At 37.2% G+C, this 144,179-nt stretch overlaps 7 protein-coding genes and 1 long non-coding RNA gene across 10 annotated transcripts in view; 7 read left to right on the top strand and 1 right to left on the bottom strand.

Annotated features, from left to right (window-relative positions):
- The window catches only part of amotl2a (angiomotin like 2a), a 9,240-nt gene extending 7,559 nt beyond the window's left edge, over positions 1-1,681 (top strand). Inside the window, exon 11 of the mRNA XM_081381123.1 lies at positions 1-1,681. This exon is cut by the window's left edge and continues 213 nt beyond it. The gene's annotated coding sequence lies outside the window, so the exon portion shown is untranslated.
- Positions 1,682-25,705: 24,024 nt separating this feature from the next.
- sap130a (Sin3A-associated protein a) lies at positions 25,706-53,156 on the top strand. Of its 2 annotated transcripts, XM_081380615.1 has the most exons (21): positions 25,706-25,813; positions 26,635-26,745; positions 29,033-29,304; positions 31,111-31,275; positions 31,375-31,495; positions 35,803-35,927; positions 38,166-38,290; positions 38,397-38,532; positions 38,717-38,807; positions 38,889-38,990; positions 40,487-40,628; positions 40,885-41,003; positions 41,097-41,381; positions 41,866-42,043; positions 42,269-42,367; positions 46,534-46,889; positions 47,763-48,005; positions 50,161-50,286; positions 50,438-50,541; positions 50,695-50,808; positions 52,043-53,156. In XM_081380615.1, the coding sequence occupies exons 2-21, from the start codon at positions 26,649-26,651 to the stop codon at positions 52,199-52,201; spliced, it is 3,159 nt and encodes a 1,052-aa protein (XP_081236741.1). In that variant the 5' UTR covers positions 25,706-25,813; positions 26,635-26,648; the 3' UTR covers positions 52,202-53,156. The 2 variants fall into 2 exon arrangements, with proteins under 2 accessions (XP_081236741.1, XP_081236742.1); XM_081380616.1 differs by lacking the exon at positions 42,269-42,367 and having other exon boundaries at positions 25,756-25,813.
- Positions 53,157-59,075: 5,919 nt separating this feature from the next.
- myo7ba (myosin VIIBa) lies at positions 59,076-85,701 on the top strand (the record flags this gene model as incomplete). The annotated part of the gene is made up of 47 exons (XM_081380349.1): positions 59,076-59,093; positions 59,726-59,827; positions 59,921-60,067; positions 60,502-60,686; positions 62,150-62,271; positions 62,363-62,505; positions 62,625-62,738; positions 63,846-63,999; positions 64,072-64,148; positions 64,233-64,352; positions 65,094-65,236; positions 65,875-66,085; positions 66,212-66,347; positions 66,446-66,606; positions 66,850-66,990; positions 67,079-67,237; positions 68,989-69,078; positions 69,153-69,247; positions 69,331-69,415; positions 69,504-69,722; positions 69,806-70,015; positions 70,973-71,182; positions 71,326-71,493; positions 71,742-72,038; positions 72,777-72,934; positions 73,022-73,148; positions 73,289-73,408; positions 74,265-74,438; positions 74,542-74,769; positions 75,689-75,856; positions 75,948-76,065; positions 76,558-76,684; positions 76,830-76,984; positions 77,100-77,281; positions 78,109-78,227; positions 78,318-78,474; positions 79,590-79,741; positions 81,374-81,529; positions 82,231-82,336; positions 83,516-83,629; positions 83,838-83,925; positions 84,045-84,151; positions 84,648-84,833; positions 84,932-85,048; positions 85,135-85,218; positions 85,397-85,516; positions 85,612-85,701. 47 exons carry the CDS (start codon positions 59,076-59,078, stop codon positions 85,699-85,701), a joined length of 6,660 nt encoding a protein of 2,219 aa, XP_081236475.1.
- A 1,402-nt stretch (positions 85,702-87,103) lies between these two features.
- On the top strand, positions 87,104-93,342 carry gpr17 (G protein-coupled receptor 17). Its single transcript, XM_081380235.1, has 2 exons — positions 87,104-87,195; positions 91,468-93,342. Exon 2 carries the CDS (start codon positions 91,476-91,478, stop codon positions 92,493-92,495), a length of 1,020 nt encoding a protein of 339 aa, XP_081236361.1. The 5' UTR covers positions 87,104-87,195; positions 91,468-91,475; the 3' UTR covers positions 92,496-93,342.
- A 1,711-nt stretch (positions 93,343-95,053) lies between these two features.
- inpp5d (inositol polyphosphate-5-phosphatase D) lies at positions 95,054-113,054 on the top strand. Its single transcript, XM_081380109.1, has 27 exons — positions 95,054-95,444; positions 95,998-96,061; positions 98,127-98,268; positions 100,046-100,211; positions 100,407-100,547; positions 101,171-101,261; positions 101,627-101,704; positions 102,524-102,601; positions 103,213-103,336; positions 103,754-103,860; positions 104,018-104,120; positions 104,934-105,130; positions 105,291-105,408; positions 105,520-105,616; positions 105,740-105,878; positions 106,577-106,685; positions 107,906-107,994; positions 108,111-108,192; positions 108,282-108,371; positions 108,488-108,598; positions 108,732-108,811; positions 108,907-108,994; positions 109,443-109,589; positions 109,718-109,781; positions 109,959-110,183; positions 111,043-111,479; positions 112,689-113,054. The coding sequence occupies exons 1-27, from the start codon at positions 95,305-95,307 to the stop codon at positions 112,736-112,738; spliced, it is 3,357 nt and encodes a 1,118-aa protein (XP_081236235.1). The 5' UTR covers positions 95,054-95,304; the 3' UTR covers positions 112,739-113,054.
- A 1,159-nt stretch (positions 113,055-114,213) lies between these two features.
- smx5 lies at positions 114,214-116,323 on the top strand. Its single transcript, XM_081380453.1, has 5 exons — positions 114,214-114,808; positions 115,301-115,368; positions 115,474-115,504; positions 115,591-115,650; positions 115,891-116,323. Exons 1-5 carry the CDS (start codon positions 114,806-114,808, stop codon positions 116,014-116,016), a joined length of 288 nt encoding a protein of 95 aa, XP_081236579.1. The 5' UTR covers positions 114,214-114,805; the 3' UTR covers positions 116,017-116,323.
- Positions 116,324-117,511: 1,188 nt separating this feature from the next.
- Positions 117,512-119,044, top strand: LOC308699677. Its single transcript, XR_014031205.1, has 4 exons — positions 117,512-117,848; positions 118,222-118,266; positions 118,364-118,429; positions 118,504-119,044. It is a non-coding gene; the product is annotated as an uncharacterized lncRNA (long non-coding RNA).
- Positions 119,045-122,908: 3,864 nt separating this feature from the next.
- On the bottom strand, positions 122,909-132,476 carry bcl6aa (BCL6A transcription repressor a). 2 transcript variants are annotated; one of them, XM_081380561.1, is made up of 9 exons: positions 129,006-129,057; positions 125,902-126,073; positions 125,587-125,808; positions 124,503-125,474; positions 124,001-124,182; positions 123,748-123,915; positions 123,531-123,661; positions 123,315-123,452; positions 122,909-123,221 (listed from the first exon to the last, which is right to left on the bottom strand). In XM_081380561.1, the coding sequence occupies exons 1-9, from the start codon at positions 129,034-129,036 to the stop codon at positions 123,078-123,080; spliced, it is 2,160 nt and encodes a 719-aa protein (XP_081236687.1). In that variant the 5' UTR covers positions 129,037-129,057; the 3' UTR covers positions 122,909-123,077. The 2 variants fall into 2 exon arrangements, with proteins under 2 accessions (XP_081236687.1, XP_081236686.1); XM_081380560.1 differs by lacking the exon at positions 129,006-129,057 and adding an exon at positions 132,262-132,476 and having other exon boundaries at positions 122,931-123,221.
- Between the last annotated feature and the right edge of the window lie 11,703 nt (positions 132,477-144,179).

Genomic DNA, 144,179 nt, shown 5'->3' with positions numbered 1-144,179 from the left:
ATTGAAGCCGGTCAGTTTTTGTATCAGGAAGTGAGAGGAAAGGATGGTGGGAGTAACCTAAAACTGATCCTTGATGGAGAGCTGAGCTCTCTTGACAATTCCTCCACACGTTAAACGAAAGTTTTCATCTCACCTGGTTACCCAACCTGGACTGTGAGATGTATGGTCTGAATGTGAGGTACTTGGACAGTACATTACAGAGCTCCAAAAAGCTACCACAAGACTTATAAACACATTGTATATGTTGATGTTCTTTTGTATTTATGATTATTGCTGCTGACTGTGTTTGAAGAGTGTTGTCAGAATGGAGTAATAGGAAGAAATATCCCACTGTTGTGAAACTTTTGTTTGTTTTTTTACTTTCCTCAAAGGAACAACCAAGGGCAGTGTTCTTTCTCTTTTTTTTTTTTTTTTTGAAACCAGCTAAGTATACCAACCCATGTAAGACTATATCCCACATTCCTAGATAAAATGCACAGACGAATATATCTCTAACTTTATATACTCCATGTATAGTAGATGTACCATCGCAACTGCTTTGTCCTGAAATATCAAGAAAAGAATAGTTTGGATTGTAGGAGGCCAAATGCAGTTTGAACTGGGAGGCCTAGGATTAGACAATTTACAGGAATAGTTGGGTAATACCTTCACTAGCACTCCCTTTGACTAAATTATCCTTACAGTTGGCGTTCTTACTATAACTGACTGACAGCGGGCGCTTCTCACTTCCTGATTTAAGTGGCGGAATGGGAAGCCTCCTTTTGGGAACAGTGGAAGGGTACATACTCTTTTAGTGACACTTAGGGTAAGTGTTACTTAGGAGGGACAGGAGCTGATGTTTCAGATGCCATATTATTATTATTATTTTGCACCCAGAACTGCAACCACCACACTTGCCACTCCCTCGCAGACACGCTGGAGCTGATCTTCCCACATTCCTCCGTGGTGGAATGCCCCTGCTCAGAGGGAAAAGGCTATCTCCAGTCTGACCCTTGGCCTTGCTCAGAACGGTTGCCATTTAGACTACCATCCTCTTTTTGGATCTGTTTATTTTCGTAGTGCTGCAGTAGCTGGTTCTACTGTAAGCATTTAAATACTAGTTTTGATGTGACTCAAAGGTTCTCTAATGTAGTGACTGTGACTAGCCTTGATTTGAGATGGAGACATTTCTGTCTGTCTGAAACATTTGTTCTCAACCAAGACTACACTTGCATTGGTTTATGGTGGGATAATGGTATAAACAGTTAAAACTAACGAAAACGAACAGTCTTATCTATGTGGGTAATGTGTTAATTTAACCTTTCCTCACTTTTATTAAATGCTTATTTTCCTATTGTCTCAGATGCAAAGCACCTGCTGGCCAATGCTTTGTATTGGGAGTCATGCTTGTTTTGTTCACTACTTGGACTGTTTACAGAAAGGGCGGTTTTGAAATGAGAGAATTTAATATATTTTGTATATTATTTTACTATTTGGTATTTAGTAATGTGATCATGCCAAAGATTTGCATTACAATTAAGTTATATAATAAAACTGAGCATTAGCAACGTGAAATGTAGATACGCAGTTCAAACTGGTTGACCCATATTTGGATGTTGCTGTGAACTTCAAGAATGGGGAATTGTTTTGTGTGTCATTAACATTTCAGCTATTTGAATAAAACTTTAATATATATCTTTACAAAGACTGTGTCTGCTGGTTTTTGTCTTGGCTAAGGCCAATGCATTCAGGGGGGAGGTGTGTGTGGTGTCTCGTCCTGAGATGTTTCACAAGTGCAAGTCTGTGCAAACTGCTCTTATCTGTGTCCCTGCTTTGGCATGAATGGCATCTTTCTCTCAGAGCAGAAGGGAGCCTTCTTCACAACAGCAAAACAATTCTGCCACCTGCTTCACTGTTGGCAAGCAGTCTTCATGAAGAGAGGCCGCATTCCAGCTCTGCACTCAAAGCCACAAAAAGATTATTACTCTCATCAACTGCACAAATAATTTGCAATTGCAGACCAAATCACTATAACTGCACAACGGCAGATCAATGATTAACCAAAAGCAGAGAATATTTGTATTGTTTTCGTGGTTTTGTGAATTAAGACATCCTCAGAACAAACTTCATGACCATTAAAAAGTATGCTCTATAGCAGTTTCCCAACTTACAGTGCATTATTTTGGATGTCTCCCTTATCTGACCCATATATTTCTTCCTTCTAATGAGCTGGGGCCTCATGTATCAATCTTGCGTACGCACAAAAACTTTGCGTACGGCAGCTTTCACGCTCACGGTCGTATGTACTAACAGTGAAATTAACGCGAGAATGTGCGTTCCTCCACGCCAATTTCATGTCTGGCGTACGTATATTTCTCACTGTTTTTGTCCGTTGGCGACTCTTACAGGCAATGAAGTGAAGTTGCAAACATTACACAACGAATTGTTCTACAAGTCTATCGCACCACCACCTGTGGGAAACATTGCTATTAATTTGCAATTTATAAAATAAATGACATATATTGTCACACGAGCCTTATGAAAATATTCTATCAATTATGCAATTAAGTAAGAACATATAAAAGCATATTATGCAAAATGATACAGCCCTTATTCTATGGCAGCTTTGGTTTTAATGTCCACCTTTATATCAGACCATTTCTTTTTAAGGTAATTTAGAGTAGACTGTGTACAGTTGAGACACCTTAAATAACTTGCTTAAATAACAAGTTGTATTTTTGCTGTGCACGTGCGTATTAGTGTCCTCTTTGATCGTGGGAAATTTGAACAACGGACACATCTCCGATCCGAAGAAATCGGAAAACTTTTTTTTTCTAAGATATGATGTTCACTTCACCATGCACTCTCCACAATGACTAGCTTATTATCCTTATGTGACTGTTAAACGTAACTGGTATCACCACAAACGTTATTCTGTCGCCTAAAAACGGGCATATTTCATGGTATTGTGTCATGCAAGGTAATTGCAAAATCTAGAGAAATGTGCGAGGTGGCCAGCGGGGTATAGTTGAGACACACATGTACCAACTGTACCCCCGATAGAGTTCTATTAGGAAACACACTGTTTAGTTGTTCAGCCAGCAATCATGTAGCCAGTATAGGACGCAAATGAAAATACAATTTGATATGTGTGATTCTACATATCTTGTTCCTGCTTTATACATTTTAACCAGTGCTAATTTAAATAAAATGAATGCATATAAATGGATGAATAAACAAAAATGTTGCCCAGTTGTTATTTTCTTTTCTATTTGTCTTTATTTTTTATATTTACATTTACCATGAATGGTTAGTTACCTTCACGACATTAGAAATGGGTCTCTCAACTGTACCATGCACTGTCTCAAGTGTACTACATGGGTACAGTTGAGACAAAGTTGAGACAAAAAGCACCTTATATTTAAAATAAAAACTACTTGTGGGTATTATTGATTGATAACATCTTAGTCTACAAGCTAATGTAATCATGTGGCATGTCATGTGGAAATTCACTTCTTTTCAATGTCTATTTTTGTGTGAAAAATCAAAACGCAAAAAGTGTCTCAACTGTACTCAGTCTACTCTACAGTACGACGATCCCACCGCATTGACGGCATCAGCCAAACTCTCCCACTCATATTTTTTTCCTTTTGTTATTAATTCCGGAGGACAAAGTTCCAAACTTTTCCAATTTTTTTTTTTCGTTTCTACCTCCGATAGTAGCACTTCCAATTCACTTTCTGTAAAGTTTCATTTCTTGCCGTCATTTTCTTACTGTTTTCTTTTGCCAAAGTGGACTCATTACCATATTTAAATTGGTTTAATTAAGGGAGGAGACTGGGTGGGGCGTTGTGCTCGTGCATGTGCGCTCAAATTTACGTTAATTGGGATGTACAAAGAGAATATGCGTGGGATCCTTCGTACGCAGAGATTCATACATCTGGATTTTTTTGTGCGTACGCACATTTACAGCTTTGTCCTTACGCAATGTTTTAGTATGAATTCAACGCAAGTCTTTGTACATGAGGCCCCTGATGACCTGAATCAGGTATGTTTGATAAGGAATAGTTTGAAAATCTGTAGGTCAGTAGTCAGGGCACTGTAGTCTGCCATTTTAAGGGCTGTCAATCGCGAAATCCTACCAGTGCACTGAAATGTTCGCTCCCTAAAAAGTTCCATAATGCACCGTGAAAACCAGGGAGCAGATGCTCACTATGTTCCCTTAACGGAAGTTCTGAAGCGTGCAACATAAATCACTACACATAATGACACACGATAGATGTTTTTTTTAAATGCAAACCATTATTTAATTATATTTCAGTATAAACATACAACGCTAGAGTGGTAATGAACATAATATAGCTAACATTATTAATTTATTCACGCTGCACATATAAGTAACAAGCAAAGTATTTATTATAATGTAATTTAAATAACTTTAAAAAATAAAGTCAGAAAGATATCAGTTCAGCTGTTGTTCATAAATACCAGTAGTGATGTTGTACAATGAGGACGTTGTCATGTCGTCGAGTCATTAGTGTCTCTGTGTGTAGTGAACCAGTATCCTTACTGTCCTTACCAGTTCCCAAATTCATGCACGCGATATAGCTGAGTGAGACACAGCCGGTGTGCCTCCAGGAACAGGGTTGAGAAACACTGCTCTATAGGAGTGCTTCTCAATAGTGTGAACCCCACCACCACTGCAAATTGTGTATGTCTCCCTCATCCAACACACCTGATTCAACTCACCAGCTCATTAGTAGAGAATGGGCTGAATCCGAAATCGCCCCCTATACCCTCAAATAGAGTAGTGTTTGAGGGGACAGCCATTGGTGTGCAGTGGTGTCCGAAACCATAGAGTGCACTAATTCTATCCCACATTGCACCGCAAAAAAGAGTGTACAACCGATTTACGCTCTCAACCGCTGTCCGAATTGCTCACTCATTTTCATTCACTCCTTCAAATGAATTGTATCAATGGACTAACGTAGGGAATAGTGATTGAGGGTTTAGGTTTGATTTCAAATTCAGCCCAAGACTTGAATTGGATTTGTATGAGAAGGGAGACATACAAAATGTGCAGTGGTGGGGGGGACCTCACGACAGGTTTGAGGAGCACTGCTCTATAGAATAAACGCTTGTGGTATGATTTAAATCTGGATGTGTACAGCTGCCATATTGTCATGTGGCTTACAGCTGCGTTGCTTCACTGCCATTCACAACTCCTCTCCTGTGGTCTGTTATAAGCACTTCAGAATCTGGAAGTAGAAGGTCATATTGGTTATTTTTGCATACTGTTTTATGAATACTATGAATTCAGACATTCTACTCTTTTCATGTACTGTTTTTCGCCTAATGAAATAGGGAAATAGGCATGTTTGGAGGCAGGGTAGAACGTTCAAATGCCTTAGGCAAATTAGACCTAACCAGACAAGGGTCTCAACAGTTTGGAATGCTTTGCAAGCCAAATTGATTTAAAACTTTATAGCTCAACATTGAGAGGAATTTGCCCTCTGAGTAAAACATGTTAAAGCATTCCATTCCAAATGGGGAAGAAGAGAAATGTCTGACATGTTAGGTAAGAAGGGGAATTAAAATGCTTCAGATTTCAGTTTAGGTCCAATCTTGATCAAACTCACCTGCCTGTACCTTTCTAGAGCTGTGTTTAAAATTGACCAATTTCAAGTGAGCGAATTCGGACACTTAGTGCGCCGGAAGGGCTGTCGCTTTTGCATAGTTTGCGCTTGCTGTTTAATAATCATTTGAAACCTTACAAACTGGCAGCTCCAGTAGTGATGAAAAGATTTATCTTGAATTATGTCATGGAAACTAGCATGTATAAACCTTAATTAAACTATTTAATAATTCATTAAAAAGAAGTTTATACTTGTATGATATTACTCTGTACCCACAATGGCCAAGCGGTTCAGAAAATGGATGGATGGATAATTCACCTGCGGGCACCATCTGACTAGACGTGGGAATTCATTCGGCGCGCGACTCTCAGAGTGCATTATGGGTTTTCTCTAGCAGTTGAGTGAACATCAGTTGTACACTCAATAATGTGGTGCATTATGGGATTGAATAAGTGTACTCGATAATGTCCACTATGGTTTCGGACACCACTACAAATGACTGTCCCCTCAAATAGTGCCCTGTTTAAGGGTATAAGGAGCGATTTCGGACACAGCCTAGTAATCCCGAAGACCTTGATTAGCTTGGTTGGAGCTAAACTCTGCAAGACCTCCTTGAGAGCCAGAGTTGTGAAGCTCTGCATTATTTGAGATCTGAGATTTGAGGAACACTGCTCTAGAAGAGACAAGATATTACTTGGGTCTTTAAAAAAAAAAAGAAAAAAAAAATCTTATAGACAGGAATCTTACGAGGAAGTCTCACTTTTCACATTTAATCTGATTGCTGTATAGGAGAAACAACCAGAGGGAATTTGTATAAGGTGAAAACCAATATAAAAAATGCCTGGTAGAATTTCACCTTTCCTCCCTGCTCTGTCAGCAACATTAATCTCTTAAGAACTTTGACTCCCAAGTTCTGTTCATCAGATGCATTTTTTAAATAGTTTTCTGAAGAATGCAGACAAATGATTCACTGTGTAAAAGCAGCCCTTTTGGTGTTCCAGCCTGCCAACTCAATACATTCATGTTTCAAGATTAACTGTATTATTCATTAATATCATGATCTTCGCTCACACCCTGACCAAAATGATTATTTTTACCTATTAAAAGCTGTGAGCCACCTAACTGTGTTAAATAAGTCCCCTGAGAAGAGGACTGTGTGCTCTTCAGTGGGTTTCTGTTTTCAGGATAAATATTTTGCCTCACATGCCTCCCTCAGTAGGTGTGAGCTGGCATTCCATAAATGCTTTGCGAGATACCTGGCTGATGGGTTTACTTGTGACGGATCAGTGTGACTTTTCTCAGCTGAAGAAGTACAGACGCAAGGAATGCTCCCACTGGAATGTCCCTCTCATCAGGGGGCTCCAGTACACTTCAAGGTCAACCAATGGCCTGTTAGCAGTCACCTCCTTCCACCACCAGAGACATCACTGTCCAAGTGCAACAGTGGGTTGCTGGGCTTATAAATCAACTGGATACCACTGTGCCTTCATGTAATGTGAAGCATTTCTTGTCTCACTCGTACATTCTTCTTCATTTCTGGTGTTCTGTCTAGGTGAGAGGTCAGATTGGTGGACTAAGAGCTTCAACATCTGTTAGTGTGCATACTAGGATCACACATTGCTCCATAGGGAATGTCATTCTTGGCACTCTGCTAGTATTAGCAGGCTTCCCAAGCTCCCCAAAATTCAGCAGAATCACCCGGGACTGAGTTCATTCCAGAAACATCTGCAATTTAACATCGTAAAGCTTTCTTTTTTAGAACAGGCCTGGTTGAAGGCATCAGTGGTTTCTTTAGATGAACATGTAGTGTTTCTGGTGTTCAGGGTTTGTTATGGTGTATTATATCAGTCAAAACTTAAAAGGACAGTTCACTCAAAAAATTTAAATTCTGTCATTCATTCACCTAGCCTGGAAATCCAGACCTAAATCTAAAAGATTAATGGTCTGGCATCGTCTAATGAAAATCGGCCAGCTCGAGGGGCGGCACCAAGCATGCATTTGAAAATCTCACTGCATGCAATTGGATAACACTACGACCAATCACAACAATAAACCCCATACGCTTAGCTACCAGCGGAGCTAACTGGTAGATTATACTCTTACCGTATCCGGTCGGCAAAACAGCAAAAACGTCCTTCTGGCAAAGGAACGATTCGAGTGGCGTCTTCTGTTGCTGTTTTAGATAAAAAGCCAGGTCTAACTCGTTCATTGTAGCGGCCAAAGCCGTTTCAAACAACTGGTATTCATCCATAGCCAATTAGCCATCTTGCAATGTTTATTAATGACTTCAATGCTGTCGTCATCTGTTTAGCTCGCGTCCGGCCCGCCTATATCAGATAAACCGATGTGATTGGTGCAGCTCAGATCGAGGGGCATATTTAATGAGCATGTATTACTCGACATCAGAGTAACTCGCTGAGCAAATTCAACTTGTGCTCTCGCGAGAACTCTGGATTACCAGGGTATCATTCACCCTCATGTCTTTCTAAAACTGTATGTCTTTTTTTCTTCTGTGGAACATAAAAGCAGATATTTTGAGAAATGTGCATACTTCTCGAATATGCCTAATACTTCTATACAATACATACATTATGCACCAGAGAAACACGTGAGCAGACATCTTTAGAATTTTGTCTTTAACCTTCCATTTTTGCGGTAGCTTGTATATTTCTATGGCATCGCTGTCGAATTAGCTGGTGAAGTGGATTTTTGTTACACTGTAAAAAAATTCTAACCCTCCCAAATCAAAAATTTCAAGTGACCAATAACATTTAAATTTTTCAATTGGCCCAAGTGAAATTCTGTAAATTATAAAATTAAATTTACAGATTTTCACTTGGGCCAATTGAAATTTACAGAATTTCACTTGGGCCAATTGAAAAATTTAGATGTTATCGGTCACTTGAAATTTTTGATTTGGGAGGGTTAGAAATTTTTTACAGTGTACTATTGTAGAATAAACGAAAGTTGTCATGAGCATTGTAATATTTGAAGCGGAGGTCATAACAAATGTCAGTAGACCGGGAAGATTTTAAAACGAGCAGTTCATTCATAAATCCGTAAGATCTTACCTTCATGCTGTGGAATACAAACCGTAAGACAGAACACAACAAGCGCAGCGCTGAAAAGGGGCGGGACTAAGGTCTATAGTAGGCGAAAAACAGTATGTGAATTGAGTAGTGTGTCTGAATTATTAGTATTCATAAAACAGTATGGGTGAAAAGTACCAGAATAACCTACAAGATTCTGAAGTGCGCATCCGATGGAGACTTTACTATCCCATTATGCCATGGGGAGGATTTGTGAATGGCAGTGAAGCGACACAACTGATGCCGTAGGTTACATGACAGTGACAACATGGCTGATGTAATTTGACAGAATTTCATTCATACTACATTCATACTATATAGAACATACTTTCGTGAAGTAAGTTGTAACCAAATGTAGTACCTACTATACAGTATGCAATTTTGGGGAGCAGCAACAGTGTTTTTTGGCCCACACAATGGCAGTCAAATGGCTCCAAAGTTGTGTTGTTTTCTAAATATCTACTTTTCTGTCCCGCAGAAGAAAGAAATGCATACAGGTCTCCACTTCTCATGGTTAAGTAAGATAGCCATCATGCAAATGGTTTACAATAGTGTTCAGAAATGTTTTTCCAGTGATGCCCACACTGATTCAGCAAATGGAAAGCACATTTTCTATTATTGGCCTTTACACATGTTCCAAAGATCTTAGTAACATGTTCTTGGTCAAGGACCTTAGTAACACAAATAATTCAATAAATCAAAATGTTGTGTTTTACACCAGTTTCCAAGGAGATGCACAAAGATTCCAAAACCTCCAAGAGTGTGGATGGAGTGAATTTCCCTCACCGAATCTTTCCCCTTTTCCTTTCCAAAAAAGGTTATGGCTGTCTAATTTTAAGTTTGCTTTATGGTGGAAAATACATTCTTTTTTTGCCTTATACCTTTGGCAACTGTTTGAAGCCCATCTGTATTGACTCTTAAATAAACCCACAGGCACTAAAACGTAAAACAATTACAATTATATAATCGAAACTAAGAGAGTGTAAAAAACAAAAAGCCTTGAAACCAATTAGCCTCTTCAGACTAACCTGACAGCACAAATGGGCTCCACAAATGGAGGGTGTGGAACTTGTGAGTCAGGATAATCTTTTCAGGCAGATGGACCTCTACTATCTGAAAAGTGAGTGCTGAAGGTGGAGTAACAGGAAGTGCCGAAAGTATCATCTTCCTGTTCTAGAGATCTGAATCTGACACCCAACTGTTTTGAGCTGGATTATTATTATGTTTTATGCAATAATCAGTTCAGATCTTATGAGTCACGGTGAGGTGTATTAAGGTGAGGTGAGTCTCTGTGCAGTCAGTTGTGCTTAAAAAATGTTCATCAGGTTTAACAGACGTAAATGAAATTACTCATTAGTCAAATTAGGAAACTTTTAACAATGTCATATCGATAGTCAAATAGCTGAGTTTAATTTGGAGATGCATATTCCGATCACAGTGTCATGTACGCCACGCCTCAATTCTTGTGTTTAAAAGCATTCTGTGACTGTGGTGGAAATTTTTAACATTTTTGAAATAAAATGGAAGACTCAAGTCCTTTGTCTTGTGAAGGCTAATTTCACAGTCTTTCATGTATCATAAATACTCATCAATAAGAATATTTTTACACTTTTCATAAACTGATAAAATTACAGCTTAATTGCATGGCGCACAATATTTTGCTCATTACTCAAATTACATTTACTTTGATTTTGTCTGTTTTTTTCACTCAAGTATTTATTTAGTTAGTTAGATTAGTTAGATCTATCTATCTATCTGGGTCATTCCAGAATTGGAGGACATTTCATGTCCCACCTATGAAATTTCAAATAATCTATGTATAATATACAAAAAAATGAGTCACTGTGTAAAAAACACTTGTCCTGAAACTAAATATATATAGACTTGAAGATTTTTTTTTCTTAAATATTAATGAAAATAAAAAAAAGTCTATAGTACCCACTTAAATGCCATTTTTCTCTTGTCCCACCTTCTAGATGACCAAATTGAATGTTAAATATAACTGTTAAAATACATTTTAAATATCCCTTTTTTTGCATGATTTTGTTTATATATGCCTCTTTTAATTGTTAAAGCATTTTTTTAATTGATATAAATATTTTAAATAATAGAAATGTTGCAATAAAGTTATGTCCCCAACATCGTGCAACCCTGTTACCGAAATATTTAGACTGGCAGAAGAAGAAGAAAAAAAACAGTGAGTGACATGATACACAGGAAATAACATCACTAAGCAGTTTGCCACCAGAATGGGTAGAACAAAGGTATATTCTCTCTTTGATTTTTCATGTTATTATACAATTTTTAGCCTTGATTGAATGTGTCACTCTAACAAATGCAACCCTGTTACACTTATTATCAGAATAAGACAAATTAATTTGAAGGTTTTCTTCTTCTTTTTTACATAAGTAAGTTTGTCCTAAAGACAACAGTTAGAGCTAGCTAAAGAGCAAGTTTCTATTCATGAGAAAAAGCTAACATTAGCATTAATTTGCAACCCTGTTACTCACAACCCTGTTACCATAATTAGAGTAACAGGGTTGAATCTCCTTCAGTCCACTCATAAGGGACAATCTATTCATGTGACCGGTCTTCATTTAATTTACAAACTAAATATTTAGCATCTTAATTAATAAAAATCAATATTAGAAGAATAAATTAATGAAATTTTAAAAGAATAATTCCAGAATACAAAATAATGAAAGAAATATAACAAATGATAATAACAAAAGGAGAGAATTTGAGTGAAATATTAACAAATATAACACCCATTACATTAAGCTAAATAATTAATATAATTTTGATTATAATTTAGCATACATTTCATGTTATTAATGTATTACCCTGTAACTTTTCGCAACCCTGTTACTTAAATTTCAACCCTGTTACCGTATAATTTTTATTAAAATAATAATAAATTACCTTTTTTAGCTCACAGGGGCTTGAGCTATTGTCATTACCGTAGTTTGAAGGATTATATGCATTATGCATTTTAGCAAATACTTGAAAATATATGCTGAAATCAGTCAAATAAAACATGTCAAAAGTAAAAAATTTGGCAAAGATGGAACTCAAAAGTTACTGAAATGAATTTAAATCAATTTAAATCAAGTGATATCTAAAATTAAATATTTATATAGAGTGATTGTGACTTTCTATACCTAATGGCAGGAAATTATATTTAAAAAAATCAATAAATATACTTTTTTCGGGTTCCTGAGTATTGGTAACAGGGTTGCATCCAGCACCAAAAAAAAAAAAAAAAAAAAGTACTATAAAAAGTGTGCCTTTGATACCTGAGCTGGACGAATCAAATTATTTAATGGTATATTGCCTGTTTTTATGAAATACATAATAAAAAATAGTAAAATAAAGGGCCAATTTTTCAAAATTATGGATGCCTAAATGTCCTCCAATTCTGGAATGACCCATCTATCTATCTATCTATCTATCTATCTATCTATCTATCTATCTATCTATCTATCTATCTATCTATCTATCTATCTATCTATCTATCTATCTATCTATCTATCTATCTATCTATCTATCTATTTTATTAGTTTATTATGACCGCCGCTAGCGTAGCTAGCGAAAGCGGTCATATAGGGATTGTCAAAGTTTTTTTTTTTTTTTTTTCGTCACCTTACTGAATTTTTCGTCAACGATACCAGGGACACCGAAGCACCGGGGAACATGAAATTTGGTGGGCATGTAGCCCCACTAGACTTCTAAGGAAAAATTTCGTTTGGTCCCCGGGGGCCACTCCCCCCCCGCGCTGGGCCCCCCCAAACCCAAAAAAATGCAGTTTTTCCTAAATAACTACCTGAACCGTGGCACCGAGGATGAAAAAATTTTTATGGCATGTTGGTCTACTAGACTTTTACGGAAAAATTTCGTTTGGTCCCCGGGGGCCACTTCCCCCCCCGCGCTGGGGCTCCCGTAAATTTTTCGTCAACGATACCAGGGACACCGAAGCACCGGGGAACATGAAATTTGGTGGGCATGTAGCCCCACTAGACTTCTACGGAAAAATTTCGTTTGGTCCCCCCCCGCGCTGGGCCCCCCCAAACCCAAAAAAATTCAGTTTTTCCTAAATAACTACCTGAACCGTGGCACCGAGGATGAAGAAATTTTTATGGTATGTTGGTCTACTAGACTTTTACGGAAAAATTTCGTTTGGTCCCCGGGGGCCACTCCCCCCCCCCCACGCTGGGGCCCCCGTAAATTTTTCGTCAACGATGCCAGGGACACCGAAGCACCAGGGAACATGAAATTTGGTGGGCATGTAGTCCCAGTAGACTTCTAAGGAAAAATTTCGTTTGGTCCCCGGGGGCCACTCCCCCCCCGCGCTGGGCCCCCCCCAAACCCCAAAAAATGAATTTTTTCCTAAATAACTACCTGAACCGTGGCACCGAGGATGAAGACATTTTTATGGTATGTTGGTCTACTAGACTTTTACGGAAAAATTTCGTTTGGTCACCGGGGGCCACTCCCCCCCCCCCCCGCGCTGGGGCCCCCGTCAATTTTTCGTCAACGATACCAGGGACACCGAAACACCGGGGAACATGAAATTTGGTGGGCATGTAGCCCCACAAGACTTCTACGGAAAAATTTCGTTTGGTCCCCGGGGGCCACTCCCCCCCCGCGCTGGGCCCCCCCAAACCCCAAAAAATGCAGTTTTTCCTAAATAACTACCTGAACCGTGGCACCGAGGATGAAGAAATTTTTATGGTATGTTGGTCTACTAGACTTTTACGGAAAACTTTCGTTTGGTCCCCGGGGGCCACTTCCCCCCCCTGCGCCGGGGGCCCCATAAATTTTTCGTCAACGATACCAGGGACACCGAAACACCGGGGAACATGAAATTTGGTGGGCATGTAGCCCCACTAGACTTCTACGGAAAAATTTCGTTTGGTCCCCGGGGGCCGCTCCCCCCCCCCCCCGCTGGGCCCCCCCAAACCCAAAAAAATGCAGTTTTTCCTAAATAACTACCTGAACCGTGGCACCGAGGATGAAGAAATTTTTATGGTATGTTGCTCTTAAGGGCCCACATCAACCTAGCCCATAATCACTCATTTGTGGTTTGCGCCCCTCCCATAAAAAATGAAAATGCAATATTATTCTGCTTTAATCGCCCCTATCTTCAGTGGAGATGTTCAGAACTGCACCATATTTCATGTGTATGATTAACTTGACATCCTCTGGGGGTATCCTCTGCTAAGTTTTGTAGAATTTCATCCATGGGGGGGTATAAAATAAATTCATTTATGTGCACATTTAGTGACTGTACACTCATCGGCCTGTAGATGGTGCTGTTGAGCGAAGGGTTGCTGGTTTAGGATGATACTGTCACACACACACATGCAGGAATACAAACAAACGCAAGCATGCACACACACTGACATCCACACGCACAGACACACACCCATACACACACATACAAATCCACATGCACAGACACACACACACAAACACACACGCGCACACATGTACGCACACATACATACACGCACAGACACACACACACACACACACACACACACACAGACACACACATACACACACACATACACACACACACACACACACACACACACACACACACACACACACACACACACACACACACACACACACACACACACACACACACACACACAGACAGACATGCACATACTATTACTTTTTTTAGTTATATACATAAACACGCAATACAGCCAAATTACTCCACGTCATTTATTTTTGTGGAAAGCCAGTGCAGGCCTGAGCGGTGGTCATATTTTGTATCGCAATGCGGTACATCTAGTTTATCATTTATTAAAGCAATGTTGTTTGGTGTGTATGATTCCATATCTGAAGGTCAGTTATATTTTTGAAAAATCAATATTACAGTTTTTTACAATCACTTTGCTACTATTTTCAGAACCTTGATCTCATTTTTCAAAACTCTAGACACAAAACTCAAAACGGTTATCACTTGTAACACAGGCTGTCTAATGTTCAAAACACTGCATTGTGCATTCACATCTTTAAGGAAATCTTGCACTTGCACAATCATTGGTTCAAAAAACAAATTTACTGTGAAATACCATTGAAACATAACTATAGATCACACACACACAAGCAACCGATAGTTTCACTGTGTCATTGTTCGTACAATCATTAAATATTGTAGAACAAAATAGGTGAAACAGGTTTCATTATGGTACTACATGTACAGTAAATACATCTCTGTAAAAGCACTGCAGTAATAGAGAGAATACGACAGACAGTGGAATCATTGAACAAAGTTTGTAATATATTGATGCAAAACACTACAGTACAATCACAACATAGGGTTATTTGAATCAAAGCAAAAATAATTAGCTATGAAATAGAAAAGAAAAGACAGTACTGTAAAACATCAAATGCAGTGTTCCTCAACTTGCTTGCTTGTACTGTAAGAAACAAAAGAGTGATTATCTATACAGTGCAGTGCTGTCAATACTGTAAATAGTCTGAAAAGGTGGTACAGTATTTGGGACCATAGACTGATGAAGCATTATGATACAAATATTACAGTAGGCTACATCCATGGATATTGTAGTCTAATTGGTTCATGCTCAATTAGCGTGGAGCAAGGACCAATTAGACTACAATATCCATGGATCGTTATCTTGAAACTTTCATGATTTACTGTAAACATGGAAGATTGTTGGTCTGTTTCCATACAACTATGCATTAAGAGTAATGCAACAGTAACTTATCATTTTGAGCAGTTGTATCAATTGATAGTTAGATCATTGTAAGGAAATGAATAGACACTCTTTTGAAATGTAATGTGTGAATTGCCTTTTGAAATAGTAGTACTTTGATGTTAAGTTGTGTCATATTGAACAGGTGATTTTTTTTGAATGAACAAATGATCTAAGTTTTATGTGTATTGTATCCAAGCAATTGAGAAAAGGGTTAGAGTTTTGAAAAATGTGCATTTTGATCATTGGTTGTGAGTTTTGTGTCTAGAGTTGTGAAAAATGACATCAAGGTTCTGAAAATAGTAGCAAAGTGATTGTAAAAAACTGTAATCATTATCATGACACAATAAATACTGGAATGGTTCATTTCTTTCACCTTTTATTCAGGTTATTGATGTTTTAAACTATTTTATGTATTATCTTTATAGTTAAAAACAAACATCTGGCTTTGGGCAAGGGTAAAATAATCAAATGTATACATAGACATAGCTAAATGATGATAAAAGAATGGCATATCCAGTCTGTATTTTTATATGTATTATTAAACAGTTTGGTTGATAAAGACAAAACACTCATAATGCAATTTTCAGTGTACAGAAAGCTTCCTTTCCAGATCACTGACCTTATGTAAGCTGGAAGTCTAGATGAGCCTAAATCTCACCGTGACTCTTTTCTAAAGATAGCCTAATTATGATCTGTTATTGTGCCTCTAGTCTAGAGAACATCCATCGACTTACATCAAGAGTTCCACAGGAAGGTCAGACATGCCTGACGGATGCCAGACTGATGAAGTGTTCAAATTACCTGGCAAAAGGCTCAGAGATTCCAAGTTGCAGCATTGCAAATATGAATTAGTCATTGCAAAGCGTCTGTCACCTGTATTATTTTTCATGCTGTGTGTTATGAAATGGCTGGTAAAATAGCAATCGGTTTTCAGATGTTTTCATGTTTGTGAGGAAACTCTTCTGAATTCCATGCTTTCATTGAAACATGTGCAGATACAGTTTGTTTTACCCCCATGTTTTCCCAGTAACAGCATACCATGTTAACCCAGATAAGGTCCTTGCACTGCAATGTAATGCATGCTGGAATGTTCACTATGCTGTTTCACAAGAGCTCAATCCCGGTCACACACCGACAGGTGAGGATGGACAGTGTCCACATGCTCTCGCCTCATGTTTGAGTGTGGAATAGAGAGAATGTGGATAAAAATGGCTTTTTATAAGTGCCCTCTCATCTCAACCTTTGTGGGAGCCTACATTAAAGTGCATGTTGGCAAGCGTTTTTATGAGTCTTGTTACCAGTTCATGAACAGAAGAATCCAAGCACTCTGTTTTGGGGCCTGTCAAATGTGAATTGCTAGATATTATTCTCCACACAATTTAGGCAATGTCTATGTTCATTTTCATATTATCATCTACATTTTTTACACTAAGTGTAAGCTGCTGCTTGTGCTGCTGTCTTGATCCTGGTGGTCAAAACTGACTGAAGTCAATAAGCATAATTTTTTTTTTTTTTTTTTTTTGTGAAATGAATGTGCTATTTTTGTATTTAATATTTTGTATTTTGAGGGAATTTCATGATTTCAAACAATATTCACTATTTGCTTCTATATAGAAAAATTAAATAATACATAAGAATTATGCTATTTAATTAATTCAGTATTTAAAAATAAAGCAATGCATATGCTTTCTTTTGACATATCATTCAATGCACTTTTCTTCCAAAGTGTGCATACTTCTCACTGAAATAAATGAGAGCAATGTGCAATCTTATATTCTGCAACTTTTATAATTATCTATATCTCAGAACCAAAGAACAAGCAGAATATCACATAGAGAAAAAAGACTAAGGGCGATATCATTCCTTTTCTGTCATTGATTTTGAACCCATTCCCTGTCAACATGAGAAAGACAGTGTTCATCAAAAAAGCTATATACTTTCCAAAATCAGATTGTGTTTTCGTCTCAGGGTTATGGATGTTTTAAACCTGTCACAAAATAAATTATTTTACTCTTGCATAAGGGAATTTGCATTAATGTGTAATGCATAACCTAACCAACTCTCCTGACCCCATGCGTGCACATTTAAGGTTGTGGTTTTTGCACTCTCCAGGCCTTTACCACAATTTATAAGTATTTATTGAATTAATTGCAATACCTTCAGGGTAAAGAAGTCATGAATGTTTCAGTAGTGACACAAGAGTTTTTATCTTTTTAACTGTCCTGGATCTTGGTATATTTCTAATACTGTATGCAACCATTGCGCAAAAGACAATCATTAAGCAACACTACCAGCCGGAGCTTAGATAGTAATTCATTCACAGATGCTTAAATACAGCCAGGAAAAGTAGAGCAAAAGAAATCTGCCATCCATCACCTCCCTTTTCATGCTATTTTGCTGCAGCTTTATTGTGAAAGTGAAGCCATTCATGGAAAAATTACACAATGAGAAACACAAGGTGAAGCCTGTTGTGTGGCTTGGTTTAAATCACAAATCGCATCATTGTGCCCTTGACTTTAAAGGTTTAGTTCACCCAAAAATGAAAATTCTGTCAGTAATTACTCACCCTCATGTTGTTCCAAACGCGCAAGACCTTCGTTCATCTTCGGAACATAAATTAAGATATTTTTGATGAAATCTGAGAGCTGGATCACTCCTCCATAGGCTGCTAGGTGACCGAAACTTGCTGGCCCAGAAAAGTTATTAAAGAGATCGTTAATATAGTCCAAGTGACTCCAGTGGCTTAATCTTAAGTATATCAAGCGACGAGAATACTTTTTGTGCGCAAAAACAAACAAAAATAACGACTTTATTCCACTATTCATTTCCTTCTCTCTGGGCCTCTAGTTGGTTCACGTAGTGTTTTTGCGTAGCGCGTCTGTGTTACACGTCACCACGTAGGCTCACTATTGGTCGACACTGGTCATGTGTGTTATGCGTGTTGACGTGCAACACAGATGCGCAGCGCAAAAACACTAAGAGGCCCAGAGAGAAGGAAATGAATAGTGGAATAAAGTTTTTGCACACAAAAAGTATTCTCGTCGCTTGATATACTTAAGATTAAGCCACTGTAGTCACTTGGACTATATTAACAATGTCTTTAATAACTTTTCTAGGCCATCAAGTTTCGGTCACCTAGCAGCCTATGGAGAAGTGATCCAGCTCTCAGATTTAATCAAAAATATCTTAATTTGTGTTCCGAAGATGAACGAAGGTCTTACGCGGTTGGAACAACATGAGGGTGAGTAATTACTGACAGAATTTTCATTTTTGGGTGAACTAACCCTTTAACTTCATGTTTCTTCATGGGGGACTTACCCTGTAATAAATGCACAGTAAGTTGTGTGAATAAAAGCGTCAACCAAATCACTGAATGGAATGTCAACTCGGTGACTTTGAAGATATAATTGTTCAGATTAAGAGAAGGAGATTCCATTAATCCAAATATAGACCCCATGCAAGAAGCACCTTACTTGACAGACGGAAATAACCCCGCTCTCATCAGGAAAAACAGTTTTGACTGGAGCACAGCAGTGTTGCCAAACATCTTGGGTATCCTAGTGATGTAATGCTCCATTTATGTGCTAGTAACATGAATCTAAAGCCATAGGATTGTTGTTCATGCACTGAGACTTTTCAGGTCTAAAACGGTCTGTTGTACCTCCTAACCTCATCCTGGGCATTTGCTTATGCAGAATTGATCGCCTCTTTCTAAGGAGGATATAATAACATGACAATGACATGAGGCATTGCTTTAGCCTCAGACAAATATATTATATAATAAGATATTATAGCATGAACATTTGAGACGGGACTAACAACTTTTACTACACTGCAATACGAAATGAATTTGCCTGAATTTTCCTCATCAGCTTCTCATAAATGTAATTTGTTATCTAAACTTAGAGAAAATTACATAAAAATTGGTCCCAATGCACTGTGTTAATATGAAGGAACTAGATTTTTCACATGCAGGTGTTTCACCCATATTTTGAATTACGTTTTATGCATTGTGTCATGTTTTATGGTTAAAGAAATGTCAGTAAAATTAACTCATAATGCCCTGGCAGAAAATGACTGGTACCAGTATTGTCAGTTTGTTTTCCAGTTTGTCCAGATTTTTTTTATTTTGCAGTTTAAATCACTTTAGTAAGTCATATCGTATGCAAACATCATGAGCCAAAAACAATATCTGCTTACAATTTCAATATCCTGAATTTTATTGAATTAAGGCTCCAATACTGAGCAATTACATTTAATCCATTTAGATAGTATTCTTGAAAACGTTCGACAGAACCCTATTGATGTTTTAGACACACCATAGCCCATTTTGTGGAATACTTGATGCCAAAATCAGACTTCATTACAAACAAAATTGCTGCACGTCTTGTACATTGTACTGGAAGGACTCTTCTGCAGGATTGTAACTGTTAATAGTTCTGATACATAGTACCGAAATAATTTTTATAGCATACAGACCTAGGGAACTATGTTTCTAGATATTCAGATTTAGTGCTGATGAAGTGCTGATATTTGGTTAATCTTCCAAATTCAGTGTAGTTGTGCCATCTAGTGGAGAGAATAAAATCACTTTCCCCAAACAGATGCATATATATATAAAATAATAAATAAAAATAGGGCCTGAAATACTCTGCAACTCAACTATAAAGTTTAAATGACACATGCTTTTATTATGCCATTTGTTTTAGAATGTTATGATTCTTTGAAATCCCGTGTAGAATGTATTTCTCACAACAAGGCAGTGGAATCTTAAAATCTTTCTAAATTAATTAATAAATACATTTCTTCTTCTGACTACTACCCCCACCCAAGGGGTTGCATCTCTGCACCTTTTTCAGGATATTTCTGCATCCTTGTCTGAAAGAAATATGATTTTTTTTTTTTTTTTTTTTTTTTTTTTTTTTTACTTTGTTTTGTCATAGCTGATTTATATGATGCATAACTATAATCTGTATGCGGGAATATCTATATGCAGCATGAAGTGATGCAACAGTATCTAAACTAAGCGATGCACTATTGTGGTATTAAAAATATTTTCCCAAGAATTGCAGGTCTGCACCAATTTTTATTTGTCTTTATGATTTATAATTTCAAGTTATCTCTGTCTTGCTAGTTTTCTCTCCTCATTCAGGATGTGGTGGTCTTCGGAGAGTCTAGAAGGTATATCTTGGCAGGTGAGTCTCCTCTCACGATTTATAAGAACAGTCTCAGAAAGTGTATTTCACATTGTGTGTTATTGTACACAGTAACAATCCTGATGTTTTGGAAAAAAATAGCAGCTGCGGTTGCCAGAATAGTTCTGTTAAAATACAGTACTATTGTAAACATATTTACAGAACAACCTGTAAACTTGACAATTTGAAACTGTAATTTAAAAAAAGAAAAGTAAAAAAGAGCATTTTAAACAATCATTTTCTGCCGAAGTAGCAAGGCCACGGCCCATGTTGCTACTAAAGTCTGTTTTGAACCTTAAACATACTGACAACCACCATAATAACACCGTTATGTAACACAAAGCCACATAATGAATCAAAGCTGCAAGTAGATTTTCCACAAGCTGGGGTAAACTTACTGGATTCTTGGACTGAAAACTTTCCAGGAGTTTACCGGTTTAAATGAACTGAACACAAACAGATCCGCTCCTCTGTTTGGGATCAGATCATTTAATCCGGTAAACCCCTGGAAAGTTTTCAGTAAGTAACGACATCTCTTCCTTGCTTCTTTTCGCTTTTTAAACTATTATTTCCACTGCTGTAATGTATTTATTGAAAAACAGACTTCAGAAGTCAGAGATCTTAAGGGTTTTCAGCTTTCGAATGGTCTAAGTTGATAAATTGAATATGTGACACAAATTGCAACAGGACAGTGTGGGTTAAGGGACTATAATTAATTACATTTTTTGACCATTTTGCACACCTCCCATGACATGGTTTGCCCCCCTGGGGAGGCACACCCCACACCTTGAAAACCCCTGTGACCCCTTAGTTTTGTTTTCTTGGATTTTAGTTTGCATTCATCAGTTACCAGTTTCCTGATTCCTTTGTTCCTAGTTTGCCGCCAGTCATCAGTTGTCATGGACACTCGCTCTATCATCACACCTGTTTGTTATGTTGTCATTCAATTTATTATTGGATTGCAAATCAAGTACAAAGTACAAAGTATAATGCATATTTCTCTGTACATCAATAATGATCATTTTAATGACTGTCCAATGTCAGTAATCTGAGCTACAGGAATGCTTTGTCCCTGCTCTGTCTGTTTATCCATTAATGGTAAGGGGTTTTTAGCCAGAAAAAAGGTTAAAGACCCCTGGTATGGCTTAATTTGAGTCAAGTCAACTTATTGTTTTCATGTTGAAACTATGTACATGTTAACTCTCCCTGTGGTAAGCTGGTACCCCAAGACCCTTTAAGTTCTCCATGTTACTTCATCATTGAAGTCTCAAACAGGTGAAGATCATCTAAATGAAAAGTCACTCGATGCCTTTTCATATTTCTGATTTAATTTGTCTCTGGTGTCATTTCTCAGAAGCAAAACAAATTTTTTCCCCTTAAAACACTAAAATAGGATGTATCTTGACTTGCGTGTCATGAGAGTTTTCACCAGTTTATGTGTGTAGGGAGATGTGAACTCATACTGTGATTATCTGTTTTGAGAATTGTGCATGCATTACACATGAGTGCAAGGAGACAGCTGTACATCTTTCTGGTGAGCCGAATATGCACACACCCCTCTGAGTGTATTACTATTCCAGGTTCAAGTTAAACATTTTTGGTGGGATTTTGAGGATTCAAATATTACAGGAGTGAACCTGTAAAACATTAGGCTACTTGTGCAACTCCAGTTCTCAGATCAAGGTATCTCACTATGGGATACCATAGTTTTACAGACTATGGAAGCACCAATTACACCGTGTCTGTCCAAGGGACAGACCAGTCACAGCTCATGACAAGGAGAAGGCATTCTAAGCACACTCTTCCCCCGTGTTATGTGAGTAGGGAAGCTTGGTGAGATACCTCAATCTGTTCTTATAGAACCAGGGTTAAGCAGGAAACCTAACTTTCTTTCAAAGAATCGCTCGGTATCTCGCTCGGCAAGAATGAAAGATAAATTCTCATTTATCAAAAGAGCCAACTTCAAGAACTGCATGAGCCATAGTTAAGCACAGTGACATCCAGATGGTAAAATCTAATAAATGTATGTGGGGAAGACTAGCTTGCCGCTACACAAAATACCGAAATCCCTTTGAACAAATCGCCATGTATGAGCGTATCAGAAGAGCATTTAGATAAGCAGATATCCTGAGACCCTTTGTCTCAGAGGTGATAACGCTGTCTCTATACACCTGCTGACCCTGAATGGTAGAGTAACAAATTCGTACACTTCTCTCCAAAAAAATCCTTGTGATCAACTGCGGTGAACCAGTCGTCCCAATGGATCGAGCGAGTGAGAGCTCAGAGTGTGAGCATTTTGAATTTGTCCTTCTTTATGTGCTTGTTTAGGCCATGATCAGGCATATACCCCCATCTTTCTATGGAATTAGAAAATAACAGGAATAATAGCCCCTCTGAGTTCCCCCAACTGGAACTCCGCTCTTTTCTCTAAGAGGATATTTCTGCGTTCAGCACCTGAGCTGAATCCCCATTTGTTATGCTTTGACCCAGTTGAAATGAGGGTGTTTTTACTGCAAACTGAAGCCTGTAACCCATGGTTAGAGTCACAAGGACCCAATAATGGGTAGAACACTCTCTCCAAGCCTCCTGATAAAGAGCCAGATGATTCTGGTACCATCTAGTGGACAGAGAGAAAAATGGCCAGGATCTGTGTGACTCAGAGATGGTTTATCTCTTGGTTCATTGTTATTTTGTTTTTGTCACCCTGCGCCCTCGGTGTTGAGCCTGGATGCGACAGAGAATATTTTATTATTTGCTTTGAACACAGGGGCTGAAGTGCTTTGTGACAGTACACGTGCGAATTTGTGCTTGTACAGTAGGGGGCCCAACCTCATATTCTTTCAAGGACCCAAAATTGCTAGCGGCGCCCACGTGTTCAAAAACCTTGAGAGATTAAGCCAGAATGACCTCTCACCTGCAACAGCGAGAGCCATAGAATGGCTGTTGCTTTGTACCGTGCACCACGTGAGGTGCGTAAGTTGAGGTCTGTTGTATTACAGGTTTCCTCCCAGACAGCCAGGTTTGGATTGAGAGCCCAACTCCTCCAATAACTCTGCTTGATAGGCAATCAACAACGAAGTTGCATTATTGCACCGATTATATATTTTCTGGTGCATGGAAGCTGGAGGGACTGGCAGATGAGAGAGTGGTCTGCATACTATACACTCGGCAAAGCCGTCTAGCCATCATAAATATCCCATTTAACTCTCGGGTCCCCAGTTACTGGTCAAGCGATGTTAGGCAAGGCAAGGCAAGGCAAGTTTATTTTATGTTAAGCTTAGCTGCCAAGCCTGCAGCACACTTACAAACTGCTACTATAGGTCACAATCTACCACCGCTGATGCTAAATTGACATTTTGTGCGTTCACAGGCCCCAGATAGGAAAACGTCATCCTCCTGATCTATCCTCTCTGAATCAAGAATTAAGATGTGTGGATTTCAAAATGTCACTGGGAGTCAAAGGTTATGCTGTGCAGTTTAAAAGTTAAGTATGGGTAAGGCCCTTCTGAGAGGAAAAGAAATGAGTTGGGAAACATATGACTTACTGACAGAGCAAGACAGCTCTGAAATAAGCCAGACTTGGTAGAAATGTGGAAGATGGCCAGTTGTGTCTCTAGAAACAGCTGTACTCGGCACTGTCAGACATGTAGGGCACAGCGGGGCGAAAGGCGCACTGGGGTAAAAAGGCACATTTGATTTCATTTTCCTCTAAACCACTGGCACAAAAACTTGCCGCAGCACATTTCAGAACATCCGCTTTTCAACATGTCACCACATTTAGGCCTATAACCATCATATTTAAAAATATGATTTTAATAATATCTTATAATAAAATATCATTTATTGTTACTATACTGTAAAGTTTTGTTAAATTATTATGGGATCTACTTCAGTGCTCTCTGAATCTTTACTTATTTTTTTATTGTTTCTGTATTTTAAAACATATTTTTATATTAACATATTTTAATCACAATACATTTATTGAAAAAAATGAATTCTTTTATTTATCAAAATAAACAAAAAATAGTACAAACTTTGCTAAAATGATTGTTTTCAACAAGTATTAATCTAACTAAAAGAAAAGATTATTAAAAACATTATTTTAGCTAAAGTATTTGTAGAAATAATATGTGCCTTTTGCCCCATGCTGGTGAGCCTTTTACCCCCTTATTTACGGATTCTCACTTCAACAGACCAGATGAACTTCTGTCACCTGCGAAATGTGGTTCCACCAATTCAAGAGCTCAAACTTACACTTACAACATAATTCACAGAGTAAATAGACACAACATTTACAGAAAAATTTGCCAGTTTTAATGTGCTTTTTGAAAAGTGATTGCCCAGCAATGCCCAGATGAGCTTTGAGTGATCTCACTGTGAACATAAAAAAGGAATCTGTAGACGCAAAGATTAAATGTTGTAAAAGTAGCTAGACACAATAGCAGGAAGATAAGAAAGATGCATCCACTCGAATATGTGGAGGTGATCGTGGAATGATGGGCTCGCTAGACACTATAATGCCACACAAATATAATAAATAGATGGAAAAATTATAATCACAAATCCACATTAATATTTGTGCATATTAATAAATAAATACATGACTATGAATTTTAAATCTATATTTCTATTTTTATGTCTGCCTAGTTCTGTATTTACTACCCTTCGTGTAGCATATGCTAAAGAGAGAATGAGAAATAATCAACTTTCATCTTTGCACTTTTTTAATAAGCCTATTTTTGCATTTCTCCGAAAATTTTTGTTTTATCATTTTTGCATTGATGAGTGAATTTTTTTTTATTTTATGTCCTCGCAGATTTAATTATTTATATATTTATTTACATGTGTTATTTTATGCAGGTGGTTTCCTCTTGCACTCACTAGTTGATGCTGTTTTCGTGATGTCTCTTAAGGCCACACGCACACACAAACTTCAGAAAATTGCGGATTTACAAAGCCAAATAATAAACAGAGAGAAAAAAAAATAAGAAAAAAATCAAAGAAACAAAAATCAAAGAAAATAAAAACAAAACAAAAAATATATATAATATAAACGTGAACACTGGTGCGGTTCGCGTGGGATTTTATTTTGAAATCGTTTGCACCGGTCCGCCATTTCGTGCTTTTTGGTTGATGCAGTGTTCACACTATGGAGTGGGAATAGCTTCAGAGACACGGTAGTATTTGCAATGTGTTTTATTATTATTTTTTTCATTTATTTTTTTAGGTTCTATTTATGTTTGCAGTACATGTGCATATTTTTATCATGCAATTACCCTGATACATTCTGTAAATCAACTGCACTTTATAAACAGATTCAAATAAGCTTTTGTCAACCAGCAATGGAACAGAGAAAAATAGCGCCTCTGTTTTGATCTATAACATTTACTATGTTATAATGGCTTGACGACTGTTTGTATGATTTACACTCGTAACCGGTTCAGTTTCGTGAAGTAAACATTAAAGCACCAAAAGTGACAGGTTTCGAAATCAGCTAGTGTTTATCACGGCATAAATTAAAGTAGAATATTTAAAGTCCCTCATTATTTAATTGATATTTGTTTAATTAATAAGAGTGAATGGAGAGTAACGTAATGTGTTGTATGTGCAGTGCATCGATCGTAGTTTGTTTAATTCGTTCATGTGTTTTCTTTGCAAGTAACGTTAGCTAATTCCTGGTCTGTGTCAACAACATGTTCCATACTGTACTCTCTAACCCTGTTGTTGAATGAGGCTACCCTCGTGCGTTTTCGATCCAGCCATAGACATAACTTACCATAACCATCTAATCTAAGTTAGGTCTTTCAGATTGCTTGAAAAGTACAGGCAGGTTGGAGTATAGTTGGAAGTGAACTCTGCTGGACACTAGGGGCCCTCCAAAAGCAGGATTCACACCTCTGCTCTAAAGCACACTTTCTGTCTAGTTCTTTTCGAATTGTGATATTTTTCTTTGCACCTAATACAGTAAGATATTAAACCTGTTTAACTTTCCTCACAGCTAACACACAGAAGATGAGTTCTCAGCAGTTTCCTAGGGCTGCGCTGCCTCCTGCTGGGGCCGGACCGGTTCAGACTTCTACTGACAGCAGCGTTTTAGGGACACACTCAGGTAGGATTGTGATACCACCACTCCAGACCATTTAGTTTGAGATGGGGTTGTCACTATACCAACATTCCAGTAGTTGGTACTGCAGGATAAACTTGTATTGATGAACATCACAACCATGAAATTAGTGCCGTCAAATTAATTTATCGAGGTTAATCGATTCTAAAATAAAAGTTTGTGTTTATATAGCCTAATATGTATATGTATTATATATACACACACATACATATATATGTATGTATGTTATGCATACATATTCTTATGTGCGCACATATATACATTATATAAACTAACTTTTATGTTAGAAACGATTAATCGCGATTAGTCAATTTGACAGCACTACATAAAATCAAAATTGACATTTCTTTATTGAATATTGCATGGTTTATTATAAATGATAAATTATCCATGCACATCATTATTTAAAAAAATGCATTTGCCCTCGTAATCTTTAATCAAAATAACTTCCCCTCGCATTTGCATCTCTTCTCTTCTATGATGATGTGCTTACTGGCACAAGGGCGGGACAACCTGTCACTCATATGAGATCGTAGCAGTAGCAAATAGCAATTCAGTCAATTAATTCCCAGTGGACAAAATACCATTCTACATTTTGTCTTGTTCCAGAAGCCGTTTCACTCAGATGTACAAAATAAAAGAAAAGAATGCTGACTTTAATCAAAAACATTATCTTTTCTATTTCACGAGTTCACATCTACATATAATTAGTACAATAAGTTTATTGTTTAGGCCCGAACCCAGAGTACTCCCCCAGTTGGTAAGTGTAGATGGAACTGGAAGTGAGGAGATGGGGTGGAGGAGGGATGCTGACAAACTTTCAATGAACAGAGAGATAGGTCTGCTGTGAATTTATACTCTGTCATTGAGTTGATTACTGATTAATCTCCAGCTGTGCATAATTTGGTTAATTATCTGAACCTGCTCCTCCCGAACTTTGTTAATAAAACATCATTTAAAATTCCCTTTGAATGACATCTTTTCCCTGCTACTCTCCCTGAGAAAGTCATGCGTCAAAATGCATAGGAGTTTTGTATTTTTGTGTGCAGCCATGAAATAATGCAAGCTTTTTAACTGAAAAGAGTGCTATGGTCATAACCCAGAGCACCTTTATTTGAATGCATCTCAGGATGCATTCTCCATTATTCTACTTAGTTTAAGGACATCTTTTCTCTGATGACGTGTGGGCAATGTGGGCCTTCCCACGAGGCTGGGCAATGATCCCTCCAATTAGAAATTGGCAAAAGATGACCACCGCTTTCATTTTGTGCGACTTTAAATACTAATACATTACATTTTAAAAAGTGTTTAGTAAAGAGTTTTTCTTTCCCTGTGGGCTGATGCAAAGACTCAATATTTCTTTTCATCCTGTCCCTTTACATTTACAGACCTACTGTGTATACATTAAAGGGTCATAAAACCCTAATATATATTTTTTTTGAGCATTGAACATAATTTAAAGACTTCCTGAAATCAAAATTAACCGCATTTTCCTTGTGTGCATTACTAGTCTTGTGGGCTGCGTACAAAAGCTTAGGCAGACCTATCTGGCAATAACTGCGTTTGCATGCATGTTCTTAGCCCGATTATGCATAATAAGCCGACAATGCATGTAGTCATGTAAATATATTAACCCATTTTTTTCAGGCTTTTATTCACATATAAACACACACAGAGTGCATCACATGGTAAACACAGAATCTCGTTCATATGTGTGCGCGTCACACGCTATGCATCATGTAAATGGCTTTATATGTGTGTGTATGTATCATGTGTTGTTCAGATGTAAACGAAAAGGTCAATTTAAATCACCATAGTTCACCATATGAAGCGACCGTATCTCTTCAGAAGAAAAATGCTTGATTCATTTTTATGACCTAGTTGGACCTTCTAAGTTTTGGTTACCGTCCTAGACTTTCAATAGAGGGACAGACAGACAACTCTCAGGTTTCATTAAAAATATTTTAATTTGTGTTTCGAAGATGAACAAAAGTCGTATGGGTTTGGAACAACATGAGAATGATGACAGAATTAAAAATTGTGGGTGAACTATGCCTTTAAGGAGAAAGTTAAGCAATTTAAAGTTGATGCAGTGTCACAAGTATTGATATTTTAATGTCTGAGTTATGACTGACACAAAGAACCACAGAAAACATGTGTCCATGTCGGTCTGTAGGGATCTTTTTATTAGCAACAACAACCTAGTACTGAAGTACGAGTATTTTTGACATACCAATAGGCATGACATAATGTGGTGAATATTGTGTTACAGTTGGCAGTGAGGACAGCAGGCTTGAAGTGGATCACCCTCAGGATCCTCCACCTGGCAGCAACAGTGGCAGCGCTTGTGGAATTGCATCATTCCGTGATGATAAGCAGGAGACGGTGGTGGTCAGGCCCTACCCACAGGTCCAAGCCCTCGGCCAGCCCCAGGCTCTGCCCCAGCATGTGCCTATCCAGCCCAGCCCTTCAGTAACTGTGGCCGCCCCATCAGTCCATGTACTGCAGGGCCAGCAGTCCAGCATCAGTGAGGCCTCTGTAAAGGTCATTTATTTTCTCTTTTTTTCGTCTTGTGATTCTGTCAAAATTTTAAAGTCCCCCTTAGTCAATAATTTTATCCCTTAACTCATCTTTGATCATCAAAATTACATATTTAACCATTTTTCTCATGAGAAAATAATTTCTTCAGGCCTTAAAATTGCTTGAATGTAAATCTAAACCCCTGCTTCATTTATTATATGCGGATCCATGAATACGCATGTTAGTCCCCGCCTCCACTCACTCACATGGGATCAGAATACCTGATGTACTTGCTCAACTTTACTGTAGTAAACACAGCATAGTGACAAGTGAATATATTGGTTTAATTCAGCCATATATGTTTGAACCAGAAAAAGAGAAAGAGCGAATTATACAGGCTCGTCTACAAGTATTTATGTATCACTCTTTACAACATCGGACACATAACGGTTGATATTGATATTGATATTGATATGATTATCATATAGCAAATTTGATATATCATATGTTTATCATATATAAATTGATATGATTAGCCTTTTGCTTGACTATGTGATCAAACAGCTAATAATGTGTTGCTAATGTTACACAAACCATTTCTTTTCACTAAGTCCTTTGACCCCTTAAAAGGTGAAACTAATATATTTAGTATATATAACTATATACATATGCATGATTATACTTTTCAGAGGGCCACCTTTCTGTATTTAAAATCCTTTTTTTTTTATTGATTTCATGTAATATTCTAATTTTCTGAGATTTTGAATTTGGGGTTTTCATAAGCTGTAAGCCATAATCATCAAAATTATAACTTTTGCGCAATATTCAAATTTTTCGAGTTTCACATGTATGTGTATATATATATATATATATATATATATATATATACAGTGCTATGCATAAGTTTAGACACCCATGCTAAAGTTGACTAAAAAGAGGAATAAAAAAATCATCTTTTGGAAATTGAACTTAATGCCTTAATTAAAAAAAATAAGAAAAATCCAACCTTTAAGGACACCAATTTTCTTTGTGAATGAATAATGTATCGTAAATAAATAAATGTTCTTCCTTAAAATACAGGGTGCATAAGTCTGGACACCCCTATGTTAAATTCCCATAGAGGCAGGCAGTTTTTTATTTTTTAAAGGCCAGTTACTCCATGGATCCAGGATACTATGCATCCTGATAAAGTTCCCTTGGCCTTTGGAATTAAAATAGCCCCACATCATCACCTAGAGATTGGCATGGTTTTATTTCAGTTAGCCTAATAGCTGGTTTGATTTGCATTGAGAGATAATCTTATGGAAAGTACTCCATGCCAAACTCTAGGTATGGTGAAGGCTGTGTGATGATGTGGGGCTATTTTAATTCCAAAGGCCAAGGGAACTTTATCAGGATGCATAGTATCCTGGATCCATGAAGTAACTGGCCTTTAAAAATAAAAATCTTCCTGCCTCTATGGGAATTTAACATAGGGGTGTCCAGACTTATGCACCCTGTATTTTAAGGAAGAACATTTATTTATTTATGATACATTATTCATTCACAAAGAAAATTGGTGTCCTTAAAGGTTGGATTTTTCCTAATTTGTTTAATTAAGGCATTAAGTTCAATTTCCAAAAGATGATTTTTTTATTCCTCTTTTTAGTCAACTTTAGCATGGGTGTCTAAACTTATGCATAGACTTATGCATAGCACTGTGTATATTTATTTATTTATTTATGGGTGTATTTGGGATACTTTAAATGCTAATTGTGAGGTTGCCATCAGGATCACCTCAACTTTAGACTACCTGAACTCACAAATGATTTTTTTTTGTTAATTCTCCAGGCTGCCCTGAAGTCACCTATGCCCAGTCGTCTTATAGCACCTGCTCCGGCTGTTAGCCAAGGGCATATTCCTGTTCCAGCCAAAGTGTCTGGACATATCACCGTTCCTCTCGAGAGCAGCATTGCTCCAGCCTCGATACCAGTGGCAACCATCAGTGGTCAGCAGGTATAAGCACAATCCACTAGGAACTTATTCTAATTTTCTTTAGATACACATAGTGTGCTTATTGTAAGAAAGGTTTTGAGATGAATAATGTTTCTCCAGGGACAGAGTAACCTGCATCATCTTATGGCCACTAATGTGCAGATCTTCAGGGGCAATGCACCTGCGCTACAGATTGGATCTCCTGCTCCTCCCCACACTTTTACCTCTCATCTGCCCAGAGGTCAGTGATTTCATGCATACACTGCTGACATGTAAGGAATAATTGAAGACGGGACTGTAAACCCTAACGCTCAAAATAATTAATTGGTTTGAGTTGGGCCAACTTAAATTATACAAATTACTTCCATCAAAATAACATTCAGAACTTAATTTTTCTTTTGAGTTCACAAAACTGACACATTTTAAGTAAGTTGAATTATTTAATTGTTTTAAGTTCTATGAACTTGTTTCTTTTAATTTAGATAAATTTAAATTGAACTGAAACTGGGCTAGGATTTCTATTTCCCAGCATGCTTTGCCATGACACTTAAAAGTAAATGCTAAAATTAAGTGTTATATAATGTTTTTTTTTTTTTTGTGCCAGGTTAATGTTAAGTGGGAGTTTTAGTAGTGTTTAATGTTTTGCTATGCTAGTTTCTGTTATGTTGGGGTTTTTTGGGGGTTACCATCATGGTGATGAGTGGAGCTAGTGATGGAACGATTACTGGTTTCACTATAAACCAAAATAAAATGTACTGACAGTTAGTATTATCGTTTAAAACTGAATTATCATTAAAACCGTGTTTGATTATCGCGATTTTAATAACTCACTGTAAATCCTGTCCAGCCAGCAACAGGCTGATGCAGGCGCAGCGCGCAATGTTGTTGTTTTTTTTATTTGAGAAGGAACGGCGGAAGGCAGATTAATGTTTTAAATCTTACATGATCACAAAAATATTATAAAACTCAGTAAACAATATATAAACTCTGATTTCATTTTCAATACAATCGAAAACAGAGACGCAAGACGGCAAGTTGTATTTGAATGAAACGAGAGAGCGCGTGCGCTTCCGTTGTAATACATGTGCGCTCTGTTATAATGCGTTGTTATTGATGACGGTCATTTTAATGAAGGAAATGCCACAGAATATAATCTTGCTTTAAAAAGTGCATAGAACTGCTTGTTTTATTTGTTGTTTGATTTTCAAATATAAAACTTGTTGAAATGTTTTCAGTGTGAGCATCAGTTATTTTTGAACACTTTCATCTTGTTTGAACTAAACCGTGATATTGGTAATCACGATAATTTTGGTCACTATTATCGTGATATGAAATTTTCATACCGTCCCATCCCTAAGTGGAGCATGAGCTTGGTTTGAGAACAGTGTATGTCAAATGTTTTAAATTGCTGTACTCATTCTATGCTAATACTATCAAAGCATTGTCACCAAATAGCAAGGTAGCATTTTTTTAATTAGCTGGTTAATGCTAGCCAAGTTACCACTACTAAAAATATTTAAGTTGGGATTACATGATAATTTTAAATTGTGTATTAATTAGCTTACTCAAATATTTAAAGTTAAGAACAATTAAAATGTATGATTACAAAAAATAAAATAAAAAATCTGCAAGTTCTGCTTACTTAAACTCTACATTTCTTAACTTAAATAATTTGATCTAACTGATTACCTCAAATTATTTGAGTTTTGCCATTTTATTCGGGTTTATTAGAAAAATAGTGCACGCACGAGGTGGTAATGTGGCCACGACGCAGAGTGCGAAGCATTAATTTTCAACAATTCAGCGGCCCAGTGTCAATTATTCTGCTTATACCATGGTTACCACAGCTCAAGATTGCTCAGATGATGTATTTTTAAAGACATTTGTCAAGTTTTTGTCCTTAAAACACTCTGGTATGTAGGACTAATTTCTTATGCGTCTAATCCCAAGCCTCCGTTGCTAATTCCAAAACGTAATTTTAGAGCTAGTAACGGAAGCTTGGGCCACTGATAGCAGACTAATGCAGTTATTAATGTTGTGAGAGAGAGAGAGAGAGAGAAAGGGAGAGATTAAGCATGTGAATTACCTGAGTCTGTGCGTCTCTCAACAGTGTCCGGCAGCAGCACCAAGAACAGCGGCGTTATTACATCGCTAGTGAGACATGTCATGTAGCTTTTAAGTTGTTCAACTATTTTACTGATAAAATCGTCAGAGCAGTGCTGAAGTCACGTTTCTGAACGATTGTGTTTCTCTTTCTAAAGAGAGTGTGCTTTCCGTACATAATAAAACATAATTTTGTGGCAAAAAACATGGAAATAATTTGTTGTTTTTATCCCATTGTTTACTATATTTATTTGTTTGGTCAGTGTCGTTGTGGGGTTTGGCTCTTTTGCTGTTATAGGCTGTAAGGACCTTTTGAAATAACTGAAATCATTTGTCGAGGTGATATGGAACTGTAATGCGGTCAAGACCTGCCTGAACTACTTTAGCATGCGCTTCCCTGAAAATAATTGCACACCTTAGAATGTTCTTCAACCAGTCAGATTCAATCATTCAACTGCCCCATAGTATAATATTGCTTGAAGGAATAGTTCACCCACAATTGGAAATTCTAACCTGTATGACTTTCTTTGTGGAACAACAAAAATATCGATATTTTTAAATAATGGTAATCAGTGGTAACCAAAAATGTTCGGCTTCCAACGTTCTTCAAAATATCATCTTTTGTGTTCTACAGAAGAAAGTAATTAATACAGGTTTGGAACGACATGAGGGTGAGTAAATGATAACAGCATTTTCATTTTTGGCTGAACTATCCTTTTAATGTCTTGATTATTTAAATAAATAAAAAAGTCACTTGCTCATTTTACAATTTTTCACTTGCAACTGAAGCAACTGAACTGAAACTTGCAGGGCTAAAGCTGAAATAGGCATGTGCAATGCTAGTTGACTAAATGGTAGGAAGTGTCATGAGATCTGGCGATATTAAAACGTGACAATATTTCTCGTTGAGGTGACAAGATGTCTCATAATAGCATGATGAGTTGAGATTGGGACAAAACCTTTTACAGTTAATGCAATATGCTCTTCTGACTGATAATTCATACTCAGAAAGTAAAACTGAAGTGACATTCATTACAAGATGATTAGTTAAAATTAGTTACTTTTTTTTGTCATTGAAGATTTAATAAAAAATAGTGTTAAAATATCGTCTCGTCTTGTTCTTGTGAACACAATATCGTTTTTCGTCTCGTCTCGTCTCGTGAGCTAAGTGTATCATCACACTGCTACTAAATGGTTCTGCTGATGCTGGTTGACATTGGAAAAACTACTTAGTTGTTTCCCATTAATGTTTTCAACGTTTATTTGCACATTTACTACTTTTATGCTCAAATTATTTATTACTAAATAATACATGCAAAGATGTATTATTATTATAAATAATACAATTATTAAATATATTATATCACTTAGTGAGTGAGTGAGACAGTTGAGGCACATTGGTCTTTTTACCATACGATTATAATTGTAAAATTAAAATTTATATGCTAGGTTTAAATTATTCGTTCTTGTTTTTTTTTTGTCAAAATGATGGAAAGCATTTTGAATTAATCGATGCTTTCTAAATTTGGTTTTGATTGAAAAATTTTCAGTTAATATAACCTATGGTTATATGTTGACTAACTTATACTTGATATTCTGCTTAGAAAAGGGTGTTAGTTTTGCTCTTATTAGTCCTGCACTGTCTAAATATGACTATATTGGCTAACGTTGACTTGATGAATGTTTGTCGTTTTATGCAACAGATCATGTGCAATGATCAAAATGCATGGCAAATAAATCGCAAGTATATGACCTGTTTTTCAGCTGTATTTAGCATTGGAGTAGCATTTGGGTTGTGTGTATATAGGGTTTGTTACTTGAACACTAATTTCTGTTTAAACGTCTGTGAAATTAGTTGTTAATCTGATATAGATATAGAGCCATTTTGCATGGCTATGACAGGATATTGCTCATATAAATATCCAAGTATATGATACAGCTTTCATTCTTCAGGAGAAAATGAATCATGTTCATGAGGGAAAAAAAATCAGTTTGAATAAGGGAAGCCATATCTTTGTCATAGTATCCTTTCAATGGTTAAAATAACCACAGTCATTGCATGTGCTGCACTTTCTTTATACCATTTATTTATTTATTTATTTATTTATCTATTTACCTTTTTTAGAATTTGAAGGATAATAAAGATACTCATAGATAAGGATAAGTGAGATCTCTGATTATCACCCTAGAAAACCCAAAAAAGTAGTGCTTTAAAAGTCCTTGAAAGCCCTGGAATTTAATTTTACAGTGTCTGTTTGATGCCTGTTTTAAATACCTGTAATTTTCTGCATGTTTTGCACTGCTGAGTTATGCTAGATATGACACACTTCACCTCTATGTGATGAAGGTGAATTTTTTGGTATTTTTGTTTGTTTGTTTGTTTTGTGACATGAACTGTAGCGTACTGTAATAAAGTTATATCTGTGCCTGTGTTTGGTGTTTCAGGCGCAGCTGCTGCAGCTGTCATGTCCAGCACTAAAGGCCCTACTGTTCTCAGACCAGCCGGAGGAGCCAACGCAGGCCCTAGCCAACCTACAGCTGTGCAACACATTATACATCAGCCTATTCAGGTGCAGACGCTTTACAACTTACTGATCACATACAGTTAGACCCAACAGTCTGCTCTGGTCTAAACAGCACTTCATGTAAATGCCACGTTTAGAGCAGTGGTTCACTTCTTTTTAACTCCAAAGCCCCCCATTGTCCACAAAAATATTCAAAGGCCCCATGACTTTTCAGTTTGTTCATGATTTACTGGATAAATATTTTAAAAATATGTTTTACTCTAAATAATTTAGAGCTTGGCATAACTACAAAATAGTTTATTCATTGTAAAAAATCCCATGGAGTTTTGATTTTTATTAATTTGCTTTACGTTTCCAGGTCTAAAAATCACTAAAATTAGGCTACCTCATATATCCATATGAGAACCACTGGTTTAGAGTGATCAAAATAAACATACTTATGTCAGGGCTGTTTGGACTTGTATTGTTATGTTCTTTACATGTACTATCAATGTAAATCCCACCACAAAAAAAAGTAATGATTACTTTTTTTTAGCAACATATTTATAAGAAAATAATTTGTTTTTTATTTAATATTTAAGTGTTGTTTATGGAAACATTTTACTACAAATTATTCGTTCATCCCCTTTCTATACCCTCTTGTCCTATAACAAATAGAGTTAATAGGTTTTTTATTTGCGTATATGTTATGAATCTTACACGAAATTCACCTTCATCACAGTGTAACTGATGGTAATGGAAAAACGTGTATCAATGTAACCTGTTTTTAGCTTTGCCTTATAAATATAGCTTGTTACCTATAAATATAGCTCGTTACCGAATCAAACAAAGTAGGCTATATTTTAAACTTTACCAGTATCGATATGCTAGCTTGATAGTGAGTACTAAAAGAAATCTTATTTGTTTATATTCATAGTGATAAAGTTAGGTATTGTATTACATGTGATTCTGACATGATGTCACTGCATGCACTGCGCTCCTTCCTGTCCACTCGTCTCAGGTAAATAAATGTGTCTTCCAGCTGAGCCTGAGTGTTTGGCGTCGTGCGTTCATGTGTTTTGGGGGCGTGGCTTTGGAAGGAGCTCAGAAGGGAGGGGGTGGAGTGAATGGAAATAATTAGCTGTTTACAACAGTCGTGAGAGGTCTACAGACACTCGATTTTTATACTCTCTTTTTCTGAGTACTTACATTTTAATTATGTATTGGTATATAAAGACAGTTTAAACAAATTTGGAATGTTTTTTTTTTTAAGAAAAATCCTACCTACCCTGCCTTTAATGTCTGGTTCTTTACTGTCTCCATGATGGCTATAAATTTGATACAGTGCAAAACATGGATGATTCATTGATAACTTTCAACTGTTCCAACTAATTCAACCGATTCCAAGACAAACATCATTCAGAACCTCATCTCTGATAGCCAGCTAGCCTTGCCACCTTAATTACATTATTTAAATCATAAGAATTTGCAAAAATGGTTCAGAACTTCAAAGATAAACATATTCATATATTCACAAGCCATAACCAACAGTGCATGATTCTACCCACGGGGTTCCTACACAGTTTGTAAGTGTATGGAATTTGATTTAAGTAATATCCAGGTCTAGATAAGTATGGAAAAAAATAGTTTCCAGACTATTCAGTTTTCTAAAATATCAAATTAAGAATGTCTGAAATATATTTATAATACAATTAGTGTTTTTATGTTTAGTGATCATTTAGTGATTGTCAAACACAATGAATTCAATGTGCACAATTTCATTATGTAAAACTGTTTGTATTCACCATAAGTGAGTCTCTTTTGAACTTCACTCAGGCTGTACTTCAATGTTTGTTTACCGTCTAACATCAAACCATATTGACAGTATCAATCTGATCACAACTGATATCAGATATGTCAGAATATATGCAGGTAATATTTTTTTTTTTTAGGTTTCTTCTCATCATATAACCTCATGTTATCACAAAAACAGATGACGATAAGAACCATTTATGTTAAATATGGTCTGAAAAATATACAGAGAGGTTTGGAAATTTGAGTCTGGAAAAGTATGGAATTTTGAAACGGAAAATGTGTAGGAACCCTGTACCCAGCACTGGTCTGATGGTGGCACTGACAGTTCTGACAGACCACTCTCACTTCCTTAATGTTGAGTCCTGTTTTGTTTATGCACTTTGTTTGATGTTGCTGTCAGTTTACACAGTTGTGAAAATGTATAGATCTGCAACATCTTCCTTTAGTTCTTGAGAGTTCTTGATGTTTACCCACTGTCTGTATTCACAGTCTCGACCTTTGGTGACCACCTCAACGGCTGTTCTACCCACCATGGTGGCTCCCATCACAGCTGCTAGAACCCAGTCCCCAGTCATCAACACCCCCGTTACACACTCTGCAGAGATGGTTCATGGGTAAATTATTGTATCTATCTCTTCCATGAGCACTATAACTATGTGTCACGATTGGATTGTTTGGTGCTATTCCAATAATAATCTTGAATTTGCTGGGCTTTTTTAGGCGACCAGTAACCATTCACCCTCCACCAGCCGCCATCAACATCCAGCGTCCACCAACCCCCCGGGACACTACCACTCGCATCACCCTCCCAGCTATTGGCGCGCAGAAGGCCCAGCCCCCTCACACCATCACACAAGTCAGTATGAACCTATTAATCTAAAGGTGTTTGAATAAAGCAGGGATTTTTAAACCTTTTGACGCCAAGAACCCCCAAATATTACAATCCCCTGCAAAGGAAGTTTATGTTCTTGCTGGAACATAATGCCACAAACTTTCTTTCTAATACTTATCAACTTTGAGGGGTTTCTTTCTGTCTGCAGAAGCCAATCTTCAACACTGTGACCCCTGTTGCCGCTGCCACTGTAGCTCCTATTTTAGCTACCAACAGTGCTCCTTCAGCCACCACTACAGGTAAAGTTTTCCCCCCAAAGATTTTATCCACAGACACGAGACATTTTCATGCAGTTCATAACTGTGTGTACCCCAAAACAGGCTCTGCAGCACATACCCAAATGACCAGTAGCACTATTGTCACTATGACAATGTCCTCTCACTCCCATGCTACAGCTGTGACCACCTCTGCTATTCCTGTCGGTAAGCACAACCCATTCTCTACATGTGTTTATAACATTCAAGATTGTTTCTCAATGCATTGCGAGTCTTTACAAATTTGGTCTTTAACAATTTTGAATCAGTCCAGAACAATTCAGACCATTTTTATCCACAATTACACATTTATGAAGAGACAGAGTGCAATGCTAAAACTTATGGCGAGTCATGCTAATACTTACTATATCATTTGCCATATCCAATGAAATTCATAGTTAAGGCAATTCATCAACTGTCATTTTTGACGACAAACCCAAACAAACCTGACTTGTCAAGACAAACTTTGAATGTTGGCTTAAAGACTTAAAGTTTGACCCTTTATTGACTTTACAGAGGGATAGATTAATTGTTTTATAGATGGATGGATAGATGGATTGATGGATATATTGATGGTTGAATGGATGGATATTATGGATTGATAAATTGTTTGGATGGATGGGGGGATGGATGTAGATAGATCATTGTTTTCATCGGAGTAGCCTGATAAATACATAATCTCTGGCCCTGTTTAGACCTGGTATTAAGATGCGTTTTGGTCGATTGGATCACAAGTGAACAACGCATAACATTGTAGCGTATAACAGCGTAACAATACAGGTTCTAAAACATTTTGAGCTTGTCCACTTTTGACCACTTCCAGAGGTAGTCGTTCAAACACATTCAAACAGCCACAAAAGACTGCCTACTCTCCATCTACTGACCTAATGCGTAAACATTATGGGAAGTGCGCTAGCCAGATGGGATTTGAACTGTCGGCTGGAGACCCAAGTTTGGTTTGAAGAGGAAACGTACCAAGTACAATGTTCTCTCACTGCTCCTAATTTCTAACACACACTCACAGAAACGAAAGTTGATGCTCTCCGTATGGTTTTCCGTAGTCTCCGGTCTCGTTCATATGTAAATTGCGTGAAATAAAGATCTGAAAAAACACAAACATTTACCTGCCCATGGGCCATCCCCTCGAAGAAATCAGGACAAAAGTGGTTTAAAGTGGACAAAAGAGACTGATTAAAACACAAGTTGTAAACGGGAATGTGTCTCCCTTGTCTACTTGTGATCCGATCGACCAAAACACATCTTAATACCAGGTGTAAACAAAGCCTCTGTAAGTAACAGGCCATCCAGATCCAACACAAGAGTAGTCTTAGTAATAGTCAAAAATTGTCTATTGAGCAAGTTACCTAATAAATGCACTAAACCAATGATCGCTGCATAAAATGCAACCTCGAGTGGCACGGCTAGGTGTTTATTAAATGATTTAAATGCACTACGTGCAGGCAAAGAATCACAGACGTGAAGCAGAGACTAAAATGGTAAAGTGAAGCGCAGTAATGAAGCGGATGACGCCATAGCTTTATGGATGCAGGCCCCTATCCGCCCAGGCCCATATGCACATGCATACCCTGAATGCCCAGGCGCAGATGGATGGATGGATTGATAGGTTGATTTTCATTCTTGCTTAATGTTTCTGCTCTGTCCAGCTAAAGTGGTTCCTCAGCCCATTGCCCACACATCCCCACGTATCCAGCCAGAGTATCCAGGAGAAAGGACCAACCTGATTTCCATTTCAGGTCATCGCTCTTCTCCAAACCCTGTCAACATGGAAGCCCGCAGTGATAACAGGTGAAACTATCTTGAATTAATCCAGGGGTGTCCAATCCTCCTCCTGGAGAACCACTGTCCTGTAAAGTTGAGCTCCAACCCCAATTAAATGCACATGAAGTAAGGTACTCAAGGTCTTCAGGATTACTAAAAAGACCTTTGGACCTTCAGGTGTAGGATTGGACACCACTGAATTAAGCCATCTAAACCTAAATAATTAGCGAATTATCATTGAATTGAAGCTCGCGTCATGTTATCCATTTGTGTTCTTCTGCAGGCCGTCAGTACCAGTGCAGTTTCAGTACTTCTTACCCACACAGTACTCATCCCCGTATCCTCTGACCCACACCTACACCCCCATCACCAGCTCTGTCTCCACCATCCGCCCCTACCCAGGTAAACACAACACACATGCTCAACCAGAAACTTTGTGCTAATATCCAAATGTTTCTTAGACCTCTAACACGGACTCTGTGCTGTTTTCCTCAGTCACGGCTCCCGCTCAGAGCCCAGCTCTTCCTGCTCAGGCTGGTGTGAGTGTGGCCACCACTGTGCACTTGAACCCCATGCAGCTGATGGCGGTGGATCGCATCGGCCTGCCATCTGCCCAGATCAGCACCCAGAACATCCAGTCAGCCTCTATGACTGCTCAGGGCATTCAACCTGCACCCATAGGAGTGCAGGGGCTGCATGCCACTGCACCAATCAGCACGCAGAGCGTACAGCAGGCTCCGGTTTCCACACAACAGCAGCAATCAGAAGCAAAACCACCAGGTAATTTTAGCAGAACTTTTTTTTAGATCTACAGTTTTTAATTTATAAAATATTCAGAAACCGTTAGTGAAAAAATAAATAAATAATTAGCTTGCCCTAATAGGCCAGTACTCACTACATTAAAACATTTTGTTTTTCAATATTCTGGAGATGTAAATGTCACCAAGGTAGTGTAATGTAGCTGGTTTTGTCAAAATTGTGAAAATTACATGTGGAACATAATTTAATGGGTTTAAATCTCAAAACATCATTGTATTTCGTCATTTTCTAGCAATAGTGGGTTAGTGAGTTAAATTTATAGCTGTATAAGTTCTGTGAACTGTTTTGTGAACAAAAATGATAAATGTTTTTCAAACATAAAATTAAATGCATTCTATGTGTGTTTGTGTGTGGGGGGCTAGTGAGAATGGGGTCAGCACAAATAAAAAAAAATTTTGGATAATGTTTGTCCTGCTCATTTTATGAAATCTGTTTTGTTATACAGGTGTCGTTTTGGCTGAAAGTCCTGCTTTTGTAACTAATCCGATCGGGAGCACTTTCACTGGCACGCAGTCTGTCACTACGATGGTGCAGACACACCCCCAGGGGGTGGGCACAGGTGCACCCACACTTGTCTCCTCCCCTCGGCCTAGCATCCTTCGCAAGAAACCTGTGAATGAAGGGTGAGTCAGCTTTCACTCCACAGCCTTCATCACTGTTTCCATAGCATGTGTATTTATATTATGCTAACTGCTAAGGAGCCAAACTAGCCATCATATTATGATCAATTACATTACTTTCTCATTAATGGCATCCTGAGAAGTAACAGTATCCAATGTGCTCACTGTTTTTAAAGGCAGATGATGTTGATAAAATAGTTTGAGACCACTTTTGGGGTGTGTTTCTAGGGCAGTGCGTAAAAGTCTGATCCCAGCGCAGCCGAGCGAGCCTAATGCTGGCCGAGTGGATAGTGGGATAAGACTGTCGGGATCCCCTCGCCCAGCGGGGTAAGCCCTGCCTGAAGATCCTTTATTATCCTAATAAGGATAGGACAAAAGACAATGCTCCTAACACAGGGTTCCCACGGTCCTGAATACCCTGAAGATATCAGGGTTAAAGTTTGGTTTCCAGGCCTGAAAACCTCAAGAATTGAATTCTTAACATTTTCCACATTTTCAATATGTTATAAATTTTCTTTTTTTGTAAATAATTTAATCCATGTAAATCAGAATATACTTTGTTCACCAACTGTGCACAAACACACAAGTAATTTGGTATTGTTTCCAGAAGCACTAGGTACTTGCATGCATATATACTACACTGCCTGGCCAAAAAAAAAAAGTCGCTGTTTGGATTTAAATAGACAGATGCTTCACAATTTGAGCTTGATGAATCTTGACATTGTCATCCTGGAATATGGGCACGCTGTGTCTTCCTACATGGTTGTGTAAGAAATAAGCTACACACTCCATTAATTAGTGTTAGAAGAACTGTTGCCAAACATATAACATGCTAGAAACATAATAATTACTACAACAATGATCATAGACTTGACTACAATCATAGACTCTTAAGCGTTTGCCAATTTAAATCCAAACAGCAATTATTTTTTGGCCGGGCAGGGGCAGTGTATATACACACAAGTTCTAATCGTGCATAGAAAACTTTAAAGAGATAGTTCACCCAAAAATGAAAATTCTGTCGTCATTTACTCTCCCTCAAGTTGTTCTAAACCTGTATGATTTCCTTTCTTCTGCTGAACACAAAAGATATTTTAAAGAAGGTTGGTAATTAAACTGTTGCTGGTCCCCATTGACATCCATAGTATTTTTTTTTCCTACTATGGAAGTCAATGGGGTCCATCAGTGATTTGGTTACCGACTTTCTTCAAAATATCTTCTTTTGTGTTCAGCAGAAGAAAGAAAGTCATACAGGTTTGGAACAACTTGAGGGAGAGTAAATGATGACAGAATTTTCATTTTTGGGTGAACTATCCCTTTAACCACAGCAGTAGATGGCGCCAACTGCTGTTCATCACGGTTGCTCTGGAAACGCATCCTTCAAGCAGCAATTCAGTGATATATCAGCATTTAATTCTACCTTTAATTTGAAAAAATATGTTAAGAAAAGAAAAAGTTGGATTTCAGCTCACAAGATGATCTGTACTAGCCTGGGAAAACCCAGACAACTTCCGTCAAATTTAGATTTGCTCTGCAAGTAAGTCTGGCAAAGAGCTCATTCAAGTCCATTTCCCCATGCCGAGAAATCAAGGCACCAATCAGAAACGTTGAGGTGGGCTTTACACATGACGATCGGTCTGATTGGTTTTAGGTCTAGCCTATCGTGCCCAGAGGCATTTGAGCGACGTCCACTCCGTTGGTGAAGCGCAATAAACTTTTAAATGCATTATTATATTCAAATTGCAAACACATGAGGACAGTCTCCATGAAAGACCCACTGGCAGATGAACTTGCTACTACATTTCTCTCCGAAACGGTAGGAAATTAAATTAGATTTAATAGAGGATTTTAATTGTGACAAGATGATTGACAGGGCAGTTTACATGACGGGATGCACGCGACAGATCCGTCCGATAAAGATGACAAGTAGTATTTCCCAAAGTTGCCTACTTTTTTTGCTACACATTCAAAAGTAAATACATTTTCTTCACAAAAAGAGTACATATGGCGTAGTGTAACATAGGCGAATTGGGACGCAGCATATGGCTTTACACATGACGATCTCTGATTGGTTTTAGGAGTTTTAGGTCTATCCAATTGTGCCCAGAGGCATTTGAGCGACGTCCGTTGGTGACGCCCCTTTGGAAATTAGTTATTAAAGGAGCTTTGCCAGACCATAACTCAGTTACTACTGAGAATGGTCTGGTTTTAACCAGGCTAGATCTGTACAACTACAGGGCCTGAAATTTCAAGTCAAATCAAGTTCAACATTTTTTAAGAGAAGAATAAGAGAAGCTTATTTGCAGAGACCACCGTGGCCCTGAAAAGAGATGTGCATTTGTGGTGGTGTTGTTTTTTCTTTTGGAAAGGTTTTCCCTGGTAAAATACTTCTATATTTAATGCAAATTTTTCATTACAAATTATATTATCAGCATAACAATTGGAGTAAATGTAGCTGTGTAAAAGGTAGAGGTAAAATTCCCCCTTTTAGAACAATGTGCATTTATGTATATGTAACATATTCGGATGAATAAATTTAGCATGCTTAAAGGTGAGATTACACCACTTTCTGGGGCAAGAACGTAAACTCGGCACAGCTGTTATCTTATTTTTATTCAATATAAAATACATCTGATATCACTAATAACAGTGTATTTGTTATTTAATATGAAATACTAAAAATATTCTATGTAATTATGTATTTGCGCATTTAAGTTGAATAAAATATTGAATAATAACAGACAAATCATATTAAAGAGACGTAATATATCAGTTAGAGAGATTCATCTGAAAGAATTTTTAGCGCAATTTTCCACCGGACAAAATTGCGATTGTTAACTCATGATTTCTGTTCTGTCTGTGCGCACCAATCTTGCACTTCTATCTACTCCTCAACCAGACCACCTAGAGACTTCGGGTTTTCGGCATTATGTTAAGGAAGGTCTAATCTCGGGAACGCACAAAAAAAATCCAGGAAAAGATTTACTATCTCTTAGTGTTGTGATCCCATGACGTGAGAAAATTGCGCTAAAACACTGAGTTTTTATTACTTGTTTTTTAATTAATTATACAGGTCAATTAATATTTTTAGATACCAATATCCTATTTCAAGGGATGTTCTAATGACAATTAAAAAAAATATGAATATGGGGTCATGAACTGGCTTTTTTAAACTTTTTTTAACTTGTCAATTTATGACATTCGCTTGGTTTTTACATTCAAAAACATCAAAATGAATAAGTAATAGGCTATTTTCTACCCTGGTTTTGAGCCTAGCTCCTGAAACGCTCGGTTTTTATTGGTGTGTAGCATAGAAGACTTGGAAGTAAATGGCCACTGCTATGATTGGATAACAGTTTTGCATATTCTAATGACTTTCATGTAATGCAAACCGGTGGGCGGGGCTAAACAGGCAGTGTTGAAGTAGGCGGTGATCTTCTTCTGCGGAGGCGGTGTTTGATACCCTTTGACGTCATAGATCCCCACTTTGAAAAACCTGTCGTTCGCCCTGCCTGGTGTCAATAAAAGCTTTTATTGGACTAACAAGGAAGTTTTCAGTTCTGAAACTTACAGGATAGTCTAGTATGATGACCTCTTATATGTCAAAAGCTCAAGGAAATTTTGATTTCTCAGTTCATCACCCCTTTAATAAAGCATTACTTTTGTGGATTTTAGATTTCCCCTCCTCCAGAATCCCAGTTAACCCCTGGTTAACACTGATATTATTGGGCTCCTGGGATTTTTGCATTGTTAGCATTGTATAGAGTTAACTCACTATCTTTGCCTATTTCAGTGCATTATGTGAGGTAAACTGTTTGATAATATAAGGGATTCTCATTTCTTTATCACAAAATGCTAAAACTGGTGCTATTTTGGAGAGAAATCGTCTATCGTTTTTGGTATGATACTGAACTCTCATATGAGTTTCTTCATGTGTAACAATAGCTCGCTCGGTGTTAAGACATTACAGCTGATTTTGAATTTTCATACTATTTTTTTCATACATTATAATTTAAAATGGTATACTGTGTACTGAAAATAACTTTTTATCTTCTCATCTCTGTAATAGACTCTCCCTGTTGTTTTGGAAATAGATACATTTTATCACTGATAAGTGATGTAAGCTACTCGTTTACTCTTCCTTTTTTCTGTACTTGCACTACATTTTTTGGAAAGTAATATTTTTCACTTGTATATGTTTCAGTTCTCTTTTCACCCCTGAACTCTTAAATTCATCTGCCTCCATTTTTAGTGCAATGGCCACATCTCAAAATCCAATTTAAGAGAGAGGAAAATAGATGTCGCCATTTCTGCTGGAAATTACAAGAAATTGGGTGTGATTAAAATATATATATAATTCCTGCTGGAAAAATCGTGTCGGAAAATGTGGGAACCCTGTTAAGTTTTTGCATGCATGTGATCTCATTGTCAAAAACTAGTTTTATGCAAGCAGATCTTAATGTTTAATGTTGTTCTAATCTTTCTGTATTTAGAGTGAAGCACAAATCTGATGTTCATGTTGCTATGGCGCCCCCAGTCATGGCAACTGTGGAGGCTCTTCCGAGTCATGGAGGTGAGCAGCAGAAGCTGTCCACTCCTGCTCAGCATCATTCACAGGCCATTCCCACCCTACTGGCTCCACCAGCTCCGACGCCACCTTCTCAGCCCACTGCCGTTCTCTCAGCCCTGCCCGCAGCCATGGCTGTCACTCCCCCAGTGTCTGCCTCCATGGCCAATGCAGTGGCTTCTCCAACCCAGCCAGCGGCCAGCAGCACTGCTGCCCTGAGCTCCACTCTTCCAGAGGTTAAAGTAAAACAGGAAATGGAGCCAATGGACACTTCACAAGCAGGTAGGTGTGCTTGTCAAAATAAGAGTCCATCTATAAAGGCTTGATACTTGCGTTTTTCCCAAGCTTTTTTAAAAATTCTGCTTCAGACTGTATTTATTTAATCATTTTGGAATTATGCATGTTCTAAACATTGAAATAAATCTTAGAGACATATCATTTTTAAGTGAAATACCAATAATAACAGGAAAAAAATATGTTCTGCATATTGTGGGACTTTTAATTATAAACAAGGCTGAAAAACACTAGGACTTTTATTTTGAAAAATCTTTACTACTTCCAAACACGAGGAAGATAAAAGATGCACTCTTACAACGTCCTAAAACATATTACAATACAAACACCATAAAGTCATAATTTATCAACAGTATATCATAAGCAGTCCATTGTCATAAATGCACTGTATTCATTGATTGCAAACTGCTTTCAAACCGTGAGCCTATAGAATGTGCAACAGCACTGCGTTTTGACTTTGAAACGTGCAGCACTCACATATTTAATTAAATCACAGCCGGAATTGTGATATAAAACTTTTGTTAAACAATTTAACACTTTTACACACAAAAAAACAAAATTTAAGACTTTAAGGAGCCGTGGAGACCTACTTTTTATTCGCACATGTACTCCTAAATACATGTTACAATTGGCACAGATCTTTTTTCATTCGCAAATGCGAGTGAAATGCTTCCACTGTCAAGCCCTGCCTATTCCTTATACAGTCATTTTATAATCACTACAAACAATTCTACATCCAATTCAAGTGATGTTTGGTCACATCGACTGTTTTACAATGGCTTCTAATAACATGCTAGTCCAATGAAATTTTAAAGATGGAGTTTGGCCACACCATGTATTTATACATTTTCTTGATCACAGTGCCCTCAGTTCCTTCTTCGATGGGTCCGGCTCCATCCCTCTCCTCCCAGTCCTTATCTTCTCAACCTGGAGACCTCCTGCCTGGGGCCTCCCCGAGGAAGAAACCCCGCAAACAGCAGCATGTGATCTCCACTGAGGAGACGGAGATGATGGAGACCAACAGCACAGACGAAGAGAGAGCTAGCAGCCGACCTCCAGGAAACAGGCCAGAAAGGCACGAGTCTCCACCTAGAGAATATGTTGGTGAGCTTAAATTTATATTTATATATAAACATACACACATCCTTTGATATCTAGGTGCTTCATTAGCAACTGAAGCTGATTACTGTGATGCATCTGTGCATTTGCCCTTTTGGAAAGGTCAAGATGTGACCTTAAACTCATAATAACCAATTGACAGATTCAGTCTGCACCATGCAACAGCCACTTGGAATACATTTTTTTATTTTTTCTAAAATGTTGGTGGTCATAAATTCAGAAACATCAAAATGATAAAACTACAGTTAATCCTTCTGTTAAATCTAAAACTAGGGCTGCTGATTCATTAAAAAAATAACTAATTATTCACACCCATTTCTGAAATAAATTGTGATTAATTGCACCTAATATTAAATAAGGTGTAAAGAAATATATTTTCACAGAATCTCCAAACTGATGTGGAAACAATATAAAGACTATATTTGTATTTTAAATGTTTTATACTTTAAATGTTTATTTAATGGCATGTTAAACAATACAATGATGGTCAGTATCACTGAAACTGACGCTGATGAATCTATTAAAGGGATTTATTTTTATTTATTTATTTCATTTTGGGGGTAAAATAGTAGTAACTTTTGCTTACTATTGCCAACTGTACATTATCATATTTTTAATTATAATTTAACAAGTACAGAACATTATTATAGCTATTGTGAATGATTATAGAAACTTTTCATTTAAGTCAACAAAACCATTTTTACATAAACTCATTATAATAAATATTTATACAGAACGTGTGAAACTAGTATTCTGCCAAAAAGACAAAAGTGCACAGCTATAGAGCAGTGCTCAACATTAACACTTGTCTGGGAAAAGTGGATTTTTTGAAGGGGTGATGAGAATTTTACTTTAAATAAAGATTTTTTTTTTTATAAATCTGGCAATGCAAACATGTGATATTTAATTCTGATCTACCTACTTTAGCATTATAAATGTTACGTCACAATTTGATCTATACTGTCTTTTAAAAACAATAGTCGAATTGTTGGTGTAAAAATGATTGCACCCGGTGTAAATATGACCCATTGTTTCCTTCCAAAAATTTCCTTGCACCAAATATTCACCTTTGTTATGAATACCTTAACGCTGTGTCCTAACCAGATTCGATGCGACGTGTGATAAAAGGCATCTTTTCCATGTTAATCAGAGTTTTTGTCATAACCATCTGCGACGATGATTCTATTTTAGCAACGGTTTCTTTTTCTGTGACGTCGTACTGTTTATGTGCTTTATTGGTAACACTTTACAATAAGATCTTATTTGGTAACATTCGTTAATGTGTTATAACTAACAATTTACAATGCATTTGTTACAATGTTTATTAATATTAGTTAATGAAATTCCAGCTGTTCATTGTTTGTTCATGTTAGTTCACAGTTCATTTACTAATGTTAACAAATCCAACATTTGATTTCCATAATGTATTAGTAAATGTTGAAATTAACATTGACTAAGATTAATAAATGCTGTAGAAGTATTGTTCATTCTTTGTTAATATTAACTAAAGTAGTTGACTAATTTTAACTAATGAAACCTTATTGTAAAGTGTTACTGCTTTATTTAATGTTAAAAGCGTCTAATGTGAGTTTAAATATCATTTTGCGTGACCTTTATAGCCGTACTGAAAGTGACAATGGATAATTCACCTCAGATCTTGAAAATACATGAAAGGAAACGTTCAAACTGAGAACTCAATATGAACGAACAAGTCTATTCTGTGAAAAAGACTGTTTTAGTCAGTCAGTATTAGGTGAAATGTTTATGAATTGAATTATGTACTTATCCATTACGCTGCGAGTGCAGTGTGCTTGCAGAGAGACTCTGCTCTTCTGATTGGCTGTGATTTTTGATATTTGATATTGTCATGTCTTGTAGTCGTGTCTTATGTGGACAGACAATTTGCGTGTCGCTGGAATCTTATCACATTGTGTCAGGTTAGGACACTGTGATTATTTGAAACTGAGAATATGCATAAAACTCTGTGAGTGAGTGAGAGAAAAGCCGATCTTGCCAAGATCACCTGATTTTTGGTCTCTCTTGGTTGCTTATTTATTTCCCTTTTTCTTTAGTGGTGTAAATGTGAAATGCTCCCCAAAATGAGTGTACACTTGTTCAATTGTAACTTTGATTAATGTAGATGAGGACGGTGTTCGCTATGTGCCAGTCCGACCCAGACCTCCCCTCACTCTTCTACGGCATTACCGTAACCCGTGGAAGGCTGCCTATCACCACTTCCAGAGGTACAGTGACATCAAAGTCAAAGGTAGGTACCTTTCAAACGTTCTGTCTGCTTTCTCACTTTGGTCTTTGATTTATTTTGGTGCGCAGTTGTTTTCTTGTTTCCTTGTGATAATGTTTATAGTATTGAATCAGGTCATGTAATGTGAGAAGTCATCTTGCTACTCTCTCCGCAGAGGAGAAGAAAGGAAGCCTTCAGGACATGGCCAATCAGAGAGGAGTAGCATGTCGTGCTCAGGGCTGGAAAGTGCACCTGTGTGCCGCACAGCTGCTACAGCTGGTGGGTTCTGGAGCTGATGGTTTTACTTCCGCCATTAGTCTACAGTGGCTTAAGAGTTTTATTGTGTTATACATGAAATATATTAGTCTAACAGCCTGTCGTTGAGGCAGTTAATGTAACGGTTTAATGAATTCCTTTCTTGTTTGATGACAGTCTAACTTGGAGCATGACGTGTACAGCCGGCTGACCACCCTGCAGGAAGGGCTCATCCCAAAGAAGAGAGCGGGAGCTGATGATGAATTACACCGCATTAATGAGCTCATACAGGTTAGTGTCTCCACGTTCCTCACCATGGAAACTACACTGAATGGGCATAAACTTGACTAACCAAAAACCACCTTAAAAGAGATGGTGACTAATGATAAAGCACCTAAAATGTACACTTCCTCTTATACTGTCTTATCATTTTTAACCTGAAAACAAATCATTTATTTCTGTGATGCAAAGCTGAACTTTCATCAGAATTTTCTCCAGTTGTCAGTGTCACATGATATGCTGATTTATTATCAGTGTTGAAAACAGTTGTGCTGCTTAATAGTTTTTTCGTAAACTGTGATACTTTTTTCAGGATTCATTGATGAATAAAAAGTTAAAAAGAACAGCATTTATTCAAAATAGAAATATTTTCTAACAAAATAAATCTTTACTATGACTTTTTCAATTTAATAAATAAGTGGCAAGAAGAGTGGAATATGTGCAAGAATAATAAGTTGTATGAAGCAGACTTTTTATCACTCTTAAAACTAGACTTGATCTATAAATCTGAAATCTAATTTAATGTATTAAATACCATGTCTACACCAGATGTCGTATGGGTCATACAAGTCTGACCCATGCTTTTTTGCTTAAACTTTATGTATGTCTTGTAAGATTCCCTTATCTGTCAAACATATTTTATTGGATTGTCTTGGACTTAATACAAGCGGAATGCTCTTTTATGAAGTTACTTCACTTAAGGACATATTTAATAAGATTATGCCTGAAAAGGTTTGGGATTTTTTATCATATGTTAATTTAAAAAATCTTGTATAATATGACTTGCTGTTTTTGTTTGTTTTGTTTTTATTGTATTTATATGATATTTGTATTTTTGTAATTGAATTTTTGCCATGAAAATAGCTTTGAATGCTGACATGGCATTAAATAAAATAATCTGAATCTAATACATCCTTGCTAAATGAAAATATTAATTTCTTTAAAAAAAAATGACTGACCCCAAACTTTTGAATGGTAGTGTATGTTGTTTCTCTATATTTCTGTTGTAAATAAATGCTGTTCTTTATTTTACTTTTTATTCATCAAAGAATCCTGAAAAAATTATCACAAGTTATAAATAATATTTAGCAGCACACTTGTTTTCAACATTGATAATACATCAGCATATTAAAAATTCAGATATTGATTTGACGAAAACTTTACCAATACATGTAAAAAGTGACCCCAAACCATAGCACACCATACTGTAAATACATTCATGACCTTTTGACCTGACTCTGTCCAGGGTAACATGCAGCGCTGCAAGCTTGTGATGGATCAGGTGACTGAAGCTCGCGACACCATGATGAAAGTATTGGACCACAAGGACAGAGTCCTCAAGCTGCTCAACAAGAACGGAACTCCCAAGAAGAGCTCCAAGTTAAAGCGCAAGGAGCGGGCATAGAAGCCACTCCACCGTCTTAATCTTCCTCCTTCAGCATTGTTGAACTCAAGAACGCTCTTCAAAAGCTGGATATGTCATGGTTTATCAGGATGCTGTGCACAATCATCTACTTTCTTTTACAGTCTCAAAGAGAGAAAGAGAGACGTTTGTAAACCATCGAACAGTTTTTACAGGAACTGCTGCTTACTGTGGACCGTCGGACTGTCCATTGGGTATAAGGCAGCCTGGTTAACCAATGCTTTTTGTTTTTCCCCTAAAGACATTTCCTTTCATTTTAAAAGAAATATTATGTTGTACTATTTTTGTTGTTGTTGTTGTTGTTGTTGTTGTTGTTGTTGTAGAGGCTAAGCTTTTACAGTAGTGATCAGAAGATCAGGTCATGTTTGCTAGATGTAACTCCTGTACTTAGTTTGATTTACACCAGTACAAACTGCACATATACACACACTCACAATAGTGTGTGAACTTTCCATGTTTGGTGCCTTGTAACATGGGTGAAACTGGGGGACTTTTTTTGTGCGTGTGGGCGTAAAACACAAAAGTTAAACACTCCCAGATTATTCAACAAATTACGCCCACAATGAAAATGCGGTTATAGTCTTGTACTAACCAGATAATGATACCCCCAACCCTTCTAGTTTGTTTTTCATCACTGCAAACATTCAAGCGCTATAGTGACTGATGATAGTACAAAGCAGTGAAATGTGTACTTGAAAGAATCAGTATAATTATGTGAATTTCTATTATAAGAATGTGTGGATTGTTTTATGTTTCAGTGTAAGAAGATTGTTGTTAGTGGAAGTGATGTGGTTTTCACAGTCTTTTTTTTGTGATGTTTTACAGACTGTAAGTGAATGTTGTTCTGCGTTTGAATAATATTATTTTTTTCATTTTTTCATTTTTCTGTGTATACTCTTATGTGCTATTGCAGTAAAACTGGATACATTTACAAAGCATCTTGTTTAGCAAGTACATTTGGTACTGAATGCACCTCACAAGAACTAACATTTTAAGTGATAATGTGCATGAGACTGTTATATTTTGAATATAATCACTTAGTCAGTGAATTGTTAGGGATCTTTTTTTTTTTTTTTTCTTCAGCGCAACCAATGAAAGCTCAGATACACTGCAGGAAATCTGGCCTGCTGTTTCTACTGTACTCAGTAAACTAGAACAGTTTCCACAATGTTCAAATACATGTTTCTAATATAGCGGAGAAGGTCGTAAAACGTCGACTATTTTCATCATTATGACCGCCGCTAGCGTAGCTAGCAAAAGCGGTCATATAGGGATTGTCAAAGTTTTTTTTTTTTTTTTTTTCCGTCAACGATACCAGGGACACCGAAGCACCGGGGAACATGAAATTTGGTGGGCATGTAGCCCCACTAGACTTCTAAGGAAAAATTTCGTTTGGTCCCCGGGGGCCACTCCCCCCCCGCGCTGGGCCCCCCCAAACCCAAAAAAATGCAGTTTTTCCTAAATAACTACCTGAACCGTGGCACCGAGGATGAAGAAATTTTTATGGTATGTTGGTCTACTAGACTTTTACGGAAAAATTTCGTTTGGTCCCCGGTGGCCACTTCCCCCCCCCCGCGCTGGGGCCCCCGTAAATTTTTCGTCAACGATACCAGGGACACCGAAGCACCGGGGAACATGAAATTTGGTGGGCCTGTAGCCCCACTAGACTTCTAAGGAAAAATTTCGTTTGGTCCCCGGGGGCCACTCCCCCCCCACGCTGGGCCCCCCCAAACCCAAAAAATGCAGTTTTTCCTAAATAACTACCTGAACCGTGGCACCGAGGATGAAGAAATTTTTATGGTATGTTGGTCTACTAGACTTTTACGGAAAAAATTCGTTTGGTCCCCAGGGGCCACTCCCCCCCCCCCCCGCACTGGGGCCCCCGTAAATTTTTCGTCAACGATACCAGGGACACCGAAGCACCGGGGAACATGAAATTTGGTGGGCATGTAGCCCCACTACACTTCTACGGAAAAATTTCGTTTGGTCCCCGGGGGCCACTCCCCCCCCGCGCTGGGCTACCCCAAACCCAAAAAAATGCAGTTTTTCCTAAATAACTACCTGAACCGTGGCACCGAGGATGAAGAAATTTTTATGGTATGTTGGTCTACTAGACTTTTACGGAAAAATTTCGTTTGGTCCCCGGGGGCCACTTCCCCCCCTGCGCTGGGGCCCCCGTAAATTTTTCATCAACGATACCAGGGACACCGAAACACCGGGGAACATGAAATTTGGTGGGCATGTAGCCCCACTAGACTTCTACGGAAAAATTTCGTTTGGTCCCCCCCCGCGCTGGGCCCCCCCAAACCCAAAAAATGCAGTTTTTCCTAAATAACTACCTGAACCGTGGCACCGAGGATGAAGAAATTTTTATGGTATGTTGCTCTTAAGGGCCCACATCAACCTAGCCCATAATCACTCATTTGTGATTTGCGCCCCTCCCATAAAAAATGAAAATGCAATATTATTCTGCTTTAATCGCCCCTATCTTCAGTGGAGATGTTCAGAACTGCACCATATTTCATGTGTATGATTAACTTGACATCCTCTGGGGGTATCCTCTGCTAAGTTTTGTAGAATTTCATCCATGGGGGGGTATAAAATAAATTCATTTATGTGCACATTTAGTGACTGTACACTCATCGGCCTGTAGATGGTGCTGTTGAGCGAAGGGTTGCTGGTTTAGGATGATACTGTCACACACACACATGCAGGAATACAAACAAACGCAAGCATGCACACACACTGACATCCACACGCACAGACACACACCCATACACACACATACAAATCCACATGCACACACACACACACACACACACACACAGACACACACATACACAAACACACACACATACACACACACGCACACACACAGACAGACATGCACATACTATTACTTTTTTTAGGTATATACATAAACACGCAATACAGCCAAATTACTCCACGTCATTTATTTTTCTGGAAAGCCAGTGCAGGCCTGAGCGGCGGTCATATTTTGTACCGCGATGCGGTACATCTAGTTCAGGAATTAGCATGTATTTATGAATTACACTGAATTAAGCAAATACAGGGATATTACAGACGTGTCTGCGTTAAACTGTAAGCTAGCTACTTTTAATGCAATAATGTTTTTGTTAGAGAATGGTAATTAACATTAGTTCTCAAAAAAAGCACATGGGATTCGTGCATCTAAAAGTACGGCTCAAGAGTTTAACAAAATGATTGATGCATTTAATGTGTAGCAAATAAAAGGAAATTACCTTTATGTGAAATCTGAATATAAATACCTATATATACTCTCACAATGTGGGAATGCCTACTTAATATATATATATTATATATATATATATATATATATATATATATTTATATATATATATTTTATATGTATATATACACTCACCTAAAGGATTATTAGGAACACCATACTAATACTGTGTTTGACCCCCTTTCGCCTTCAGAACTGCCTTAATTCTACGTGGCATTGATTCAACAAGGTGCTGAAAGCATTCTTTAGAAATGTTGGCCCATGTTGATAGGATAACATCTTGCAGTTGATGGAGATTTGTGGGATGCACATCCAGGGCACGAAGCTCCCGTTCCACCACATCCCAAAGATGCTCTATTGGGTTGAGATCTGGTGACTGTGGGGGCCATTTTAGTACAGTGAACTCATTGTCATGTTCAAGAAACCAATTTGAAATGATTCGAGCTTTGTGACATGGTGCATTATCCTGTTGGAAGTAGCCATCAGAGGATGGGTACATGGTGGTCATAAAGGGATGGACATGGTCAGAAACAATGCTCAGGTAGGCCGTGGCATTTAAACGATGCCCAATTGGCACTAAGGGGCCTAAAGTGTGCCAAGAAAACATCCCCCACACCATTACACCACCACCACCAGCCTGCACAGTGGTAACAAGGCATGATGGATCCATGTTCTCATTCTGTTTACGCCACATTCTGACTCTACCATCTGAATGTCTCATCAGAAATCGAGAGTCATTAGACCAGGCAACATTTTTCCAGTCTTCAACTGTCCAGTTTTGGTGAGCTCATGCAAATTGTAGCCTCTTTTTCCTATTTGTAGTGGAGATGAGTGGTACCCCGTGGGGTCTTCTGCTGTTGTAGCCCATCCGCCTCAAGGTTGTGCGTGTTGTGGCTTCACAAATGCTTTGCTGCATACCTCGGTTGTAACGAGTGGTTATTTCAGTCAAAGTTGCTCTTCTATCAGCTTGAATCAGTCGCCCATTCTCCTCTGACCTCTAGCATCAACAAGGCATTTTCGCCCACAGGACTGCCGCATACTGGATGTTTTTCCCTTTTCACACCATTCTTTGTAAACCCTAGAAATGGTTGTGCTTGAAAATCCCAGTAACTGAGCAGATTGTGAAATACTCAGACCGGCCCGTCTGGCACCAACAACCATGCCACGCTCAAAATTGCTTAAATCACCTTTCTTTCCCATTCTGACATTCAGTTTGGAGTTCAGGAGATTGGCTTGACCAGGACCACACCCCTAAATGCATTGAAGCAACTGCCATGTGATTGGCTGATTAGATAATTGCATTAATGAGAAATTGAACAGGTGTTCCTAATAATCCTTTAGGTGAGTGTATATATACATATATATATATATATATATATATATATATATATATATATATATATACATATATATACATATATATATATATATATATATATATATATATATATATATATACACACAGACACACATATATACACACATACATACATAGATATTATTAGTATTATTTTTATTAAAGTTGGCATTCCTGCATTTTGAAAGTCCAACAGTTTTATCTGATCTTGATTCTTCCCATTTGTTTTATTCGTGTATATATTTCATACAAGGATAGACATTTTATTACCTATAGAAGGATTTGACATGCTTTATTCTCTTAACCCTCTAGTGTTTTTCACATGGCGATCAAAAATAACCGTTTTTTTTTATTTTCAATTAAATGAATGTTATGTACTTTAGTTCGATAATGTTTTTTATTTAATATTTTGTATTTTTAAGGGATTTTATGGTACTATTATGCTGTAGTTAATCCATTTATTCCCTTTTTGAGTATAGACCTGAAAATGAAATTTCCAAATTAAACTGTCATAAATCTTGAATGCTTTAGTCTTTAATCTTGAATCTCTTTTCAAAGACAACACGTTGCAAATTATTGCTGAAGTGAAAAAAGTGAACATAAAAAAGTTACAGAATTTTACGTTTCTTGTTACAGAAGTACTATTTTACATTTTTATATGAAATATATATTTTCAAAAACACGTTTTACCCTAAAACTGCAAGAAAATCAAAGACATAAATCTGAACGAGTTGTGTTCCAAATTTGAGATGGATTTTGTTTGGGCGCAGTACCAAAACTTTCCACTAGATGAAATTTGTCTCCCATTCATTTCCAATGCGGTTCCAATTGACCGGGAGGAGTACAAGTGTGACTTTTTTTTTTCAGCACCATTTAACCTTTTCGAATCATGACCATGTTTTTTGTGTGTGTGTGTGTGTGTTCGCATAGCAAGTGCGAAAACCTTTACCAAGTTTCATACAATTCCGTAAAATTTCCAGTCAAAAATGACCGAAGAGCACAATAGGGTCAACTCTGTTGAGCGAACCGGTCACACTTTATATTAGGTGTCTTTAGCTACTATGTACTTGCATAAAAATAAAAACATGTTAGGTACAATGTAGTTATTGTGTTCATTTTGTATTGCAAAACACTTTGCTGCTATTGAGATGAGATGGGATACGGGTAAGATTAGGGACAGGTTTAGTGGTATGGTTAGGTTTAAGGGTGGGGTAAGGTGTAACTGCTTTATTTACACACAGGTATTATTTAACAATATAAGTACAGTGTAAAAACATACATTCATTCAATAAGTGCATTGTTTCAAATCATTAACTTAAATGTTAGTTCATACTAGTAGTTAAAGACACTGAATATAATGTGGGACCAGAGAACCTGTTTAGAAAACACACCACATGAACAATCACATTCAATTCTTGCAATGGAGTTTAGTATTGCTCGATAGAAATATGACTTTCCAGAATGGCTCCACCCTAAGTAACTATGACACTATGCTATTTACAACTTGATTGCCCTCTTATGATCAGAGCTCAGCCCTCCATATGCCGTCACATGGGTCCAAAGGTCCAGCACTTCACTGTTACAAATCTACATTCTGTAGATTGATATTTACATCACTGGTGTATGTTTGTGCAGGTTCACATTGTCTTTCTGTTGAGTTTTGATAAGCTTTCATTGTACAAGACAATTTAACTTGAAACTTTGTTTTCATATTATTGCTCTCATGTGTTTTGTGGAATTTATAATCTACTAATAACTTTTTTGTCACTGTTCAAGATTTCTGATATGGAGGGCAGAGCTTCCTTGTATCTATCATTATGGATGCGTTAGTCAGGGAGCAAAGTCAAAGTATCATAAACACCTGTTGTCTCCCAGCAGGCACCTGAGGACATTTCTTTCGAAACACTGACACTGGGGATCAATTCTGAATTCAAAGAAGAGGAGCAGAAAATACTTCTTGATCAGGAGACTTCACAAAATATCCACAGGTAAAAGTAGCTCGCATTGGATTTGTTATGGTTAATGTTTTGAAAGTGTAGATGGTTTTGTTTTGTTATCTAGTATATAGATGGATAAGACTATTATATGATTCAGGGAATGTGTACGTGTATTTTAGACGCCATTTTGTCTTTTTTTTCATGAGCCTCTCATTAATTTAACCTGGAAATAATTGATTATTACATTCTCTTTGTTTTAATATTCAGGCTGGGGGACAGAAGGACTCAGTCATGGTGGTTTTAAGGAAGGTAAATTGTTTAATGGATTTGCTGAGACTTTCACCTAATTCGAATACTGTGGCGTTTCCATGATGCCTTCTTTCTATTCTATGTTAATTTTATATGTTAATACAAATTAATAAACAAAATTTCATTATGTAAATAAATATACTTCTTGGCCTACAAAGTCAGTTTTTACATAAAAAGCAAAAAAAAAATCGATTTGACAGCTCTAATTAATATATATACTGTATATAAATATATATATATATATATATATATATATATATATATATATATATATTGCTGTCAAATTGATTATCACAATTTATCGATTCTAATATAAAAGTTTGTGTTTATATAATATATGTGTGTATATGTATTGTATTTATATATAGCACCTTGGAGTAGCATAATATGCATACACTATGCATATTATGCATAGTGTGTGTGTGTATATATATATATATATATATATATATATATATATATATATATATATATATATATATATATATATATATATATATATATATATATATATACATGCTACTCCAAGGTGCTTTAAATGTATTACCATGTGAACTATCTTTAGTTAATTTAACTTAATTTAAAATATTTTCTTAATGTTTAATTTTGAAAATGTTGATCAACCACTTTAGGGAGATTACGTGTGGGTGGACTGCAGTGATGGGGTGCAAATCGGAGCTGAAGTCAGACTCTCTGACAATGGGCAACTTCAGCTCATCGACGATGAGGGAAAGGTAAGATCTGCAGCCAGTCTTTCCGCTGATGGTGAACAGCTGCTCTTGACTCTCTTGAAGTGTAGCTGATGTCTTCTTTGGCATGATTTCCAGGAGCACAAGATTAAGAAGGATAACTCTCTGAAGCCCATGCATCCCACATCGGTGAAAGGTGTGGATGATATGATACGGCTGGGTGACCTAAATGAGGCTGGACTGTTACGGAACCTTCTAGTGCGCTACAAAGAAGGATCCATCTATGTGAGTTCTTAAACACCACATCAGATAAATCATGTATTAAATGTTTTTTTATTTTTTTTTACTAATAAATTGTTAACATAAATATATGAATTAAATTGCTTTCAATTTCAAGATCCATCAACCCAAAATAGCCAGAATAGGGAGTGAATTGTGTACTTAATTCACCAAGTTCAGTTCATCCACCAGCTGCTCTTTGCCCTTCCTGTTTAATAACAAGATTGTTTCCATAGTTCCAGGTTTGATGAGCGGATCATATTGTTATACAACATCGATACCCATTATATAGTAAATCTGACCTACCAATTTTACAGTTCATAGCACTAAGCATTTACATCATGTGTATTATTCATCCAACTGCAAAAACTGGACCTTTTATTATCTAAAAAAAAAAAAAAAAAAACATATTTTTTTGGTTTGTTTGTTTGTTTTGACAGACATACACAGGGTCGATTCTGGTGGCAGTGAACCCTTACCAGCTGCTGCCAATCTACACTCCGGAGCAGGTGGAGCAGTACGCAGACCGGCGTTTGGGGGATCTCCCCCCGCACGTCTTCGCCATCGCAGACAGCTGCTTCTTCAACATGCGTCGGAACCGCAAAGACCAGTGCTGCATCATTAGGTCATTCAGGCATTCATACTTGGGTGAAACTGACATTTTGTAGTACAGTTTAAAACTATATGGTTTTACAGAAAAATCTGTCTCTATTTTCTATGTTGTTACAAACCCATCTGATCTTCTTTCATCTGTGGTACAAATGTTTTTTGTTTTTTTAAGGATATTCTGGCCACTCTTTTCCATATGAAGATAGTATCTCTAAAAATGACAGAAAAAAGCACTATTATAATTATCATAAAAGTGGGGCCACTAAGTACAAATAGTGATAGATAGTAGTATTTTCTTTGCACTTAATGTAAATTAATGTAAATGCTATTTATACTTAGTGCTATTTATACTTAAAAAGAGGCATATACTAATTGCACCTCAGTGTATTGTAGTGTATTCTAAAATAGAATGCAATAATAACGACATATTCAGCGTATATTATTATATTTCTTAAAATCATAAATGGTGGCTGCTTTATTGGGACATTACTTGTCCCTACCCCTAAAGTCGCCCCCTTCGCTTACCCCTGACCCTATCCGTTAAACAATTTATCCCCACTATTAAAAACTCATTTGGCACTTTATTTACAATTTTTTGAGTATTTTCCTAACTTTTTAAAATAAATGTCTCTCCATGCTAATATGCAATGGGAAAAGATTGAGTTTGGTATATTGGTATTTGATAATCAGATAATGCTGGGTGGAGTTAAGCCCAAAATATACTTCAGCCATCCACATTCCGCGATGGTCCGTAATTTTCATCACCAGGAGCGTCGGTGGATGTCTGCACGTACTGTCCGCGTGTCCAATTTTGTGCGAGTGACTTGAGCGCTTGAAAATAAAGTTCACTATATTTTCCGCACTTACAGCCAAAGGAATATATTTTGAAAGGCTTGCGCACTCAACCGTGCAACGAAGCGGAATGCGGAAAATGAAGTATACCTGGGCCTTTAGTGTAAATATCCTCTGCCAACAAGGTGTGCTAATTGCTTTTGGTGTAAATAGACTCTCCGTATATTACTTGTGTGCTATATTCTTTTGTAGTCCATTTAAAAGCATCTATAGAGGTGAGAATTATCAGTGAATAATGACCTAAGTTCCCTTCTCTTTACATCTGAACCAATTTTATGACACTTTTAAGGTGCTTTATATTGCATTTTTGAGCTTGACTGCCCCAGTCCCCAATAATTTCATTATATTGAAAAAAGTGTCCTGGATATTCTTAAAAAGTGTACCTTTTGAAAGGTTTGAATCTAAATAAGAACGAGTAAATTATGACACAGAATTCATTTTAGAGTAAGCTATTAAAATTCATTGCAATATTATACTGTAAATGGCAGGTTTTATGTGCCAGCTGTGCAAACACCCTGAACAAACTGGGCCTGTATGTTGACAAAAAGTCGGACTGACTCCAACAGCTGTCTTGCATTCTGTTGTTTGATGTGTTCTGAGAGCATCTGTATGTGGTGTGTTTGTCAGTGGGGAGTCTGGAGCTGGAAAAACAGAGAGTACCAAACTCATGCTGCAGTTTCTTGCGGCAGTGAGTGGGCAGCGCTCCTGGATTGAGCAGCAGATTCTAGAAGCAAACCCTATCTTAGAAGGTAAAGTTACTTATAGGATGCTCCTGCATCACTCAACTTTATAGTTCCTCGGGTAAGCATTTCAGTATTAACATCAATTCTTATTTTGTAGCCTTTGGTAATGCAAAGACCATCCGCAATGACAACTCCAGTCGCTTTGGAAAATACGTTGACATCCACTTCACTAAAAGTGGAGCAATTGAGGGCGCTCGCATTGAACAGTACCTGCTCGAGAAATCACGTGTTTGTCGACAGGTAAACCACCCTGATAATTAGATTGTGTAATTTGTTGAAATATTTCAGGGCAAGATAAAGCAGATGAAATGTAGAACTGCTTGTTTGCCCAATAAATAACAGTGTATTTTTTGGCACAGGCCCCACAAGAGAGAAACTACCACATTTTTTACTGCATGCTCATGGGATTGCCTCCTGACCAAAAGAAGATCCTGTCTTTGGGAAACGCTTCGGAATACAACTATCTCACCATGGTATTGCTCATAATAAAGTCTATATCTTGAATTCTTCTCTCTTTTCATATGTATTTACATATATTTTGTATGATGATGTTACATTAAAGGGGGGGTGAAATGCTCATTTTCACTCAATCTCCTGTTAATCTTGAGTACCTATAGAGTAATATTGCATCCTTCATATCTCCAAAAAGTCTTTTGTTTTATTATATTTTTAATTGAAAGATTGGCTGTACCGAGTCTTTCCGGAAAAAAACGAGCGGCTGGGGGCGGGCCGTGTGGGCGGAGCTAAAGCTGTGCTAACGCGCCGAGCTAACAACACACAGAGACATTTGTTCAACAGTTTTACTCACCGTTCCAACGCACGACCGCGAACCTTTATCATTGTGATTGCTCGATCCTTAAGCATTAGACGATCTGGGCTTTGTTTATAAAACAATAATCGTCGAAATGCAGGGAACAACAGTCTTACACAACGTTTATGCTCAGGAAAACAAACTCCATCCACGGGTGCCTTAACGCCGGGTTCTTTGGGAATCTGTGCAGGGTTGTCTTGCCCTGGCAACTAAAAACACTTCTTTGGTGACATTGACTTCCCAAAAGCCGGGCAGGGCGCTTTGATGGCGAACTGCTTTCACTCTCTTGCTCTGTTTTACGAGTGTGCGCGCGCCCGCGATCTTACCGGAGAAGTGCCCTTAGGGCCCATATAAGGAAATTCCGCCCTCTCTTACATCAGACAGAGCCATACTCGAAAAAAACTTTCCGAAACTTGTGACAAACCGGAAGGACAATTTTTGGAACAAAAATACTCCTTCAAACGTACAACTTAACTTTTGAAACTTTGACCATGTTTAGCATGGGAATCCAACTCTTTAACAGTGTAAAAAACTCAGTATGCATGAAACAGTAATTCACCCCCCCTTTAAGTTCACTCCAAAGTGAGAATTCTGTCATCAGAATTTCTTCTTTAGAACACAATGATTTGTTTAATGAAATGTATGTAGTTTGGATCCTCAATCCTCTTTTGTATTCCTGACATGAGGATGAATTAATGAAACCATTTTAACTTTTGAATGAACTATCCCTTTAAGTATCATTAAATTAAACATGATTATGTTGGATTAGGGTCAGTGCACTACATGTGAAGGACGGGATGATATTAAAGAGTTCGCAAGCTTCCGTTCAGCAATGAAGATCCTGACGTTCACAGAGAACGACTCATGGGAAATTAACAAGCTTCTGGCTGCCATCCTACACATGGGGAATGTAGACTTTGAAGGTAAGGAGTAATTAAGAGCCAATGTAAGAGGAAATACTCATTTGATGTTTATTTGCATTTTCAATTTTCAAGACACCATTATGAACAACATGGAGGGCTGCGATATTCTTTCCTCTGCACATTTCAAAATGGCTGCACAGTTATTGGAGGTAATTTGAGACCAATTTTGGAACCAATTTCGTCTTTGAGTAGCACACTCAAGCCCATAGATCTGTTTTTTTTTTTTTTTGCAGGTGGCCACAGATGCCCTGGATGTGAGCTTGACACAACGCTCTTTGATGACCAACAGGGAGAGTGTGACTAAACCTCTGACTTTAACACAAGCAATGGATGGCAGAGACGCCTTTGTAAAGGTTGTGCATGTACTGAATGTACTGGGCAAAAAAAATAATACTAGTTGGGCCAAGCCAAAAAAGGCAAAATATTTAGTGGTGTTTTAATGATCTTAAGCATTTTATTCACAAATTACTGGCCAGGAAAAAGAATTGCACAAATACTGTTAATGGCTTTAAACAGTTCATGAGTAATTGAAAAATATCTCCCAGTTCGTTTTCATTTAATGTTCACTATAGGGTTCACATCTGGACCACTTCTTGGTTGTCTTTGCAATTTGGGCGGGAACATTGTCTTGTTCAAAAATAACATCTGATCATTCCTCTTTTTTATAACTCTTCTGCAATATTCTCCTGTACTCCAATTAAATGACTTTTCACTGTGAAGTAGCTCACCAATACCAGCAGCTAAAAAGGCTCCCCACACAATGACACCTCTCCATGCTTCACTGTGGTAGAGATGCATTTATTATTATATTTCTCCACAGAGTTTTGAAGACATTGCTCTGGAGCTTCACCATGCAACTCATATTTCATTGTGACTCATCACTCCACACAGAACTTCCCATCTTCTGCCAAAAACTTAATTCTGTTTTTCTGAGACAGCAATGGCTTTTCAAATAGTGCATTTGCTTAAATTTTGCTAATTTCTTGACCAGTAATTTGTGGTTAAGGCGATTAAAAGCTTACTGTTTAGCCAATTTGGGCTTGTCTGATCTTATATACTCCAATATAGAGCTGTCATCTTCTATCTGTGTGCAGGCCATCTATGGAAGATTGTTTGTGTGGATTGTGTCGAAAATCAACAGTGCCATTTTCAAACAACCTCCTGATGACCCCAAACACCTCCGACTTTCTATTGGTTTGTTGGACATTTTCGGCTTTGAAAACTTCAAAAACAACAGGTTTGGAATATAAATATGTTGTAATGTAAATACATGAGGCAGTCTCATGTTATTACAAAACCGTATGGCTTTCTGTCTTCTCTGGAACACAAAAGATGATTTTTTTGAAGAATACCCTGTTCGCTCTTTCCCTTTTAATTAAAATGAATGGAGACCAAAACACATAAATCTATCGAAATTTTTTTTTTAAAAAAGCACACAACTTGTGTGCTATAGGCCAAGTCTTCTGAAGCCAAATGATAGTTGTGTAATGAATAGACTGAAATATAAATTGTTGTTTACTGAGAACTCCTAATAAATTTGACCCTATTTTGTCACATTCATTTTGTGACTATTGAAGCAATGACGTTTAATGCTATTGACGCTCAACCAGAGCCACCATAATTGATTTTAGGTCTCTATCGAAAGGCAAGTTTCAATAAATAATGTATCACGAGTCCACTTTATAATAATTTTATATTCATTTTCACTATATGGAAAAGAGCGACCATAATATTCTTCAGAAATTCCTCTTTTGTGTTCCATTGAAAAAAGAAAGGAAGTCTTACGGGGTTTGGAACAACATGAGGGTGAGTAAATGATCACTAATTTTTTCACTTTAATGTAAACTATCTTAATTCTGTCTGTGATTCCTACAGCTTTGAACAGCTCTGCATCAATTATGCCAACGAGCAGCTTCAGCAGTTCTTCGTGAAACACATCTTCAAGCTTGAACAACAGGAATATGCTCGTGAAGACATAGTCTGGAAGAACATTGAGTTTAACGACAACCAGAGCACGCTTGATGTGCTCGCCATAAAGCCTCTCAACATTCTCGCTCTTATTGATGAAGAAAGTCACTTCCCTAAGGTTATAACATATTTTTGCTTTTATTTACAACATAGGATTTCCTTTGATTATTTTTTTTATCATGCCATGTGGAGTAGTTATATTAGAGTTATATGTACAGTTATGTACAGTTTAATTTTTTTCCAGGGCACTGATGCTACCATGCTCAACAAGATGAATCAAGTTCATGGGAAGGGTAATATCTACATGTCCCCAAAAAATAATCACGACACACAGTTTGGAATCCGCCATTTTGCTGGAGTTGTCTACTATGACTCCAAAGGTAATACAGGCTATCAAACTTCCTCACAAAGTGCTTTCCCATTAGTGTCTTTGGCTTTAAAAATGGAAAATGTTTTATGAAATTTACTGTGAATATAGGTTTCCTTGAGAAGAACAGAGATGCTCTGAGTAGTGATGTCATCCAGTTGATTCAAACATCATCCAATAAGCTCCTAAAACAGATATTCCACAGTGAGCTCAGCACCACAGAGGCGAAAACCACCAACCACACTATCGTCACCCCAAAAAACTCACTGCGGGTAAGTTAACACCAGCTAAAGGCTATTAGGGTATACACATCCGCTGTACACTGTCAGGAACAGTATATAGACAAAAGTTTGTGACAGAACAACACCACACCTATATGTAATCGTTCAGCATTTTACTTCAAAGTCATGGGCGAGAGAGAGCTGGACCTCCTTAACAGCTTCCACTCTTGTACAATGATAAAAGGTGATAAAATGATTTTCACGTGCCTTCCCTCTTGTTTGCAACATCTTTAGCAAACAGCAGACTCAAAGAAGCGAGTGCCTACATTAACTGGTCAATTTCGGCAGTCGCTAGACTCTTTAATGAAGACTCTAGCTGCGTGCCAGCCGTTCTTCATTCGCTGTATTAAACCCAATGACTTCAAGAGGCCTATGGTAGGTTGTTAATCCATTTCTCCATCCTCCCTCAGTGTACATGAACTGACTTTTCTCTCAATGACCCACATTTCCATTATTTTTTCAGCTCTTTGACAGGGAACTGTGTATCCGTCAACTTCGTTACTCTGGGATGATGGAGACTATTCGCATCAGGAAGGCCGGCTATCCTATCCGCCACACATTTGATGAGTTTCTGGAGCGCTACCGTGTGCTGCTCAGGTCCAGTGTTTGTGACCCCAAAACTGTGAGAGATTCTTTAAACTATGAAGATTATGTTGCTTTTGTGTTGTATGACATGATTCAGTGTTGCAGTTGTTTCTGTAACATACATTGGTTCAGTTTTTGAAGATTTTGTAAGTGATTTTAGCCATTTTGCTAATTTTAACATAGTTTGCCTCTGAATTAGACCGTCCACATGAGTGGCCACCATTCATCCACCAAACCCTGCCCCCACAGAGACATGTCGCCCAACCTGATGTCAGCAAACACTAGTATATAAAGGGCAGAGAGGCAAAGAGCGCTCTCTGATTGGCTAAAAAGGGTGGCCAGTCTATTTTATTGTTTGCAGAGTTCATGGCTCATTTCTGTGATCTCCTTACGGTATTAAGGATATTTTATGTGTGGTATTTCAAAACAAGTATTTTTGCCTTAAAAGGTTAGTTCACCCAAAAATGAAAATTCTGTGATCAGTTACTCACCCTAATTTCGTTCCAAACCTGTAAGAGTAATTAATAACAGAATTTTAATTTTTGGGTAAACTATCCCTTTAATTTCAGTTACAGTGCTATGCATAAGTTTAGACACCCATGCTAAAGTTGACTAAAAAGAGGAATAAAAAATCATCTTTTGGAAATTGAACTTAATGCCTTAATTTAAAAAATAAGGAAAAATCCAACCTTTAAGGACACCAATTTTCTTTGTGAATGAATAATGTATTGTAAATAAATAAATGTTCTTCCTTAAAATACAGGGTGCATAAGTTTGGACACCCCTATGTTAAATTCCCATAGAGGCAGGCAGATTTTTCTTTTTAAAGGCCAGTTACTTCATGGATCCAGGATACTATGCATCCTGATAAAGTTCCCTTGGCCTTTGGAATTAAAATAGCCCCACATCATCACATAGCCTTCACCATACCTAGAGTTTGGCATGGAGTACTTTCCATAAGATCATCTCTCAATGCAAATCAAACTAGCTATTAGGCTAACTGAAATAAAACCATTCCAAACTCTAGGTATGGTGAATGCTATGTGATGATGTGGGGCTATTTTAATTCCAAAGGCCAAGGGAACTTTATCAGGATGCATAGTATCCTGGATCCATGAAGTAACTGGCCTTTAAAAAGAAAAATCTGCCTGCCTCTATGGGAATTTAACATAGGGGTGTCCAGACTTATGCACCCTGTATTTTAAGGAAGAACATTTATTTATTTACAATACATTATTCATTCACAAAGAAAATTGGTGTCCTTAAAGGTTGGATTTTTCCTCATTTTTTAAATTAAGGCATTAAGTTCAATTTCCAAAAGATGATTTTTTATTCCTCTTTTTAGTCAACTTTAGCATGGGTGTCTAAACTTATGCATAGCACTGTAAATAAATAAATGAAATAAATAAATATTGGGCATGGCCCATCCTTTTTTAGCCAATCAGAGAATGCCTTTGACATGCTGGCATTTACTGACATCAGATTGCTGACAGTTTTTTGGATGGCAGGATTTTGTGGATGTAGCAGAGGTTAGCAAAATGGCTAAAATCTCTTGGAGCATGTTTAAAAGTGTGCCAGTGTATGTTGCCATAAGACAAACTACTTTTGTATTAAATAAAACTTCTTAAAATAATAAGTCAAAATAAATCGCTGTGTTGCTTCTCAAGTAAATTGATCTTGATTCAAGAATTTTTATATGGGAATTTTAGATGCATAAAATTATGTTTTTTGCATTATAGCACCTTGAATATTAATGTTAACTAAATAATATTAACTGTAATATTAAAGGAGAGTGCCAAGAAATGCTCTGAAAGCATCTGTGAGAACGTTCTGACTGAAGATGACTGGAAGATCGGCAAGACTAAAGTGTTTCTGAAGGTACTGAGGTGAATTTTACAAGTACATCATTTCTAAAGTTGATCAATTCTAACACGCTGCTTATTTTGCGTCAGGACTTCCATGATACTGTTTTGGAACTGGCACGAGATAAGGCTCTGAATGACAAGGCACTTCTTATTCAGAAAGTCCTGAGAGGTTACAAACACAGGTAAAAGACTGAGGATAATCTCCTATGTCTGTAGAGATTTTTTTTTACGCTGGTTTACCACTCGCCATTTTACTTTCTTGTAGGAAAGCGTTCCTGAGAAAGAGAGGAGCAGCTTTGACCATACAGAAAACCTGGCGTGGACACAAAGTCAGAAAAGTTTACAGAGTGGTGAGTTGTCCTTTAACAGCCGATTGACAAGATGATAGTCATTGCTATCATTGTACATGTATGTAGAGTTTCACTTGTCTTTCTGTAGGTCCAGTTGGGTTTTGCCCGTCTGCGGGCTCAAGTGCGCTCTCGTCAGATGGCCTGGCAGTATAAACAGAAGCGACAGGCGACTCTTCTGCTTCAGAGTCAGACTCGTGGATATCTGGCGAGGAGGGAGTGGAAACGAAAGAGAGAGGCGGTGATCCTCCTGCAGGCTTACACCAGAGGAACTCTAGCCAGAAAAGCTGTCAAGAAGAAGAAGAGAGATGTAAGAAACCATGTTTAGATCACAGTTTGCTTAATATCTCAAGCTACATGTCATCATCTACCTCTTTCCTCTGTTGTTTGCAGGCTTTCCTCTCACTTCAGGAACGTAGGGCAGAAGATCTTGCTGCTCTAGAAAGACAGAGGAGGCTTGAAGAAGTTCTGCAGCAGAAAAGAGAAAGAGAGGCAGCTGAACAGTTTGAATCCATCACTGACCAGGAAATGGTGGATGATATATTTGGCTTCTTGCCTAGCATGGTTGGCGGACAGGAGGGTCAGGCGCCTGCGGGCTTTGAGGTGAGAGATCAGACTACTCAATGATGTTAACACTATAAAGCCTACTGTAACTTTTATAAGGCCTCTAAATTATCAACATGATCAATGCTTTGCTGAAATACCAGTTGTAATCCTTCTAAATGCCTTCTGTCATCTGATTGATAGTTTGAAACACAAGAATAACTATTATTTTGTTAGTAATATTTGAAGTTGTACTCTTACTGAACTGAAGCAACTTAGGTTTATTTGATTATTATTACATCATTGTTTAGAGAAAATAAATTCTAAAAGGTTAGTATCGAATATGATATATCAGGCTTTTGAGGAATGTTTATTTCTACATCTCTCAATTATCATTGTATCGCATTACATTATATGTTTTGCCACCAACATTGAACACTACAGAGTTTTGATTATAAACATTTAAATATCATCTTAAGACATATTATTTGGAGAGAGAGCGAAAATTTATATGTTTATACATTGTAAGTAGTCTGCTATACTGTTATAGAGATCTCATTAATTTACATGGCAAACTATCAGAGTTTCATCTTACTTTCTGGCCATATAAATAACATCTGCATCAAATTCCACATTTTTGCTCAGTTTGGGCCTTTTTTTTCTCGAGTATGAGCTCTATATTCCCCTATATCGTAATTAGTTATAAAAGTCTGATGTATCAAATATGTGTGTGTGTACTAGTTTGACCTACATTATTAGGACACTCTATAAATCCCTATATTGTAGTGTGTATTCAGTTTTCAGGCCATGCCCCCTACATTATGAGGACATGCTGATGCCCTTATAATTCAAAACACTAAATAAGCATACTAAACAATTTTTTATTAAAAATGTAAAAAAAGGAAGGTAGGGGTTTAGTGTTAGGGGCTATACAATTTCATTAGCTTAGAATAAAAACCATTATGCCTATGTAATGCCCTCATAATGATACCAACATGTGTGTGTGTGTGTGTTTAGGACTTGGAGGGAAAGCGGGCTGTGCTTGAAGAGGTGGATCTGGATGATGCTCCAATGATGGAGATTCCAGAGGAAGACTACGATGATTTGGATGAGTACTCCTTCTCCAAGTTTGCTTCCATGTCCTTCCAGGGTGCCGCCACACCCACACATATTCGGCAGAGAATACGTCAGCCACTGCTCTACCATGAGGACGAGAATGACGTCCTGGTAAAGTCACCTTTGACTTTGATCAGCTTTTGGTTGGTTTATGTTGTGTCATTTATCCGCAGCACGGCACAGATTTTGTTACGTTGACGAGTCACAATAAAAAAAATGAAAGCTTACTACTGACCTTCTCTTCTTCTCCACAGGCTTCACTAACAGTTTGGTGGATGATCTTGAGATTTATGGGTGATCTTCCCGAGCCAAAGGCTCAGGGGGTCTCGAGAGGTGGACCAGCCTTTGCTGATCGCTCCGTGCAGCAGGATGTGGCCTCCAGACAGGATAGACGCCTCAGCCATATGGTGGGCCTGGACCAGGTGAGGAAACATTACATTAGATATTTCACTGCTGAGAAAAACAGCAGGTCTGACCAGCTGGCTGCACAGCTAACAACAGCTTAGACAGAGACAAGTTTAAACCTAAGACCAGAAAAGCAGGTTTATTATTCAATAATAAGAATACTCAAGGATTCTGGACACCTGTCAACATATTTCCCTTTTCTCAATGTCTTTTGTTTAAATATGCAAGGGAGGTTCTGAAAGGGTTCATGTCTCTTTATTTTCAGAGAATGAGAAATACAAGAAACGCTCAGAACAGGAACGTGACTACAGGTCCAGAAGAGGCTTCCCGCAACAGAAAATCTTCAACTTTCACAGACATACTGTCCCGGAACAGAAAATCTGTTCAAGACGAGGGTGTTCCAGGCCGTAAACTATCTGCCATGCCAGAGCAGGGTCCTAAAAACAGAAAGACCTCAACTTTCACTGATATAATGTCCCGAAACAGAAAGATCTCCACAACTCCTGAGGCGCTGTCACCAAACAGAAGACCCACTAGAAAACCATCTGTTATACCAGAAGAGGTGAGACATAAATGTTGCATAAATTGGTCAATGATGTGGCACTCATCTATTATTTTAATTGATTAAATAGATAGGACAACAAATATATATATATAAAAAAAGATTTATTAATTATTTAATTAATTTAGACTTTTTGTTAACGTCATTAGGTCTTGTAAAGTATCAGATAACTTCACCTGTTTATGACAAGACAAGGTTAGTTCAGGTTGTAAAATGTCATGTGGTGTGACATCCCTCCCCCACACACATAACAAGTAATGAATTTATAATTCTTGATTATTGTAAGAAATTGCTTTTACCTTGACAATTGTTATTATTAAAAGGTTTTAGAAAATAATTATCATGCATTTATTTAGAGTTAAGGAAAATGTTACTTGATAGTTACACCACATGACATTTTTAGAGTGATTGTATAATATATTATATATATATATATATATATATATATATATATATATATATATATATATATATATATATATATATATATATATAAATGGTCTAAAAGTTTTTCCAAAACCATATGAAAGCAACATGAATACAAAGAGTACATTTTTAAGAACTTAGCATGTTTTTTTAATTAGATTTTCAAAATATTTTTTTTAATTTTCTTTATTGTAGACACTATCGTTGAATTAATTAGTCATTAATTCAGATATTTAAAACTTGTGTATTCCTGCACAAACCATTGTGACACTTTGAATTTATAGTCTTAACTCACTAACTCTTCATTTTAAGGCAGAAGATGGGTCTGAAGTTGTCAAACAACCCACTGTGCAAACTATTAGCGAAGAAGATGAAATCAACAGAGACGGACTCACCCTGGACCGGCCAATGACATCTCTTGAAAAGTTGCATATCATTGTTGGATATGCCATTGTCAGACGTGACCTCAGGTTGCTAATTATTCAAAACCATAAGTGATCTATTGCTTAGTGGTCAAATGTTTCTGCTTCTAAGACCTTAGCATCTCTCATTGTTAGGGATGAAATCTACTGCCAGATCTGTAAGCAGCTCCAGGAGAACTCAAACCGCGGTAGCTTCTTCCGTGGCTGGATCCTCTTGTCCATCTGTTTGGGCATCTTCCCTCCTACTGAGCACTTCATTAAGGTGAATGAAGAATATTCTTCCTTAATAAACTCTTTGATGCATCATTTTACTCTTGCTTCATGGGGTAATAGATTTAAAATAAGTAGTTCTAAACGTATTCAGTTGTGTTGAACTTGTCTCATCTGTTCTCGTCCTCACAGTACCTGCAAAGTTTTCTTCGTTTTGGTCCCGTGGGATACGCACCTTACTGCGCTGAGCGACTGAGGCGTACTGTTGCCAACGGAGTGCGTGGAGAGCCTCCCAGCTGGCTGGAGCTCCAGGTGAAGACACTTCTGCCTTGTTCACACAAAAAGTGATTTTTGGACTACACAACTGAACTGCCCATTTTGAAAATCTGATCACTAATGAGATGAATTGCTGGTAAAAACGAGATGTCATTCAATTTGGAAAAGGGACCTGTTTATTGCTGCTATATACATTGTTGCAGTGCATGCATGAGTTTTCCATGCATAAGTTTTTTTACTATATGGATGTGGGCAAAGACTAATCATGTCACTCAAAGTAACATAAACTTCTCCGTCATCCTGGACTACAGCAGGGGTTTTCAACCCGGGGTGCAAATGCATGTTTAGGAGTAAAAAAACAAACAAACTGAGAGACAAAATTTATTTTTAGGACTTTCATTCTGCTTTCCAAATACTGGTCAGAAATCATAAAATAAAATAGTTTTGTAAAATGGCAGAAAAAATAGTCTTAATAACAAGTAAATACTTTCTAGACAATATATGCTTTAGCACAGTGACAATATAACAGCCATATATTTAATTTAGGGAAATATGGGATATGGGATTTTTTGGATGAAAATTTTAGGAAGTTTATAATAATTGAAGGTCCTTGTCATCAAAATGCTTGAAAACCCTGGTATCTCACAGATGATCATGTGTGCTTCAATGTCTTAGATGATACTCATAGTCATTGCTTATATAGATAAAGTTACACTTTTCTGAATATCATCATGACGATGGGCGGCTCATCAAAAATAATGGCTTTCGGCGATGTATGTGTGATAACCTCTTAGGTCTTTATTCTCCTGTGGTCCAGAAAGTCATGCAAAATGTAATATAAATCTACTATAGTTTTGACACTACTATTCAAGCTCTCTCTGTTCAATCGCAGGCCACCAAGACCAAGAAACCCATGGCCATCTCAGTGACTTTGATGGATGGCAGAACTATCAGTATGCCTGTAGATTCTGCATCCACATCTAAAGAGGTCTGCCAAATGCTCTCACAGAAGGTCAAACTTCAGGACACATTTGGCTTCTCACTATATATGGCTTTATATGACAAGGTATGAAGCCCTCAGACTGAATTAAGAGTTTAAGTTAGATTTTGTTCATGGTTACCCAGTATGATTATAATTTAAGACATGGTTTGGTACTCTCTCTTTCTAGGTGTGGTCTCTAGGTAGTAGTCGTGAGCATGTGATGGATGCCATCTCTCAGTGTGAGCAGGAAGTGAAGAGGAAGGGTGGGCAGGAGCAACACGCCCCCTGGCGTCTCTACTTCCGTAAAGAGATCTTCACACCTTGGCATGACTGCAGCCAGGATAACGTTAGCACAGACCTTGTCTACAGACAGGTCATCAGAGGCATGAAGTATGGAGAGTACCAGTGTGAAAAGGTGCGCTTGATATTAGTGGTTTAGTTCATTAAATAGCAGATTGATGTTGGACTTTATTTTTAATTAATAAAACAAATACTTTTTACTAATTTTTACAATTTTTTGGGCAATTATCTCACAATTTGTAAAGATACATTTCGTGATTTTATTATGTTGTGCTGACTAAAATGGCAGCTGTCTTAGCTGATTTACTGACACTTAGTGGTGTGGATGGAGCATCAAGCAAATGCAATTGTTTTTCCGTTACCAATGCAATTGTTGAAATGTTTTATTCGCTGTCAGCCATGATTACTTATTCCAGTGGGAGCAAGTCAAATCAAGTCACATTTATTCATATAGAACTTTATACAGTACAGATTATTTAAAATCAGCAGTAATAAACAGTATTAATGTTGCAAAGTTCTTCAGTTATGAAATGAAAACAAATTCAGCTGTAAAGCAGCTCTAAAAAGACCATAGTGTCATTATTCAGCTCAATTTAGTTCAATGTTGATTCAGTTTAGTTCAATAACAGTGTGAATGTTGCAAAGCTCATTCGTTATGAAGCGAACTCAGTTCGACTATAAGCTCTACAGAAGATAATAGTGTCATTTTTCATCTCCGGTCATTTCAGTGTTATTCACTTTAGTTTAATAATATTGCAGTTCATCAAATTTTGAGACAAATTTTATTCTACTATAAAGCAGCTCTACAGCTCTTATCATTATCCAGCTCAATCAAGTTTTGTTCTCATCCAATAGTGTCAGTGATAGTATTACTAAATATCAAGTGTCTTTTAAACTCTTTGAAAGTGACCGATAAAGCGGGTTATTGGAATACAAGGAGTAGTTTTTTGCTGATGATATGATCTCAACATGGTGGCCCCCATGAGGTGACCATGTTGTGTTATTCATTCCATGGTATTTCATCTTTCTATCAGGAGGAAGACTATGTTGCACTTGCAGCAAAGCACTTCTATGTGCAGTTTGGATCAGACATCAGTATGGAGAACACTAAGACTGTAGTTAAGGAGTGCATTTACTCCAAAATACTGGAGGCCAAGTCAGAAGACAAGTGGATCCAGATGGTCAACACAGCACATGCGCAAGTAGAGATGTTTCTTATGCTGCTTATGTTAAAATAATAATAAAAAGACACTATCCACTAGTATGTCACAAGCATTTGTCTCTTTCTACTAGGGCCCATTCATAAACTCTCGGACCAAGCCTGATAAAGTGAAAGCAGAGGTGGTTGACTATGCTCGTCAAAAGTGGCCCATGTACTTTTCCAAGTTTTTTGAAGTTGCCAAGTTATCTGGTATGCATTGCATGCTAAGATCTGTATTACATTATATTAGCTTTCAAAAGTTTGGGGTCAGTAAGATTTTTTTTTTCCCAATACATTAATCAGTTCTTAAATACTGTTCTTTTGAACTTTCTCATCAAACCTTGAAAAATGTATAACAGTTTCCACAAAAATATTAAGCAGCACAACTGTTTTCAACATTGATCATGATGTAAAAATAAATTTTTGAGTAATGATGCTGAAAATTCAGCTTTGACATCACAGGAATACATTATATTTTACAATATTTTCAAGTAAAAATGTAATTTTAAATTGTGGTAATATTTCATAATATTACTTTTTTGCTGTATTTTTGATTAAAAAAAATCCTATGCAGCCTTGCAACCTCAAACTTTTGAACGGTAGTCTACATTGCAAATTAGATCATTTTCACAACTAATGCACAAAAATAGCTTTTGTATAATTTGATGAATGAGATTAGATCTGTGTCATTTCAATGTTCAGGTCCTCCTCTACCAAAGAACAAGTTCATCCTTGCCATAAATTCAACGGGAATAACATGTCTAAATGAGCGAGAAAAGAATCTTCTGGTGCTGACTTACCCAGAGCTCACTGGGGTCAACGCTATTAGGTGGGCTGGACACCAGTTAATGATTGATGGGCTTGTATAATGTTGCCATTTAAAATTTTAAAATATAATATTTTTGAATTAAATAAATATGAGTGATACTTTCCTTTGTAAATTCCATGAATTCCACCTGCCTCATCGCCTCCAGAGAAAGGAAGTGTGTGTGTTTGCTGACTATGAAAGGAGACTTCACTCTGAATTCAATTCAGGCCGTCGACATCTCTGATCTGGTAGCCATGTTTCTGGCAGGCCTCATACAACGTTCACAATTTGCTGTGACCCTACAGGAGGTTAACAGACAAGGTCAGAAGAGACAATAAGTTATACATTTCAGTAAATAGTTTTTTTTTTTTTTAATCATGATCTGTCGTTTGACTTTGTTGTTGTCTAATGAAAAATCCTTTGGCTTTTTTTCAAGATGATCGAACATTTCTCAGCTTTAAGAAGGCAGAGCTCATCTACCTCATTCAGGATGATGAGTTCTCTGCTGCCCGTGGCTGGTTGAAGGGTAAGAATGAGCGGACGGGAGAAATCGGTGCAGTCCCTGCGGATGCTGTCTTGATTCTTCCAACTCTTACGAAGCCAACCAATGAACTCCTGGTAAGAGCTTGAATATATATTTTGGACTATTTTTTAAAAACTTTTGCGAACTAGTCCTAGGTTTTTGGCCCGATCGGAACTGAACCAGTGCAGCAAGATTCTCTGGAGTCTGATTGTCAATAGTTATTTAAAAAAAGGTAGAAATTACGGTTCACAGTCCCTAAGAGTCCCAAAATGTTCAAAGTGGGAGGAGCCACTTTTACTAAAAATGGCTATAACTCGTGAACGGAATGAGATATTTTCACCATACTCAGCGCACCTATGTGAGAGCTCATTCTGTGGTCGCTTTGAAAAGGATGCGGTGACTGCCCACTTGGTGGCGCTATAACAGGAAACAAAACATGTAAACGGCTATAACTACTTCACCGATAGTGCGATTGACTTGAAAATTGGCATGCCGTGTCTTTGTCCGAGCTGACATGATTGTATATGCGTACATTGACATATCTCAAAAAACATGTCCGCCATCGGCCAATGAATTACTGTTAACTGTTAAAAAACTTTAAATTCATATATTTCCTACGGTAAACTTCTTTTATTGGCTGTAAATGGTAATTTCCATGATTGAGATGGTAACAGGCTTGCTAAATAAAACATGACATCTTTTTACGCATGTGCTTAAAGGCCTTGAAACCGCTTGAACCCCGAAAATTGGTGCTTGCGGCTATATTTTTTTCATGCTTTCCTACTGAGTTGAAAAGTGCTTTAGATCTGTGAAGGTCTGGGTTATGGAATATGTCTTGATCATGTTGGTTTATATTTCTAATATAATTTATAATATCTAATCAAATATTTCTAAAAGCTCCTTGCATTCTGACTTTTTTTAGAGCCTGATCAGCTTGTCCCCAGATCAGAGAAAGACCATCATAGACAACACTTCAAAAGGAACCGTCACTGAAAGAGTGGCTCCTTCAACTCTCAAAGAGTTCTCCGTTGAATATTTCAGGTACTTGCAGCAACTCTTTGACCACAATATTACATTACATTCTGAAGTGTTTCAGAAGCAAACACAGTTTTGTTTCTGTCATTGTCGCAGGCAGCCTATCAAGGATGTGAACAGACAAGTGATCGCTAAGAATGCAGCACCTGAGAGGCTGTGGGCAAACTCCAGAGAACCCATCAGACAGCCCCTGCTGAAGAGACTAGTGGGCAATCCAGATTTAAGCCCGCAGGCCTGCCAGGCCTTTACTGATATCCTTTGCCACACATATTTTGGTTATTATGAACCTTGATTATTGCCACAGTAGTAGTTGGCACCTTACTATTTACCTAATACATATCCAAATGATATGACAACTATTGTAATTTGATGTAGAGTACCCTAAGCGGTAACACTTTACTTGAAGGGGTGTGCATAAGACTGACATGACACCTTCATATTCATGACATGACACATGGCATTAATATGAAGGAGGTTTTATGCTTGTTAATGACAACTGTCATTAACAACTGTCATTAAGTGTCATTCGCTCAATTATGTCATTTTTAATGCAAAGATGACATTGTTTGAGATGTCTTTGTTATGACAACTTGACATAAACAAATACATCATAACCTGTCAGTGTGTTTGTTATGACAACTTGACATAAACCAATACATCATAAATGTCATAAATGTGTCATAAACATGACATAGCAGATTTATTATCAAATTTAAGCAACTACTTAGCTTTATGGGTTAACATTACATTAAACTGTCATGTGGTTGGTTTTGACATTGGCTGTCATGAGGCCATTATAACTGTGTCATGAATATATTTCTGACCACTTTTTTTCCAGCATTCCAGTATTAGTTATAAAATAATTTGACAGTATTAACACTTAATGACATTTTAATGACAAATTCAATTTTTATGATGAAAATATAATGTAATGTTAACCAATAAAGCTAAGTAATTTCTTAAGTTAATGATTAATCTGCTATGTTATGTTTAGGACATATTTATGACAGGTTATGTTGTCAAGTTGTCATGACAAAGACACTAACAGGTTATGATGTATTGGTTTATGTCAAGTTGTCATAACAAAGACATCTCAAACAATGTCATCTTTGCATTAAAAATGACATAATTGAGCGAATGACACTTAATGACAATTGTCATTAACATGCATAAAACCTCCTTCATATTCATGCCATGAGTCATGTCATGATTATGAAGCTGTCATGTCAGTCTTATGCACACCCCTTCAAGTAAAGTGTTACCGTATAAGCACTGATCCATGGGTAAGACTTACCAGCTGACCTGGTTATCCAGGAAGGATACAACCCTAAGTGTGTGCTGATTCCTTGACTGATATAGTGTGCACCTATTCTGAAGTATATGGGTGACTACCCTACCAGACAGATTCAGAGCCCTCTGGAACTCACAGACCAGATCTTCGGTCCACCTACAAGAAATGAGGAACTCAGAGACGAGATCTACTGCCAGATCATGAAACAAATGACCAGCAATAACAACCGGTAAACATTACGTGCTCAAACAGAAGTTGATACTGTATTTTTTCCTTGTGAATGCCTGTACCCTACCATTCAAAAGTTTGTGGTTTGTATGATGTTTTAAAAAAAAATTAAAATAAGTCTTTATTTAATCAAAAATACAGCAAAAACAGTTATCTTGCTAAATACATTTGCGATTTAAAATAACTGTTTTCTGTTTTAATATATTGATTAATATGATTTATTTCTGTGATTGCAAAGCTGAATCTTCAGATAGAAAGGAAATAACTGAATGGAACGTTCAAAAGAACAGCATTTATTTGAAATAGAAATCTTTTGCAGAAGTCTTTACTGTTACTTTTGATCCATTTAATGCATACTTGCTTAATCAAAGTATTGAAATATTAATTCCTTAAAAAAAAGTCATGTCTGCTGATATCTTAAGCTCTTTTGAACTTGGTACAAAGATGTGACACAGTTTCACAATAGTTCTGTACAGTTTTCCTTTTGAGATTTTTGTTGAACCATAGTCAACTTGCCCTTTATAACGGCGAGGGGAAACTATGCAAACTTTAACTTAGATCCTTCAGCGAACCATTTTTTTTAATTAGCTTCTTCTTTTTTTAAGTTTGATCATTTATTATTAAAGAATTAGGTTTAATTACAGTAGTGGTTTTTTGTTTTTCATACCTAATCATCTTTTCTGGTTATGCATTGCTTAACTATTGCCAGTATATTTAATTCAGATGGCATTAAGCTTTAGAAGCTTTAGATTACTGCTACACAGTTAAAGTTCCAAGAGATCCAGTCAATTTCCTTTCCAGCACAGGACCAAACAATCATAATTTACACTGTTTCAAGTGCCAAAATGTTGTGCATCATTATGAAATTAAATAAGCGATGTGCATTTCAGGAAAGATTTGTGTAAACTTTCCTGTTAGCTGCCATAATACCTTGGTAGTAAGAAATAAATCCTAAATAGTCAAAATGGTCCTGAATAGAATTAGTCTTAGAATTACAATTCTATTAGCAATTAGAATTAGCAAATAATTCATTTGAATTCCTCTGTCTGTTGTGCATGAGAATCAACAAGCATCAGGTTCATTGAGGTTCATTCATAGTTTCAATTTAAATACATCTAAAATCACTATGAAATCAAAATTGACATTTCTTGTTGTTTTTTTATGGAATTTTGCAGTATTGATTTTAAATCCAATTGAATTTATCCATGCACATCATGTACCCTCATAATCTTTAATCAAAATTAATTCAAATTCCTTTTGCAGCGACATCTCTTCCTTTCTATGATGACTTATGTACCGGTGCGAGGGCAGGACAACCTGTCACTCACATGAGATCACAGCAATAGCAAGATCAATTCGATCAACAAAATCAAGTCCCGCTCAATATTTTTCTTTTTCGAGAAGCTGTTTCACTCGGATTATGTCAAAATAGGGATAGTCACAACTTTCGTTTCATGCCGATTTTAAACCACTTCTAGACATTAGATAGTAATGTGCCGTTTATATGCTATGTATGTATTCATATGTATATATGGAATTTTAGATGCTATTATTGTAATTATATTAATTTATAATAAATAAATGGTAGACTATAACGGTAAATTAACATGTCCAAGTGTTGTTTGTGAATCAGGTACAGTGTGGAGCAGGGATGGCAGCTGCTGTGGCTGTGCTGTGGTCTCTTCAGTCCCAGTAACTCTCTGCTAAAATATGCCCAGCGTTTCATTGAGACACGCAAACGAGAGCAACTGGCCACGGACTGCCTCCAGAGACTGCAAGGGGCTCGGAGGTATGACATATGCTTAACCAGGTTTCATTTCAACCCAATCTTTTATCTTTACAAATGAGATTAAATGGCTTTGTGGGTAGAAGAACATTCAATGAATAATCAGACTTTAAAGTTGAAATGAATTGATTGTACATTCCAAAGTTTCATATCATGTGAGTTCAGTTATAGAATCACTAAAAGCTAATGTTTAAGTCACTGTTCATGAGCATAATGCTTGTATTGTTTTTACTCTTTGAACTTTGGCTGGCTTACCTGGGAGCCATAACCTATTGGAGCTCATCTCAAACAGCATGTGTGTTATATTACTGGACTGCTATACTGTAAAGCATATGCTGGCAGTTTAGCATGTTGAAAACAAGCCTGACTTATTCCCATGTTCAAAATTGATAATTAACACATGCTAATTGATGATTATTTGTGTTTGAAAATGGCACACTGTTGCACAGCAACACCTCTCCTTTTATTAGCATGTTTGGAAGACTGGAGCAAATGCCAGGAAAGTAATGGGATAGTACAGAATTTACAGCGGCTTCATCTGCCACTGCAACTGTTCAAAGACGTTTGGTCCACTGATGCAGCCCTATAGTTGAAATGAGTCCACAAGCTGGGTCACAGATGATGAGAATTGCATTGTTGATTTGGTGTGATAATATAAATGCTTACTGTGTATAAGACGACATTTGTCATTGTTTCTGTGCTAGAATGGAGCCCAGAAAACTTCCACCTCACCAGGTAGAGGTTGATGCAATTCAGCAGAACAGCACCCAGATCTTCCACAAAATTCAGTTCCCTAATAACACTCAAGAGGTAACACAACATATAAACATATATATACAACATATATATATTTATATCGTGGTCTGTCTGAATACTCGATTCTGATTGGCCGAAGGTAATAAAACGGTTTAATGCAAAGGAGGTTCCAAGTGAGTTGAAGCACTATTCGATATTAATGCACTGTTTTCATCGAAGCACACACACATACGTCACTCGCACACACACATACGTCACTCGCACACACACATACGTCACTTGCACACAGAGAGTGGAGATCAGGCTGCGCACACACAGAAACATTCAGAAGCACAGAAACTTGTCAACGCTGCCCCGCGACTTTTAGTAATAAAGTAATTTTGCCACTGAATCGCTATATTATATTTCTCAGCAACGAGGGGGTTACATCGCTATTCCGAAGTAATTAAACTCACAGCTTCGTTGTTAATGGACAGAGAGAGATGCTGAACAGACATCATTTGTATATATTTGTATATATCATTTAGCTACACTTATTTAGTAAAATTTGTATTATAATTTTTTTATTATTAATTATAAAAATATTGCAACAAGCACGAAATTATGCAATGGCATACAATGCAAAACATTCCTGATTGTTTTGTTGTTTGCAACACATTCTGACTGATGCTTTCAGGACTATCAACTAATTTTTGCAGTTTCAACAAAGCCTCATGGATGTAAGCCAGTTATATAAGATTATTTTAGGGACAACCATGTGGAATACATCACCAAAACTTAACATCTCAACGTTTAAGTTTATAAAAAGTGGATATACAAGATTAAAAAGATTTAACATTTTCAGCGGCAATGCAGGACTAGCTCAAAATGGCATGTGACCGTTCTGTCATTTGGTTCAAGACTCTCACATTGAATAGTGGGCCTTTGTCTATTTGTGTGTGTGTGTGTGTGTGTGTGTGTGTGTGTGTGTGTGTGTGTGTGTGTGTGTGTGTGTGTGTGTGTGTGTGTGTGTGTGTGTGTGTGTGTGTGTGTGTGTGTGTGTGTGTGTGTGTGTGTGTGTGTGTGTGTGTGTGTGTTTCTGTGCTAGTAGTTTGCATCACAATAATTCTTGTACAGTTCAAAATGGTAAAAAAATAAATAATAGCAGTTGAATAAACATGAAATCTACAGTTGCCAAATGCAAGTTATGCATCTTATTCATTAAATACATTTTTTTTTTGCCCTTCTGGACAGAATTTTGAGGTGGCAACCAGCACCAAGATAAAAGACCTGGTCCAGAGCGTTTCTAAAAAACTCATGTTGGCCTCAGCTGATGGTTTCAGCCTCTTTGTGAAAACTCCTGATAAGGTTTGTACCCAGGCTACCGTGATGTGTAACTAACAGCCATGGCTGTAACCTCGTATTCAGAATCTTAAAAACACATTTTGTTAAATCTCTATCTGATTATTGGAAGACTTACGGTGGTCAATGATCCCATGTTCCTTTATTAATTTATTGCAGCATTTTTTCCTCATGCTTTTTTCTGTATGTTATTCTGCCATTCTCTTTCTGTCAGGTTCTGAGTCTGACTGAAACAGACTACTTCTTTGACAGCCTGAGACAGATTACTGATTGGTCCAAGAGAGCTAAGAGAACGAATCAAGGTGAGTTTCAATAGATGGAAACTATTATGTGTTTTTTCTAGATCATTGATTAAGTAGAACAAGTTATTCACAAGTCAATTCTAAACTATTGACATTGCTGACACTGTTTTAAACAGCAGGGGGTCCAGTGACTGTACCTTACACCGTTTTCTTTATGAGAAAACTATGGTTCAGCATTATCCCTGGGAGAGATGTGGAGGCAGATCTGATCTTCCATTTCCCACAGGTACTGGCAATCTGTGTCATCTTGATAACTTATGGACTCCCATGTAGCTCTCCTGTAAGAACTGTATACTGGTAACGTAGGTACAATAACATTCAAAAGTTTGGGGTCAATACGATTTTTGGAAACACTTTTATTCAGCAAGGATGCATTAAATTGATCAAAAGAAACAGTAAATACGTTTATAATGTTACAAAAGATTTAATTTTCAAATAAATGCTGTTAAACAAATGCTGTTTCCATTCCAACTGTTTTCAACATTGATAATGATAATAAATTATTCTTGAGCACCAAATTAGCATATTAGAATGATTTCTGAAGGATTATGTGACACGAGACTGGAGGAATGACTGTGGAAATATTATATTGTATTAATATTTCACAATATTACTATTTAAATTGTATTTTTGGTGAAATAAATGCAGTCTTGGTGAGCACGTCGAAAACATGAAAAAAAACAGTGTATATTATACTTTCTCCTTTTTCTCACACTGTTTAGGAGTTGCCGAAATACTTGAGAGGTTATCATCGTTGTACCAAAGAAGAAATGGTGGCTCTCGGCGCTCTGCTCTTCAGGGTGAAAGTGGACAATGATAAAACTCAGTTTCCCATGATTCCTAGGATGCTGAAAGATCTGGTGCCTAATGACCAGCTTAAAGCCATGTCTGCTGATGAATGGAAGAAGGTCAGTTCTAGTACACTGCTCTTCTAAGCATTGACATTTATGAATGAATGCAGCATATATGTAATATTATGTTTCTATTATGTTTCATTCCTCAACAGCACATTTTTGCTGAGTACAATAAGCAAGCGGGCACGTCTGTGGATCAGGCAATGGTTGGCTTTTTAAAGATTGTCTATAAATGGCCTACATTTGGCTGTGCCTTTTTTGATGTGAAAGTAAGCAATTTGAGTCTGTATCACAATACATTTTTTGCTAATATTGCTTTTAAAAACTGTGCATAATATGATGCTTGATATTACAGCAAACATCAGAGCCCAATTTCCCTGACATTGTGAGGATTGCCATCAGTAAACAGGGCATCACTATCATTCACCCCAAAACAAAGGTATCATCAAATGATCAAAACGCTTTTAAACAAGTATTTAAGTAAGACCTCAGATGAGTGGTAAAACTGTAAGCTTCAGAGTGAAGTTGCATTGTCTGCTTAAAATATGAATCATCTATCATAACTCTGTCTCCAGCTTTGATTTTGTCGGACTAATTGAATTCTTCTTCTGTTCAAGGACATTCTGGCAATGCATCCATACAACAAGATTGCAAACTGGTGCAGTGGAAGCACATACTTCCACATGACTGTAGGAAACCTTGTCAAAGGGAACAAAATCCTGTGTGAAACTTCCCTGGTAAGTGACACATATGTTGCTTACTCCAGTCAAAGAAATGTTCTGCCTATTAACATTTTTCAGATCTCAAAATGACAGAATTCTGTGTTCATTAGGGCTATAAAATAGACGACCTGCTGACTTCCTACGTCAACATGTATCTTAATGAGAGGAAAGGACAAAGAAGAAATCAGCACTTTGACTAAAGATAACAACAAGCATAAGGAACGCATACGTAGCCAATGATATATACTCTGTTATTAATTTATCAAACTGAATATTTGTCTGATTTTATTTTTCAATATGATATGCTATATCTTGCAAAATGTGTGATGCCAACGGATATGCCTGTTTTTTCTTAATATAATGCAGAATGTGTGAAGAAGACTGTCATTTCAGTTTGTTAACTGGTTCACTAATATTTAATGATATAAATGAATCATCATGGTCTTTGAATCATACTTAGTTTTTGATGTATTTCAAGTTTTTATGTAAAATTGTTAAATAAATGACTATGAGGAGTAACTCGCAGCATTGTATGTTTATTACTCATCATCACAGAGGCCAATGTCTTCTGGGTGTTGGTTCAAAAATGAAATTACGTACGCCTGTTGTTTTGTCATGTTTAAAATCAAACTGTTTCAGCTCTTGAATCTGACAGAGGACGAGTTCTTCTCTGGTTAACAGTCATGTTATGATGTGTTTTGCCCCAGGGCAACAAAGTCTCGAGGGGCAGCATATAATGAGGCTTGGAGACGTCCCAATCAAGACTTGGCACTATATTATTTAGCCTATTCTGGTAGACTCAATAGTGGACGCATTCAGTAAAGTGAACTATATTAGCATATCGTTGAAGACTGGCCCAAACAGAAGAAAAAGAGATGATGTGTGTCCTACACAGCTGTGATCTCCCAGAATGAAAGACAGATTATTGCTCTTGCTGTCCGCTCTGGGCTGCACATCTGTCTGAGGATCACATGGTCTTATTTCTGGCCTCTGCTGCTCCAGTGTATGATGCCCCAATAGTCCACAGCAGGGACCCGAGAAACAAGGAGCCCAGTCTGTTATTCTCTGTCCCACTCGCCCTTGTGTTTTCTGCTCGGATTTCTTCTCTCTCATTCTCCGAGTTCCAAGGGGCCTCGCCTGTCTGGCTTTCCACAGTCTGCAATGGATGATCTCTAGTCTTTATTCATAAACTATCCTGTTAAACGCTCAGTTCATCTTCTGTTTATTGATATGGTTGAAGGAGGGGGGTTTCTAACCTAAAGGCATGCTAGTCCCCGTTACCATGGTACCCCAACGGCTCCACATTGCGACCAAGGCATGCCATTATTCTCCCCCTGTCGAAATGTGCCGCTTTTTCTGACTCGGGTTATTGTGGAGCGCACAAGTGGCCCTCAGAAGAAAATACCATTGCAAAGAAAGGCTGAGGTCAAGGGTCACATTAGAGCCTTCCCATCGCGAACTGCGTTTTTGTGATCAAATTTGTTGGCTACACAAAAAGATCCACAGTATTGTATCTCAAATACAGCTCAGCCTAGGAGAGCAGAGCCTCAACTCCACTGAACTCCACTGCCTCTGAACAGAAGCTGCTGATTTGCTTTTGCTTTTCAGGCAGCTGTAAGAGAGTCCAGGCTGTAGAACTCCCTCTCCTCAACTCCTTCACTACTGCACGGGCTGTTGAGGGATCAACATCTCTGGTGAGTCTCTCATACATTTCATACTTTCACTCAGTGACTGCAAGACTTTTCCTAGTTGAAGTGCAAGCCATTTAAACGTTATATTATTTTGTACTTTTATTTTTGATTGAATTTTTACATAGAATAGCTATTGTAAATCAAGGCTGTATTGTTTTCTACACTGTAAAAAATCTCCTTTGTTGCATTAACTCAAATTCTTTGTTTCAATGAACTCAAAATTTTAAGGCAACCAGGTTACCTTAGTTAACTTAAGTTAAACCAACAATAGTTAATTTCAGTGTAGCTTATGCATGCCATTTAAACTATTTATTTTATGTACTGTGAATGTTTTTTATTACTATTTTTATATAATTACTATATTGTGTTTTCCCAGTTTAAGTGCATGCCATTTAAACTATTTATTTTTAATGTTTTTTTTTTAATATCATTTTAATTTATAGAATTACTACATTGCATTTTCCTTGTTTAAATGTATGCCAGGATCTAAATGTGCATGTTAATAGTAGACTTAATCAAGGCAATTTTATGAGTTTATTGGTTTCTGGAAGGTCATTTTAGCACTGCATGATAAAATAAAAACTACTTGGCCAAGGTTAATCAATCAAAATCACTTCAGGGGATCAGATATAAAAAATGTAATTGGACATGTACCGCATTTGCTTTCACGTGGTCACTGGTCATATTTCATGTATTTGTGTATTATTGTAAAAAAAGAGAAGGGTTTCATACAGCGGAGTTTCACCTTGAGTTTCTGTAAGCATGTTGGTCCCCACACTGAGCTGCAGTTTAGCTTTAGTTAATCTGCAGTGCGCCTCACGCCTGTTATTACTTCTGCTTCTTTTGTGAATATGGTATAGGAGCATTAGTGTCACATTGCAAACCCAGCTTGACCCCTACTTATTTCTTTAACACAAAAGTGATTTTGTATTGTTGGCAGCCTGCAGAGAGCCTTGTTCTGCAAAGCTTTTGGTTTTGCAGCATGTTTTCCAAGACAACCACAAAGCACTTGGACATGCACTTGGAGTTTTTCATCAGAAATTCTCATATTTTATTCTGAGGAAATGTGTTTTTCCTGGACCACACTGTATAGTTTCATACCACACACCAGAAAACATCCAGAGCCATCTATTAACATCTGGATTTCTCTATCGCAATCACACCTTTATGACTCCAGCTGCAGTTCAGGACAGCTTTTTGTTTTTTGGTTCTCTACTTTTATCTGTTTAAATTATCGGAGGGTTTGGCATGTTCTGGGACTTGAGAATTTCCTCCCCCTCAATTACAAATCCTGCAGCATTTTCCTTTAGCAGGATCTTGAGACAATCCTTTGTACACACCCACTTTGTGTTTGTCTGTACTGTTCTGAAAATATTGATAAAGAGTCTCCCTATTATTACAGCTCCAGTGAGAAGTTATTGTAAAATGTTTTGGCAGCAGATACAGGCTGTTTGCTCTTAATACAACTGGAAAAAGCCACATTTTAATATCTTACAGAGATGTACTCCAAAGGGTGTGGAACTACAATATGTGTGGAAGTACATCATGATTTTTCTTTTAATTTCAGTAATCATTAATTTCCTAATGTCTTCCATATGTCCACTCTGTATTTTATGTATTATCTTTAAATTCAAACCACTGACCTTGATTAGGGGAAGTCGTGGCCTAATGGTTAGAGAGTCAGACTGGTAATCCGAAGGTTGCGTGTTTCATTCTAAATACCAGCAGGAAATGTCTGAGGTGCCCGAACCCCCAATCGCTCCCCGGGCGCCGCAGCAAAAATGGCTGCCCACTGCTCCGGGTGTGTGTCCACGGTTTGTTTGTGTGTGTGTGTGTGTGTGTGTGTGTGTGTGTGTGTACACTACTCACTACTCACTACTCCTAATGTATGTGCACTAAAACCGGGGACACACTTAATGACTGTAAGGCCGATTATGAATGTAATTTGATATACGACTGATCATGCCCAAACGTGCCGAGTCAGAGACAGTTGCATTCATTCAGTTTAAAATCTGCTCCAGTCATTGGAAACAGTCTGTAAGTGTGTTCAGTCAGTCTTAGAATGTTTCAGCTAGTCGTTAAGTGTGTCCCCAGCATAACTTGGATGAGTTAAAGGCAGAGGACAAAATCTGAGTATGGGTTACCACATGGCCTTAACATGTCACTTTCACTTTTTTTTGCATTTGGCCTGAGTCGAAGAAAAAAATGATCGTTATTATCATTTCCTCTTTTTGTTTTTTCTGTTTTTTTTGTTTTTTTTTTGGAAGACAATGTTTTTTCTGATTTTACTTAGTAGTAAAGCAGATTTGTTTAACATTGTGATATAATGTGATACATTGTGATATCATCATTCCATGTAATATAATTGTGAGGTAACACTTTATTTTACAGTGTTACATTATGTTACATGTACTTGCCATAGTAATAACAGTAAATTATGCGTAATTACATGCAACTATCCCTCAACTAAATCCTAATCCTACCCTAACCCTATAGTAAGTATATGTAGTTAATTAATATTACTCAGTACTTAAATATATAATTACACTGTAACAGTGACACCTTAAAATAAAGTGTAACCAATTGTGACCTTGCACACCCCAATGAATTTTAATTCAGAAATGAAAAACATCATTGAAGATGTGTATTAAGCCATTGTAAGTCATTGTATGCATGAAATACAGTAGTTCCTGTCAAAAAACGTCCTTCATCCTTCAATTAATGTATTGAAACATCAACCTTATATTATGCAATATTCATACTCGCTAAGAGTTTTTTTTATCCGTATTGTCAGCTATAGCTCAAGTAGTAACCTATACTTTGAACCTTTCTTAAAAAGGTCTTCATCTCATCCCTGCAGATGCTTCATTTGGCCTGATTATTAATAGAGCAACTGTTTGAGTTTGCTCAGTGAATGTGAGGCAGGCTGTCCTGGGCACCCGCCAATGATTTGACAAACAAGAATGCCATGAGGACAGCTGGGTCAGGCTGTAAGCAGATAGCTGGGAGTGACTCTGGGGTGTCGTGACAAAGGTGTGGCCACCGGATGCACTACAACGCCTTCATGCAGCGTGTGTGTGGAGGTGCAGAGAGCAGTTCTGCCTCTTCTGAGACACGACACATATATCTATAGCTGAGGTGCTGCCAAACTGCCAGACAGCTGTAACACTCCCTCACTCACTACACGAATTAGTGGTGGATAAATATTTACTGCGGCTGGAATAAAGAGTGTTACTTGGTGCATCACTGCTGTGTCCTTTGCTCCATTTTTGTAAACATGTTTTGACAACAGGGGAGTTTGGAAACATATTCCCAAAGGCAGATGTAAACTTGCTCTTTTCTTTTCTCAGATTTTAATACATAATCATTTCTTATAGCAAAAATGAAATGCTTAAAGCCATAGGTTTATTTAGATGAGTGATGGAAGTGTTTGCCAAACATGTATATTTTTGTTGATCTCTCAGTTTTTGATGATTTTTGTCGAAATCTTAGCATGGCTTCTGCTCCCTACATGGAGATTAGGCAGTTAGTCAGGATTCTTTCCAGGATTCTTTGATGTATAGAAAGTTTAAAAGAACATAATTTATTTGGAAACAAAATGGTTTGTAACAGTGTAGAAGTCTTTACTGTCACAATTAAATGCATCTTGGCTGAACATTTTTTTTAGTTATTTCTCATATAAATTCGTAGTGGCCACAAACTTTGGACCACTAGTGTATATACTCAGCAAAAAAGTCCCTTTTTCTGAATACTGTATACTTTAAAGATAATTGAATAGAAATACAAATTATCTTTACAGATTTTTATTGGGAAGTGTTTAAACAATGTTTTTTTAATACTTGTTCAGTGAGCTGTGAACAGTTATTGTACATGCACCTGTGGAGAAGTCCTTGACACTAACAGTTTACAGCAGTTGAAAGTGGGATGACGTTTCTTTTTTTTTTTTTTTTTTTTTTTGCAGAGTATCATTTAATATAATACATTTTAAATTATTATATTTACTTATTCAGTTTATATATATACATATATATATATATATATATATATATATATATATATATATATATATACTTTATTTTAAAGATTTTTCAAGTTAAAACAGAACAAACAACACTGGCTCGTATTACACACGAAAAAAAATATATAATTCAGTTTAATATTTATCTAAATTCATTCATTTAAATATAAACCATATATGATTATTTTATACATGTGAATTCAAACTAAAGTTAATTTATAATTTTTTAAAAAAATCTTTTTTTCCTGTTTTTGCAGTTACAAAGATGGAGTTCCCCCTTACAGAAGCTCCCACCTTGCTGCCCAATCGATCCATGGAGAGCTGTTCACCTGTGGATAATACAGTGGAGAACATGATCTTTGGATTCTACTACATCATAGTTTTCCTTCTTGCGCTGAACGGCAATAGCCTTGCCCTGTGGATCTTCGCCCGCCAGAGAGCCAACTCTTCTCCAGCCAATGTCTTCCTGCTCCATCTCGCTGTGGCTGACCTCTTTTACATCTTCGTTTTACCTCTCAGGGCCACTTATCATTTAACGGGGGGACATTGGCCGTTTGGTGAAATCCCCTGCCGTCTCGCAGGCTTCTTCTTTTATGTCAACATGTATGCCAGTTTGTACTTCCTGGCCTGTGTTGCAGGCGATAGATACCTTGCTGTGGTGCACGCCGTACGCTCCCTCAAGGTCAGGCGCCCTCGCTACGCTCACATTGCCAGTTTTGTGCTTTGGGCTTTGGTGATAGTGTCAATGGCGCCCCTACTGGTCACCAAGCAGACCGCTGAAGTCAATGGCTCCACCGTATGCTTGCAGCTGTACAGAGAAAAGGCCTCACACCGTGCTCTCGTCTCCCTCGCCGTAGCCTTCATGCCGCCTTTCATTGCCACCCTTTCTTGCTACCTGCTCATAGTGCACAGTCTGCGAAAAGGTTCGAGGCTGGAGCCGGTGTTGAAACTCCGAGCTCTACGCACCATCGGTCTGGTCATGCTCATCTACATAGTGTGCTTTTTGCCCTATCACTTAAGCCGTGCAACCTTTATCTTGGGTCACGGACACCCAGACCTATCCTGCCAAATTAAAAGAGGGCTAGCCCTGGCTAACCGTCTCACTTCCTCTCTAACCTGCCTGAACGGGGCTTTGGATCCACTGGTGTACCTGTTTGCGGCTGAGAAGTTCAGGGGAAGCGTTCGCAGGCTTTTCTGCAGAGACAAATCAGGGGGGTCCGGCGCTACAAGTGGGGACCTGAAGGGGACACATGAGAGCTCTATGAGCGCAAAGTCTGAGGTCTGAGCGAGCCATTGAAATGAATATTTTTCATCAGTTTAAGTGATTCGGCCCACACTTCCTGATTGTGTATGCTCAATTAAATATCAGGAACTACAAACAGCCTTATGCATCACCAAGCATGTGATTTGGACATGTTAAAGTGAAAGTTATTCGGGATGGCACTAGTGACTGTTATGTTTAAGTCAGTTGTCAGATCACTGTTGACAGAAGATTCCATCAAGGCTCAAGAAGACATATGTATAAGACTGTGTACTGACTTTTAAAATGTTGTCTTTATTAGCATATTACCTGTTTGCTAATGACATGCTTTGACTTGTTCTTTGTAAACTGTAAGCACTTCCTTAGTGCACATTCTTAATGAAATCAGTGTGAAGCTAATTCATTTCATATTTGGTACCAAACAATACTTATAATAATTTTTTTAACAGTCCTCAGGGAGGTTTTCTGGTTATAACACTCTCAAGCTGTGGTAAGAATGTGTGAAGGGTAATAAACCAGTGAGGAGTCGAAATGAATACTATTACATTCCTTGACGGCTATTTGTTCTTTAGACTATTTAGATGAATGTGCACTTCACACTAGTCAATTCATATCTTAATGTACCTTTTAATGTTTAAGGTATATAATTACAGATGGTTTTGTTTTCACATGTTCAAAAGAAGTTGTTATATGCATCCTTATTTATATGATTTTAATTACTGTAACCAATTGGTATATATATATATTTTGTATTTTTGTGGTTATTATACTTATATCATTAATTTTTCTGTATTCCTCAAGTAAGATCTATCCATGAATCAATTTGTAAACGATTTAAGTCAACTTAATAAATATAAATAAATGTAACCTCAAATGGTTATTGATTCTTCTTTTTATAGGCATCAGATGCATTCTGGTGATTACAATTACAATTCCCCTCCCCCCACTATCACCAAAGAGACAAAGAACTTTATTAGTCTTTATAACACTTGACTTGTGAGTATCATCTCATGTGACAGCTGCTAATGACAATAATCAGAATCTTGTGAAACCGTCCTTTATCTACAGTATATGCATCGCACATGCTCTGTCCCACCACACTGTGGCCGTCACTGCTGAGCTCTTATTGACAGTAGAACATAACCGCATTCTTTATAGCTGTGTGCATGTCAGAAAGACGCAAGATGGAAACCACCAGGCTGAAGTGACTGTGGCACTATTCAGGTTCTCTTTTCACATCATGTGACTCAAACTGTGAGCAGTCAGCAGATTATTTTCTCTCTGTGTGTCTGACTCGCTTTCTGTCTCTCTTGCTTCTCTTTCCTCATATTTGTGCAAGGTTTCCTGTCCATTAACGTAACAAGGCAGCTTCACTGAGTGAGAGAGAAAGTGAGTTAGAGGACAGTAATGTGTGTGCAGTGTATATTACTCAGGATTACTCAAGAGAACCTGGCAGTACGATCCTCAAAAACAAAACAAAAACAAAAAGAAACAAAAACGGTAAACATTTAATTTAAACCCTTTCTTTCAAAAGAAGTAGAAGGTTTGATACCTGCCAGTATGATCACAAAACAAAGCAAAAAAACAAAACAAAAAAGCAAAACAAAAACAAAAAGAAACAAAAACAAAAACAGTAAACATTTAATTTGAAAACTTTCTTTCAAAAGAAGTAGAAAGTTTGATACCTGGCAGTATGATAACAAAACAAAACAAAACAAAACAAAACAAAACAAAAACAGTAATCATTTCACTTTAAACCTTTCTTTCAAAAGAAGTAGAAAGTTTAATACCTGGCAGTATGATCACAAAACACACACAAAAAAACTCTCTTTTATACTTCTGAAGCATTGCAAATTTATGCTATGCAAATTTAAGACGTTAATCACTGATAATCTGTTTCCCCATGCAGTTCTCAAACCTCATTCAAGGTTATGTGTACTCAAACATATAAACAAACAAGTAAATGATGCCGTATGTCATTTTATTCTCATGTATCTTGCATTTGCATGGAAAAGTGCAGCTTGAACATCTTGCCCAATGTCTCCTTTATTTGTCCAAAGGAAGGATTTGGAACAATATGATGAAATGTCAGAATTTTCATTTTGGAGGAACTGTCCCTTTAAATACATCCAGACTGACTGTATACGGTCAGAAAAAGATTTGCAAATATATGCCTTTAGGGGCACAACAGCATTTTACAGGGGAAGTACCCTTAATGTAACTGATTATGTTACAAGTGTGCTACACAAGTCCCTTCCCTTTCAGGACCAGTGGTTTAGTCAAAAAGATAAACTCATAATAAGAGCCTTTTACACTACTGTTTATCTACATTTCTCTACTTTGCATAATGGCCATTAACACTTTCATGGGTTGTCCTCCTCATAGTTTTGGTTAGCAGGGTTAATCATTGATCTTATATGAAAGAACGCACTGTCGAGAACTCCTACAATACCACATACACCTTTTTCATCTCTTTTATGGTAAAAAAAAAGAGGTGTTGGAGCCATGTGAACGTGTGAACCAGCCTTCATGTTCGGCCTCCTCTCTTGCTCACTCTCTCTGAGTTTTTAGACTCTGTGTGCACAGAATGAGGAAGTTCACCCTTGTGTTTGTGGCTGCTTCCTTTTTGCAGCTTTCGCCCCTCTAACAGGAAGAGAGAGAAGCAGCGAGCCTAGAGCCCGACAGAGCAGGAGCGGCTATCAGTTGTAACAACGAAATGAAGCAGACCGTGAGACTCTAAAGCTGACCTCATGTTGATCTCCTCTTGAAAACTGCCGGGGCCAAAATAACCTGGGTGTCTCCAGACGGAGGAAGGGAGAAGTCTTTGGAAAGGATGTTTTCCCACCAGCCATGGTACCATGGCAATATCACTCGGTCCACAGCAGAGGACCTCCTCTCCAAAGCAGGCAAGGATGGGAGCTTCCTCCTGCGGGACAGCGAATCCATACAGGGAGCGTATGCCCTCTGTGTTCTGTGAGTACCTCTCAGGTGGAAGGGCACATATGTTGCCCCTAATATTAGGTGAAACATGACCGTTTGAGTGCTTTGAGTTGGACTGTGGTTTAAATGTGACATTTGCAGTGTGTTTGTCAATTCATTTGCATGAGGTGACATTTGAGTGTAACATAAAAATAAAACATCGGTTTTTGTGGCACTGGCCCTGCAACCTTATTATATACATAAAGGTCTTTGAAAATGTATATCATTCTTGGAATCAAAACAGAGGCCTATTTGTTTGCAAACTCTCAGTTTCCCTGTTTCCTTGCAAATTGTTCAGTATGTGTGGTTCTGTTGAAGTGTGCTTTGTGAATGCAATGAAATATAAGTCCAGTATGATTCCTTGTATCTCGAATTATTCACAAACAGTGTTGACTGAGACTCAAGGAAGTCGGTGAGGGGTTTCCCATTATTACTGCTTTCAGCAAAATGAACCTTTTCACTGTTTATGTGTGAATTGTGACATTTTACCTGAAATTTGTTTTAATATGCATTATGTTTTTATTCTTCTCAATCTTTACTTTTGCAGGTACCAGAACTGTGTGTATACCTACAGAATATTACCAAATGAGGACAAAAAACTATCAGTCCAGGTAAGAAAATCCCAAATTTGGAAATGGCAGTGGTTACTGACCTCTGTTGAGAATATTTTGCATTGGTTTTTTTGGGTTGAAGCTTCCTGCAATGGCTCTGCTTTCATATTCGCACAGGCAGGTGTTGTGTGTGCTGGGGGACTATTTTGAGATGTGCACCGAGACACTTCTGCTTGTGACTTCAAGTATTCGAAAGTCACCAGAATGGTTTTTTCTTCTTTTTTCTTTTTCTCTTTAGTAAAAGTAAAGCTTTTGGTAGACCCCAGAAGAATTTGGACACATTAATCAGCCATAAAATCTCATTCGTTAGGTACAAAATATCAAACACTGGCATCTGCAAACATTTAGAGATTTCCTTGGAACTAACTTTTCACATATTGTTCTGCTGAATTTCAGGTGAACCACAAGTTCGTCACATTATCTATACAACAGGAACATGTTCAATGACCTCCATTTTGAACTATATATTGTTTATTAAATTAGTAATTCGGAACCTTTTTCTGTAAATTGTTTTGCTCAAGAAAAGTGTTTGTTCTTTATTGTGCAATATTTGTATCCATTGTAATGAAATTCACGGATTTTTTGCTCACGCTAAATGCATTATTCATTTATTTTAATAATTTGTATCTGTCTACAACGCTGTTTATTTTCCGGTTGCACTAAAATGGTGGTCAAGTGAAAGAAAAAAAAAAAGAAAAATACAATAGAACCACGATGAGACAAAAAGTAGAGGCAAATATACTCAATCATCTGCTAATTACGTGTTGCGCTCATAGTCTGCTGGTCACTTGACAAAACACTGTCCATTTTTATGACTAGCTGCACAGAACATCTGGCCTCCTACAAGCCATTTACTATCTTGTACTTGGTAATGAATGTGTGACCTTGTGACAGTTGGTTCTTCAGCTGCCAAAGACTCTCTGAGACCGTTGTGTGGGCGTCTTGTCTGTCAAGTATCTATTATGTCCTCTGCATTAAAGCAAGCACTGGTCTTCCAGCGTGACAGTGCAGCTGCAAAAACCAATTGGTGGTTTTATTCGAGTTGTACAAAACTCTTATTCTCATGACAAACAAAATAATGAAAGCATTATAATTTGCATTGTTCTCTCTTGGCGTTACATTTCAAAGTAACCTGCACTCAAGGGACGGGGCTAAACCAAAAACTGTTGTACAATGCCCTTCAATGTCTCTCCACCACAGTTCTTCCTCTTTCAAGCCTGCGTTGCAGCACAGCCTCAGTTTTAAATTATCCATCAGCGTGGGTGTTAAGCAAGCCACAGGGTTCCTCTTGCACCCCGCCTTGAATGGAAAGTTTCAAAAATGTGTTCATGCCATTTAATTTAATTAGATTTGCAAAATTCAATTGAAATTCATAGTCTGTGCTGACCTTAAACCACAGAGAATTTGTTTTTTATGCAAAGATTACGCTTGTTTCCTATTGCCAGTCGGACATCTTGTGATTAGCCACGCTAAGATGCGTGACGTGTTGAGATGATTTTGAGCGCAATGCTAAAAAAGCTGCCATTTTCCTTCATTTTCTCCATAGCCAAAAGTATAAAGACTTCGTGAATTTGATCTAACATTAGGGGCATTTTGGTTATTGACAGAGGACAAAGTACTGTATGTACTATACAGTATGTGTGCTGAATTTTTCTGTATATCGTGTGCTTTTCCACATCATATACACATCACGTTTTTTAAATAAATATTTGGTTAGAATTTGTTCTTACTTTGTATAGTATTGCATATAATTGGGTCAAAACATTTCCTGAGCATCACGACGTAAGTCAGACCAGGTGACTGAGAGCTTATACTCCAAAGTCCTTTGGAAAAAGTGGCTTATAAACCCTGCTTGGCACCAACTGCAAAATGAAGAAATGCAATGTACCGCTATTGGTTTCGGACAAAGGAAGAACAACTAAGAGAGTCACTGGGATTATTGCTGGGAGTGCTGAACATGTTTATGCAAATAATGATTTTGTATATCGTAAAATGCCATGTATCTTGAACATTTGAACGCAGTCTTCAGAATTTTTCTTGTTCATCTGGATACTTGGCTTTGTAGGCATCAGAGGGTGTGCCTATTCGGTTCTTCGTTCTGCTGCCAGACCTGGTGGAGGCATATTATAAAGAGAACATGGGTCTGGTCACACACCTTCAGTATGCTGTGCAGAAGGAGAAGGAGGAGGAGCCGGAGGAGGAACCAGGTAAGTCAATTACAATAAGCTTTGTCCATGGTTTCAGAAACACATTTATAGTTGCTGTTACCATGATAATGTACCTAGAGAACAAAACCACTAAAACATTCTTCTCTTTTGAAGTTTCTCATTTTACTTTTGTTACAAACTCTATCATTATATTATATTAGTAGATTGTAGTTTTTTATTTTATTACAGAGAATATTATTAGCATAACAATTTGAGTGAAAAGTTTGATTGAAGCAGTGGTTCCCAAACTGGGGGGCCTGGAGTTATAAAAAGGGGTGCACGGCCAGGCTAAATGAAAGTGTACAGAAAGTATACCTATCAAGGGTGCAAGACCCCACTGCAAAGTTATCCTGCTTATTATGGAGCTACTTGCCACATTGGTTACACTCTCAGAAAATAAAGTACATTATTGGGTACTATACGGTTATCCGGACCACACCTGACCACACGTGACCACAACCGCTCTTGGTTGGTCGTAACCCCAGTGACGGGTAGGTTTAGGGGCGGGGTTGGGGTAGGTCATCACATGTGGTCCGGATAACCGTATAGTACCCATAATTGTATCTTTAGGGGTACAATGGCTTGTCACTGGGGCTGTACCCTCAAGGGTACAATATTGTACCTTAACCTTTAAAAGAAACGGTACATATATGTACCTTTTAATGCTTTTTGACCCTCAAAAGGTACATACATGTACCTTGAGGTCCAATAATAAGCCCTATGGGGTACGTTAGTGTAGATTGTACCTTGGGGGACAGAAATGGACTCCTACTGTACCCCTATTTCTGACCGTGTAAGTTAACGATTAAACAGAAAATATTATTTTGGCATATTTTATTACCTTAAAGTCCCCCTGTGATAAAAATCAAGCTTTAAATGTTGTTTATACTGTATGTCTATGTGGTGCTTTTAATATGCTTTAAGACAAACCATGTGCAAATTCATAAGTCAACACCATTGCTGAGTATTTTGTCCTTAAAACTCAAGGTTTGAGTTTTAAAAACACGGTTTGAAATCGCTGGTGTTTCTGACATCACAAACTACCTTGTAACCAATCACGTCAACGAGTGTATCTCTGAGCTGGTGTGAGTGAGTGAGTGAGTGAGTGAGTGGGGCGGGGCTAATTTGCATATTCATGTAACTGCGTATTCGAAATTAAGCAAAGGTGTAGAGTTACATTCAAGCTATTTTAAGGCATGATGATTTTTTTTTTCAAGGAAAATTCTTTAAATATTTAATTTTGATGATCAAAGATGAGTGTTAGAGAGAGTGGTCGTGGTTGCTGTTGGGGAATAACAGACCACTAGATGGCACGTCGCGATTGAAGAGTCAGGATTAAGTTTTGCAACGAGATGTGTAAAAATATGAGGCTACATCGTTCCTCACTAAGCATGGACAAGTTTGTGAAAGGATTGCCAGTGCCAGGTAAACACAAAGCAGAATCTACTTCAAACGTCAAAGCAACATGTCTACACAAAGCTAATAGAACCCATTATAATCAGTGATGCTGTCTGTGACGCGACATGGCAGAAAAGTTTGGGAACCACTGGATTAAAGAACGAAATCATTTATCTTTTTTCTCTCTATTATTTTAATGTGGTCTCAGACTTTTTGACCCCACTGTAATTTTTGGAACTATATGACAGTAATACAATGTAAGCTTTGAAGTTAATACATTAATAGGCCTACATTAATTAATACAACATAACAATACATTAATAATACATGGTTACATTAACTTCAAGGAAACTGTTTGGTCAAATCTCCATTTCCACAGAACAATTTAGTTTGCCGCCTCAGTTGCCTCCCAGGAATATCTCAGGTAATGAAAGTAAAGATTGCCACAGTGATTCGTCCAGAGGAACCGATAGGGGAACAGAGGTTGCCCGTCCCTCCATCTCGGACACCTATCTCCAGCGTTTGCAGCAAATCGACATATCAAAGTACAATTTATTTAGTACAATTTAATACAATGCTAGATTAATCTGTCTTACCTTAATAAGAACAATTTCTTGTTAAATGCATTATGATTTAATTCTATCTGATGCAAGATTACTTAAACTGTGTCAGTTCAGAGTGATTGTACTGTGTAGCCTTGTTCTGGTAATGTGCTAATGATTCTGATGTTTAATATCCAGTCTATCAGAGGACCACCAGAAGTCGATTCAGGAGTATTTCCGCACATCTGTGTGTCTGGATGCAGAACAGGTTCAGAATGGGAACCCGACTCTTCCCCACTTAAAAAAGCTCACACAGAGTATCTGCAAAAACCTAAACAGGTACAAATTGTTCTGAAAAATGTGTGAATTCTGAAACCTGACTATTTTGGTATTGACACTTTATTTATTGTGCATTTTTATTAAAGGTGGTATCAGTGATTTCAGGGCCAAAAATATTTTTATCACATTCATCTAATCTTTCCTAACGATCCGCTAGCTGCCCGCCCCATAAGCCAAAAAAACGTCAAAAAAACGCGTCTCTGTAGGCAGCCTAGGCTGTGAGATCTGCACACAAAAACAAATGGTTTAGCCAAACACTCAAAACCAAAACAAATAGTGTTCCAACCAATCACTGACAGGGGGAGGGTGTTGTGAGGTTTTGAGCCAGCTTTTTCTTCAGCTCTGACTTCGAGCTGAACAAAACCTCACAACACCCTCCCCCTGTCGGTGATTGGTTGGAACACTATTTGTTTTGGTTTTGAGTGTTTGGCTAAACCATTTGTTTTTGTGTGCAGATCTCAGAGCCTAGGCTGCCTAGAGACGCGTTTTTTTGACAGCCTGCTTATGGGTCGGGCAGCTAGCGGATCGTTAGGAAAGATTAGATGAATGTGATAAAAATATTTTTGGGCCTGAAATCACTGATACCACCTTTAACATTAATTGACATTCCTACTTGCTCGTAGTGAAATTGCTCGCACACTTCCGAGTCTTGAGGCACTGCAGAAAGTTTTGGATCCACCGCTGTCTCCTGGAGCTGGGAGACTAAGGAGTCAGGTCAGTAAGCATGAATCAAACCAGGAAGTGTTCAATTTCATGCACAAAATGTACAAAGGCATAGCTTGTAACAACAGTACTCTTTGTAACTGACTTTGTACTGCTTTACATGATTTAGGGATTTAAGTAGTTTTTATTTGTAGCAGATATTAGAATATTACAATCAATCTTGGGACACATTGCGCAATAAACCACTGTTACAGACGTTAGGACCAAAAAATGTGTTGAAACACTTGCTGTTTCCCCTATACAGACAAGTAAAGAAATGAGAAACGACAATAATATGTACAAAAAAAGTGGTATGTTGAGTTGTTTTTTTTTTTCACATTTTTTTTTTACTCATATCTGTTTTTACTCTTTTCCAGCTTTCTGGAGATGCAAATCAGTCTGTGGCTTTCAGACTGGAGCAACTGACTAAGCTTATATATTCCCTAGAAGACAAGGTAACACTGTTCTTTATTTATGGATGACTGCAAATATAGAAATGAAAATCTTATTGGGAAGTTGGGAACTTTAATTCAGGGATAATGCACATCCAGCCTATTGTTATCTCAGAATAAACCCCAACAGGGTGATCAGGACCCCGACGCAAAGTGCTTATTATTAGCCGCTTATTACACGGCTACTTGCCACATAGTAATATAATACTTGCCACAAGTAAATAATTAGACATGAAATATTGATCTGAGTTGAAATAATTTATATGGTCTTTAAACGCAAAGAATCCTCGGAGAGAGCAGTTGCTAGCATGGCAAGTTCGAACTAGATGGACATTTTTAAAGATATGGTACAGTCATACCACTAATTACATGGCATTTCACCACATAAATAATTAAGGGATAAGAGATATTGATCTGAGATGAAACTGTTAAAGATTAAAAGCTTTTGAGATTTTAGATTAAAACCGTACCTGTTTTTTATTTTATAATCCAACAGTGTACAAAACAATAGTTGCAAAATGGCAGCAGCTGGATTTGTATGAAACAAGAGAGAGCGAGTCCACGATACTGTATGACATAATTAAATAACTGTACAAAAAATATTGATTTGACTGACAAACACATAACTTCCACAAAGAAAAAACGTTCCTAGCAAGCGTATAGCGCTGCTGACTTCAGTAACCTGGATGAGCCTGTGTTATTTGTTTTCAGCGGTAGTTATCGGGGAATAACATACCGCTGGATGGCGCGATTGACCAATCAGAATCGAGCATTCCACAGAGCCGTGTGATAATGTAGACTAACATACCCTCTTATTTACAGACCAAGAATGCTGTGTTTGAATTTGTCGGATATGATGGAGGGCACAGAAAGTCACTTATTCCTCCTGTGATGTTTGAAGTAAGAAATTCAATTCAACAATAAATATACCATTTTTGGTAACACTTAACATTAGTTAGCACTAATGGTAACACTACATTAGTTAACGAACAATACTACAGCATTTATTAATCTTAGTTTATAATAAAAAAATGTTTTATTAACTAACATTAACAAAGGTTAATAAATGCTGTAAAAACAGTTTGTTTATTGTTGTGTTAGTTAATGCAGTAACTAATGTTAACAAATCAGACCTTATTGTAAAGTATTACCTATTTTTTTTTATAATTGTTTTTTTTTATAATAAATATAATTGCTTAGTTGATTAGTACATAAATATATAAATAAATATAAATACTGTATATAAATTCATGTTGTTTGCTTACTGTATCCGAAGTGAAAGTCATAACCTGTGACCTTCTTCCTGCTTGTAATGATGTCATAATAATGAAAGCATGGAGGTTTTCATTGCGACTGCTTTGCACTCCAAAACCACATGCAAATTAGTGCTATGTGGCGATAGGCGATGAAATTTGCCTCTGCACACAGCCATCATAGATAACCTTTATAACTATTTTTGTCACATCAGAAATGCTGAACTTAACTTTACTTGTCCTTTTCTGTGTTAACAGGTAAAATGTGACTCCCTCGGTATTTCAAACAAAATGTACCTCAAAGTAGATGTGGAAGGCGGGAAGGTTTACTTCAAGAAGTCCAAAGATGGACCTGAGGATAAATATTTTGTGCACAATAAAAGTATGCTAAACCACTTCATCACTTACATAACCATATACATTTGAATATGATTACGATTTTCCAATATTGACAATTCCACAGGCCTTCACTGCAAAAATAAACCTTGATAGGATTATCAGGACCCGAACGCAAAGCAGTCTTCATCCTAAAGGGTTGCGATAATGTGTATTATCTTGTTTACTTTAACTTATTTTCTCATGTAAATCAAACACTGGGTTCAAGAGACATCCGTTGCCAGTCACAATAGTCAAATGTACAGTTCAGTGGTGGTCATTATACTAAATATTTGACCTCTAAATTCTGCGATGGACCAGGACCAATCAGAATCTAGTATTCCCGAGAGCCATGTTACCAAAATGTGTGAAATTACCTATTAACTAGGAAATAATGGCAACATGCCAAATTCTTAATTTTCAGTCTTGCAGTTGGTGAAGTCTCAGAAGATGCATAACAGATTAGCATTGGTGGTCGAGACAGAGAAGGAAAAAACTCAGCGCAAAGACTATGTCTTTGATGACACAAAGGTAAAAATCCCACTGTCACAGTAGCGAGGACATTTTTTTGTATGGAAGTTTTTTAGGCAGTCACATAAATGAACAATAATATACAGTTTGCATGTTTTTGTGTGTGTGTTTTAATGTGCTCCTGTGTGTAAATGAGTATCTCAAAACACATTTTCAGAAAAGAGAAGGCTTCTGCCAGCTTCTACAGCAGATGAAGAACAAGCACTCAGGAAAACCTGAGCCGGATATGATCACCATCTTTGTTGGCACCTGGAACATGGGTAAGATGAATTGAGCCTATTAACATTTAGTATACATTTCAGTTTATTTAGTCCAAAAAAGCTTCTCAAGGTCTCCTCAATTCAGATATTTTTGGAGCTGAAGCACAAATAGTGTGATCTAAGTGCTGTAGGCTACACGTTTTTTTTTATAATCTCACTTTAGCATATTTAAATTTAGTACATAAATAATATACTAATATAATATTAAATAAGATACTTAAGTGCGAACTGAATGTAATGTTTTTAAACAGTTAATGGCATGCCATTTACAGTTAAATGAAATTGTATAATTGTTAGAATTTGTATGAGTTGCAATTAGTTAATCATTTTCTTTACCCAATTTCAAGGACTTCAGAGTGTTTTTATATGTAATTTCATGATTACTTCTATTGTCTCTGAAATATGGTTAAAGTGAACTGACAAATGTACCGATACGCATTTATGGTAAACTAAAATATATTTAAATGTCATTTGATGTCATTTTTTATGTCTTGCAATAATGAACTTGCAATTTAGTGCATTTAAAATATATTAACTTTAAATGTAATATCAAAAGTAATGTCAAGACATCAAATTAAGTACTTCACAGCATTATTAAAACAAAATGATTTAAAATGTACTTTAAAGTAAAACCTTTAATTTGACATTTATTTGACATTAGCTACACAGTCTTGAAAGTGTGCTCTCTTTAAGTGCACATAAGCGGTTATTAATTTCACTAATATTATATTATAACTGTAAGTACAGTTTTTTGGTATAAGAGATTAAATGTGCACTAACTAGAGATGAAGTGAACTTGTGCTGTCCATTCAGGAAATGCGAATCCACCACAAAACATCACTTCCTGGTTGCAGTCAAAGGGTCAGGGAAAAACCCACGATGACACAGCCAATCAAATCCCACATGATATCTATGTAATTGGGACACAGGAGGACCCACTGGGAGAGAAGGATTGGATAGAAACCGTTAGGGGAGCCCTTAGGGATATAACCAACATTAGCTTCAAACAAGTAAGTGATTCGGGTGCCTTATGTGGTTTGCCTGTAACATCTGCTCATTGTTTATTCTATATAGTTTATTCATATCTATGTTATGACTACTCCTGACAATGAATGTGTCAAATGGCCTTGCATATAAGCTAAATAATGACAGCTATGTGTTTTTTAACAGATAGCCACTCAGACACTGTGGAGTATACGGATTGTGGTTCTAGCCAAGCCGGAACATGAGAACCGCTTCTCTCACGTCTTCTCTGATAGTGTTAAGACTGGCATAGCTAATGCTCTGGGTTTGTTAATAGCCTTTTCCCCGAAACATTTAATAGGAAATGCAAAGCAAGCTTTGTATTCTACTTCATTGTATGGAAAAAAGCTAATTATGTGTGTATGTGTGTTTAAAGGGAATAAAGGAGCAGTGGGGGTGTCTTTTATGTTTAATAGAACCTCCTTTGGGTTTGTCAACAGTCACCTGACCTCGGGAAGTGAAAAGAAACTGAGGTAAGCCACAACCCAAAAACCTGCCAGTGTGACAAATAAGACATTGACATAAAATACACATGAATAATAATAATAAGTAATACAATAACAAATTTAGTAACTTGATTACTGTACCTTTTCTAGGCGAAACCAGAACTACATCAGTATTCTGCGTTTTCTGAATCTGGGAGATAAGAAACTTAATCCTTTTGACATCACACATCGCTTCACACACCTCTTCTGGCTGGGGGATCTGAATTATAGGGTTGACCTACCATCACAGGTAGGTTCAAATGAATGTTCATCAGCAAACATGCTTTTTCCAGTAAATGCATCTAGGTAAAGGATGACAATTCTTTCATTTGGAAACTTTATATCAAAGCGGTAACTTGTACGGTTTTGCAACTGGGGTGAAATAAAGCTGTTTGAATTCCATAAAGATTTTGTAATTATTGTTTCTAAGTATTGTTAATGCATGTCAAATGCAAACACAAGAAAATAAATGGTTCATATCAGCAACTACTTTTATTATTTTTTATCTGATAATAGTAATAAAACACTGTAGAGGTCATTTATAACATATTTGATTACAAAATAAATTTTAATTGTATTTAACAGATGTCTACAAATTAAGTTTTAAAAAAAAAGTATAGTTGCTATGCATGTTTATTTCATGAGTTCAAATGAAGTGAGAGAATTCTTTTGTCACACCGCAGAACCGTTTAAAATGATCTATTAAAGACATTTTTATGTATTTTAAACACTCTTCATGTTGATAAAAAAGCTGTCTACGGACAAATTATGCATCAGTTACCCACATTATGATACTCTGAGGCATGAAGTGCCTTTGTGGTTTAGAGAGCTTTCATGTATATGAACAGGCAGTTCCTCTATTAAGAAAAGAGCTGCCACGTACTGCAGCTCCTGACATCAACTGACAGGAAAAGACAGAAGCTTTGCATAGTTGTTTGCTCTTTGCAGGAAGCTGAGAACATTGTGATGAAGATCAAACAGCAGCAGTATCAGGAACTGCTGGCCAAAGATCAGCTGAGCATAGAGAGGGAAGAGAAAAAGGTCTTCTTAGAATACGGTGAGAAACCACCTTTCTTTCATTGACCTAAACTCACTGCAGATACACAGCATCGGTTCTAACCACAACATACGCTTTTGTGCCCATAGAATAGGAACATGTAGAATGATAAAAATATCGTTATCATTTTTTAGGTTATTTGTCTAATCTAGTTTATTTTATTTTGAAACTATTATTGGTGATGTTGCACTTGTGCATAATTTACCTATTATTTTGATCACCAATATCATTTTTTGACTAACTGATTACTCAACTACAAAGTTACTCAATGTCCATCCCTACTCCAAACAGGTAGTCGTAGCCAAAACACCCTTTAGTTGAGACAATATTGCTACAAAAAGACCTCAAACATATAGAGCAATGTTGAAATTACCACACTGTTTACACTTCCACTTGTGAATGGCTCACTTACAGTTTCTCTACACAGATGGGATGGGATATGAGAGTATTTTATTATCAAAAAAACAAAACAAAAACTCACACACCTCAACTTTGAATAAGTTTTAGGACCTCAGGCTGTTCACTGGAGGTTTACTAACTTTAATCCAAAACAGATTTTCTTTTGATAGTTTGAATTATAATTTTTGCATATCCAGTGGGGTTTAGCCTAACATCAAACTACTATATAAGGTACTATACACTAAATTTAGAAGAAATACATACACTACTGTTCAAAATTTTGGGGTTGATAAGATTGTTTTTAAAAAATGTTTTTGATATAAGTCTCTCATGCTCAAAGGCTGCATTTATTTAAAAAAAAAATAATAATTGAAATATTTTTACAATGCATTTTTTTTTTCTATTATATTATCTCTAAAAAATATTATTTATCCCTGTGATGGCAAAGCTGAATTTTCAGCATCATTACTCCAGTCTTCAGTGACACATGATCACAAATCATTCTAATACGCTGATTTGATGCTTAAGAAATGTTTCTTATTATTATCAATGTTAAAAATAGTTGTGCTGCTTAATATTTTTTAGTGGAAACCATGATACATTATTTTCAGGATTCTTTAATGAATAGTTTTAAAATGTCTTTACAGTCTCTTTTGATCCATTTAATGCATACTTACTCAATAAAAGTATTATTTTCCCCCCAAACTTTTGCACCGTAGTATACATATATATGTCAGCAAGGTATGTTATGCCAAATTTCTTGAGTAATAGAAGCGTGCTTAATATCATATTCCATTCCATTCATATGTTTTACTTTACAGTGGAGGAGGAGATTACATTTGCCCCCACGTATCGTTTTGAGAGAGACACACGGGAGAGATATGCCTACACTAAAGCCAAAGCCACTGGGGTATAGCGTGAACGCCACCATACATCTGAACAACCTTCCCCATGCAGCAGATATATTATAAAATTGAATTTAATGATGAAAATCCTCTTTACATAAGTATTTTATCTCACAAACAGACAAAATACAACTTGCCTTCATGGTGTGATCGTGTGCTTCGCAAGTCCTACCCTATGGTGCATGTGGTTTGCAACTCATATGGTTAGTTCGTTATATTTAAAATGGAGGTCGTATAATGCAGATGAAAGACATCACTACATTAACCAATATTTCTCTTTGATTTTTTTTAGGATGCACCAATGATATCATGACAAGTGACCATTCCCCTGTATTTGCCACATTTGATGTTGGTGTGACTTCTCAGTTTGTCTCAAAAAATGGTATGATGTTGTAAATATTTCACTATGGCAACAACCCCAATTTAATAGAGAAACTTTGCATCCCGGCCAGCTGTCTTGTGCGTTTTGCTAATGCACTATGTATGAACTCTTTACAGATCTGTCAACGGATGCTCAGGGTGCTATAAAGATCATGAACTGTGTGGCTAAACTTTTGACTAAATCCAAGACCAAGTTCTTCATTGAGTATCACTCAAGCTGTTTGGAGAGTGAGGAGCTATAGCCTTTCCACTTTCTCTTATGTCTTAAATGATCACAAATCATACCTTTTTCTTTGTAAGATCACATAAGCTACTGCAAAAAGAGAAAAGTGAAGTTAAATACTTCCTATTCATTTTCTAGAGTTTGTGAAGAGTCCTGAAGGAGAAAACCAAGAGAACACAGAGGGCTCAATAAAAGTACGATTTGGGGGACAAGTTGAGGTAAAAACTCGATTGATAAAACGTTAAAAAAAAACATTATACATTGAAAGCTCAGCCATCACGCATTACCTTATCTTTGTGAAATCACTTTGCAGCTCACGCCCATCATTGCAGACCCAGAATACCTCCTTGATCAGCACATCCTCATCTGCGTTAAATCTACAGATTGTGATGAGTCATATGGTAAGGGTTACCTAAAATGTGTGAACGTTTACTAGTACTCACATGCTCGTAATTTTAGCTGGCTTGGTAACTTGCAAGCACATCATTTTCTGATTTCATTTTTAAAGTTCATAGTTTATTAAGAAAACTATGTTTAACGTGCACACCGGCTATTGGCATATTCCTGTAAACATGAAATCAGAATATTCCAAATAAACTGAATAAATGTTGTATGTTAATAAGATAGTTCAGTCATGGTGAATATTCCGAATAAGGTGTTTATGTGACTCAAAATTCTGATGAACATGATGGCATATGGGAATTGGATTTCCAAAGACTGTAATATTGACTTTATCTGGTTATAGCATGTGTGCACATGATGCTTACATAATCAGAATAAACCATTTTCTGATTAGTATTGGAGTAGTCGTATGCATTCAAACACAATAACGCTGCGCTCTGTCTGTAGGCGAGGGCTGTGTTGCTCTGCGTTCTGCTGAAAGCTCTTACACTGAGTTCTCTATCGAACTCACTCATCATGGAGAGCACACAGGCCATCTAACAGGTGGCATTCAACTCCCTAAATCTGAAGGAAAACAGGCAGAGAAGCTGTACGGTGAGTGCACAATGTGTTTCTGTACAGCAATGCCTGATACAACCGGTCCACGATCGTGATGTAATGCTTTCCTTCCTGAGTATCGAGGCTATGTTCCTTTTACTTAAGATTTTTTTTCTTTATTCCAGATTTCATTAAAGTCGGAGATGACCCAGGAGCTGGTAAAGGGAAATCAGGAGATAGTACCAAAATGTAAAATATTTGCATTTTCCCTCTTTGCCATTTACATGTATTTCTTTAGCAGATGCTTATATCCAAAGTGTTATGTTATTATTGAATTACTTTTTCAAAATGACGTTATATTTTCTTTACCAAAATTAGATTCGGTTATTTTTTGTACAAATATATAACTTTGACATTCTTTGACAGGTCTTCTTCAGTCCTCGCCTCTGATATAAGTAACCCCAGTTATATGGGTGTAGGCTACAAGAGCAATAACCTGGCAGACAGGGGCGTCAGCAACATTATGTCCCCTAGAACAGGGCCATCCTCTGGACATCCATCAAAGGACATGACGCATGGCAATCTCTCCCCAAAAAAGTCTAGTTATGACCATGCTACATCCAGCCCAACTACAAAGACATCAACCCCTATGTAAGTACATTTCGACATTAGGTAAAATTTTAGTTTAGGGTCCAATTCTCACTATTAACTAGTTGCTTATTAGCATGCATGTTACTTGGCTGTTTATTAGTACTTATAAAGCACATTTTAATGCCTTATTCTACATGACCATATTCTACATCCCTTAATTCCACCCAATACCTAAACTTAATAACTACCTCACAACTATTAATAAGGTGTAATTGGACTTTATTGAGGCAAAAGTTGTAGTTCATAGTTAACATTGAGAATTGGACCCTAAATTAAAGTGTGACCTCACATTTTTATCTCCTTTATCTCATCAATATATCCGTCATGTCATCTGACAAAGGTCTTTGATTTAGTCAAAGGTTATCTGGCAAATTCGAGTTTTTAATTGATCAGTCAGTTGATGTTGGATACGTGTGCATGATCATTTCCCCTTCTTTACATTTAGACCATTTTTGCTGTCATGTAACACTCAAAGTTAATAACTATTAGTTTAAAAACATCTCAGAATGAATCAGTTTTTTATATTGTATATTATGGTATGTTGTGATGCCTAAATTCACTTTTAGCATTTAAACAATGATAACATGTTTAGGTTTTAGTGTAGAATTTTAACATCTGACAATTATTAGTTTGTCAGCCATCATAATTTTTTTTATTATTATTATTATGGTGCGTTCCTAATATTTTTGTGACATTTAAATAAATGTTTTCTGTTTGGAATTTAAAATATTATTTTTGATTACCAAAACAAAAAAACTGTGTACAAATGAATACTTCTCAACCTGACAGGTTGCATCTCTTATAGTGATTTCAGATTAATATACTAAATACAATTTTGCATATTTGTTTTTGGCTACAGATCTGAGGATGGACAACCTCCAGAGATGTTTGACAATCCCCTTTATGGCTCAATGAGTGGATCACGAGGGGGGAAAGACCATCTCTCTCCTCCAGATCCTCACTTCTCCTTCCCCAAAACAGACCTTGACGCTGACCGTCAGGCCCCTGTTCCGACCCCTCGCTATCGCTCCTTCACCTGTTCAGAAACCAAACCTCAATCATCCTCAGCCACAAACACCATGAGCAGCGGTCTACAATCCCAGATCATCACCAAGAAGCCTGTGGTGCCTTCTCGCTCTGAAGGGGGCATGACTGGGCCCAACAGACCTCCGGTTCCTGTGAAGTCTCGCTCTGGTCAGCCACAAGAGCTTCAACCAAAGCCTAGAGACTACAGAGACAGCTCAGAGCTCCCATCCAAGATACGACCACAAACCAGACCAGGCCAACCCAAAGATGGTATGATAACTATATGCTCCACATTCCTTCCTTGCGGAAGCCTGTAGATCAGGGCTCTCTATCTCATCCTTCATCCTTCAAGCGCATGTAGACAGCTCCAGCGATTATAATGGGATCTAACCCAACCCATTAGGCTAAAAAATAATCATGATAACACTAGTCAAGTCAAGTCAAGTCAAGTTTATTTATATAGCGCTTTTCACAACACAGGCTGTATCAAAGCAGCTTCACAGCAATAAATTAGAACAATACATCAATGTTTGTTTCTAGTGGAACGTCTACGTTTGGTAATGCTGATCAATAGTATCGTTGATTGATTAATTAAATTAAATATCCCCAACTGAGCAAGCCAAAGGCAACAGTGGCAAGGAACCGAAAAACTCCATCAGGTGACCTAATGGAGAAAAAAAACTATTTGTAATGGTTTCTGAAAGAACTCTCTTATATGCCTACCAAGGCTGCATTTATATGATCAAAAATACAGTACAAACCAGAGGTGTTTCTAGCCTTTCATCAGTACTGGGGCACGTGACACCATAAAAAAAAAAGTGTCCATATTTTGATACTTTTTTAAATACTATTTTTGATATTAATGGATATGAATTGTCTTTACCTAAATTATAGAGTTGTTGACACGCAATTATTGTTGACAAGGCCACCCCTAGAAAAGGGGTCTAGCGATGCCCATGGAACAAGCGGTAATGTTATGAAATATTATTACAATCTTAAAGAACTTTTTTCTATTTGAGTATATCTTTAAAATGTAATTTATTCTTTACTTAATTTTCAGCATCATTACTCCAGTCTTCAGTGTCACATGATCCTTCAGAAATAATTCTAATATGTAGATTTGATGCTCAGGAAACATTTATTATTATTATCAATGTTGAAAACAGCTGTGCTGCTTAATATTTTTGTTTAATAATATTAATAATATTTTTGTGTATTAATATTAATATTACTGTTTTTACTGTATTTTTGATCAAATATATCCAGCTTTAGTAGAGACTTATTTCAAAAACATAAAAAAATCTGAATTATTCTAAACTTTTGGCTGGTAGTGTAACTAATAAAAAGCTTAGATTAAGAATGAGATATTTGATACTACAGAGCATTTATTTATGGTTTATGTAATTGTAATATATTTAATTATTCAACATGTATTTAATTCATTTTCCCTTCTTTTTCATTTGCAACATCTGTCCTCAGTGCACCATGAGTCGTCGCAACCTCTGAAGATGGGACGGCCTTTAAAATGATTTTCTATTGGTATGCCATGGTAATAGACCTTTCAGCGCTGGTGTGATATCTCATACTTTAGACTCTGTACTGGACAAAAGCCATAAGCTTCTTAATCTCTGAGTACTCAAATTAATAAGTGCATAAACAATAAAAGGAACTTGGATATTGATTTTAAAATGATTATGAATGTTTAACAGTTTGAATGTTACTGCATATAGTCATAAATAGAGCAATCTTTCCATCAACCTGTGTTTCAACATTTCATATTGCTTAAAATATTTTATTAAAAGGAGAAAGTTGTAATCTTCTAATAAAACCAAGTGTTGTACAGTTATTGGCTTTTTTTGGTCTGGAAACGCACTTTAAATGACTGAGTTTTAATATTTAGGCCACCAATAGTTGTTCTTAGGAAATCAAGCAGTGTAACTTGTTTTACAGTAGGCTATATGGCACAGTCCATATCATAAGTGTAGTGCTTACCTAGTTTGATCAATAACCAGGGACAGTTCAATATAGAAGAGAATGGGACCCTGACATAAATTCTATCTATAGTCTGTGCCTCCATCTGCTGGTGATAGAGAGGAATTGCTAGAGATTATCTTATTAAAGGAGGGACCATAGGCATACCTGTCAACATTTGGATACCAAAATACGGGAAATCTGAACGCGGGGGGGGGGGGGGGGGGGGGGTGGCGGGGGGGGGAATGGCAGAGGCAGGCTAAATAGACATTAATTGCGCAGATATTAACATAAATAAATACATACATACTATTCAATTAAAATAAACATAAGACTTATTCATGTTTCTTTATTTATTTTTATCAATTGCAACAATTAACTACATTAATTAATCACGATTAATTGCCATTAAAAAAACTTACATTTTATAATGTAATCATTTCACAATTAATCTCCAAATTAATGTAGAAAAACATAAAACAGTATATTTTAAATATTTGTCTAACAGGTAAGAAAAATATACAGAAATTGAAGTTATCAAACAGTTTGCACTGCATACAATTTAAATTGTACATAGATTAATCCTTATTAAAGTAAAAAAAGATCTTTAGTCAAGAGCAGTGAGTGCTTTTCTCTGTTACCTTTGTTCTTTGATTAACTTTACTGACAGAAAGCTTTATTGGCTACTGTCTCTTTAAAAACAGCCGCTGACGGATCTCACACGCGTCTCATTCTCTCACAACTCTTTACTTTCATTTACGACTTTTTTTTTTTAACTAACAGACTGCTCAGACTGTTCTTATGAGGATACTCGACAAAACGGACATTTTGACATAATTGCGTGTGTTAATGCCATCTCTCTCATGTTCATCCATCCTCGGATGCTGCTGTTCTTTGCGCGATTTTTTCCCCCAAACTACTTCAGTGGAAATCCAGCCCTGCAGCCGATTCTAAAGATTTTATTGGTCATGTGAATCACAGTAGGGCAATTCCGCGCAAAACTGTCACATCCATAACGCCAACTAAATACCATGGCATTGTGTTGGCGTTATGGATGTGACAGTTTTGCGTGGAATTGGCCAGTATTGCCTACACCAAACACTGATCCCAAAACCTACCCGTCATTGTAACCTTAACCAATGAAATTAGCTGCAGGGCGGGATTTCCGCTTAACTGGTTTGCGCCCTTTGGGATTTAAAAAAAAAAAATTATAGAAAGATTAAAAATACGGGAGAAATACGGGAAAATATTTAAACGGGATGATAGCGGGATAGCAATGTAAAATACGGGAGAATCCCGGGAAAAACGGGAGGGTTGACAGGTATGACCATAGGATGTATGTTAGCAAGCCGTGTGGGTAAAGTAAGTTTATCTTCTTGCATTTATTTAATTTTATTATAACATATTTTATTTAAAAATAACAAGCATCTTTAAGATTCTTTCATGATTAGACAATTTATTATTCGGTGTTTGTGAGGGATTTACCGTGATGCGTACAGAAGACGCAAAATCTCTCCACCAATGGGACCATTCCGTCTGAATTCTTCTAGCCAATAGAAGCACGGAGAGAAAAAACGGCAGCTTTTTGATGACGTCAGTGACCAGAAGCACAAAACCGCGTGAAAATGGTAAGTGTTGTTATTTAGCTATAACATACAATGATTATTACCTTTAAAACGTATATAATTTTTGCATAGACCAAATAAATCTTTTGCAAGATGTAACATGTTTTATTGTTTGCTGTTCACCAGCGTTGGCGAGCAATTATTAATCATCGCAGCCTGCTAACGGCTAGCTCTCTGGATAGCCCAATAAAACTGTCCTGTCTCAGTCAAATTATTATTATTCTTTTAATTAAATCCCTATTAGAAGCAACTATGATTTACATCAGATTTTTTACATTAATGTATGTCTTAATATTTGATGTGGTCGAATAGTGTTCGATAATTTAGAGCTAACATTAGTGAAATTTGCTTTCAGTGTTTGCAATTTAATGACTTCTCTCATTGTCTGACAGTAACGTTATATTTCACAGGTTTAATTACATTTTAATATCGTGTAATCAATTCTTGTTCTTCATGTGAGAACATAATGTAACATTCAAACATTTAATTCCTCAGCTTTTCTACTCGTTCTTCAAGTCCTTGGTCGGCAAAGATGTTGTGGTGGAGCTCAAGAATGACTTGAGGTACGTTAGCACTTTCTTTTTATGCGTGCCATGCTTTTAAAATATAATATGTGCACAGTGTAATGTGTGTGGAAACTCATTACATTCTGACTTTCAACTTTGCAGCATTTGTGGAACATTACACTCAGTTGATCAGGTATGGCAGCAAACCCTGCTTTGTTGAAATCTAAGCAAATGTTGTGTGAATTTAATTTTAAAATTAAACTTGTTCTCCCTTCACAGTATTTGAACATCAAACTGACAGATATCAGTGTCACTGATCCAGAGAAATATCCCCACATGGTGAGAACTTGTCAAGTGTGTTGTTTGTTATAGATTAGGAAGTGTTGTGTGTGTGTGTGTGTGCACAATATTTAAACTACATAATCAGTCAATAGATTGAAAAGAGAAGTAATTATATGGTATAAATCTGTTTTGTGCCTGGAAGCTCAGGAACCTGATCTTGAGCAGGTGCTCAACTGATGAACACTCGTAGGAGAACTCCATCTATAGAAATGACTCTAATATTTTGTATTGTTTTAGTTGTCGGTGAAGAACTGCTTTATCCGTGGATCGGTGGTGCGGTATGTACAGCTTCCTGCGGATGAAGTGGACACACAGCTTCTACAGGATGCTGCACGCAAAGAAGCTATGCAACAGAAACAATAATGCGTTTCCATTTGAGAAAAGGTTGTTTTGTTGGACTGTTCACACGCATCATCTGTGGAGTTTTGTTGGTTAAATTATCTTCTTTTTTTTTTCTTTTTTTTTACCTGAAACTTTATGTAAAGTTTGTTGTTGTAATTTTCCTTTTTACATCTTTTGTCATGAGGCTGTGACATTTTTTCAGTTAGTGGTTGAGTGCCTTTTAATGAATGTTAAGAAGGTTCTGTACTGCATCTAAATTCTTTGTTTTTCAGGCCTACTGATACAGTAATAAAGTGTTTTTGTTCATCGCTTTCTTTTTGATGAAAAAGCTTGTGTTGTTGTTTCTTTTTAGTTCAGCCATTGGCAAACTGTTGCACAACATTAAATGTTGATATACTGGTTAAGGTGTAGGTAAGATTCTATTTGATTTGTTGAATGTGGATAATGTCGGCTGCATAGGTATTTGTACTTTTTTATCCTCTCTGTGGTGCGGTAAAGATCTTAAGCTATTTAAAATGTCGAGAAGCTAAGTCATTTGGCATCATTATGACAAGTCATAAGATTTATTGTTGAATAATTTATTCAAATGATTATTTATTCATACGTATTACTATGCAAGTTATTTTACACCCATTAGGGTGGGTCAGTGGATGAGATAGGCTACAGAACAATTTTCTTAATTATGACATTTCTTCTTATTAAGTAGTTTCTACCTAAATCTGTTAATCATCATGTACTGTACATACAAGTAAGGAAAAAATATATTACAGCATTTGGCTATTAGCAGTGTGGTGTTTCATTTTAAACATTTTAAGTATGACATTTATTGTATGGCGAAATACTAATTTCAAGATTTTTGGAATATTGATATTTAAACAGTTTCAAATTAAGACTGTTAGCAGTCTATCACTGCAAGTGTTATAAGTAACGTCACTATTGGATCAATTATTTTATATTTATTTTATATTTGAAGTATTGATTATAATGATTTACCAGTGCAAATCATTTATTTATTTAAATGCATGTACTGGTTATCTTGAATTTTTTTTTTTTTTTGCTAAGAACATAGCCTACATAATCAATGCCAGGTGTAAATACAATTGGGAGGTTACGAAATCAGGAAAATATCGTACAAATGACACAGTAAGACAATTTTAAGGGCTTTAGAGTTGATATGTATGGAAAGTGCAGGTACGATTTAAGTTCCTTACAAAAAAATAAAAAGTAGGGCTTAGCACCCTGTAATTTACATTTGTGTAAAACAAATTTCGCTAGAAGAATAAATAAGTTTATCAAAAATATTGGTCCTTTACATCTTTATCAAAGTTGTGCTGACCAAATAAAACGTATAACAAAGAAAAACTCTGTGATGAAAATGTGCGTACAAAGATACAGAAATCCTTCCAAAATGTATATGTGCATTCCCAGACAAGATGAAATATAGATTCATCTTCAGCACCACAAAAGGAACAATCTCGAATTAAAATAAATTCTCTTCCCGCTTCCAGTGACGTGTTCCATGGCGCGAGGGCCGAACAACCTGTCACTCACACGATATAGCAGCAATAGCAAACTATTACAACAATTCCAGATGGATTACATCAAATCCCGCCCTACATTTTTTTTCTTGCCCAAGTAGCCGTTTCTCACTCAGATGCACGTCACAATAGCCGTTTCATGAGTGCCGAAGGATTTGTTAATTAGCTCACCAATGAATGAACTTGAAATTTGGTTGAACCGTGTGAACCAAGAGAAATTGCTACCACCAGCCGTTTGTTAGTTTTCCATTTTAGGCCTTGCTGACACGTTCGCGGGTTACTCTTAAATTACACAGATACAGTTTAATGCGAATGGTAGGTGTGATTTTCATCCTTTCCATAAATTTGTTTATGGTTATTTCAATACCCTGTGTGATCTCTAGAAAGTATTAGGCTATACTTCATCATTGGCGCGTTCCGATTCATTTCGAGCTCAGCTGATTCAGAACGCTCCCATGATTTCCACAACATAGGCCTACGTTTTGAAACAGCTTTTAAGTGTGAATAATAAGTAGTTGTTTTTATGACGATAAATTCTGTGTCTGTGTTTATCACAGAGATTTATTACTTTTACTACATGGCATCTGACAAGCACAATGAGTCACTGAAGTCATGAATTGGGAATTGCATGGTTTTCATACTGAAATAATTTCAGACAAGTTCAAGTGGTGTTCATCTGTGTTTTTAGGAGAACCACATGGAGGAGTGTTGCTCTGAGCGACACCACAGCAAAGTAAGTTGAGAGAAGGACCTAGGAAGTCATCAATTAGCAACGGTTAAGAACGATAAGTGACCAATTTAGATTTTCATGATATTGTTTTGTCATTTAGATGGACGATCGCATTGGTAAAGGTTCTGCTCTAAACTCTATTCTCCAAGAACTGCTTGAAGAAAAGGTAGGATTGTATAGAAAAGTGTTTGTTACGTTTCTTTAGTGTGTGTGATCAGTTTTTGAATTTGTGTTTTTTAGATTTCTACTCAGAAGAAAAATCACTGGATACTTGGCCCTGAGAACCTCAATGACACTCTTGTTCATGATTTTGAGGTAGAAGAAGCAGCGTGAGCTTTGCATCAGTGCATGGTTGTGCAATCACCTGTGAATAAAAGTTGCAGGTGAAAGTTCAGGTTTTAAAAATGACTTCAGCTAATAGTAAACTGTTGTAAATAAAGCAAATATATTTGTGTTCTGTTCTTGTGCTTATTAATGTAGACCCAGAATAGCCAAGCTGTTGTAAATCAGGTTTGACAAAATTCAGTTTAATGTGTGTGTAAAGGCTTGACTATTTGTGAGTGTCCGACTCCTCGCCATTCAACATGTCCTTTAAAAATATAGTGAAAACTGTTGAACGGTAATCAGTGACCTCGCTAGATTCATGTTTTGGAGTTGAGTTGGATTAGTTGTTAGAAAATATGATTAACCTGGTATTAAAAACAATGGTAGTTTATTAGATGTTCTTACTTTGTGAAACAAGTCAGTAGCCATGTTTCCATCACCACGTTTTTATCCGAATTATGTGATATCGAATGAAAAATGCCTTATGGAAACAGTAAAATTCGATTGAATTTCTTGAATATCGACTAAAATGAAATACGGTCGGTCTGATCGGATTTTATCTTGATCGATATACGGTTTATGCGATAAACGCTGATGGAAACGTTATTTGCCGAATAAATAATGGATTGCGAATAAGTTTTAGGTCATTTTGGGTACAACCCACCACAAAAGAAAAAGTTTTAGTTAATTTCCGCCCAGTTTGCACCCATTATACTGTCTGGTTTGCACACATGGCCGGTGTCAACAACGTGGACAAACGAGGAGACGAGATACTTTTTGAATTGAATTTAACAGAAAAATAATACGGCTATTATAGCAAAAATCTAAGAAATGCCATAACAGTCAAATAATGTCACTATCAGCTGTCACATAAGCACATAGAGTCCTGCAATGGGTTGGGTACCCGCATAAAAGTGGCTAAAACGGATGGATTGTGACATGATTCCTAAAATTCGCGGGCGGGTAGCGGATGAAAAATATGTGTAATATTTGTTTGTCTAAATTGCCATTACACACTCGCAAATATTGTGTTTTGGGCATCCTTAAAAATATTATTTGCCGTTACCTGACCGATCCTGTCAATTTAGGACCGACCCAATAATTTTTTTCCCCCCTTTTAGTCCGACCGAATGGCCGGTTGTAAACTTGCGTTAAGATCGACCGATTTTTTTTTTTACTCTTCAAACAACTAATACAAATGCAATAAAATAATATTAATTATATTTTAGTAGACCTAAGTAAATTGCCCATAGCCTATTATAGGCCTACAAACGTAGGCTACGCTCTTTCTTTTAAATAAAAACCCGTCAATCAAGCAAAATAATATTCAATGATTGTAGGGCAGGCTAATAAGCCTGTGTTGTAGCCCTGTCATTAAAAAACGATTTAGTTTTTATGTATTTTTTTTATGTTAATTATATGAAAAGTGAAAAAAGCATGAATAAGATAAGATGATCCCGAATATCGGGAGACAAATGGAGTGGGCAGACATGATTTTGACCACTTTATTAAGTTTGTTTTTGTAGAAAGACTTTCTTTAAAGTGAATTTCGTTTCGTATTAATTGTATCTTAATTTTAATCAATGTTTAATCAACCATTTTCCTGGATTTAATATATAAGAGCTAAATCTCAGGCAATATAATCAGGACAAGGAGAGGCGCCCGCGCGTGAACTGGAGGTATAGCCTAGGCTACTTGAATGGCCCAAAACAAAGCGCACTTTAGCGCTCATTAGCCCATTCATGAGGCTATGGTGATGTTGAGAGAGGTGCGAGATAAAAAATAAAGCACTTTAAATTGAATGATTTTAGCTTGTGTGCGATTTATCGCGGCACGGGTCAGATCTGCTGAACTTTGCGGGCACGGGCGGGGGCGGTCTCAAAAAATGGACCCGTGCAGGACTCTGCACCATGCACTACAACTTGTGCAATTGATCATTTGTTTGTAGATGGCGCGATCCATTTTGTCTAGCAAAACTTTGTTCGCAAATGTTTGCTTGAATGTTGTGCGATTCAGTGCGAAAATGAATGGAAACACCTTAAAATGTCTCAAATCAATTCGATATACCAATTTGATCGCAAAACAGCATGTGACGTCATTACGCACAGGTTTTTATTCGCTTTAAAGCCGTTTGATGGAAACACTTTCAGCAGCTTTATTCGCATGATATTTTTTACCGAACTTCAGATAATTCGATTGACAAGTTGATGGAAACATATAGTGTCTGTGTACCTACTTAATTTTGGGGGCACAGAGGTTTAGTTAAGTATAAAGGTATTTACTCAGTATAAAAATTACAGAAGTCAATGGAAATTCCCCACCATAGTAGAAAAAAAACCTGCATGCGTTGCATTCTGGGCTATATTGTTGCTTTTTTTGTTTTATTGGTTTTTAAGAAGGAAGCAAAAGAATCTCAGTCCTGTTCCAGAGTAACACAAGAGGATCTAATACCTTTGGTTTGTAATGGATAGTTTTCTGATCCCCCTCACCAATCTCTCATAATGACTATGTTGCAGACTTTCATTGTATGATCTGTATGATGCTATGCAGTATGTAGTGCACTATGATGTGTACATTAGAGGTTTGAGCATTAGTTGTGGAGTCAAAAATAATTTAGGTTGATGTTTTATATATATCAGCATGTTGAAGTGGTGTATATCTGGTTGTGGTGTTTTAGATGGAGCTGTTTGTCACCTGTTGACTGTGAATCAGTACTGGTGTAACTTAAAGCAAATGTCTGTGGAAAAACAAACTCTGTAGCCCAACTGTTTTGTAGTGTTTCACTCCTACTGGGGTTAGTTCATTCTTTCATAGTACTCTAGTTCTGTAAAAGGAATTGATACTACAGAGGTGTAGAACTTCCAGTGTTGCTTTTCACTACCCCAAGCTTGTGGTGATTTGGTTCCCTGCTTATTGTCTCGACTCTCTAACAATTCGGTCTTTGTTGTAGTATGCAAGGATTCCCATAATGCTAAGCTTTTACAAATATATGAATATATATACATACAGCCTATATATATAAAAAAAAGGAAAAAGGGAAATGTTAGATGATTAAATTGTCAAGAGAATGGTGAATGCACTTGAAACTTGGTGTTAAAAAAATGACCCTGACAAAGGTCTTCGTTGTCTTTCACTTTCATGTTGCCCTGAATATGAAATAAATAGGCTATACACAAGTGTTAGACATAGAAATCCAATACTTTTATTTTACATTCATACATCTATATTTTACAATAAGCTTAATGCATTTTTTTTATTATTATTTAAAAAAGCCCAATCCCAAAACAAGTCCTGAAGATGTATAGCTCACGCAATGATTTGCATTTTTTTTTTCTTAAAGTGTGTGAAAAGCATTTATAAAGCACACATGCACACACACACGCAGTCACAGCGTCCTTCTGTCACACATTCTTGCATGTCTACACACTCAAAAAGGAAGAAAAAAAAAAAGGACACATGTTGCCCTTCAGTTGTACCTTAGTAGAGCTGGGCTGAATGAAAAGAAATTCAGACACCATTGAGAAAGGCACCTTGAGTACACAGTGTATACACAGACAAAAAGAAAATAAAGACAATAGTATAACCTTTTAATGTAGCTTCTAGAACAACAACAAAACTGTAAACCTTCACTTGCCAAAAGAAATAAAAAGTCACGTTTCTATACAAATACATCTGAAGCAAAATATCTCCTTGATCATAACATAGCAGTACTTTTTTTTCTTTTTTTTTCTTCTTCTTATTATTACTCTTGAATGCATATGTTATCATGTAATTCCAGATCGGCTCTGCCAGCAGAGAGCAATCTTGATGTAAAGTAATTACACTTTGTCACAATATTTATGCAGTTTCCTACATAGTAAAAGTTTATCAGTGGCAACCCACCTCATGCATGTTTTCCATTTGAGAGAGCAGCCATCATTCTCAAAAGTACACGACAAAAACCAAGTAAGATATTCAATGCTATAGTCACAGTTAGGAGATCCTCTTACAAGTCAGAGGCTGTTCCAACATAGTGTAACCTGTACATTTATATATAAAAATCTATAGACACACAATTCTTTGCTTTGCGAGAAATGTGTTTGACTTAAAATATTCCAACCTCAATCAAAATCCCCAATACCTTCAGAAAAGTATGGGGTTTTTTTCATTAGAAAATACTGTATTTTCAAAAACCAGATTTAAATGTTTTACATTCCATCCTTCTTCCAACAAAATAAAGCTTTTTATAACTCAAATTGTAAAAACACTCCCAACATTAATATATATATATATATATATATATATTCATGTAAATATAAACAATAAAGTGACTACAAGAGATCATATTGTTGTTCTATGTTCAAATGTAGAGGAAACCCGTTTAGACTGGCATTTCATGCCAGCTTTTTTTCTCTTCTTGTCCGATTAACACAGTGTGGCACTAAAATTTTGAATGATTGTACAAGTCAGGTCATATAATGCCATGGTCAGGTCTGCCCCAAAGTGCCTGCTCAGCATGCCTTCGTCAAGTCAGTTGGTAGGTCTGTCGAGGACATGCGATATTGGATTTTGGTGTTGGTGATCGCGCCATGCTTCTGCCGGAGGTGTAACCGCAGCTGACTCTTGTGGCGAAAATGCAAGTTGCATTTCTCACACTGAAAAACAAATGCAAGAACAGAATTTAGGACGAGAATGAATGCTTTTGCATTTTATAGATCTAGTTATGATATGGCTGTACGTATTCTTACATGATAGGGCTTTTCTCCTGTGTGTATTCGCAGGTGGCTTTTCAGTGTCTGCAAATGGCGGAAACGAGTGCCACAGATCTCACATGGATATGGCTTCTCTCCGGTATGAATCAGAACGTGAGCCCGAAGGTGAGCAACCTGTGCAAAAAAAGGTTATGTTATTTTTTCAAATCTCTTTTTCTCTGTCTCTACAATTGACTAACTCGAAGCACTCACCTGCACAAATCTAGCGCCGCATGTCTCACACTTGTATGGCTTTTCTCCTGAGTGAATCCGTGTGTGGGTTTTGAGGTTTGCTGGTCTGTTGAACTGAGCTCCGCAGATATTGCATCTATATGGTTTCTCTCCTGCAACGCAAATGAAAAGGAGGTTAAGCAAAACATCGAACGGCAAAGCCAAAATTACATTTGTAGCAGCAGCTGTTTATTTTTACCGGTGTGAACTGTTTTATGACTGGCAAGGTTTCCCTTGTAGCGGAATGCTGCTTGGCAACGGTCACATTTGTATGGCTTGTCGCTGTGGACCTGAAGCGTGTGGCGTTTCAAGGCTTCCTCCTCTGCAAACTTGGAGTCGCATTCATTACAGAAGTAGGTTCCATTTTCTGTGAGGCAAAGGGGTAATGGTTTTAGGTTGGTTTTGGAAGACACAAACAGGTTCTTAGGAAACCATTTTGAAGAGTTTCTTACCACAGCTGGAATCAGAGTACTCAGAGTGCATCTCAGACATCTCCTCGGCCAGACGTGAGGCCGACGTGTTGGGACAGATGTCAGAGTGCTGTGGAGACTGGGAGCCGCAAGACGAGCATTTTAAATGGCTCATATAGAGAGAAGAGTGGCTGTCGCTTTTCCTCTGTGATCCCTCCAGAGTTCTGATGAGGAGAACACCACATTTTAGGTCTTTATGCAGAGGAATTCACTCAAATTTTTATAGGATACTGAATGAATTTCACACATTCCTGCTAAGAGGTAAATCCTCTGTGTGCTTTAAGAGGATTGGAATGGATGAAGAAATTCAATCTGGCTTTGTGGAGGTGGTGGGTGGAGAACAGTTTCACAAAATACTCACAAACCGGCAGTTCTAAACTTTACTGCATTAGGAAACGAGATCTTCTAATCTGTTTCTGTACACATACTACAGGATGACACCTTAAACCTTAAAGAGTTTCAGATTTCCTTCGGAAAAACTCACCTGTTGATGATGTTGTTCAGGCGACTGGCCTGAGGCACAGTGAAGTCTTCGCCTTGCTCGCTAATTTTTGTCGTTGCCTTCGAGTCGGGATGTTCAGAGTCAACGTGGTGAAGGAAAGCAGACAAGCCCGGCCTCGGTGGGGAGTGCATTCCAGGGTCACGAGGATTGGTCTCCTCCTCCTTGGAGCTTTGATTGAGCACAATGAACTTGTACTTCTTCCAGTTGCGAGCTTTAGGGTCTTGTGTACCTTGAGAGGTTGGAGGTTGCGAGGCCTGTGCGAGGGCGGCGTTTTTGCTGCTGCTTGACTCTGTTGGGGAATTGGGCTGGCAGTCTGATTTGAGGGGGCTCTGGGGGCTGCTCATCAAGGTTTTGCGTCCATTGGAGGATATGCCCATGGAGTAGTGTTGGTGGCTCAAATGTTCCTCTGCCAGGGAACTCTGCTCTTTCCCAGTCTCCCTCTGCTGCTCTTGGGCCAGACTGGTAAAGCCATGTTTCCTGGAGCTCATCCCAAACGAATGAACCACTCCCTCCAAGGTCTCCTGCTTCATTTCCGCATCTCTTCCCAGCTCCCTTGAGGAGTATGAGCCTGCGTGGCAAGCGGAGCTTGAGCTCCCGACGGTGGCGCTGCGGGTGAAGTCGGCCAGCACAGTGTTGTTACCGTCGACCGGAGAGCAGTGTTTGTGATGGATGATGCCTCCCTTTGAGAAGTCTGAGAAAGTGTTCTTGGTGTCTGTAAGCTTGCAAAGAGGAAAGGGGAAACCTTGCATGGGAAACTGGCTGTACAGGTATGAGTTGTTGGGAGCGTTGACTCCGTTAAACATGCAGACGCCATAGGGTCTCCCATCTCTGAAAGTCGCTGCCCGTCCAGAAACGTTATCCATCACCTCGTGGGGTCTGTAACTGTGAACGTCTTGAGGTAAAAGCAGGGGGCTGACCAGAAAGTCCTCTCTGGGAAGTTTGATGGAGGAGTCACTGCATGGGAATATTGAGCAAATTAAAGACCTTGGTTTTCTCTCAAAAAACTATTTAGCATTCTGTATTTTTAAGCACTAAGGGCTCCATTTATGAACAAAGCAAAACATACCTGGACTTGATGAATCTGTGGCAGGTGTCAACAACATGGTCCATCTGCAAGTAGATGGCTGTGTTCATGATGGCCATGATGAGGCTCTCCTTCAGTGCGAGACGTGAAGTGTACATAAACTCCAGAAGGATTGCGAAACCCTCTGGGTCAACTTTTGGGTCCAGACTGATGGCGTTCAGGTTACATTTGTGTGAATCAGTAAAGATTGAGTAAAAGAGCCCACTGTGAAGAAAGTATTTTAGTTTTAGTCACACTTTAACATATTTCCACCATAGGCAAGCATGTAACAGATATACAAATAGTCTTCAAATGCACCTGCATGCCATAAGGACTGTTTTGTGTGCTCGAAACTGTTGTCTGTTGACCAGAATCGTGACATCTGTGAGGATATCTCTGCTGCGCAGTCGGTTCAGGTTGAGCAGGACATCACTTGCATGACGCGTGAATTGGATGCAGCTGTCGGCTGCACAAGCCATTTTTTCGAGATCTGTTGGGAAACACAATGAACCATGATGTAATCGGTGCTCACTGAACAACGTGCTAAAATCAGAAAAGTTGGGTATTATTCCAACATCACAGGAATCTTTTAAAGCTTATATTAGCTGTTAGAAACTTTAGAAACAAAGGCATTGCTGTTGTTCTTTGCTTTTTTTAGGGAGGCATGTCAAAACATCTATTAAGAATATAGCTTTAATCATGTTATGCATCAAAAAAAAAAAAAAAAAAAGTCAATGTGTACCTCCTCTGCTTTTCCTCTGACAAAGGAACACAAAAGGAGACGTTATGGAGAATGACAGCCTCAGTCGCCATTCACTTTGATTGCAACTTTTTTTGCATACAATGAAAGTGAATGGTGACTGAGGCTGTCATTCTGCCTGACAACTCCTTTTGTGTTCCACTGAAGAAAGTGAGCCATTAGGGTTTGGAATAACACGAGGATGAGTAAATGATGACAGACTTATAATTTTTGGGTGAACTATCCCTTTAATCTGAAAATCAATTTCATTTATAGTTATCTCTCTTTCTCCGGTAGGTGGCGACAAATGATGAAAATATTTAGTTAGAGATCTGACGTCCATCCACGTGCAGTGGTTTTGTCACGTCTGAGAATCGTTTTACATCCTATCTAAAATTATCTTTTATCTGACCACACTTATAGGAACCTTAATCAAGTTTTCAATTTCTCGGAAAATGCATATTTATCTTCATATGTCCCTAGTTCACGGAAGTGTGCATTTACACAGCTTTTGCCCTCTGAAGTAAATAGCTTCTTTCCCTGCGATTTTAAAGACTTTATGTGTGGAGGAGAATAAACTCGAATGAGTCATGGGAAAATTAGGTTGTTTATTACAATACTGTGAACCGATACACTTCACTATTGAGGAATGGGTGTAATAACAGACAAAGTGGAATAGACAACAAACACAAAACAAAGAATGATGTTAATACTGTAGAAGAGTTTATTTTTTTAATAGATTAATTTTGAGACAACACATTCTGCTCTCCAACGTTCAGACATTGAACGCATCACCTCAGACGGTTCTCCCAGTCACATCTGGCGCCTTGACACAAATATAGTTTCACTGGACGCCTTTAAATAGTTAGGCGAACATTTCTCACATGTTGAACATTCAGTATTAGAGATTGTGTTTCCATTTGAGCCTACATAATATCAATATCCCAGACCGCGCGCTGTCACGATGCCAAAGCAGCTGTAATGCTCTTGTGTGAAGAGGCAAAACACCCATGACCGGGAAAGGGATCTGGATTTTAACCACTTGTCAAACAAATAAAAATTACACAGAAACCACAACACCTGAATACATCAGCTCTTTACAACGTTTATGAAAATGTATTCTATAGACCAGAACTTTTGTAGCCACTCTGATTGCACGTTCTGAACTACTTTTACTTTTGTTGTTTAAGAAATCCGAAGTTTTGCGTCCACGAGATGTCACACAGTGACCGTTTTGAAGTTCAGCGGCACTAAACGACAACACCTGCAACTCGCATATCAAGTCATATTTGGCAATTTCGCACGCATTTAACTGTCTGAAATCACTAAGAACGTAAACAGAACGTCAACTTCTCACGAACACAGAGAAGTGTCGTATGGCAGAGCGCACGCGCTCGTGGTTAATTGAGCTCTCACATATCTCGAATTCTTACTCTGTTTAAATCTTCTTAACTATTAAATCTTATTTTAACACTTTTACTCTATGTAACGCCAATAAATGCGCTCACTCCAGGAATAGAGCCCGATCCAAAACACACAACCAGCGGCATGATTTATGAGCCACTGCTCAGTGTCAATCAGCACTTTGCGACCACTTTAAATATAGTCGATTTCTTTTTAAACCGGTCTTATCCATATACATCTCTACATCTTTCTATTTTGTTGCATTTCTGACGAGAACATTACCTTAAAATGAAACGCACAACACATTGGTGACAATCACAAATGTATACAAAGAAAAGAAACATGACAAGAGAGAAACTTGTGCAGGTCTGTTATGCTCGTGCTGCTACAAAGTGACAGCGAACCGAACGATGCAAACTTTTCTATTGCATCTCTACCGCCAAACGCTGACGGATCTTAGTAAAACACGACAACAAGTAACAATTCAAAAGTCTCTGCTACTTTTTAAATATATATTGATCGCTTGTGCGCTTTAGAAAAAATAAATAAATAAAAGAAAAAAATAATAGCAATATCATTGATGACAGTAATGAGCAAATAGCCCCAACAACTGATCACAGACCTCACATTTCAACTAACCAGAAACCATATCTAAGCTTAGGATGTGATTTATACCAGCATACACACACTGAAAACACAATGTTTACAGGTTTTACAATGTTTACAGGCACAGGACAACAAAACCAAGACGTCAAGAGAAAGAGCGAGCGCGAGCGTGAGTGCAAACTACTTTTAAAACATGCGCCTAGAAAAAGGAGTGAAATCGTCGGATGTCTTCGCTTTTATCTTTGTGTTTAACCACGCAGTGCACAATCTCTACTGTATTATCTTAACCCCCATGTGCTATTTAGTCAACTTTGTAAGCAGTCTTGTTTGGTCGCTTGGGCAAAAAAAAAAAAAAAAAAGAAAAAAAAAAAAAACGCGTAGCGCGTCTAAATGTTCAACCCTCTGCTGCAAGTCCTATTTACGACCCCAGTGTTCCGCAGTGAGGACTGACAGAGCAGTGTGGTTCTGTTCATGCAGGACGACCTGAACTGTCAAAAGCATTTTCACCAGACAGACCCACTACATAAACACTCCGCTATAGAAACTGTCCAGAAAAACACCTTCAAATCAGCCGAGATAAACATTTAAACATAAAATCCAATAAAACAGCCTAATGAACATGTGTGAGTAATGGCAACAGCGCGCCAGAAGGAAAAGAATGTAAAAAAATCACCTGGTAGTGCTTTCCTAGAAACTTCTTGCATCACCACTTCTAAGAACCCCAGTTCTAAGAATCAGGAGAGCTCAATTCTCGGAATTTGAGCTGGCGACCATACCATTTTTAGAGGACAGGGGTGTGTAAGATTTTGCCTTAAGTTTGTATTTCTTTAGTTATCGTCAATAATTGAATTTCACACTATTGCACTTCAATAATAAAGTACAGTGTTTCTAAATTCGATGTTTAAAATGTAAATGAAATAATCATATTTCCGTTACGATTGAGAAGAATAGTTGCATTCAATGTTTAATTCCTCCTTTCTGATGGACGCGTCCAGACAGAGACGGTCACGTGGCCAGAGAAAGTGGCTTACGTACGTTGTCTCTTTAGCCCAGCCTCAAAATACTCAGAACTAATTTACTATTCCATGACATAAGCAAAGTGTCCATTCGTTGCCTTTCCCTGTATTAAACCCACGGCCATAACCTAGTCTTTACAGAACATATCTGGATCGCTTATTCACACGGACACAGTTTTTTTTTTTTTTTTTAATTATGATTTATTGTGTTATTTTCTCTCTCTAAGTGATATCGTTTTCCTATTATGTTACCTCTTCAAATCTGTGGACCTGCTGGCCAGTGTGCACAAGGGTTTGTTTGACCGGGATTATATACTGTATGAACATTGAGACATTGTGCTTGAATGCTGGCTTAACTGGAATGTAGTTAATTTGTTAGAAAATGTAAACTTTGACTCTAACTGCTTTGTTCTCGTCGTGGTTTGTCTGTTTATAAGCGATATGCTACTGACGAACTATACCCTTAGTAACGGTTATTTGGCATACAACGTCGATAAATGTGTTCAGGTGGTTGTTCTTCAGAGGAATATAGATATTTGTTAAAGCCACTTTGTTTCGGAATTGTGCAGTATTAGTTATTTAATTGTCAATTGGCGGTGAACCTTACTGCACTTTGCGCGAGCGCTTGTCTCGTGAAGATGCCAGGCAACAACTGACTGACGAATTAATCTCATTCTTTCGCACAACTCCGCATTACTGAGCCATGCTCTTGGAGCCGCACTTTCTATACTATTGATGCCGCACTCTCTACTGGTAAAGTATCCATATCCGCCACGAGAGAAGACAGAAGCACACAAAAACAGCAGTTCGTACAAACACTTGTTGTTTATGCCCACGAATATGATGTTATTTTTGCTTCACGATACGTAGGCTAATCGTGGTTTGTCCAATTTATTTTTATTACGGTATTCCGTTGTACTTAATTATGCTCCGAGCAAAAGTTGAATACAATTTTGTGAACTACTGTTCTAAAGTGTCGAAACTTCTATAAACTGGTAACCTGAACACGTCCATTGAAATTAAGCTGCAAAGACCGAAATGACAGCTCCTGATCACCGATTAACCTCAGGCCTCCTTTCATTAAAGCCTTTAGGCCACACATAATATTTTTAAGAATGCATTTAGTATATATATTTTTATATAGGCTATATAGAAACAATGCTGCAAAAATGGAGGAGGAGAAGTTTTAATTATTTGAAAATAACACATGCAGGGGCTTTAAAAAGCTCTGCATATTTTGACATCTTGGTCGTTACCTCTTAAAAGTTTCTCTCGTTTTTTTTTTTTTTTTTTAGTTATTATTATTAATGCTATTATATGGACATGGTTTATTCTGTCATTTGGTAAGGAGGTGTTTTTTTTAAGAATCGTCTGTCATTAAGCATAAGGAGACGGCATGTCTGTTTTGGTATTTTGCATGCATGTCTCCCGTTTTTTTTTTTTTTTTCTTCACTAAACGCGTAGTCAATGCTGGCACATCAGGCGTCGTGTTTTTCATCCAACTTGCAGAAAACTCTCGAAAAGTGTTTGTGACGTACCCTGAGTTCTCACTTTCAGGTACAGCAGTAGTTTCTGCTGTATCCCTATATAATTTCATTAGAGTACAGGTAAAAGGTCTGATAAAAAAAAAAAGTTGTTAATTTGACCCATCGGATATAATGGATAAGCAGCGTCAGATATTTAAAGTTCAGCTAACTCTGGCATAGAGAGCACAAACTTCGATGTTTGTGTGAGAAATAAATACTTAATGCTCTGTTTTTAGCACTCATTTTTAACATTAGCCTATATTTGAGCGAATAGCCTATATCGTCTGTAATTTATTAGACATATTCTGGCTTTCATTTGATTTATTATCATAAGTTAAAGTGCTGAGCAATACTGTTCAACAACATGAACTTAATATGTGAATATTCCCTGGGGCAGTTTATAATCTCACTCTGCTATTGACACTGCAATTAATTATATTAGTATGTAATATAGGCTATATAACAGACTCTGGAATGCAAGGAACTTTACCGCTGGGTTGTAAATTTTGGCTGGCTCATAGTCTTGGAATCTGTTTTGCTCTTGACATTTTTACATTTCAGGCCTGTTTGCTGCACAGCACAGGGAGTATGTTTTGAGATGATGTCCTTTCATGCTTCATGATGTATCATCATGAGTTTACATTAGAGTCATGATGAAGATTGCTTGTTAAATTGTTACTGTGGACAAACTATCAACATTAGCTGCTTAGAACAAGTTAGCCTAAATACTTTTAAAACCCTTTTATGTCTCCACATTGATTTTTTTCTACAAAGTGTTTCTAATAATCAAATGGTCTATATTTGTTGCTTCTGTGTATTGTAAATTTGTGGAATTCTTGTAGATCCATAACGACGAAGAATATAATAATAAAATATATTTATATATATATTTCTAAATATTGATGTCAAGACTTTGATTTGCTTACTAGTTTTTTTGTGGCATGTACATGTGTGGGCATCAATCTACTGAGATGTGAATGCATAATCAGAAAATATGAGCTGAATATGAATGTAGAAGGTGTTTAATGTGCACATTTGTTCTCATACTTCTGTAAAGCTAACTGTAACTGGACAACTCTGACCTACTACTTTTTACACAACTCTCATCTGTAGTTTTAAGCTTGAGCAGTCAAGAGAAATGTCATCAGGAACATCTGTTTTTTTTTTTTTGTGTTGTGTATAAAGTAGTTTATTTTAAAGGGAAATTGTGGGGAAATGCAATAAGTAGAAGTTTCAACGTGCATAACCAAATACTGTATGATGGGAAGAACAAATTAAGCCACTTACTAACTGGATTTCTTAAATCTTGATTACTTAATTCACTTTGCAGTTACTTTTTGGTTTGAAGCGTTGACTGCTGAGTGATTTGACTTTCTGACATGCTCACCTGGGTAACTCCGTTTGTGGCTCCAGCTGGGGGGAGCTGGTCCGTTCTCCCTTGAGCCATTTATACCCTGACACAGAAGGAGCATCTGTTGGGCTGTGGTGGAAAAAGGAAGAATATCAGTGCACATGTTTCCCCCCTAACAGATCAAATGCTTTGGTCTGGATTTAGTTGGTGTTTCCGTACTTTTTGCAGCCATAATATTCCGTAATATTCTGGTGATTAAAAAAAACCCCTGATTTTACAGGCTTAATGATTGTCATGAGGACCAACACACACATTATGCATCAAGTGCATCAACTTATTTATTATTTGATTTTATTGATACAATCTGACTTTAAGACCTAATTTTTGTGATTGTTTTTTACCTGTTTCTTAGGCCTATGCACATTCATATATGCCGTTTATATTTCAACAAAAAAGGACACTCCTTATAAATTTATGCAACAGGGCAGAACATGTATAATAAATATATAAAAAAAAAATATAAAAAAAATGTATGTACTTAAAAATATATATATATTTTCTATTTTTGTGACTAGGGTATGCTCTTTTTCTAAACAAATCAAACTGTAAATGACCCGAAGTGAAGAAGTTCAGGTTTGAACTTATCGTTCTTCCTTTTTGGGTTTCATTAGTCTTGACTCATGCTTTGCATAGCAAAGCATTTGATGTAATTGTGTTTTTTTTTTTTTTTTTTTTTTTGTCATTTAGCTGAATAGCAGGAGTGTCAGCATTGCACTCATTGGCTACATGGAACGTCAACAGATTTTTTTTCAACAGCTGAACTCTTGTGACACCATAGCGTGACTCAAAGGAAGATGATCTCGTAAAGTAGTGAGATGGAGATCAAATCAAGAAAGTGAAAAAGTGACAGAACCTGACATTTAGTTTTCCTTTCTTACTCTTGGAGTTTTGTTTCAAAACAAGGACTATTAAAAAGTTTGGACTTCATTCCACAATGAATCTTCACCTAATATACATAAGTAATATAACATATGTTATACAATAATACTCAGAGAGAGATGGATTTATATATATATATACTCATACTCACACACAAAGAATATTGAAATGTGTGCAAATGATCATCAATGTGCTTTTACTCTTGCAACATGTAACGTTCACTAAATTTTGCTCATTAATATACAGTAATATTTAAGCCATCTTAAAAGAATCTGAGATGAAATGTTTACCTCATAATTACCCCTGAAAGAAATGTGTCGCTATTGTTGAATTTTACAAGACAGGAAAACGTGTTCCAAAAATAGTTTTGCCTCTGTGCTACCTTGGCTAGTTGTACCCCGGATTGTGTGGGCTGATTTTTTAGAACAGAGGTGGAACAGACACACAAGATGGAACGCCTCTATACTTTCTTGTGAAGATCATGCCTAGGCAGTCATAATAGAAGCATAAAGCGAAAGCATGAATATATTTGACCTTCTCGTGACAGCCCACTATGTAAAATTTTATTTCAACAACAACCCACATAAAAAAGCATTTAGTGTTGTGAAGAGGCAGAAGTCCTTTACTTTCCTCAGTTTAACACTGATTGACCTACTTTGTTATTTTGGCCTGAGGAGAAAATTGAATTAACGTAATAAATTGATTTTTCTGACCCACTAATATATTTTACCAGCTTTGATTTAAGTGTGTTAGTTTAGAGAACATATTGTTGTAGATGGAATAGGAATACTTAAGACAAACTTGTCTTGATAGATTTCTTTCTGACATGAAGCTGTTCTCACAAACGGGTCAAATTTAGCAAAGATTCATTCTATGACTATAGCTGATGTCAAGCACTTAAGGGTATAGAATATTGTTCTATCCATGGTGACATTTTTAATCTTGTTCACTCTTTGTATTCATGTTGGTTTCATATAAAAACATTCATACCAATTTACCGACCTAAAAATGTCACGTGGTGTTACCAAAAGTCATAGCATATTCACCTTGAAGACATTCGAATGTATACATCTTATTTTCAATGTTACACATTTTTATTTTACAAATCATTATTTTCAGTAAAACTTAAACTACCTTTTTCATGATTAATTATTATAAAAGTTTTTGAGAGTCACACCACATGACATTTTACAACCTAAACTAACATTAAAGTCAAATTATTGACTCACGGTCATGATATGGATATGCAGAGGTCTTCTCTTTGATATAATTTCCTTTTGGTCTGACCATATGACTTTGCTTTGTCGGACATGTTTTTTTTTTATTATTATGTCATTTAGCATTGAAACAGTTTTGTTAAAATATAATTTTTTAAAAGATTATGCCAAACGACTTTGGTGCAGGCAGACGAAGAGTCAAAATTTCCAATGCAAACTTTTACACACAATATAAATCAAACTGGTACATAGAAGACGAGCAGAGGGTTCTCACACACATAATACAACGTAGATCAGACAAAGACTGACTGCACAGATGGAACTTAAATACAAACACAGATGAACACTGATTAACAGAATACAGGTGATACAAATGACGATGATGAATAAACAGGTGACAAAACTGAACTGATGATGACAGTAACCATGGATACAAAGGAGTGGCGGGAAAACAGAACAAAGGAAGACTTGACTAATGAAAACAAGACTCAGACAGAAACACAACTGTGGCAACTTAAGATTTTCTTTTCAAGAATTACATTTTTAATAAGCCCCCCCCCCAAAAAAAATAATTTTAATACAGACATCAATAATTGTATGTATATGTATGTAAATGCATTTTTATGTGTTCATGAATAAATGAATAGTTATAATAAAAAATAGGCATGCCATTGACCCATTATTTTAGTGTGTAGTTATGGAAAATAGCTTTCACCCTGAACTGAGGAAGGGGATTTGAGGTTTTCTGCCAATTTATGTTGGTAATTATTTACAGCATCACTTGGATACTTTTTTTCAACCTTCACATAAAAAAAGAAATCTCTTCCTTAATGGAATCACACGGATATCCACCCATCTGGATCCGGCGCCCCACTAAAAACACCCCAGGTGTTCGTGATCCAACTGGGGAAAGTCTCTTAAATAGTTAAGGCCCTCCTTCACAACAACCACCGATTCAGCACTGCCAAACAAAGAGCATGTTGAGCTTCAAAACAAAGAGCAGCGTCAACTTTATTTCAATCCACTGGAGGGTTGTTTAAGGCCCTCCGATGTGGTTTTGCATAACGCACGGCCGTAAAATCATCCAGGAGTTTGTAGAGAAATGTGTAATTTAGCATGGCCCCCTGCAGTGCCCAACCACATGCGCATGAGATAATTACTGCAAAACCTTGGCAAACTTTTAGCCAACGAATTCCACACAAAAATAAATGACCCACTTAGAAAAGCTGGATTAGGTAGGGGAGCCTTGATCAATACTCTTTAGTAAATGAACGGTTAGCAGCTACTGAGCAACAGGCACGAAAGACACATTGTTAGGGTGACATCATTGGGTTGTTCCCAGGCCACTATGTGAGTGATTTCAGTTTGTGTTAGAAAGGGAAATGAGCTAGTGATGGTAAGAGATTACCAATACTTATTCTTCAATATGAGAGTCACTATTCCAGTCAGTTTGAACAGTAATCAGTGCCCGTCTGTTCTGCTCCAACTTTTACTTACAAGTTGTAAAACAAGTACCGTATGATGCTGAATAGGCACGATGTGCTGCCCATTAACATTAGTCTGAGCGCCGGAAACTGCCCCACAGTCTTTTCTACATGAGCGGCAAATTTTTACCCCCATCTGATAGCAACTTTTTTGTTTTTTCATTTTTTTTTGCCAGCTTCAGCCTTCATTGTCAGCGAAGTCTTGAGCCAACCGTGTTCATCAGAGGAATGATGCAACGGAGCTGTAACACGGTGCGGATCCGCTGTTAGCAAGTGCACTGAGGTCCTCTTAGTTCTTTAATATAAAAAGACTGCTTTTGGGTTGTGAATAAAAATTCTAAAGGAAGCCTTTTCTTTTCTAAATTTCCATAGAGAATAGAAGACATGTCACATGGACATCCACTTTTTAAGATCAGCAATTTAAGGCTTAGTTCTTACTGGTATCACACTCTACTTTATATAACACATTACTTTACACATTAATATGCACAAACACACACACACATATGTGTGTGTATATATACCAAGTTCTGGCATGAAACTCTAGCGCAGGCTGATAGGTCCTTAAACTCATTTGGATAGCGATCGCATCGTCATCTACATAGCACAGCTGACTGGTTGTTGTTGCATCAGTGGCCAATGAGCTGCGGCTCAACATTCAAACAAATAACGGTAGTGCGGTAGTGTTGCTGTTAGCAGTCTGCAGTGCGCTACAGCAACCCTCCACCTTCCCCAGCTCCACCTGTATAGGTCTGCTGTGGGGGGGTTATTCATGTATATATGTATATGTATAAATATATGTATAAATGTGTATGTATGTATATACGCATGTAAAAATTACTGTAATTTTTTTCATAAATTACTATATATATATATATATATATATATATACTGTATACTGTATATATATATAGTATTTTATAAAGTAATATATACTTTATTGTTGCAACATGATATGCTGAAATATGAGTAATATTGCGAGTTTAGAGACGTGACACTGATGTAAAGTGTGATTAGAATATAGTATCTCTTTGAATGAATGTGCTGTTGTACAATCATTTAATGCCCTCTGCACTATGCTCAATGATGCAGGTAGTTATTTTGGTATATTTTACTATTATTGAAATTATGTTACAAGTATACATTTTAATACATTTTCATAATCCAAGTTGTAAAAATGTATATAATCTGTAAACCAAGCTCTTAGTTGACTGTACTGAAAGAAGATTGGCAGATTCCTGGCTGTGATGAAAGAAACCCTGAAGTGTCGGTACTGTTATCATTCACTCTTGTATCTGTTTGACTTCACGCTTGGCTCACAAAGCCATGACAACCGCACTGGTCTCCATAAGATGTAAATATGGCCTATTTACAGTTATTTGATAACATTTCTCCAAATAATTTCAACACAAGCCACTATCATAATGCACAATTACAAATATTGCTCAGGTGAACTTATTCTTAACTGACATGTATAACAGATATTGAAAAAGAGTGTGAGATTTGAACTTTGTCGTATTAGGATGACATTTGATCACCAGGTCCATTAACATCTCCTACAAAGATGAATTATCAAATGTTTAGAATCAAATAAAGCAAAGAATTTGTATTTAAAGTGTCAAGGCCTACAATTCAAGTACACTTTATCTCTGGGACGAACCTCAATCTTTATAAGCATTTAGTTGCCCTTGGGAGCATTGTACCGGTTATTATGACGAACCTCGCTTCCTCATATGATGTTTGTCTGGAGGTTGCAGACTGAAAACACTGAGTCGTTTGCCATTCTTTAACATTTGAGCAAGACTCGACCAGAAGAGACGAAGCTGGTATGTATTTAACGCCTACAGTGCTTCATACTCATCTCTTCAACTGCGGTGAGAAAACCAGCCTCTCTGTGGTCGGATCTGATGTTTCGACTTTCTTCCCACATCAAATTTACCATTCACATTCTCATAGTTTATGAGAAGTTGGCACAACGATATTTTTGTTATATTCTAAGACAATAATAATTATATTAGTCGTATTTAGTAAGTTGGTTTCATGCACCAGATGCAAACGCTGACATATGAGGCAGATCAGATTTAGACTTGAGGCGTGGGCCATGTCGTCTCGAGGTTTTGCATGTGAGCTGATCAGCACAGGATGTCACAGCCCAAACAGCAGTAGGCGGGGTGGGGTGGGGTGGGGTGGGGAGGGGAGGGGGGGTGTTGAGTGGTGGAGGTACTGCCGCTTTGTCTACCTCAGTAACATTACAGATGTGTGGGTATGCAGTCTGTAAGTAAGGCCTGGCATGGGGGGGTTGGGGGATGGGTTAAGGCACACAGCTGCCACATTGACGCCATACGCATCCTCGACCAACTTGCTGAAGACGTGAGTGTCATGCTATAAAATTTTTCGTTATTGATTCATCATGACAATGACAATGAATTTATTTAAGATTTACACAGTAAAAAGAGGTAATCAGCAAGATATATGTATACACACACTCACATATCAATTATATATATTGGTCATTATTGGCCGGCTCCTGCGTCAGCATCACACGCATGTGCCGTGGTGCTCACGCGAACTGCGTCAGCCAATAATGAGCCGGCGTTCTGATTTAAAACCTGGAAGTGCTGCGCTGTTACGCTACGTAGATTTTAGATAGATCGATGTTTTTGCGCACAAAAAGTATTCTCGTCACTTCATAACATTAAGGTTGAAGCAATGTAGTCACTTGGACTATTTTAACGATGTCTTTTACCTTTCTGGGCCTTGAAAGTTGCAATGACGTTGCTGCCAATGGCTGGTTCAGAAACCTCTCGGTTTTCATCAAAAATATCTTAATTTATGTCCCGAAGATGAACGAAGGTCTTACGGGTTTGGAACGACATGAGGGTGAGTAAGTTATGACAGAATTTTCATTTTTGGGTGAACTATCCCTTTAACACTACAATATCTATGAGGTTAAAAAGAGAATGAAAGCATCATAATAAGCAGTGTAACATTTATGCTTTTAAAGATAAAAAAAAAAAAGTGAAATGCGACTTTTTCAGCAAAAAAGCTGGTGTGTTACAGACAGTGTGATGGTGAGATTCGTTTACTCAAGCACTGGCATCTTCTTTTTCCACAGATTTGAAAAATGACTTTTTGATGGAACAAACTCATCTACAAAAGCAGCAGTCCTCGTGGAAATTAGCACAGTCACTTGGGGAAAGATCTTTAGTGACTCAGAGACAGAGGCAGGAAACTGTTTACATCACACCTTGGAGGGCTAATAGAGTTTTCGAGTATTAGTTTATGAGGTTAGTATGCCAAAACTCAAGTGGAAATTTTTCACATTAGTGTAGAGTAGTTTTTAGCTTTGCGATCGGAATGGCGATGAATATAACGTGTTATAACACAGGATGTTAGTGTGTGTTTCTAAAATTGTAAACATGGTGTCCTTACAGCATTTACACATAATCTTCTTCAGGAAAAGGGTTTAGTCACCTGCATCACTTTACATCCTGAAATAATGTTGCCATGATGCCATCAAATGTTTCGATGTATTCTCTTCCTCTTTCACACTTTTGCATTCAGTAGTGCCTCTAACCTTGCCAACTCTGGCTCTATTCGTTTACTTAGAAAATAAACTGGCAAAAAACAACTGAAAAAAGTCTAAACGGGGCCAGTGCATCTAGTTTGGGCAATTTAGAGATATATAGCAGCCTAAAAGCTAGATGGGGTGAAGGAAGGAGGAGCTGATGAGGAGCCAGAAAGAAAAAAGGGGGCGAACACAAGAATGAGAGAAAGAATTCAGTGTTTTGGAATTTTTCTGTTTTTCCCCTCAAGTACAGGATGTTTTCTGAGTCCGGCGCCACCTGGTGGATTGCAAAAAAGAGTGAAAACAGACCTCTGAAATGTCAGTTGGTGCAAGTTACGCACCCGTTCTGGATTTGTGTTCACTTTGTAGGTTAAGACTGAGCCATTCTTCAGAGCGTCTGCTTTGTCCTCCAATTACAAACATCACATAGATCACGTTCAACCTTTGAAGCCTCCATTTGAAGCAATAACAATGACTCATACTTTTCTAATTTCTAGTCGTGCTTCAGAGACCACAGAGCGGACTAGAAGGCAGGGCACCAAAATGTGAAAATATGACTCCCTTTTTCATAATCCCACCCCTTTAGCACCCTCTAAACCTATCATCGACTAGTTTTCGAAACAGCCCATTTGTTGTTGTCATTGTCTTAAAGTGTCAAGGGAGCTGGTTGATCGTTATCAGAGAAAGAGCAGTACTCTTTAGCATTCAGATGCGCAATCCGAATGCCACAAACACATGCTTTAAAGGATTAGCTCACTTCAAAATGAAAATTCTGTCATCATTTACTCACCCTCAAGTTGTTTCAAACCGGTGTGAATTTCTTTCTTCTGCTGAACACAAAGGAAGATATTTTGAAGAATGCCTGTAACCAGACAGTTGATGTACCCCATTTTCTTCCATAGCATTTTTTTTCCTACTATGGAAGTCAATGGGGTACATCAACTGTCTGGTTACCGACATTCTTCAAAATATCTTCCTTTGTGTTCAGCAGAAGACAGAAATTCATACAGGTTTGAAACAGCTTGAGGGTGAGTAAATGATGACAGAATTTTCATTTTGAAGTGAACTATTCCTTTAAGATGCGCTTGTTTTTTTTGCCTTTAAAAATATATTATGTATTTCTGAAGGCTTACATTTTGTGTGGTTTAAGGTTATGTATTCTCACTCCTCCAGATTTAATTAGGCGTTAATCTCAGGGAGAAGATGTTTCGAATCCATTCATTCTAATGTGTGCTATTTCCTTCCTTCCACACCTTGCCTTAAAGTGTGGCGCAAGACTAATTTCTCAAACGGCCTAATCCCTTTAAGAATCGCGCTTGCGATATCATGCTCTCTTGTAGAATTGGGATTTGGAGAAATATGTTGGACTACATTTTTATGCCAAAGAGAGTGCTTCTTATCATTTGGTGTAAATGGAACTTGCTGCTACTGGGAATAAAAATGCTACATGGTTGGAGCTCATCCAGAGGAGTTCATGGAGATCTCAATTATGCGCCATTTAAGTACCAACTTTGTCTGATGTTTCTCTTAAAATAAAAAGAAGCACAAACAAGACAACTTGTGCGTACTGAAGCCGGTGGTTATAACATTTACATGGAAAGAAAATTTTGGCTTGAAGAATCTGATAAGAACCATTCTGCACAATCATTCTGAAACCTCTGACTTTCTATGAGATTGAATTTGAGATATTAAAGAGATCTTATTCATGATATTACTTTCCTTTTGCAGCTATTCTAAAGGTACATGCTCAAATTAGAGCCTTATGATTATATATATATATATATATATATATATATATATATTTGTAATCATTCAGATGGTCATGATAATACTGAATTCTCTGCTATTATATATATATATATATATATATATATATATATATATATATATATATATATATATATATATATATATATATAGTGCTATGCATAAGTTTAGACACCCATGCTAAAGTTGACTAAAAAGAGGAATAAAAAATCATCTTTTGGAAATTGAACTTAATGCCTTAGTTAAAAAAATTAGGAAAAATCCAACCTTTAAGGACACCAATTTTCTTTGTGAATGAATAATGTATCGTAAATAAATAAATGTTCTTCCTTAAAATACAGGGTGCATAAGTTTGGACACCCCTATGTTAAATTCCTATAGAGCCAGGCAGATTTTTATTTTTAAAGGCCAGTTACTTCATGGATCCAGGATACTATGCATCCTGATAAAGTTCCCTTGGCCTTTGGAATTAAAATAGCCCCACATCATCACATAGCCTTCACCATACCTAGAGTTTGGCATGGTTTTATTTCTGTTAGCCTAATAGCTAGTTTGATTTGCATTGAGAGATGATCTTATGGAAAGTACTCCATGCCAATCTCTAGGTATGGTGAAGGCTATGTGATCTTATATGGAAGGTAAGAAAAAGTAACCGTTAGTTATTTAAAGCTTTTAATATGCTTTCATTCATCTATCAGTTCAAATCTCCGACCATTGCCTGCCTGTAAATGCACCAAATCTCTTTATTCTACATCACTGGTAGTTTTTAGCGCAATTTTCCAATGGACAAAATTGCGATTGTTAACTCATGATTTCTATTCTGTCTGTGCGCACCAATCTTGCACTTCTATCTCCTCCTCAACCAGACCACCTGACTTCGGGTTTTCGGCATTATGTTAAGGAAGGTCTAATCTCGGGAACGCACACAAAAAAAAAAAAAAAAAAAAAAAAACATAAAAAGATTTACTATCTCTTAGTGTTGTGATCCCATGACGTCAGAAAATTGCGCTAAAACACTCACTGAGTTTTTATTACTTGTTTTTTCATAGCGTACTTGTGGGTAAAGTGTAGACTTTGGTTTGCTCAAACATTTCTTAATTCACAGAAGTCAGGATATCAGGAAATCCAATCTGTCCGAAATGCCTCAGTGGAATATCCATTAGGCCTGTGGAGGGGTGTGGTTCTGTGCTGCCTATTTTTGGCTCTCTCCCTCTATCCATCAGAGGGAGCAAATGGAGTGTAATCCATGATAACATGGATGCAGGGGCTTTTGGCGTGGATGAAAGCAATTCCGCCCAGTCCCAGAAATCAGCCCCTCTAAAACCTGATTTTATTTGGATGGTCTCCAACTTTGACCAATTCCAAAAACCCAAGAGGTAGATAAACATGTATTTCCAGAAATTTTTAATAACATATCAATTTACATGGGATTTTGGGGTATGATTTGCAGAAGTATATTTTGTTGGGTGAGTTATAAAATCCCTGCAAAAATACAAATTTTTAAATTTATTTGTAAGTGTGCTCAAGTGGCAAACGTCAAAGTTTTATGACAGCTTGAACTGTAACAACTATTAGATTATTGTTATTATTGTATAAGGGTATCACTTTCGTAAGACACATGATCAGATTTTAGATGTGAAACAGAGGGCATGCATTCTATGTTGCCAGGTAACCTCACATATCTCTGCTGGAACAAGTTGTAATACCAGCTTTCTGGTAATATATTTCATTTCCAACCTCATGAAGAACTTCAATATTAGACATGTTCCCCTGGTTTCACAGACAATAGTCCCAGACTAAAATGCATGTTTGAGCTGTTTTAACTGAAAGCAACTTGCACTAAGAAATCTTAAAATATGTCACTGCCATTGTTTGGTCTCAAGATTCACACAGCAATGTTTTTTTTCTAAAGCATATTTATAAAAGCTGCTTAAATGCCCTAATTGAACTAAGGCCTTATCCTGGTTTAATCTAAGCCCTGTCTGTGAAACCAGGTCGTAGACTGAGAAGTTTCAAAGCACCTAATCATGTATGATCATGTTAGAGAAGATCTAGAAAGCTTTTGCTTTTTGGGTTAGTGTTCTGTATGTGTGAATTAAAAATTAGTACACTGTCCTTAAATCCCAAATGTCATCTTATCAATATGAGGGTGATTTTATGAAACTCTAGTCATGTTAGGGATCTGAACTTAGGGAGTAAGGGTTGAATGAACACATTGTTCTTCCGTTTTAGTGCAGCTACTGGAGGTCCAGATGGCATTAACATATGTATTTTCTTCTGCCAGCTTTCAGATTGCGTATGAAACCAGCCACCCATAAACACTCACTTGCGCTAGATATGACTTCAACTCCCTTAAACTGCCCTGCTAATGTTTACAGCAAACAGATCAGCCAGAGTCAATGTCACACTGTAAAGCTGTGCTCTTTCGGCATGTTTGCTGCTATGGCAAGAATCTATGGTCATAATGGGAAGAGTGGTGTTGGTCATTAACTCAACAATTTTGTTTAGCAATATTGTATCTGAAATGTAAGTGACTCAATATTAACTTAACTGTAAAAAATCCACCTATTTCAACTTAAAAACGTAAGTTCAATTGCTGCCTTAAATTTTTTTATATAATCAACTTGGTTTGTTGTTGAAAGTCATTTCAACTTAAATAATATTAAACTATTAAAAAATCAAATTGAATTTTGTATAACATAAAAACGTTGAAATTGCTTAAAATATTTTGATGAGTTAAAGTACTGTAATAAAGTTGCTGACTTACTGATCATATATATTTTTTTAGAGTGTTCTTGTTTACTGAACTGTTGTTTAAAAAAAAAAAAAAGAGAGAGAGAGAGAGCGGTCACAAAGCGTTCACAAGAAATTTCATGGTCGAAATCCAGTCATTTTAAGTCCATCTTATTTTAAGTCACCCTTAAATTATTTTATATCATATAATTGTAATTTATTACCGTATTTATAAACACTGGTTTG

The sequence above is a fragment of the Scardinius erythrophthalmus genome, assembly GCF_964197995.2.
Source record: "Scardinius erythrophthalmus genome assembly, chromosome: 12".
Lineage (NCBI taxonomy): Eukaryota > Metazoa > Chordata > Actinopteri > Cypriniformes > Leuciscidae > Scardinius > Scardinius erythrophthalmus.
The sequence above is the reverse complement of the archived record's forward strand: the minus strand, read 5'-3'. Positions and strand labels throughout refer to the sequence as shown.

Coding starts and splice junctions, on each gene's coding strand:
- bcl6aa (XM_081380560.1), bottom strand. CDS start 132,388: ATGTGCACTGATATTCTTCCTTTTTCCACCACAGCCCAACAGATGCTC. Junction 123,453..123,530: donor GCGGCGCTAGATTTGTGCAG/GTGAGTGCTTCG, acceptor TTTTTTGCACAG/GTTGCTCACCTTCGGGCTCA. Junction 123,222..123,314: donor CAGGAGAAAAGCCCTATCAT/GTAAGAATACGT, acceptor TTTGTTTTTCAG/TGTGAGAAATGCAACTTGCA.
- smx5 (XM_081380453.1), top strand. Junction 115,505..115,590: donor CATTACACTCAGTTGATCAG/GTATGGCAGCAA, acceptor CTCCCTTCACAG/TATTTGAACATCAAACTGAC. Junction 115,651..115,890: donor CAGAGAAATATCCCCACATG/GTGAGAACTTGT, acceptor GTATTGTTTTAG/TTGTCGGTGAAGAACTGCTT.
- sap130a (XM_081380615.1), top strand. CDS start 26,649: ATGAGTTCTCAGCAGTTTCCTAGGGCTGCGCTGCCTCCTGCTGGGGCC. Junction 38,291..38,396: donor TCTGCAGAGATGGTTCATGG/GTAAATTATTGT, acceptor GGGCTTTTTTAG/GCGACCAGTAACCATTCACC. Junction 41,382..41,865: donor ATCAGAAGCAAAACCACCAG/GTAATTTTAGCA, acceptor TTTGTTATACAG/GTGTCGTTTTGGCTGAAAGT.
- gpr17 (XM_081380235.1), top strand. CDS start 91,476: ATGGAGTTCCCCCTTACAGAAGCTCCCACCTTGCTGCCCAATCGATCC.
- inpp5d (XM_081380109.1), top strand. CDS start 95,305: ATGTTTTCCCACCAGCCATGGTACCATGGCAATATCACTCGGTCCACA. Junction 109,590..109,717: donor ACAGGCAGAGAAGCTGTACG/GTGAGTGCACAA, acceptor TCTTTATTCCAG/ATTTCATTAAAGTCGGAGAT. Junction 110,184..111,042: donor ACAAAGACATCAACCCCTAT/GTAAGTACATTT, acceptor TTTTGGCTACAG/ATCTGAGGATGGACAACCTC.